Source organism: Nelumbo lutea, chromosome 2, assembly GCF_056320005.1.
Source record: "Nelumbo lutea isolate HS-2025 chromosome 2, American lotus-T2T, whole genome shotgun sequence".
NCBI classification, from domain to species: Eukaryota; Viridiplantae; Streptophyta; class Magnoliopsida; order Proteales; family Nelumbonaceae; genus Nelumbo; species Nelumbo lutea.
This window is the reverse complement of record NC_142685.1, coordinates 69,474,905-69,619,083: the sequence shown is the minus strand read 5'-3', so window position 1 is coordinate 69,619,083 and position 144,179 is coordinate 69,474,905. Positions and strand designations below refer to the sequence as shown.

Below are 144,179 nucleotides of genomic sequence, written 5' to 3'. Positions count from 1 at the left end.
ATTATTTCACCGCCTTAGTACCAGTTTAAGTTGAAGGGTAGGAAGAATCTACCCTCACATAGCAGGTGTGGCACAGATTGATGGAAATTATAACCCATTTTATGGATCCCCCCTCCTAAAAATCTATTAGGCCAAAAACTCAATATGTTTGAGGCCATTAATCCACTGAGTTATTGGGGTCATCTGATAAGAATGGTTTTCCTAGAATATGTCCTTACTGGATTTTTAAATCAACTGTGGAAGTAAGGATGATGCTTATCTTCTCTGTTTCGCCCTGGTTGTTCCTCTTTGTAAAATTTATTTTGCATTAAAAACAATGATAGTTTTGAATTCTAAGATGCTCTAATTTATATTCTTTTACTTTCTCATTTAATCTCAGGATGGGCGCATTGATTACAATGAATTTGTGGCGATGATGCAAAAGGGAAATACAGCCTTAGGGAAGAAGGGATTGAAAAATAATTTCAGCATTGGACTTCGGGAGGCACTAAAGCTTGGTTGACATAGATGATGCTGAGGAGGTTTTTCTTTCTTCTTCTTCCTCCTTTTCCTCCTATTGTTCCGTAGAGTTGAGATTGAATACTCTTGACAACTCATCTCAGCCTTAATTCCAACAATTTGAGGTTGGCTACACAACATGTCCCACCTTTGTTCTCTATCAGGAGCCATGTTTTCTGTCAGAGTTGAGATTAAATACGAGTTGTAAAGATCAGCTAGTATTTGAAATATGTAATCCATGTTTGAATTGCTCAGAATTCCATGGCAATGATTTTTACATGTTAAACAAATTGGAGAGGTGGTTTTGTTTTCTTATAAATATGTAGAAAGAAAATCTTATGTTGCTTCACTACTTTCAAATCTTTGGAAATGCCTACCAGTAAAAGTTTGGTTCTTCTAAGAAATCCGCTGAACAGCTTTTGTCACCTTATAGGTAGGTCCTGTTAGTGAGGCATAATGCAAGACAACCTATGCTCATTTACCATTTGTAGTCATGACCATTAGGAATGGAAATCACTGAGGAAAGTAGTGCGTACACAATTAATCTTATATTGCATAGACATTTTTACATAGACATTTAGATATTGATGAACTTTCCAGTATTATTTGGATATAGAAGTTATGATTACCAATGAGAGGAAAAAAATCATATATGTTGAATAGATAACCAGTTATAGTAGAAGGATTTTCTTCTGAGGATTTTTGCTGTAGCTGCACTGATAGAGTATCCCAAATTGTCTAGCTAGACTGTTGGATAGCCAATTCTTTTGATATCTGCCAGTAGAATGTGTCTAAGTTGGTATTGATTAGACTAGCTAGAAAATATTTGGGTAGTTTTTTGTATGTAAGATATTGTTTTTCAAAACCAAAACTACCGCCACATGAAATACTGGAGGACACCCTCTTATTTCAGGACGTTTTGGATATTAGTTCTTGGTCTTTTCTCAGCTGTGTAATTTCGACTTCCTGCAGTTTACAAGTTGGTTGACACACATAAAGGGAACAGCTTGGAGAAACTTATTTTCATGGCTGAGAAGATGGCAGAGGAAGAGAACAAAGAACCCAAAATCTGAGAAAATCTAAGATGAAACGGATGCAGCGTTTTATCCTTCAGAAAAACTGTCAGCAACTCGCTGCAGGATCTGCAATTGATCAGACGAGTGAAAGCAGAGTCTGTTATCATGATGGCATGATGCCACTGCCATTTCATCATTAGCCATTGTACCATTATCATTAGTAAATAAGTTGCATGAACAAGCTTGGAACCTCCTCTGGGTCAATGAGAAATGCTTATATCCCTGGAGGAAGTTTATATTAGACATGTAAATTTATTGGCTTCTAGCCTTGAAGCCGCTTGCTAATTGACTTGTGCATTAGCAGACAAACTTGATGATGCTACCTTTTTTTTTTCAACTCAATTTGATTCTGTTCTTTACTTACTGATGGTTTTACTTTCTAAGAGCAACGTGCCAAAGAAAAGGTCAAAAGGACATTTCTTGGTTGACAGAGACACTGTGTTTCTTCGGTTGTTCTTTAATCTCTATTCCCTAAGAAGATGTGCTCCTCAGATAAAGATGGGAGGACAAGAAGGCATCATTTTCCACATAACAGTGGAGTCGGGACCCACCTCTGTATGGGTCCCACCTTGGGTCCTGACCTATTCATTCTTTTGGACTGTCTTTATTATAAGAATGACAAGTTGTCCAGCCAAAAGAGAAGACTGATGGTTAGATGGTTGAAGTCATCCAGTTGGCACAAGACTAAATTCTTGGAAGGAAAGGACCATGAAAGCTCCTCAAGATTATTATCTAAATACATTTATGAACCATGATTGGGCTGGATTGGAGATCCCATCAATTGCTGGTTAACCTTAATGGGCTAGTTCTAAGTCTAAAGGACCGTTTGATAACAGCTGAAGTGGCTGAACTGAAAAGGTTATTGCTTTGTCTTAATAAATATTTTTAAGAGGTTGTGATCTACTTAAAAATTAATCAGTTATCAAAAGAAGACGTAGAAGAAATTAGACCAATCCGAATCTAACCCAATGTGATAGGATTGAGACAGGTGAGGGTTTGGGGGTTCACAGCTTGAATTGGGTTAGGGTTGATCAGATTTTTTTTTTTTTTTTTTTTTTGATGGATAGGATGGAGTCATGCCTGCAACCCAAGACAGTGATGATGCCTTGAATTATGAAACGTCCCAACGTTTTGTGCCAAATACATCTGAAGTAACAATAAACATCAGAGAGACCATGATAGAATGGCGCAGGGACCATTTAGAGCCTAGAGGCAGTAAACCATGTGCATTAAACTGAATTTGGAGTTGTACCCTTCCTGGTTATGGGTGGCTAATGGCTCTACAAAAAGAAATTGATGGGACATCTCTGTCTCTCATCTAGGCTTGGAGTTATCTACAATCCTGAGTAAATTCCTTCAAATCCAGGTGCAAGAATAGGAGGAATTCGGCCCAGTGATTTGACACAAGAGTTTATGTAATTATCGGTTCATGATCCGTGGAATCAAGTTGGGCAATGATTCTTGCCTAGAAATTTCTTTTACTAATCTGGATTTGTACTCTTCCTGGTTATTTATGGAGGACTAAGAGCTCTAAAAGAGCAGTTGATGAGACCTTTCTATCTCTCATCTCGGCTGCGTTATCTATACAATCCTGAGTAAATTCCTTCAAAAGCAGGTGCAAGGATGGAGAATTCGGCTCAGTGATTTGACATTACAGAGTTAATTATCAGTTCACGATTGAGGAATCGAGTTGGACACGGTTCTTGCATAGAAATTTCTTTTTCCAAATGTGGATTTGTGGCAATAAATGAGCGTCCAAGTGCAGCCACAAATTATATGGTTTTCAAAAAATTATATGATAAAATAGCTTTTCTTTAACTAATGTTTCCTTATCCTTTCATCTAAGTTAATCAATAATAATTAACAAAAGAGAGACCATATATGTCCTTTTTTTAATATTTCTACATTTCGGGTAAAGCCCAAATTTTTTTCCTGGTGTTGAGGCCCAAGTTGTTAAAATATCAGAAAGTAAATGCAATCAATGCATGGGGCTTAACCAAAATTTGGTTAGATTCTAATTGGAAAATTTAGATTTTGACATCAATTTATTTCCAGTACAAGGTCTGTGTTTAGGGTTGGTCTTGTTCTAGCCCTAACCTGATCCAATCCATCTAATTTTTACAGCTACTTTATTAAAGAGGGTTTAAAGATATTTAAGAGGAAATAAGATGTGAGAGGTGATGTTACAAATATTGATTATTGGAGAGAGAGAGAGAGGGGGGGGGGTGGAAAAATTTAAGAATCATTCTATTAGAGAGAGTAATGATATATTTTGAGAAAATCTATGTTGTCAGAAAGATATGATACCCAAAGAGCTTTGACCAATCAAAAATTTTGATAAATGTCATTTGATTAGTTTCCACTTTTTTGATACCAGTTGATTGGTTGTAAGTTTTTCTCCTATCATGCCTTTTTGGTATCATAGGCAAATTCTATATTTTAATATAAATAATTAAGACACAAGAGGGTTTTATTGACTTTATATTTTTAGTCCTCTAAATTAAAAATAAATAACCACATGTGTGAGAAATGAAAAGAGGTATGCCTGAGAGTTGAGGTAGAGGACTCTTGGTCTTTGCCCCCTTTCCTCTATGAAATATAGATATAGACTAGCGGTGACATGTTTGATGCGCGGGCTACTGTTAAAAATGTACTTTTTAAGCAAAAAAAATGAAATAACAATGATTCATCAAAATTTTGTATATTTCTAATTCTTTGCAGAAATTAGTAAAAAAATGATATTCTTTTCCTTTTTAGTTATTGGGCTTCAAATTCATTTATAGCTTATATATTATGAGAAATGCATAAATCAAATGGTTAGCATGAGAACCAAATGATGGTGGCTAAGTTGATAGGTTCTTAGCTAGTTGTAGTGGAGACCTCAGATAAAATCCCACTACCACTAGGGTTGGGGGATGGGCCCCCCTCCTCCGTCCCATTTTGTATCCTCATAAAGCCAAAAATATGTGCTTGGCATGAGATCAAAAACCAAGTTAAAAAAAAAAAAAAAAAACATTTTCTTATTGCATTTTATTATTGAACCAGAACAACCCATGAAACAAATCTACATTACATTAATAAAAAGGAGAGAAAAACATGATAACTCATGGAAAGGAGCAATGGTTTCTTTAGACTTTTACAGAATAAAAATATTGGTTCACCCCATGTACTAGGCCGGCAAATTTGGGTTTTAACATTTCCACTTAGGCAGTGTTTGGTTTGAAGGAAAAGGTAGGGAAAGGAAGGGAAAGGTAGGGAAACCTTTAAAACATTGACTATTAAGGTAGGTGGGTGGAGAGAGAGAAAGATTTAGGAATGATTTATTCAAGACTAAATATGAATTTTATGAGAGACAATGAAGACACATAAGGATATTAATTTTGACTTGCTATATTTTTAATAATTTAATTTAAAAATAAAATATACACATTTGAGAAATGAGAGGATGAGGTGTATGCGAATTCTATGGTGAGAGGACCTCTCACCTCCCCATTCCTCTCTCTATTATATATACATATACATACACTATTTCGAGTGCACTTTGTATGTAAAACCGAAAAAAAGAAGTGGAAGGAATGTAGTGATTAAAATTCCAATTTGGGTATACATTTAATTTCTTGACCACTCTATTATTAGAGAGAATCTTAATATTCCTCATGGTGCTGATGAAGATCTTGGGTGTGTGATTGCATTGACCATGATAGGAAAGTTTGGGGGGAGGAAAAAGTTTGTAGTCTTGCCCCATAGCCTTAGTCATCTCCTGCTTTAAAGGTCAAGTGTGCCTGCCGTGGACCATTAGTAACATTGTTAGAGAATGTTTATTGTTCAGACTTCAGAGATCAGTTCAGTCAAGGGGTGGAATATAGGCATGTTTACAGAGAGACAAATCAAGTAACGGACTAGATTGCTAGGAAAGCTCTTTCAACTGATAATGGATGTATTTATTTTATTCTATGTAATCCCCCGGGGGCCTTGGTTTAATTTCCTTGTGTGATTCGTGGGGTTGTGCCACCCCGTTTTGTGTAGCACCTCCTTGGTTTATCCAAAAAAAAGAAGTGGCTGAATTTATAGCTTATTGCTTTGTCTTTAGTGGGTGTAGGGTTGATTATTAAGTGGGTGTTTGGTTGGAGGAGTTGAAATGTTAAAAACATATCTTAACAAACAGTTATTTTGAGGGGTTTGAGGAATCACTCTGTTTTTTTTTTTTTTCTAAAAAACGTGGTTGGTAGAGATAATGTTGAAGGCGATCATCATGAAATTATCCCAACATTATTGGCATGACATGTCACTGCCATATCAAAATAAATTCAAAAATGACCCCTGATGGGGGCCCAAGGGCCAACACATTCTGGCCCAGGAGTGATCATGCGTGACCCCATTGTGCCTTTCTACTTCGTGGAGCTTTCAGACCTAGAACTCTTGGAAGGTAAAGCTTTTAGAGCTGGATTACAGATGACCAATGATCTCAATGTTTCTCATATTTGGTTAGAAGGAGATGGTAGAAGATAACCAATTGCAATGCAAAACTTCGTATATTGTATTTTTAAGCCTTATATTTGCGTCGTACATATTTGTATTTGTATTCTTTCCAAATTGAGCTTTTATATATATATATATATTCTGGTATATAATTGTTTAATGTATATCACATATGTCAATTTTATATTAATTTTCATAATATCATGACTTCAATTAATAAATATTATCAAACTAATGGATGCTAGATGTATATATGATCCATGTGAACATCAAATTGTTTTCTCAATCCTCTACATTTTGCCTAGCTCAATTTGGAAAGAATATAAACACAAATATATATGGTACAAATACATACAAAATAATACAAAATACAAGGTTTTGCAATCTACACATTTATATTTTGTATTCCTTCCAAACTGAGCCTTTAGAGTATAATCAACCCACGAGAAGCGCAAGAAATCTCAACTATAATTTTTCTTCTTCACCCCAATTCTTATTGCATAACAGAGGTTTTTTTATGGAAATTTTAAAAAATTATTAATCAATAGCTTCACTAATAGAATAAATTTTGGTTTATTTATTTTGTATATGATTTATTGTTGATTTTATATCAAAATAAGCTTAGATAAAGGCAGATTTTTTTCTCCATGAGGCTACACAATGGGGGTAGCCCAACCCCCAAACCCATATGCCCCGAACCTTGGTACAAGCGCTAGGCGAGATTAGGTCCCTTACCAACTAGCCAGTTGGCACCTTTGTTGATAAAGGCAGATTTGTGGTGAATATTTTCAACCCATCATTGATTCAACTCGTGAGACCATTTGACCCACAACCCAGTCACAATTCCAGTCCACGTTAACCTAAAACTTGAAAATTGTTGAAAACCGTTGACTTGGTCAAAGGGTTACAAATTATAATTTATATGAAAATTTTTAGAGGCCATAACTTTGTGCATGGTAGTCTGTAGCTGTATTGGGGTTTTTTTTTTTTTTTTTGTTTTTTTTTGAGCAACTTTTCATGATCTATGCTTTGCAAGGAGATAAAGGAGCCTTGGTCTACTATTTTTTGCCAGGAAAAATACACTCTTTTGTCTCCAAATAATACAAAAAATAATATAAATTTATCTAAAAATAATATAAAAGTAATAATAAGCCAATAAAAATTAGCATTAAGATTCAACGAAAAATAATACAAATTTATCTAGAAAATAAGAAATTGGCCACTCTTACTAAAACACAACTTAGATTGTAATTGGATAAACTATAGATAACCCCAAAAAATAATACTTGAATTGAACTTAGATGTACACCATTTAATTGAAAATTTCATATAACTCCATCTTTAATTTTGCTTATAAATAAAACATGTACATCACACGGGTCCTGACTAATATGCCCTTAAACTGATTTATATCTAATTCAACTCAAATAGATATTAGTGAAGTGCAAAATCATTTTAGATTAATAATATTTTTTTTTCTTTAAATAAATCCTTTCTCAATCATATTTTTTAATTAATTAAAGAAAAAGAATTTAGGGATTTGAGTCCTCGATGGTAAACCCATCTCCATTGAAGATCGAGGATGGAGGTTCATTTTTTTCACCAATAGGGATTGGATATGGGGATGGGGAATTACATACTTAAGAAATCAGAAACGAGTATGGAGAGTGTGGTCCCCGCCACAAACCCATCCGTAAGTTGCTTTGTGATTTACAAAGTGAAAATAAAATGTTCTAGGAAACTAACAAGGGGCTTAACAATTAGCACCCATCCGTTAGTTCCCATTCACATATAATAACCTCCAGTTGTGTACTTGTGTACTTGTGTATAGGAAATGTGGCAGTTTGTTAAAAAGTTAGTAGCTAGCCAAGTAACAAATCATTATTATTATTATTATTATTATTATTATTATTAGTATTATTATTATTATTATTATTTTGTGGGATGGGGTGGGGTGGGGTGGGGGGCAGCCACCCAACAACCCCATCTTTTTATAACATTTGCTATAAATAGGGGTGTTCATGAAAAATCGAACCAAGCCGAGAAAATTAAATCACAAAATGCGGTTAATCAAACCGATTGGTTTGGGATTTTTGAAAAACCAAAGAATCGGTTCGATTTTCTGTTAATCTACAAAAAAACCGATGGTCAACTGAACTGACCGGTATATATATTTTTATGTATATTTTTTTAATATATATCATATTTTCTATGTATTATATATAAATATATTCATTATATATATATATATATATATATATATATATATATATACTTATATTATATTTATAATGATCTATTTATAAATATACTATACATTTTTCAAATTTTTATAATATATTATATATCATTTATTATTTATAATATAATATTATATAAATATAAAAAACCAAAAAACCGAAGAACCAAATCGGTCAAAAATTGAAACCGATGGACCAATTAATCGGTGGTACCGATTCGATTTCGGTTTGAAGAATTGGAAAAACTAATACCACCGGTCCAATTTACAAAAAAGTGCCATAATTCGATTAACCGAACCGTGGACACCCCTAGCTATAAACAAAATAGCATTTTAACAAAAGTTTGGAGGAGCCAAACCACTCCAATTTGATACCCACAAATTGTTCCCATGTCTCTATCATGCCCTTTATTTTGGGAACATCTCTCCATATATGATAAGGATATATTCTTAATGTACAACTGTAATGTTCGATGGGTAGGGATGTGGGAACAACTCGTGGGCAGCAGATCCAAGCCTAGGCCAAGGACCCTCCAACTCATAGCATGGCTCCACCCTTGAAAAGGATGCTTTGTGGGACAACATGCTTTCATTTTAGATGGCTGATGTTGGCTACATACCCAAATATATATATAAAATACTGTAGTCTAGAAATTTTTTCCTTCTTTTCAATTATTTATTTTTTATTTCATGACATTTTTTATAAATCAATGAAATGCCCTCCTTCCCCATAAAAGTATCTAAAATCCCTTTCTCCCTCTCTCTCCCACAGTTCCCAATAACCTAAATAAAAGGGAAATTATCCAAAACTCATCACCACTTTTTATGAATTCTCTTAAATTCATCATAACTTTTCAAAACTTCCAAAGCTCACCACCCGTCAATGAACGTTAATGTTTATCGGCAGAAATTGTCTATATCGACACAAATGCAATTTTTATGACCAAAATACCCCTAAATGGCGAATCAGCCTCACTGAACATAATTATATGGGTAATCTACTGTTCATCGTCCCGAATAGCGGAGGTTATCAACGATCTTCCCCTCTCCCATCTCCTCTCCCCATCACCATTCCTCATTTTTTCTCTCAGTTTCTCTCTCCCTCTCTATTCCTCACCTCCATCGAGCTGAAATGTCAATCAAAAGCACTATTCTTCGTCTTCAACTTCGAACTCGAACAAGTTGCAGCATTAAACCTTCTCTCCTATTCTCACTCATCAACATAAATCCAACCATTTTCTTCCCTCACTCTCTCTCTTCACTCCTTTACCGCTTCAGGCTTCTCCAATCATCCATCAACTTCCCTGGAGCAGAATCTATTGTAGCAGTCGTTGTTCGACTTTCGTCCTTAACCAACCTACGAAACTCGTACCAGCTTTTGTTGTTTGAGCTTCCACTAATCTTCTAGTCGCAATCCACGGAAACCATCGCTATTTGAGATCGAAAATCGACTGAAATTCTCCTGGGTATTTGATTGCCAGTTTTATGTTTTTGGACTAAAGAAATATGAATTAAGTAATTACTTGTTGAAAAATCGTCCTCTGATGTTCTTGCGATACACTTCCATCTTGCCTCTGAAAAATTCCCATCTTGTTGGTACGGGTGGATTTGGTATGGTGTACAAGGGAGTGCTCAGAGCCAACACAAGAGTTGCTGTGAAGCGAGGTGTACCGGGGTCTAGCAGGGCCTTCAGAATTCCAAACAGAGAGAACAGTTCTGTCGAAGATTCGTCACCGGCATCTCGTTTCGCTGATTGAGTTTTGCGAAGAACAGTCGGAGATGATACTGGTATATGAATATATGGAGGCCTCCATTACCTTCACACAGGTTCAACTCAGGGAATCATCCATCGCGATGTTAAATCAACCAACATTTTGCTTGATGAAAACTATATCGCCAAGGTCGCTGACTTCGGCCTTTCAAGGTATGGCCCCTGCCTGACTTCCATCGACGAGGAAGAAAACAAGGGGAGATAACAAAGGGTAAAATAGTAAATTAACGATGTCCATTAATCACGTTACCGTTTTTGACGTTTTCATAAGTTACAGCGAGTTTAAGCGAATTAAGAAGAAGTGATGGTAGATTTTGGACAATTACCCTAAATAATATCATTTCCTAAAATTTTTCTTAAAATACCTCTACCACTATTCTCTACTTTCTCAAAATTATCTATAATTTTTATTTGTCTCCTAAATTATTTAAATTATCTTATATATATATATAAAGAAAGTTTGAATTAAAAAATTAAAAATTATTTAAATATTCTAATGAAATTATATAATAGCTTTAAAATATTTATTAAAAACATAAATAATAATTAGGAATGGAAACGGGGCAGGTTTAGGGCAGGGCACCCCCTCCCCATCCCCATCTCGAAGTCACGATACCTTGCCCCGTACCTACCCCGTCCCTGGTGGTGGGGCAAGTTCGAGGCAAGAAATCCATTCCCCATCGGAGACGGAGAATCCCCGAATTTTCACTGCTCCAAGGTAATTACTTAAAAATTATCTATTTTATAGACAATTTATACATAAGATATAGGAATTTGAGGGTATTTTAGAATTGGATTATAATACTTTAGGGGTAATTCAAAAATAAAATTATGGGATCCTAGGATTTTAAAAATTTAGGGAAAACTTAGAGATATTTTAAATATCAATGTTAAACCTAGAGATATTTTACTAATTTACCTTCAGGTTCGAGGAATTATATACAAAACACGTTCCCACCCCGTACCTGGTTCGGGGAAAAATTATTTTCCCTATCCGCGCCTCGTCCTTGTTTAGGGTTAGGGAAAACCCGCCCCCTTCGGGGTGGAGCCCTGGTTTTATGAGGGAAATTGTCATCCCTAATAATAATAATAGAAATAATATATTTAATAATATTCATATTATTAATAATTTTACATTTTACAAAATTCATCATGAAATTATGTACTAACAATATAAATTATAATTTTCTAGATTATTCAATTTAAATGTAACTCAAATAATAAAAAATTAACATTAAAAAATAAAACATTATTTAAATATTTCAACAACTAAATATCTTAAATGATAAATATTGAAAATAGTTAAATAATTATATAACAAAGTATTTAATATTATATAATAACTTTAAAATAAATAAAATTTTGAAATATTATATATATTATTTATATATTTAAATAACTTAATATTTTAAATAATGAAATATTTAACATAACTAGGTTTTAAACGGTTAAAATAATGAAATTATGTAATAATTTTAAAAAATTCATAAAAGTATAAAATTAATTATAACATAATACTTAAATTAATAATAATTTACTATTTTACAAAATTAATAACACAATTATGGTTCGGATCATGGCTGAGCTTGTCCTGAGAAACATATGGCCGCCTAATCATCACACAGTCAACTCAGCCACATCGGCATAGCTCGGCCAGCTCCACGGCATACATGGCCCTCATGACTTAGGTCGGGCTATGCTATTACTTTGGCCCACCATCTTATCCTCTCAACCATGTCAACTACATGTCACATGAATGAGCATAACTATGGATAAGGAGGAGTAAGGAAGACAACTCTACCGAGGGATAGGACTCTATCCCAAATACCTCGGCAGCCAACCTCATCTCGACAACCCCGAAAGCCTAATCCAACCATGACAGGAACCTTTGGGTATAAAGAGATACTTCATGCTCAAGGCAAGGGGCCCCAACTTTTGACACCCATACTACTATTCTGCTCAGACTAGCATCCCTATAGCTCGGCCTGGCCATCCATCACCTCCTACTGACTTGAGCATCGGAGTACCTACTCGGGGATAACTCCTCAAGCCTCTGACTTCTCCCTTCTTGATCCCAGATCTTGAAGTGTAGACTTGTCCTTGTAGCTCGGCACCGCCTTGTTGGCAAGGACTATCTGATTGCTCTCCTCAATTCGTGCACCACCTCATATTGAACAACATCAGGTTGGCATCATCTGTGGGAAACGCACAAAAATCCTTTCCCAAAAATCTTTCCTTCCTCACTACGCAATCAAGAAAGCGATCAAGATGCCCAAGAACTAGCTAAACGATCGACAGGTTGATCCCCATCTTGGGAATCTCGGCATTGCAGCCCTCTACATCAAGAAATTCCACAGCCTCTAGCCGCAGTTGAACCTGTACAGTTCCGAGCAATGCAAGGGAAGGTCGATAAGATCTTTGAGATGATGCAGACACTAGGATCCGCACAGCACCGCCCAATCAGGCCATCCCCCCTCACGCACCAACACGTACGAAGGACAATCCTCATCCCGAGGACCCCAAAACGCATTGGCCGGAAAGGAGGGGAGCATGGTTCAAAAGTAAGAAGCAAGACACAGTAAGGAGGTCTGCCTCCAGAGCCCGCTCCCACGAGCCCGATAACCTTACACTGTCGCGCTGCACAGCCGCACTACACAGTCGTGCTACACCTCCACACTACATAGTCATGCTACACCGCCACGCTATGTCGTAGCTCGGCGCACCTCACCGACTCAGCTAATCTTTGAATGACTTGAGCCCATAACGCATACTCGGTAGCGCATCGCCAACCAAGTAGTTCAATTCGGTTGTTGACGATCGAGCCTAAGGTGGAGAAGAACGCCCCCACCCATCAAGGCCTGAGGGCGGTCATTAAACTCCACTCACCCACTAACTAACATTTGGTCAGAGCTAGTCGAGCAATGGCCAGCCCTCAAAGGGCCCCAAAGGCTCTCGAGAACAGAAATTGAGCATCCCGAAGATGAGAGCTTAGAATATACTCCGGCTCCACTAGCTGGAGACTGAAGATCTCGGCCAAGGCAAGGCCGAGGAACCCTAAAAAAATTGATGTATGTATGCACACAAGTTTAGAACAAAAAGTTTCATTACAAGAACAAGAAAAACAAAGGAACCCGCAACTCTTCAATCCTTAGCAAGGGGATCAGCAGCCTCGTCACCACCCTTACCATCTTCACCATCCTCGTCCCCACCAGCTTCCTCGTCAACAAGATTGTCCAAAGCAGGTGAACTGTCTAAGTCATATGCCTCCCAAGTCCACGCAATCTCGCTCAACTCTAGGCAGTGACGCAGAGCCCTCCTGCAAAAGACGTTGAATCCAACTTCAAAGGAAGTTGAGGCATACTGGTCCATCTCTTGTCGGAGCTCCACTGAGGCCTTGTACTAATCTACCGCCTCCTCGACGGCCTCCTTCCTTAGCCATTCGTTCTTCGCCTTCAGCTTGGCGATCTCCTACCTTAGGCCACGCGCTACGTTCGCCTGCTTAGCCAACCGGGCCTTCAACTCAGCCACCTCCTTCTCCAATGCAACTGGCCGCTCCCCTGCCTCCCGAAGCTTAGCCAACTGAGCCTTCTGTTGCAAGTACTTGGAGTGCTCTATCTCATACATTCCCCACAAATGACGAAGATGGTCAACCAGAGCAATTGCCGAGCATGCATTCTGTAAACATCAGAAGTATCCTTAGCATGAAGAAATCTACTTCAAAGCAATAAGAGTGAGTACGAGCTTACTTGAGCCGCTGCTCGAATGAGTGAGCATCCCAAGGCACCGCTCCCAGTATTCCTGGCCTCCTCAGTGATATATGTCGTCATCATCCCATGAAGCAGTTGCTTAGGAACCCCAAGGGTCTCTAGCCCGTCCTGGCTACAGACTGACCAACGCGGCACGTGGAAGTCCAAGCTACTGCTCCCCACCTCAATCTGCGAGGGAAAGGTAGCTCGATGAACCTCTTCGGGATCCACAACAACGATGTCATCATCATCATTTCCCTACCACCGAACTCTTTTCTGGCGACGGGATGCCCTCTTAGAAGACCTCGAAGGAGGAACTACCTTGGGGCGGACATGCGGTTGCGCACTAGCCCGATTCTGCCTCTACCAATTCTCCCTCATCCGACGTAAAATCTTCCCCTTGCTCGCCATTTCTACACTTGCACCGCAGAAACATGACAATGAGTACAAGATCAGAGAAGCAAAGAATACATAAGTAAACAAAGCAACAGAAAGGACAAACCGGCCACCCTATGCATCAACCCGGCGAGCATCAACATCTCCGAGCATGTGTATGTAGTTACGTCTATCTCATGAATCATGCTCAAAGTTGACCTCTCCTCCTAGATGAGTGCAAACTGTAGAAGTTGTGGCACTCTCATCCTCGGCTCTTGTAGCACGGCCGGAAAGGGGAGGCCCCCCGGACAATGCACGAAGAAGAAAGTCTCCTTCCAATGCTTCACAAAGGAAGGGGCTCCGACCAACACCTTGACGTTCTTCTTAGTTGAGTAGTAATAACCCTGCTGGTCAACTCGATCTCATGAACTGCATAGTAAGACATGAGGCCGAACAAAAACCTAAAGGAGTTCGACATCAGCTGCACCAGCAATACTCGGTACCACCCAAGCACCCCGGTGATCCCTTCATTCAGAGGAAACCTTAGCCCGACTTCCAAATTGTTCTCGTACACACATATCAAGACGCAGGGTGTGGTCCCAAACCGACGACCAACCCGCAAGGGAAGCTTTACTTCTACCCTCAAAGGACCAACCTCGACCTCCTCAAACCTCGGTAGCCTCAAAATCCCCAACCCTCGACTCATAGTCAGAGTCGCTAGAAGCCGAAGAACTAGAACCAGAAGAAGAGTGGGGGGATGAGGAGGACATCTTACCGAGGAATAAGAACAAAATTTGAGCAATGCCAACTCCTCATCGAACAATCCAAGCAACTCCCTTCGTAAATGACGAAGGAGAAATGTTCGTCTACCCCTTCTTATAACCCACTAGAATGCAAATTGGCGTCGGATCAACGGTAGGCATATACCGAAGCGACGACACTGATAAGCAACGTTCAAAGCATTAATTGCCCCGGTTCGTCCTTCAGCACCGATTCAACCAACGCCACGGATGCCCAAGGTTCACTTAAGACCACAAGTCCAATTAACTCCTCGGGTCTCCTTAGGACACCCAGCAGCAAACGCCAACCAAAGGAGGCCGTGCCGCACCTCAACCGGGCACCCCACTCTTTGACTTCGGAACTGGAGGAGTGGTGTTCGAATTCTGAAATTTCAAGTATAAGTTCCTCAACTGAAGAGCAGAGACCCTGACTCTATAGCTCAGCACCTCTGAGGCCCCCGACTTCGAAGCTTGGTACACCATGGCCGAGCTTCACGGTGGCCTCAACACCGAAGCTTAGCCTCCCACCAGCATAAGGAAGCCCTTCCTCAGCACCCAGCCGAGCTAAGCCTCTTACTTCAGAGCTCAACACACCATGGCCAAGCTTCACAATGGCCTCAACACCTAGCCGAGCTAAGTGACCACACAACATTTCAGTCGAGGAACGAAGAACCCTTCCTTGGCTCCACTAGGAAGACAGACCTCGAAACTCAGCTCGACACCTCAGCGCCCTGCCGAGTTACACGACCGCACAACACCTCGGTCGAGCACTCCCCCTCCTCGGCTGTAGAACTGGGGGAGTGGTGTTCAGATTTTGAAGTTAGAATTCTTGGACTTCTATACCCAACAATTGAAGGACTCCCTGACCACAACCCACATTGTGTGAACCTCACATTCTGGAAAATACCGAGGAACATCAAGTGGATCAGACGCTCAACCAGACTTCAACTAGACTTCAACTTAGAGTTCCTCAACTGTGGAACAAAGCATCTTGTCGTGCTATACCTCAGTCAAACACTTCATGCCTCGACTTCAGAACTAGATGAGTGGTGTTTGGGTCATGGCTGAGGTTGTCTTGAGAGACATGTGGCCACCCAGTCATCGCCGAATCAGCCCAGCCACGTCGGCATAGCTTGGCCAGCTCCACGTTATACATGGCCTCCACGACCTAGGCGAGGCTACACTATTACTGTGGTCCCTCATCTTATCCTCTCAGCCACGTCAGCTACACATCATGCAGATGAGCATAACTACGAATAAGGAGGAGTAAGGAAGATAACTCTATCGAGGAATAGGACTCTATCCCAAATACCTCGACAACCAACCTCATCCCGATAACCCCGGAAGCCTAATTTGACCAAGACACGGACCTTTGGCTATAAAGAGATACTTCATGCTTAAGGTAAGGGATCCCAACTTTTGACACCCATACTACTATTATGCTCTAACCAGCATCCCTATAGCTCGGCTCGACCGTCCATCACCTCCTATTGACTTGAGCATCAGAGTACCTACCTGGGGATAACTCATTCGGCCTCTAACTTCTCCCTTCTTGATCCTAGGTCTTGAAGTGTGACCTCATCCTTGTAGCTCGACACCACTCTGTTGGCAAGGACTATCTAGCTGCTCTCCTTAGTTCATGCACCACCTTGGATTGAACAACATCAATTATGTAACTAATTTCACTTATATCAATTAATAATTCTAAAAAAATAACTTTCAAAAAAATTAATATTTATTAATAATAATTTTAAAATATCAATACATATTTATTTTATATTTATATATACTAAATAATACATTTTTGTGATAAATACATTTTCAATAATTATGTGTGTAAATCTATTTTTGTTTTGTTATTTAATAGAATTTTTTTAATAATTATTGGAGATTAAACTATTGTTATTTAACTTTTTAAATTTAATTTATTGTACTTATTATATATTTTTTATAATTTATTAGTTGATATTTATTAGAGATCAAATTATCATTTGAGATTACACTATTTATTGAATAATTTAATAAAATTTTTAGTATTTATTGTATTTTTATTAAGTATTTATTGTATTTTTGTTATCAATATATTTTCAATAATTGTGTGTTTTCACTATAAATTTTCAATAATTATTGGAGATTAAACTATTGTTATTTATTAGAATTTAGACTATTAATTTAGCTAAAATTTGGAATGTTCACAAGTTGGTTCAGTTTGGTTGTAGGCATTTTGGCCAACCAAATTGACCTAGTCAGGTTGGGGAGTTGGTCACCCAAAGCTGACTAAGCATTAGTAAAAACTAACCAACTTGGGTAGTATTGGTTTGGGTCAATTTTTGGTTTGGCCAATGGGTTTAAAAGATTTAAAGTAAAGAAATTAAGATTAAATTTAAAAATATAGTGTCATTATTAAAAATAAATTTGAAAAATATATTTATGATATAAAATATTTTTTAGACTATATATATATATATATATATATATATATATATAAGTGAGTCATTCCATTTTGGTCGATTAACAAATGGCTAAAGCAAAACTGATCTAACTTGGTCAACTTGGGGAATTGTTGAACCAAAGTCGATTAGAAATACTAGAAAGCCGATTGGTCAAGTTGGTTGGTTTCATCAGTTTGATGAACAACCCTAAATGAAATTAATTATTTTTTTGTATTGTAAAAAATTATCAAAAGTAGTATATAAAATATAAATAATTATTAACTATTTAAAAAATATAAAATATAAAACAATTGTATACACTTATGTGTTTCTATTATTTAGCTTTCGTTTAGCAAATCCCATGCATCACATGGGCCCCCACTAGTAATAATAATATAAACTACATACCATTCAATATTTCTTATAAAGCAGTTATAATATCCTTGTTTTGGAACTTATAAAACAACAACAATAACAACAACAACAAAATCAATAGTAATAATAAAACCCCTGGGTGTTTTTCAATTGAAATTGTTTTTTCTTCTTTTGAATTCCAAAAACAAACTAAAACCCACTTCATTTAAAAATAGTTTATTTGGTAACAATTTAAAAACAAATTGGAATTGTTTTTTCAAAAATAAAACCAACTATTTTACTTCTCAAAACAAACGCATATTGGAGAACGTGTTTTCTTTTTCATTTTTTGCTGATATAACAATTTCTAAAACAAATTAAAACAGAAACACTCAAGATGTAGAGCACCCTCTTCAAGGTAAAAATTTGCTTGGAATTAACTGATATGACCCTCCAAAGACACCTTATTGCCTAGCGTCCATTAAAATATTCATTTTGTATGTTTATATATTAGTTTCTTTTTATCATTTTCTTATTTGTCATGGTTTAATCAATATTTAATACACACATTGCTACAACTAGATTCGAGCTGAGCTGAATTGAGTCGAGCTTAGCTAAATACTTGCCTATTCGAGCTCAGCTCACAAAAATAGTATTAGGCTCGAGCTCGAGCTCGGCTCGGTTCAAAAGTTCACAAGTTCAAGTTTGGCTCGACTCAAGTTCAACTACAAGACAAGCTTTTTCTAAAAAATAAAAGTTATACATATAAAAATATATTTTTTATTTTACATATAAAAACTTTAGAATTATAAAAATTATTTACTACTATGCACAAAAAATAAAAATATTGTATATAAAAAAATATTATTATATAATATATATTTATATGTGTATGCATGTATGTATATAATAAAAATTATTTATTTATTATACTAAGCTCGATTAGGCTTGTGAGTCTCACGAGACGAGTTTCACTGGGCTCGAGCTTATATATCGGGCTCAATCTTGACTTGAAGCGTAGTTTAAACCGAGCCAATCCAAATTTGAATAGCTTGTGAGAAACTCGGCTCACGACCACCCCTACATGTTGCTAAATGTTGTCTTGAACACTTAAAGACTTCGGAACCTAAACCAAATAAATAACTTAAAATTTTGTTTAATCAATACATCTTCGTCATCTTCTTCTATAACAAAAATTGGGAGTTTGGCCCCTATATTTTTTGTATTTTCTTTTTCTTCTTTCTATTTTCTTAAATACATTGTTTTTCTATATCTTAACATGCCTTTTAAAATTATATTCATATTACAGTTCTCATAAATAAAATAAAAAATAGTTTAAAAAAATAAATAAAATAAAAAATAAGAAAAAAAATTCCCACGTTCGTATTTGAAGGCAAGAAAAGTTGGGGAGAAACCAGCAACAAATGGACAAAAAGAACAAAAGCGGCGACCACCCCAACTGAATTTGGCGCGCGGTAACTCCAAAATCCCACGAAAATATTCCTGGAATCCAACGCATGTGCTTTGGCCCCCACTTCCACGTGGGCCCAGTTTTATCCCCATGATGTGGACCCACCCCATTTCTGTAGACGATTGAATTGTTATCGCAAAACGCCAGACATGTCATTCACACCGTTGGATCTGTCACCCCCGGATATCCCGGCTAAATATCCCACTACACACCTACAAAAAATTCTGGGCTTCTGGCCCACGAGGCCCACTACTCATCCGATGTTTTCGACCGCGACCACTATATTTTGATTTTGCTCAACACGCTCACGTGCGTATTATAGCATCCGCCACCACTAAACCAGTAAGCGCCAGAAATGTCATCTACACCGTCGATCTGCCATGCCCGGAAATCTCTGGCTAGATATCCAACTGCACGACCTACTGTTCCGATGATCACGACCAGTTCATTATGCTCAACACTCACACCCGCGTATTATAGCATCCACCACCACTATTAGCGAGTCTTCGGACGCCAGCCTTGAAGGCAACGTGCCACCAGCAAAAGCTGTGAAACGGAAGATCCTGATCCTAAGCCAACGGTCTGGATTTGTCATCGCGGTTGAGTTGGAGCCAGCCGTGCGATCTCCTCCTCCCAACACAATTATCGCGAGCACGTTTCGAAGACAGCTAATGGCACTCAGTGGACACGTCATGGTGGACGGCCATCCGACCAATCACGTCGGCCGGTCGTGCCACGTCATCGAGAAGGACGGAACACCGTCGGCCCCACTCACGTTCTTCGAACAGATTTTTTAGCTGTTACCACATTTTGACAGGAAAACCCTTAAGGTTTTCACAAATAATGATGTAATGTCGTCTTTAATGTTGTGTCAATTTGTAAAAAAGTAAGGGTAATAAGGGAAGTTGAGAAAGTTAGGGGCAGTTTCGCAATTTATTATTTTATCCAGCTCGGTTTGAAAATCTCGTTCCGTCGCGCTTCTCGAACCAGGGGCGACTTGAATAGTTGAATTGAAGCGAGAGAGAGCAAGAGAGAGAGAGAGAGAGAGAGAGAGAGAGAGAGCAGAGTTGGGTTGGGGCTTCTTCTAGGCTAAGGCCTTCATTGTCGTGGACTTTCGATCTCGATCTGGGAAGAGTAGTTTGAAGCTTCTGAAAATTCGAATTTTGGCGGTTCTTTAGTTCGGAAATCCATGGAAATCCTAGCATTTCTCAATCGTTTCGCCAGTCACTTGAAATATTTCGTTCTCCAATTCTAGACCTAACCTTCAAATTCTTTGGTAAGAGTTTTAGTCTCTATTGATCGTGTTTGATCTGTATACAACTTGCTTTTTTTATGGTTCCAGTGTTGGAATCGTAAAGTGATGTTCATTTACTTGGTTTTAGTGTGCTTTTGAGCTTAAATTGGTATATATAAGACAAGATCCAATTGGATCTCTGAGATTTCGATCTGTTTGAGTCTTTTCTTTTTCTACTTGAGTTTCTTCTGATCTGTTTCTACTACTACCGTTTCGTGGATTGCGCAAATGTTTCTTTTTTTCCCCCTTAATTTGAAAAACATCCGGGGTGATGCAGAGGGTTTATGAGATTTAGATTCGAGTTTTATATCAGTCCAACTGTGCTTCTTTGCTTCTTTTGTATTTTATAGCTTTGTTATGTTGGCATTTTTGAGATTATTAAAGAGATTTTCTCTGAATTGCAAACACGTAGAACTCTCCCTTTGGCCCTGTACGGTTTAGTTACCAAATGGATTCTGAGAGCGGGGTTGTTTTGGATGATGGAAGTGGCGTTGTCGAGAAAACTCTTCCAGCTGAAAGTTTAGTTCAGAATGTAAACAAAGAAAACGAGAACGCTGAAAATGGTGTAGATGTGTTGCAAGTAAATGACGTTTCTGAAGATGCATCAATAGAAGGTCTTAATTCTGCTGTAGCGGAGGTGGAAGTAACCAATACTGTTTCAGGAACTAAAGGGTCCAATTCTGCAAAGGTACGGCGTATCATGTATTCATTCCTTTAAATTGTTTCTGTTTTGGATAGTTTATTGAGCTTGAACAAGAAAATATTCTTCTCTGATTAGAAACCTGGAGCTCGTCGTGATAATGGCTTGAAGAACAACAAAACAACCAAGGATCAAGCCAGTCGGAAAGGCCCGACAACATTTTCTCTAACCCAGGGGCAAAGCTTGTCTAAAAGTCTTTCTTTCCCGTCGAAGGGGATACTTACCAATGGTTTGAAGAAGAGCTTCGATGGCAAGTCCGTGAAAACGGACACGAAACATTCCCGGGCAAGTGCCATAGAAACTGAGGCCCCAGTTTCCAATGTGCCAACCACTTCAACTTCCCGTGTCAATAGTCTCAACAGGCGACCCTCCGTTGGACTGAGCACCATGGATGCTAAGCCAAATAGTGGGGGGCTTTCTACCAGGCAGAGCACCATAACATCTAGGCCTAGCATCCGACCTTCTATTGTAAGGGTTTCTTCCCAAAATCTCTTCTTCGTGCCTTTTCCCATATTTGCATTGTCTTATTTTGTGTTTTATTTCAAATCAGGTTAGTAAGTCTGTTTCTATAGATGCAACTGGAAGTGGCACAGAGTTCAAAGAGCCCCAGTAAGTTATTGTCCTTGCAATCTACAGAGTTGCTGATGTATCCTTTTGTAATTTGATTTGCTTCAATGAGATGTAGGTTTTGCCTGCTTATTTTATTTTATAAAAAAATGAATTCATTTGTTAGATATGGACCTTTGTCAAGAGAGTTCTGTCTAAAATTTATTTCATCATCACTATATATGTATGCCAGTATGCTTGTCAACAGAAAACCTAGAGAAATCAGGAGACAGCCATCTATTCTGTAACCTTGTGCATATTTTCTTGGGTGGAAATAGTAAGAATGATTTAAGTACCCATAATTTAAAAATGGATATGGCACTGAACAGAATGGAATGGTGAAACATGATTTATGTTTGGGAGGAGGCTTAAATGATGATGATAATTATCTCTGGATTTATCATTCTGTTTCATTTATAGGGATTTCTTGTGCATATTTGGATGCAATCTTATATATTGGTATCTCCACATGCCCTCTCTGTCTAACACCCACCATGATTTAACTTCATATTAAGGAATAAGGAGTTTCATATCTGCTGAATCACTTCATAAATACTCACATATCACAGGATCAGTATTTAAAGCTGATAAAACAAACATTGTCTGTTAAAGCATGATCCTCTGCCTCATATTTACTCTTTCTGGGTCTTCAAATTCTCTTATTCAACAGCATCTTTCTTTTCTTGGTTCTATCTCTTCAATCATAGATTATTGACATTCCATCATTATTGTTATTATTGTTGAACCAGAAGCACTACTCATGAACTACGAAAAAGCACGGGTTCTGGATTTGCTTCCAGGCTGATTGAGCGTGCAGAAAAACGAAAAGAGGTGAGATAAATTTAATCTACTTAGTACCTTTTTAGCTGCTTTTTCTCTTTGTTGGTAACTCTGAAATCCATTTAACTCATGCATTACATCTTACGAAAGGAAATGACCCAATCAGTGGGTGATCACTTTAACCAAAATCTTAATTTTTTAATGCAATAACTACAAGAGCTAAGATAATAACAATCCATGTAAAGGTATTGCATAGCTCAATAGCATCATACTTACATGTACCATTAACCAATTGGATTGATTTAGATGGAAGAAATAAATTGATTCTGGTTCCACTCCTCAGTTCTTTTCAAAACTAGAAGAGAAGATTCATGCAAAGGAATTGGAAAGAACTAATTTGCAGGAAAAAACAAAGGTATTGAAAAATATCTTATCTTATTTTTGAATTCAAACATTCTTTCTTTTCTTATTTTTCCTTTCATTTTTTTTTTTATATTAACTTGCTTTAGATGCATCTATTTGAGACACTCCATTTCTACTTTGGCTTGCAGGAGAGCCAGGAAGCAGAAATCAGAGAATTAAGGAAGAGTTTGACGTTTAAAGCTACACCAATGCCGAGTTTCTATAAAGAACCTCCTCCAAAGGTTGAACTGAAGAAGGTAACATGCTCTATCCATTTCAGGTGAATGGATTAATGACAATATGCTTCATATACTGTACTTTGGCTTGCTCTATCCATGCTCTATCCCCGTCTATGGATGGTGGATGTGGGGAAGCTAGGGCTCTTTGTTTCTCTGAACCAAGACAGGTACAAGATATCTCATGCAATATGATGTTATCATGCTTTAAAGGTTTTTAGCCTAAGGGTCTTCTTTTAGTGCATATGGTGTATTTTGAAATTGATACAAAACATTTGTCATATTGTACCATATAAACATTTATGTTGACAAACCAAATGATGAGATTCTGAGTTGGGAGAATAGATGTTAGTGAAATAGGAGTCATTAAACATATAATCTATAGGTATGTGTGCGCCGTATAGTATTGTTATTTGCATCTTACTGTGTGAACCTGCTATAGTAGCACTGCATATCCGTACTGGACAGCTGTATGATTGACATTTGTTGACAAGTTGGGCTGTTCGTTATATTTTTATTTTATGTTTTCTGTGTTGTTTTGTCTTAGTTCGACTTGGGTCTGTTTTCTTTTTGTTTTGTTTTTTTATTATTGTTCTTATATCTGCTGCCCTTACTAATTAAGTGTGCTTATGTAATTTCTTCTTCTTTATTTATAAATATAAAAACCAGTGGGATAGCACACTGCTACCCCACAATTCTGTCTTCTTCCAAGTTCCAAACCTTTTCTCCCTCCCTTCTTGTTCTCTTTTCTTCCTTGTCCAATCAATTTATGACCTATTACAGCCTTGGTAAACCATTTTTTATTACTTGTCATTCCTCTTTTTATATGCTATGATCATCAAATACATCACCGAACGAAACCATCTTTCAGCACTCTAAGTTTACTATGCTTCATTCGTTTTCATCAACTCACTACTTCCCCTCAATTATAGTTATTTTTCAAATTTTGAATACAAAATGCCCAATGGAGAAGGCTTTTTTCTGTGCTGCAGACTGCAATGCAGGGACTATCACTGACATGTGAGAGGGTGACATCGCCAACATGTGGATCTCTTTCAGCACTACTTAAGTTGCCATACAAATTTTCTAGTTAAATTCTTTACACAAAACTCTAAAACAACCAGGAATATTCCACATGGCAACAGGGGTTGGGCTCCAGATATTTGCCTTTTCACCTCCTACTCATGGAAGTATACCTTATACGACTAATATCACAGGGAAACATCAATGGAAAGTGGGGTATATGAAGGGCTAGGGTTGAAAACATGGCCAATGCAGAATGTCTCCAAACCAATAGGTATGATTCAGATTGTCCATATTGTCCCTCCACATGGCAGAAATAGGGCAAATTGCCTAGAGTTCAGATGCAAGTCATTATTAGTTGAGATGAAGCTTTTAGTCTTCAACGTTCTTCTACTGAAACTCATGCTTTTATGCTATGTAACTGTTAGGTAATAATTTTCAAGTCTTAAGAAAGTTTAAAAGAGCCAGTTCACCGCAACCGGAAATATATAGCTGTTTTTCAATCACCAGGACTAGATCTGATCTTTTGCTGATGTGTCTTTTCAGCGTTTCCCATTTTCCCATTTTCTATATAGTTGCCCATTTTCTAATTTCTATATAGTTTCTTCCCACCTATCATCATGATGCTATTAGAATCTTATTCTAGTGTGGCAACGTTTCCCACAGGCCACAGTTCAGCCCCAAGTCTTTGATAGAATAAGGAAATTGAGAAATGAATTCCTGGCTCTCAACATTCAGTCCAAGTCTGATGTTCAGTTCAAAAAGTTTTGGTCCTTATGGAAAAGTAATATCTTGGTTTTTGTTTTTCCCTTTTTGTGATTTATCAATTTAAACATACATTAATTGTCTAATGCAATGTTCTATGCATAAAATAAGGAAAATAAGTTCTATTGCCAAGATCTATTTTTTAGTTTTAAATATTTACTCGAGGATTTGTAGTTATAAATGTTTTTATGACACAAGCTGACATCACTACTTATCAGATACTGTGGTATGAGTGTCTGGAGACTCTTGAGCTGTATTTATGCAAAACTCCCTAAAACATCTCTGCAGTTGGGTTTTCTTGGAAACCACTGCAGCTTTTATTATCACGGCTTCATCTCTAGAATCAGAAAAGCTTACTTTCTTTGGATCATCTCCAGATTAGCAAATTGTATTTGTTCTTTCATTTTTTCCTCTCACTAATTCCAAGTCCAAAAACTCGGAACCAGCTCATCAGTCTTAAGCTTCTTTATGGTTTCTAACTATTTTCCCATTCAACTGGAAAAAATGACATGTTTCTTCTTCCTCTTTGTCTCCATGTGGATTGTTTTTTGAGTATACTCATGTATGAATACAATGTCTTTGTTTTATTTGTAATGTTTGTGTCTGTTGTTAATTCTTACAGATACCTACAACACGTGCCATATCACCAAAGTTTGGAAGGCACAAGAACTCCATTGCTGCTGTAGACAACTCTTCAAAAGGATCTTGTCAAAGCACATATCCAAGCCTGGACTCCAAGAAATCGACCAATGTAGCAGCAACCAGTACTGGAGATTCTAGTGCCTCAAAGAAACCTGTTAGAAAGTTGATTTCCAAGCTTTCATCTCCAAATTCGGTGACCAAAGAAACTGAAGTAAAGCCTCTTAAATCAAAACCGAAGGCCCCAGAGACAGAACATGATGGCCAGAAAGCTTGCATACAAGAAGCCAAAGAAAGCCAAGACAAACCTAGTAACTCCCCTAAAATTGAGGCTGCAGTCGAGGGGTGTGTAAAGAATTCAATGGAGGATGACAAGTCGATCCAGAATTTACCTGATCCTGAGATTGCTCCTGATGAAGTAGCAATAGGTTAAATACACGATTCTTCACCCTCTTGCCTCTACATTGTGCAAATTAAAAGTTGAAGCTGTTGTGAATAGTAAGGGTGTGTGTCTTCATTCAGTTGCTGCTTCCTGGAAGATACGAGGTAAATATAGTTGTGTCTATATATTTTACTCTCTTCAGAAGGCACTGTGCTGATAGTAATGAGTTTATGGTTTTATAATTTATAGGATATTCCATTGAATTAACAATATTTTCCCCATATTTCTTTTGATTCTTGTAATTAGAAAAGAAAATAGAACTCCGGAGTCTGTTTTGTCAACTTGCGTATACAATCAGATTTTCTGGTGCGTAGTATATTCCCTCAGAAGTCAAAACTCGATGGTATATAATTGTAGTCTTTTTTTTTTAATTTGTTGAGAGAGAGAGAGAGAGAGAGTATTCATTTGTCTGAACATGAATTTTAAACTGATTATCAATAAAAAAGAATTTAAAACTGATCCATTTATAATTAGATAAGGATCAACCTCTATCCAGTCTATTAATAAAGTCGATTTGAAGTTGTCTTTATTAAAGAGCTGTACAAGTTATTTTCCAAGTTATTTTATTCATATATATATATATATACATATAGAATGTTGAAATCATTTTTCATTTTATTAGTAATATATTTGTTTCAATCATTTTTTGTTTAATTTATTAACGGTTTTCAATATCTAACCCGAGCCTGATATGAATCTGATTCACAACAAGATTGGATTTGAATCTGAATATTAATAGATTAAATTTAGGGAAATTTTATGATTAGTACCCTGTACTTTGAGCCTAGTAGGGTGCTCATGGTTTGGTTAACTGAACTGTGGGGCACTTTTTGTAACCACACCAGTAGTATCAGTTTTTTGGAAACTGGTAACTAAAATCAAACTGAAATTTATTGGTTAACCGTCCGTTCAGTCATTGGTTTTTCAGTTTTTTATTTTTTAAAATATAAATTATAAATATATAATAAAAAATTATAAATATATATAAAATAGTATATTTTAAATAATAAATAATATATCATATATTATAAATATATATTTTTATATATAATGCATATTTATTAATTTATAATATATAATATAATATACACAAATATGTAAAATATATAAAAATATATGTATACTAGTTGGTTTGGTTAAGTGCCGGTTTTCTATAATGATTAATCGAAACCGAAATTGGTACTTTCGGTTTTTTAAAAACATCAAACTGAAAACGAACCGACCATTTTGATTAACTGATTTTTTGGTTTGGTTTTAGTCAGTTATTTCAGTTCATTCAGTTTTTTGTTTTTTTTTTTTCTTTTTTTGCTCACCCCTACGGCCTAGTGCCACTTTGGTCCCCAAACTTTTAAAATGTGACAATTCATTATTGAACTTTTAAGACATGTCAATTTAGTATTTACTGTTAACTGGTCGTTAATTGATTATTAAGTGACATTTGAAAAGACACAAATGCTCGAGTGTCATCTAATTTTCTTTATCAATCACCCAAATGTTGATAAAAATTGAGCAGTCCCAAATTCATGCCTCTTCTATTCAAGAAAGTTGGGGTCACCAGATGGTTTAATAAGAGAATTTGGGATTGTTCATTTTTTATCAACGTTTGGATGGTTCATAAAGAGAATTAGATGACACTTGAAAGGCATGTGTCTTTTCAAATGCCACTTAACGGTTGATTAATGGTTGAATAACAATAGGTACTAAATTAGCATGCTTTTAAAAGTTTAGATATTGAATTATCGCATTTTAAAGCCTGATGCCCAAAGTTAAATATCAATGCATACTGATATGATCATCCTTTTTGTATTATATATTTATTAGAAGGTTGGGATAGACTATTGGTAAATGCTTTAGAATACTTTGGTATTGTATCGATTTTTCAATTAAGAGTGTATGGTATTGAGTTTTTAATCCTTGCTTTTACCATTTGTTAATATCCTTCGTAGGGTTCAAATTTTAAAACCTGGCACTGTTTTCAACCATGAATATCGCTTGTTTGAAACACGATTTTTGTATCAACACTTTGAACCATGATAAAAACGATTTCAGCCAAAAGGAAAAACAGGAAGGAAAGGTGCATTATGTTTAAGAGAATCATTTTTAGCATGCCGGTAAGATCACACTGAAACTCCCAAGTAATGAGAACAAGAAATGGTTGAAGATTTATAAGCAAGTTTAATAAAACCTATACTTATGTGGTAGAAGGAAGATTTTTGGTGTTTTTTTTTTCAATAAAATAAGGGAGCTATACAAGGAGGTTCTACAAATTAATATTTAAGGAGTTTAGAACACTAGAAAGAGATTCATGAGCTAACCAATCAGCCACTTGATTTGCTTTGCAGAATACGTGACATTACTGTTAGAATAACGTTTAAAATGTTATTTTTCTTTTGTTTTAATGGTTTTGCAAAGAAACGTTTCTTTTGTTTTAATGGTCTTGCAACGGACCATTCAGTACTAATACGTTTACAGAGCATTCAAAGCCATGAACATGTCACCTTGATGGGAAAGGTAACCGTTCATTGAAATTGCTATAAAAATGAGGTCCCCAACCCTACGCAATCTATCCCAATCCATAGAGAAACTCTCCCATTGAGCATATAGTTGAAACGGGGTTGAAGTGATCTCCTAGATAGTTGGATTAGTCATGGTTTCTTCAAGATCGCCAATTTCAGGCAAGGATTTTTTCTGTTTTCTCAAGAGCAAAAGGTTGATATTATTTTAACAATTGGTATCAGAGTCAAGTTGCTCTACCTATGCATTAGAAACTATAAGATTACAGACAAACAAACAAAATTTTAGGTTCTTGTTTTCTAGTGATTTGGCCGGATTCCGACGAGGTAACCGGAAGGGAACGGTCAACTTTTGCTCCTCGTCCATTCACGACCAATTTCCAGTCGAATGTTGGCCTGAAATGGCAAGTATATAGCGGCCCAGATGCTGCTGTTATTCGGGTTGTTTAAACCTAAAACGGGCGAAGAAGATGACAAGTTCGAGGGTGGACTCGAACCCGAAAAGCCTCGCCCATTTTGTGCTGCCATGTCTCGGAGAGTTCATCGGTCTTACCCGACGAGTTCTCCGAGGAAACTCGCTGTGCCAATTCGGCAAGTTCTTGTTAATTTTGACTATCCGGTTTGACCAAATCGGTTTACCTATAAAGACTGGCCGGTTCATGTCTTTATACATATTGGATTTTAATGAAACTTGTTACCCCTCAAGTTTTTGATCTCCTGAATCCATAAATGTGGGTCCCACACTCTAATATGATTAAAACCCTACGGTTCACCCCTAGTTTGGTATAACCTGAAATTTTATGAATTTTGGAATTCATTTTGGCACTAGTTCAATGGATTTAGTATGTATTGACCCTAAATTATCGTTTAATTTGTCATTATTATTATTCTATTTTTATTAGTATTAATCCCTACAAATCCAAATTATGATTATTGCATGATATATGATCTTTTTCTTCACTATACCTTTGAATTATCATGTTCCAAATCAATTCGAAACCATTCAAATTGGATAAATCTTGTAACCACCAAAGTGGCCAGACTTTGAAAATTTATATGGTGTTCAAGTGGTTGGTAATTACCCATTGACAAGTTGCATTATGTTGTATCAAAATGGTGATCACACCCAAAGGTGGGTCACTATTTTGTGCAAACCATGGGACAAGATGTTTGATATGAATGACTTAAATAACAAAGATTTAAACCCAAAGGTGTAAATTCTTGGAAATTTATGATGTTCATATTGATCAATCTTGTGGAGATTGTTGTCACCATAAAGGAGATAAAAAAAAGGGGGGAGAGAGAGAAGCATCTATATGTTGTATTTTTTTGCCCAAAGGTGAAAATACAATGAAACATCGGCTCTTCTCATTGAACCAGATCCATTAAACTTTCAGGGTCACTCTTGGTTTTGTCTAATTGATATTATGCATCTTATAGCATGATTTTAACTTAACATGCATAAGGAATCAAGACGCAATGTAATAAGCATGTTTTCCTTTTCTTTTCAGCCTTGAATACTGTTACAATTCTTAGCTATTTGTTTGGTACTGAAACCATGAATGGTTCAAGCTTCTCTGACTGGAAAGAACAAAGAGAAATAGTCATGGCCATTCTCATGATCGATTTTGTCCTATAGAGGATGAAGCTCCAAAGCCACTAATCAGAGCACAAAAGAGGAAAAAAAACAAACATGAAGATTGGGTGAGAGCCAATCATATTTGCTTGATGGTAATGAAATGGACAACGTCAAAGAATATTAGAGGTGATATTCCGGATGAGACAGTTTCTAAGAAATACATGATTATGGTTTAGGAGCAGTTTGTTGGCTCCACCAAAGCGATTGGTAGTTCCTTAATGATACAATTAGTAAATTCAAAATATGAGGGTGCGGGAAGTGTAAGAGAACACATACTTCAAATGGTTGATCTTGCTACCCAAATGAAAATAATAGAGATGATGTGGATGATGGATTTCTCGTCCAATTTATTTTGAATTCTTTCCTATATCAATTTGATCAATTGAAAGTCATATACAACGCTCAAAAGGACAAGTGGAGTCTTAGTGAGCTGATCTCCATGTGTGTACAGAGGAGAGGTTGAAGAAAAGTAAAGTTGATAGTGTGAATCTTATTATACAAACACCCCAAGGGCCAAAAAATAAGTTTTTCAAAAGCCAAATGAATGTTGGAAAGTTCAAGAAATTTAGGTCAAATAACCCTCAAGGGAAAAAAAGGAGGAAATAGTAGAGTCCGATGTTTTTATTGTAAGAAGATGGGGCACATAAAGAAATGTTGTTTAAAGTTCAAAAAGAACATGGAGAAGAAAGGTACCTTGCTAACTAATGTAGTTTCTGAATCTAATCTTGCTGATGTATTTTCTAATACTTAGTGGATTGATACTGGGGCAACTCTACATATTTCAAATACTATGTAGAGTTTTCTCAACAGAAAGAGGTTAAGTGATGGAGATGGAGATCTAGTGATGGGGAATGGTATCAAAGCTCGAGTTGAAGCAGTTGGAGTCTATAGATTGATTTTAGACACCAGTTTTGTTTTAGACTTAGAAGATGTTATTTATGTACCTAGTATGGGGAGAAACCTTTTGTTAATTACAAAATTGGATGCTCTTGGTTTTAAGTTTAATTTTGGAAATAGTGCTTTTAGTTTAATTTCTCAATCGCGTGTTGTTGGTACTACGACATTATGTGATGGATTATATAAATTGAATCTTGATATTACATATGCTTCATCTCTTTTATCAATGAATGTATATAATGTTGTTGGTACAAAATATTATGTTGTTAATGAAAATTCATCAATATTATGGCATAAACGGTTGGGCCGCATTTCTAGAGAAATAATTGAAAGGTTGATAAAGGAAGGAATACTAAAGAAATTGTATTTTACAGACTTTAGCACGTGTAGAGTGCATTAAAGGTAAAATCACAAAAGCTATAAAGAAGGGAGCCATGAGAAGTTTAGATATTTTGGAATTAATTTATACTGACATTTGTGGGCCTTTTCCTATACCTGCTTGGAATGGTGAAAAATATTTTATTACTTTTATTGATATTTTTCTCGTTATGGTTATATTTATTTGCTACATGAAAAGGCACAAGCTTTGGAATTCTTCAAGATTTACAAAGTTGAAATTGAGAATCAGTTGAATAAAAGGATTAAGGCAGTAAGATCTGATCGCGGAGGAGAATATTATGGGAAATTCAATGAATCTGGACAACATCTAGGATCTTTTGCCAAGTTTTTAGAAGGATGCGGTATTATTGCACACTATACTTTGCCTGGGACTCCCGAACTGAATGGAGTAGCAAAAAGAAGAAATCGCACCCTAAAGGACATGGTAAGAAGTATGATATGCAATTCTACATTGCCAGGATCCCTTTGGGGAGAAGCTTTAAAAACTGTCACATATATCTTGTACCATGTACCTAGTAAGGCAATGTGCAAGACACCATTTGAATTATGGACTGGTAGAAAACCTAGTCTAAACCATTTGCATGTTTGGGGGTGTATAACAGAGGCCAGGATATATAAACCCCAAGAGAAGAAGTTAGATCCTAGAACAGTGAGTTGTCATTTTGTAGGATACCCTAAAAGATCTAAAGGTTATATATTTTATTGTCCATCATGTCCAACCCGAATTATAGAAACTGAAAATGCAAAATTTATTGAAGATGGGTTTGTTGGTGATGATGTGTCTTAGTGTCATCAATTGCCAACAATCATCTAAATGGCTTAGTGCCATGATTGATGAGATGGAATCAATGAAGAAAAATAAAGTTTGGGATCTCACAGAATTGCTTGATGGAGCCAAAATAGTTGGTTGCAAATGAGTGTATAAAACTAAGCGAGATTCAAGTGGCAATATAGAAAGATATAAAGCATGTTTGGAAGCAAAGGGTTTCACTTAAAAGAAAGGTATTGACTACAAAGAAACATTTTCTCCTGTCTCTAAGAATGATTCCTTCAGAATTGTCATGGCTCCTGTGGCTCATTTTGATTTAGAATTACATCAAATGGACGTCAAAACAACATTTCTAAATGGTGTATTACATGAAGATGTATACATGATTCAACCTGAAGGGTTTGAAGTGGAAAGCAAGAAAAATCTTGTGTGCAAATTAAAGAAATTTATTTATGGCTTAAAGCAAGCATCAAGGCAATGGTACATAAGGTTTGATGAAGTCATCACCTCTTTTGGTTTCAAAGAAAATGTGATAGATGAATGCATCTATCTCAAGATTAGTGGGAGCAAGTTTATTATATTGGTCCTTTATGTTGATGACATATTGTTTGCAAGTAGTGATATGAAACTACTTTTAGAAACTAAGCAATTTTTAACAAATAATTTTGACATGAAAGACTTAAGAGAAGCCTCCTTCGTCATCGGTATATAGATACATCGTGATAGAACTAGGGGCATGTTGGGACTATCTCAAAGAGCCTATATTGATAAGGTTCTCAAGAGGTGTAGCATGGACCATTGTTCGTCGAGGGATGTTCCAATCACTAAAGGTGAGAAAATTAATAGGGATCAATGTCCAAAGACTGAGTTAGAGGTTGAAGAAATGAAGAAAGTAATGCACAATTCTTCTATGACTCAATTATTGGAAGCCTCATATACTCTCAAGTTTGCACCCGACCAAATATTGCCTTTGCAGTTAGTGTACATAGCAGATATCAAAGCAATCCTAGAAAGGTTCACTATAGAGCAGCAAATAAAGTTTTGAAGTATCTTCAAAGAACCAAAGATTTCATGCTCACATACAATAGATCTGATACCCTTGAGGTAATTGGGTATGCAGATTCAAATTTTTCCATTTGTCCAGATGATAGAAAGTCAACATTTGGTTATATTTTTATGCTAGGTAGAGGTGTTATCTCTTGGAAGAGCGCTAAACAATCACTTACAGCTTCGTCGACTATGCAGGCAGAATTTATGGCTTGTTACGAGGAAACTAAGCAAGCCATCTAATTACGAAACTTTATCTTAGGGCTTCGGATCATGGGTACTATTTCCAAGCCACTGAAAATTTATTATGACAACTTTGCAGTTGTCTTCTTCTCCAGAAACAACAGTTCGGGTGCATCCAAGCACATGGACATAAAAGTTTCTTATTGTGAGAGAGAAGGTTAAGAAACAAGAGATTATTGTAGAGCATATTAGCACTACAACTATGACAATTGATCCATTAACCAAGGCTCTTAATGTAAAATTGTTTATAGAACATGTAACCCATATGGGTGTTGTAGAATCATTTGATTCACATAGTTAGAGGGAGTATCTTTTGTTAGCATAAAGACAATACTGTTGTTCCTATATAATATAATTTTTGTTTCATTTGTTCTACGTCAAATTATCTGCTCTTCTACAATAAAGATTCTAATGGGTTGTAAATAGCATAAATCTAAGGGACCATACAGGTAGAAGAGATGTGATTGATCACCACATCATACGGATCATTCCACATTTTGGTTATGGACTATGGAGGATGTGGATGTCAGTACAATGACCATGAAACGACATTACATTGTTAGTGAGATGTAATGGTCTTTGTGATCTTGTATTGATAGTCTCATTTGTCTCAGTTCAATTTAATATTAAGAATGCCATAAGGAATGTGAATGAAGTGTGATTAATTAAGTATGACAAAGATATATATATAGATATGGTGACACATTCATAAATAATACACTAATTCATAAATCTTTGCAAGACCAAGTGGGAGATTGTTAGGATAACGTTCAAAATGTTATTCTTCTTTTGTTTTAATGGTCTTACAACGGACCATTTAGTACCAATACGTTCGCATAGCATTCAAAGTCATGAATGTGTCACCTTGATGGGAAGGTAACCATTCATTGAGATATCTATAAAAAGGAGGGTCCCCAACCCCGTGCAATCTATCCCAATCTACAGCCCATCGAGCAGATAGTTGAAATGGGGTTGAAATGATCTCCCATATAGTTGGATCAGTCATGGCTTCTTCAAGATCACCGGTTTCAGGTAAGGATTTTTTCTATTTTCTCAAGAGCAAAAGATTGATATTATTTTAACAATTACACCATTTCCCTTGTCAAAGTGGTTATTCAGCTCTAGGTAGATCTTGATAATTTTCACCAATCTCGACGGTGAGTTGATGTCCTTTTGAAGGCAAGAGACAATGAGCATTGAGTCACCCTCTATGATGATAGGATGCTCTTTGAAGTTTAGAGCTAAATTATGAGCTTCCCAAACCGCCCAGGCTTCTGCCATATTAGTGGTAGGGTTACCCAAATGATAGGCTTTAACATCAACAACCTTACCACAATAATTTCTCGCAATAGCAGCTATAAAACAAATATTCCCATTGACACATGAGGCACCAAAATTAAGTTTAATAGTATCATTTTAGAACTTTTTCATACAATGGCTTCCAAGCCTTAATTTTCCCATGGTTTTTGAACCGCCGTTGACTTGGACAGTTGGACAGTTTGACCTGGGAACCATCTAGGCAATTGGTTCCATTTTACCCAAACCCAGTCTCTGGCCAAAACCATTGAAAAAATCAACAACCCATTGACCTGGGTGGTTGAATCGTCGACCCATTCAACAGTTTTGACCTTTTTATTTTTTATTTTTTTTTAATTTGTTAGTCAGAGCGAACTGTCCTTTCGAACCAAACAGTCGGACCGTCAACCCAAAAATCGGTGACCAGAACGGTTCCATTTCCAAGTCGTTTTTTAAAACATTGAATTTTCCCATCCATATTACTGTTTTTTTTGGCCTTCCAGATTTTCTAAATAGGCATTCTTTGCCCAGTCAAGGAATAGAGGGGGAGGCATATCAATATCATTAAAAACTTTATGATTCCTACTTTTCCATAGAAACAATAGAATATAAGAAATTTCCTCCATTTCTTTATCGCCATCCAAATTTGCTTTGCAAAGGGTAGCAGTTTTTGAAAATGTTGGTAGTATTCTCTAGCTCCCCATATCGGTTGCAAGCAACATCTATATCAATGCCTTGACCTCTTAGAAATTCTTTAGTGGGGAGCCTAAATAGATAAAGACCTTTAACTTTGGGGTGCTATCAAGGTTTAAAACTCTAGAAACCCATTTAAATCCTTTCACCAGCCGGAGTGAGTTGATTATAACATAGTAAATGGATTCAGCAGAAAACTTACCACTCGCATTAATTCTCCAAATCAACTTATCTTTCTTTTCCCTATAAAGGATAAAAATGGATTTGATCTTCTACCAAATATGATATGGGACCACACTACAATTTTTTCTCATTCCAAATCTTCCTCTCTTGGTCAATAAAACACTAGCATTTTGAATTGAAGTTTTAGTTCTATCATGGTTCACCATATTCACCATAACAGAGTCTCCCACCCAATTGTCATGTCAAAAATTAATCGACTTTCCATCCCCCACATCCAGCACCCCTCTTAATCTAGCAAATAAAATACCACCCCAAACCCAAGAAATTCTCTTTCTAATTCTAGCATTCCAGAGATTCTTATTAGCCATATATTTATGTTCCATAGCTTTGACCCACAAACTCTGATCATCATTGAAAAATTTCCATCCCGATTTGATACATTTGCATCATTAACCCAATGGAGATTTTTTTAAACCACAAATTGATGAATTAGGATGATCAGGCCTTGTTTAGAAGCTTTACCACCAATGTGGCTACTTAGGTCATTTGACACACTCTCATTCCTTTTTGCTAATGCTTCCACACATAACACATAAATGTATGGGGATAGATGATCCCCTTGTCTGATCCCCCTAGAAGGAGAGAAAGCTCTGGATGGTGAGACATTAATCAATATCTAATAAGAAACAGTCTTGACACACTCCATGACCCATCCAATCCATTTTTCATGAAAACTAAAATTATGTAAAACTTTTTCAATGAATTCCCACTTCAATCTATCATACGCTTTCTCCATGTCAATTTTATAGGCCATCATGCCAGATCCCCCCTTCTTTTTTTCATTGAATGAAACATTTTATGAGCAATTAGAATATTATTGGTAATTTGCCTATAGAGATAATACCATCTAAAAAAGATTTGATTCTATTGACCAAGATTTTATAAATGATTTTGTAAATGGCATTACAAAGGCTAAATGCTCTATGATTATTCATAGATTCAGGGTTTTTGTGTTTTGGAATAAGGGAGATAAAATTTTTATTAAGAATCTACACATTTTCCCTAAATGAAAGAAAGCTTTCACAACACTACAAATACTCTCCTTTGTTGTATCCCATAATTTTCTAAAGAAGAGAGCATTTAGGCCATTTGGGCCTGGAGCCTTCAAATCCTTCATTGAAAGAAGGGTCTCAGATTTCCTCGTTTGTTGCTTCGTTAATAATGGTTCGGTTTTGGTCATCAGAGATACACTTGTTTAAATCACTAATAGAATCATCAATCATCAATTCCATTAGTACCAATGGAGTGGAACCGTTGCTCAAACTTGTTACAGAAAAAGTTTGAGATTTCATTATTGTCATCAATCTAATCCCCTTCATCATTTCTCACTCCCATGGTTTTATTTTTTGATTTTCTAATAGTGGTTTCCATGTGAAAAAATAATATTATTTTTGTCCCCCAAATTGATCCAATCAATTCTAGTTTGAGATTTTATTTTGATTTTCGAATAGTGGTTTCTTCTAGAACTAAAATATTTTCAAATTGCTTTTGGAAAGCAACTTCCAAATCTGTAAGGGTAATGTCTCCCCTCCTCCAACATTCATTTTTGTACCTTCTCAAGTTTAGTTAAAATATCATGCTTCTTTTAAATATATTACCAAAATTTTTTATGTTCCACTCTCTCATATTTTGGACCAAGGAATTTCTTTTCTTAATAAAGTGTATCACTTTTGATCCATTAGTATTCACACTCCAAACTTGATTCACAACCTCCATAAATTTAGGGTCTAAACACCACATGGCATCAAACCTGAAGGGTTTTTATGGCTCCCATCGTGGTTTGTTAGGTGGAGCATAAATCAAAGTACAAAACCACATTTTTTAACATAAGCTTGGACCAATCTTTCATACAAAATAACACTAGAAAAACCTACTAAATTAACAGTTATAAAATCATCAAAAGACAAGGATTTTGCAATTTTCTTTGAACATTCAGGGATGACTCTAGTTTCCATGAGGAAGCAAATACCCGGTTTATGGATTCTAAGAAGCTCCTTAACATGACAATGGAGTTGGGGTCTTCCTAACCCTCTAACATTCTAGCTAAGTATTTTCATTTACCATTGTTGCACTGTCAAGAACCATATTGTCCTCTACTGAGATTGTGCTTTTTCCACATTCACCATCAAAGGTAGCCTTGGGTTTCTCTTCAACTTCCAAAATGTTGGATTCTAGGTCTTGGAGGTTTTTTCCACTAGCTTGTGCTTTTGGAATTTTCTTTTTGCTGAAATGAAAATTCACTTTACTTTGGTTTTTACGTCTATTAACCATTGTCCAACTCTCCTCAAAGATATTATTTTTATTTTTTGTACAATCAAGGGATTTATGGCCTCTCCACCCACAATTGGTCCACAAATCAAATAAATTCTCATAAAAAAACCTTGATGTAGTGTTCTTCTCCCCAAGAGGATAAGGGAATTTCAAGAATAAAGAGTCTATTGATATTTGCTCTAACGCACACCTAAGGAAACATTGTTCGGGACAATTTGACGGTATTATCATCTAGTTTCATTTTTTTTTTCTTAACTAAAACACCCCAATTATTGAATTTGGTCCCTTTTATTGCAAGGACAAAAGGTGCAATTTTTTTTTTGAAAAGCAATTAATAATAGCGCCAAATTTCTTAACACTACTTTAAGCCACTAAGCCATCTTGTTTACCTTTTGTGGCAAAAGGTGCAACGTAAACTACTATTTATATTAAATTCATTCCATTCCCTCTTATTAAGTCCTGTATTTAAGGTATTAATTTTCATTCTCTATTTTTTTTTTTGAAACAGAAACAAACAGAACTTTACCATATTAATAATGATTTTAATAGTCTAATAGTCTAGAACTATCAAGATAAAACTTGGTAAGTTAGCTTCTCTCATCGCATAAGTTGCTATATAATAAGATACATTGTTCCTTATTAGCGGAAGAGAACAATCAAGACTTATGTAAATATCAGCACTCCATCAAGATCACTTGAAGTGAGGTGAGGGGGAGCTCAAGGTCTTGAAAAGCCAAAATGATATTCTTTGCATATGATTCTACAAAAATGTTCAAGGCCCCTATAGAAATAGCTAGCACCGCACAACTAAGGCTTCTACATTTCTTCAGTTAAGGCACCTTAACTTTCCAACCTCTAGAAAAGACAAGATTTCCCCTGGAATTTTGGATGATTATCCCCACACTACCTTTATGGCCTGCCTCAACATATACTTCACCTAAAATCAATTTGGATGGATTGGATGGACCAACAATACATATTGGATTGAATCAATTCGGTCCAAAATATTTATTAGATTAGATTGGACCTGGTCCGTTCATAACAAATTTATATTAGATTGGGTTAGATTAAGCCAATATCTAGTCCATTGATATAAGATAAGAATATATGTGTCAATGGACCAAGTCTGAGTTGAAACCAATCTAAATCAAAATGAATTTGAACAGATTAGATGGTCCAAACATTGAATTGGACTGGTCCAAAACATTCATTGGATTGCATTGGACCTGGTCCATTTATAATGGATTCATGTTGGACTGGATTGGATTGGACCAAATCTAGTACAATTAACACTGGAAATAGCTTTATTTCTGGCCAACCATAGATTCCATCAAGCCATAACCATGTAACTAACCCTTTTCTCACTGCCCCCCCCCCCATAGAGTTTAGCTATCGCATCATCCAATCCCTTAAGCTATGTTTGGTTTGAAAGAAAATGTAGGGAAAGGAAAGGAAACCTTTACAAACCTTGTATTGGTTTCCCTATCTTTCCCTTCCTTTCCCTGCCTTTTCCTTCAAACCAAACATAGCCTTAAGGGAACAAGAACTCCCTTTGATCTCAGAGCCACATCTAATCCAAACTAGATTGCCTTGGCTAGTTGGCAATGCAAAAAACATAGTCCTTTATTTCTTGCTCTCTTGGGCAAGTGGGATAAGAATCCTCTGCATTAATTCCCCTCCTTCTTAGGTTAACCCTAGCTTTAAAGGCTCCCTACACCACTCTCCACATAAAATCTCTAATCTTGGGATAATAACCCAATTTCCAAATCCCCTTTCATAAACCTTGGTCCTAAAATTGGAGATGGCTTCCATTCCCCTATCTTTTGCAACTTCTCTACATGAGATAGATAATAAGACAGTGTATAAAATATATTTTATAGTTATAAATTTATGTATTAAAATTAATAAATATTATAATATAATCATATTTAGATTTTAATCAGATCAAATTGGATTAAATCCGAATATAATCTAATTACATAAATACATCACTCGAATCCAAGATAATTGGATCGCATGTCAAATCGGACCTCGCATTTTTGAGTATCATTGGCAGTCCTATTCAAAACTAGAAAAAATAGATAAAGTGAGTTCCTTCAAAGTTTTAACTTCCCAGCGTTTCACGATAGGTACAACTATCTACAACTTTAGAAGAGTCAGAAAATACCACTAGAGATTTGATTCCACATTTTCTTGCCATCATCAAACCATCATGCAGGGCCCACCATTCCACCTGGATACTTCCAAAAGCTTGAACTCTTTTGCTGGCTGCAACCACATTACATTTATCTTTCATAATCATTAATCCTGTTGTTGCATAGCCTATGATTAGTGAGAAGGATCCATCAACATATAATAGATAACCGTTAGCATTCTGAGGATGCGCAAATTGTAGGCTAGTGTTGGACCTGGTTTCGTCGTTTGTTTTTAACATGCATGAGTTAGCTCTATCAAGGAGATGTCTAGGATGCAAGACTTGCTATTGTGCATCTTTGCATTTTTTGAAACGTAGGCCAATTTCTTAGTGAGCCATTGAGCTATGAAAATTATTAGATGCAGGTCCTGGAGGTCCTCAGGGTATATACCAATCTGAGCTATTAGAAAAATAGATGTTTACATGATTAGGTTTCATTGTGGCACATTACACAACATCTGCATGTAAAGGATGGTGCCCATCTGGTAAACAAACTTGCTATTTAGTTCATGTGTTGGAACTAACTACTTTATTTGTCATAATAGTTTCCACATCTGCATGTAAAGGATGATACCCATCTGGCAAGCAAAACCTTGTAATAGTTCTTAATAGTTGAAACTATGAAATTATAGTTTTGGTTGGTCCAAGTCTATTTGGTATGTCCATGTGTTTGGACAAATTCAATCACTTGTTATATAGGTTTTCATGTAAACAAACTTGTTATTTAGCTCAAGTGTTGGAACTAACTACTTCATTTGTCATAATAGTTTCCACATCTGCATGTAAAGGATGGTACCCATCTGGCAAGCAAAACCTTGTAATAGTTCTTAATAGTTGAAACTATGAAATTATAGTTTTGGTTGGTCCAAGTCTATTTGGTATGTCCATGTGTTGGGACAAATTCAATCACCTGTTATATAGGTTTCATGTAAACAAACTTGCTATTTAGTTCAAGTGTTGGAACTAACTATTTCATTTGTCATAATAGTTTCCACATCTGCATGTAAAGGATGGTACCCATCTGGCAAGCAAAACCTTGTAATAATTCTTAATAGTTGAAACTATGAAATTATAGTTTTAGTTGGTCCAAGTCTATTTGGTATGTCCATGTGTTTGGACAAATTCAATCACCTGTTATATAGGTTTTCATGTAAACAAACTTGCTATTTAGTTCAAGTGTTGGAACTAACTACTTCATTTGTCATAATAGTTTCCACATCTGCATGTAAAGGATGGTACCCATCTCGCAAGCAAAACCTTGTAGTAGTTCTTAATAATTGAAACTATGAAATTATAGTTTTGGTTGGTCCAAGTCTATTTGGTATGTCCATGTGTTGAGACAAATTCAATCACCTGTTATATAGGTTTCATGTAAACAAACTTGCTATTTAGTTCAAGTGTTGGAACTAACTACTTCATTTGTCATAATGGTTTCCACATCTGCATGTAAAGGATGGTACCCATCTGGCAAGCAAAACCTTGTAATAGTTCTTAATAGTTGAAACTATGAAATTATAGTTTTAGTTGGTCCAAGTCTATTTGGTATGTCCATGTGTTTGGACAAATTCAATCACCTGTTATATAGGTTTTCATGTAAACAAACTTGCTATTTAGTTCAAGTGTTGGAACTAACTACTTCATTTGTCATAATAGTTTCCACATCTGCATGTAAAGGATGGTACCCATCTCGCAAACAAAACCTTGTAGTAGTTCTTAATAATTGAAACTATGAAATTATAGTTTTGGTTGGTCCAAGTCTATTTGGTATGTCCATGTGTTGGGACAAATTCAGTCACCTGTTATATAGGTTTTCATGTAAACAAACTTGCTATTTAGCTCAAGTATTGGAACTAACTACTTCATTTGTCATAATAGTTTCCACATCTGCATGTAAAGGATGGTACCCATCTGGCAAGCAAAACCTTGTAATAGTTCTTAATAGTTGAAACTATGAAATTATAGTTTTGGTTGGTCCAAGTCGATTTGGTATGTCCATGTGTTGGGACAAATTCAATCACCTGTTATATAGGTTTTCATGTAAACAAACTTGCTATTTAGTTCAAGTGTTGGAACTAACTACTTCATTTGTCATAATAGTTTCCACATCTGCATGTAAAGGATGGTACCCATCTGGCAAGCAAAACCTTGTAATAATTCTTAATAGTTGAAACTATGAAATTATAGTTTTGGTTGGTCCAAATCTATTTGGTATGTCCATGTGTTGGGACAAATTCAGTCACCTATTATATAGGTTTTCATGTAAACAAACTTGCTATTTAGTTCAAGTGTTGGAACTAACTACTTTATTTGTCATAATAGTTTCCACATCTGCATGTAAAGGATGATACCCATCTGGCAAGCAAAACCTTGTAATAGTTCTTAATAGTTGAAACTATGAAATTATAGTTTTGGTTGGTCCAAGTCTATTTGGTATGTCCATGTGTTGGGACAAATTCAATCACCAGTTATATAGGTTTCATGTAAACAAACTTGCTATTTAGTTCAAGTGTTGGAACTAACTATTTCATTTGTCATAATAGTTTCCACATCTGCATGTAAAGGATGGTACCCATCTGGCAAGGAACCTTGTAGTAGTTCTTAATAGTTGAAACTATGAAATTATAGTTTTGGTTGGTCCAAGTCTATTTGGTATGTCCATGTGTTGGGACAAATTCAGTCACCTATTATATAGGTTTTCATGTCTACCCATAAAAGATGGTGCCCATCCATTCGCTACAATCCCCACAAGAGTTCTTAATCATGAAGGCGTTTATACTATATTTCGCATCCACCAATAAAAGATTATTCCCATGTAATCAAAGTACCACCTAAAGGCGTTTAACAATAGAAATTGCAAAGTCACAGTTTTGGCCCGCCTAACTCTGTTTTGTAGTTCTAAGTTCTAGGACCAATTACTCCATTAGTTACGCTGGTTTTCACTTCCACAGGTAAGAGATGGTGCCTATTCGAGAGCTAAAACCCTTATAGTTGAAACTATGACATCACAATGTTGGTTGTCCATTCCTATTTTGCGAATCCAGGTGCTAGGACTAACTGTGCCATTCATTAAACTAATTTCAACATCTACAAATAGAAGACAATGCCATCTGCTCACAAAAATCCCCATAACGCTCCTTAACAATTGAAACTGTGAAATCACAATTTTGACTTGCTTGACCCTATCTCGCATGTGGAAGTGGTGGACCCATTATTTCACCTATTATACAGGCTTGTACATCCATCAAACCTGGGTGCCCAATTCTTCTATTTGTTATATGGGTTTCCACATCTACCTGTAAAAGATAGTGTTCATCCCACTATCGGAACCCCCACATTGGTTCTTAATGGTCAAAAGTTGGAAGTCAAAGTTTTAGTCCAGTAAGCCTTTTCTTGCATGTCCAACTCTTGGGAACAAAATTTTCAACCCACTATATAGCTTTCTGCATCCACCTGTAAAAGATTATGCCCATCCAACCGCTAAAACCTCCATAATAGTTCTTAACCATGAAGACTACGAAATCATAGTATTTAACCGACCCACCCATGTTTTTGAATTTTGGGTGTCATGACCAACTGTTCTATATGTTGTATGGCTTTCCACATTCGCCTGTGTCGACCCCATAACAATGCTTAAAAGGTTGAAATCATAGTTTTGGCCAAACTGACCCATTTTTGTAGTTCTATGAACCAATGCCAACTTCCCTATCTGTTATAATGGTTTCCACATCCGTAGGTAAATAATGATGCCCATCTAGGTGCTAGAATCCTAGTAACTATCCTTAATGGTTGAACTATGATTTCATAGTTCGATTGTTAAGGATCATTATAGAGATTTTGGGGACAAGATCGTCAACATCTTTTACCTGCTGATATAGAAACCATCATAATATATTGAAGTTGGTCCCAACACCCGGAATTGTAAAATAGGGCCAATGCGGGCAAAACCATCATTTCAAAATTTCAATTATTAAGCACTGTTTTGAGAGTTCTAGCAATTAGATGTGCACCATCTTTTATGGAAAAATGTAGAAACCCACATTACAGATGGTGTAGTTTGTCCTAGCACCTAGAACTGCCAAATAGGTTTGAGTCAACCAAAATTGTGATTTTACAATTTCGACCATTAAAGACTATTATTGGAGTTCTGATGATTAGATGGGGAATTTCCTCTACAATGGATGTGGAAGCCTATTTAACAGAAGGGGTAGTTTGTCTGAGCACCAAGAACTACCAGCCACAACTAGGCCATCAAAGATGTGATTTTGCAATTTTGATTGTTAAGGATTGTCGTGGGGGCTCTTGTGATGGGATGGGCACCATTTTTTACAGTGGATGTAGAAACCTATACAACAAATGACAAAATTGGTCCTAGCACTAGGACATGCCTAATAGGGTTGAGTTGACCACAACTATAATTTCACAATTTTGACTATGAGAGACTGTAGTGAGGGTTTTGAGAATTATATGTGGACCTTTTTTAGTAGATGAATGTGTAAACCTGTATTACAAATGACATAATTTGTCTAGGCACCTATAATCCCCTAACTTGGCAGGGCACCTAGAATTGCCTAATGTGGTTCGACTATTAAGGAATGCTATGGAGGTTTCATTGGTTGGATGGGCACCATTTTTCATGGGTTGATTTAGAAACCCTATATGGTAGTTCCAAATAGGGTTGAGCGGACCAAAATTCTGATTTCACATTTTCAACTATTGTGGATTGTTATTAAGGTTATGAAGGGGCATCATCTCTTACATATGGATGTGGAAACCAATATAATAAAGGGTGCACTTGTTTTCAACACCTAGAATCATCAAGCAGGGGTGAAATAGCCAAAGTTGGGATTCCAAAATTTCAACTGTTAAGTACCATTATGGGAGTTTGGGTGCTTGGACGGGCACCACCTTTTTATCAATGGATGTGGAAACCAAAACAATGGATAGCGTAGTTAGTCTCGACACCTAAAACTACAAAACAAGAGTAGGTCATCCAAAATTGTGATTTTGTAATTTTAACTATTAAGCATCGTTACGGAGGTTTTGATAATTGGATGGGAATCATCTTTTACAGGCGAACATGGGACCTTGTATGACAAATTGCAAAGTTGTCCTAGACACTTGGAACTACCATATAGGATTGGTTCAACCAAAATTGTGATTTCGAAGTTTTGACCCTCGAAGTATCGCTATAGAGTTTTGACTATTAGATAATGGCGGTCTTCTGCATATGGATGTGGAAACTCATTTAATAGATGATATAATTTGTTTGGGAACTTAAAACCATCAGACATGGTCAAGCTAATTAAAAATGTGATTTTGTGATATTGACTATTAAGGACTGTTATGGGGTTTCTGATGGTTAGATAGTCATCATCTTCTATAAGTATATGTGTAAACTCATATAACAAATGGTAGAATTGGTTCCAACACCTAGACATGGGATTGAATTAGCCAAATTTTTTATTTTACAATTTCAACTATTTTAGAGGTTATAGTAGGAAGATGGGTATTGCCTTTTAACCACAGATGTGAAAACCAATGTAAAAGACGATGTAGTTGGTTCCAACACATGGAACCGTAAAACAAGACCAAGTTAGGCAAAACTGTTATTTCACAGTTGCAACCATTAAGGACTGCTATAGACATTTTGGGGGCAAGGATGGACAAAAATCTTTTACCTACAAATGTGGAATCTAACACAACAAATAGTGTAGTTAGTTGTTAGTTGTTACACTTAAAAATGCAAAACAAGGTTGGGACAGCCAAAACCATGATTTCATAGTTAAAGAATGTTATAGGAGTTCCAATGATTGGATGTCTATCATCTTTGGCGGGTGAGTGTAGAAACCCGTATGACCAATGGTATAACACCTACAACCAATGTTCAGAGGTTCACGAGTTAGAGGTTCTATATATATACTACGAGTCAAATAAATACTATATATAAGCCTTTTAACTTATATTTTCTTTAAAATACATGTATAATAATGTAATATATATAATAAATAGTTATTAAGTAACATAAGTAAAGAGTTGGATTAGTGGTAAGTAGTCTATGAAAATAAGAGGTCTTGAGTTCAAATATTGTTAATAACATTTTAAAATTTCACTTATGTATAGACTCGGGTGGTTTCATGAAATTGGGACCGATTCATCAATTTTCTGGTTCAACTGGTCAGTTAGCCGGTTTTCAGTGAGTTTTGAGTAAGTCCGGTTATTGGGGTATGGCCAAACCAGTCAAGGCCTTGGGTCATAGTTCAACCGGTTCAATCGCCCATTCTGTCCGACTTTCTAAACAATGCCTACAATTGCCCAATGGGGTTAAACTACCAAAATTGTGATTTTGCAATATAGAGATTATTATGGGGGTTCCAATGGTTAGATGGAGACCTTCTATGGATGGATGTGGAAACCTCTTTAACATATGGCATAGTTTGTCTAGGCACTTAGAACTGCCAAACATTGCCAACCTAGTAAAAAAATGTGATTTTGCAATTTAAACTATTAAGGATTGTTATGAGGGTTTTCGTGTCAAATGGGCACCATATTTTACAAAAATATATGTGAAAACTTGTAAAATGGATGGCAAAATTGATTCCACTACTTGGATATATTAAATAGGTTGAGTCAATCAAAAATATGATTTCACAGTTTCAACCGTTAAGGACTGTTATGGACGTTGGTTAGGTACCTTACCATATTTTACAAGTGGATGTGGTAACTAGTTTAACAGATAACAAAATTGGTTTTGAGACCTAGACACACTGGAAAGGATTAAGCCAACAAAAACTGTAATTTTGTAGTTTTAGTAGTTAAAGGACCATTGTGGTAGTTCTAGTGGTTAGATGAGTATCATTTTGTATGGTTGGATGTAGAAACCCATTCCATAGATGATGAAATTGGTTTTAACACCTGCCAACACCTAGTAAAATGATTTCCACACTACTTGTAAAAATGTTTCCCATCCAATAGACGAAAACATCATAATAGTCCCTAGTGGTTAACACTTTGAATTCATAGTGTTGGCTACCCTGAACTTATCTGGCGTGTGTAGGTATTAAGACTAATTTTTCCATCAATGAAATGAGTTTTCACATTCACCTTAAAATACAAACCCCATATGGTTGTCGGAACCACCATAATGGTCCTTATGTGAATGTTGAGATCAATCCTGCCATCTATAAAACAGAATTTCACATTAATTTGTCCCCAAAATATGATGCCTATCTGGCTGCCAAAATCACTATAACTGTCCTTAATAGTTGATTCAGCCTTTATTGGCTTGTCAAGGTGTTGATACCAATTCAGTCATCTATGAAACAATTTTTCACATCTGGGTATAAATATAGTGAGCATTTGGACACCAAAACCATCTTCACGATCCTTAGCCATCAAACTGCAAAACTGCACTTTTTGTTGGCTTAACCCTACCAAGTATGTGTAGGTGTCAACACCAATTCTGTCATTTGTTGAATGGATTTCCACACCGACCCCTAAAAGACGATGCCTATGCCCTATCAAAATCACCATAATGGTCCTTAACAATTGAAACTACAAAATCACAGTTCTAGTTGGCCCTACCCTATCAAAATTAATTTTGTCATCCATTAAACCGTTTACCACATCCATCATAATGGTCCTTAACATTCAAAATTGTGAAATAGTAATTAGGGCTACCTTGACCTTTCCTAATGTTTCCATGTGGTTAGGCCAATTCAGCAATCTGTTAAATCGGTTAGCACATCCATGGTGTAGACCCAACCTCCATAACCATCATATTGGTCTTTAATGATCAAAATCACGAGCAAATTTTATTGGTCAACCCAGAAATTTTAAAAGTACCAAAATTAACTTCTTCTTATAGTGAATTTTGGAGCAATAAAATTCACTTCTTTTTTTTTATTGGTACTTTTATAGCCCCAACCTCCATACACATCATAATAATAGTATTTTATTATTAAAAAGTAACAAATTTATTAAAAAATACCCAAGCTAGAAATTTTTAAAATATATTGAAAATTAGATGTATTTTTTTATTAACTATGGTATTTATTTAGTTATTTAATTTATTTTTATTGAAAACAAATGCAAAATAATTTTGTAGTGACTAATATGCAAAAATAAATGCTGAAAATAGTGAAAATTATTAAAAATACTCATATGCAAAAATTACTAAATAATAATGAAAAACACCAAAAATTAATTAAAAATCCAAATTTTCTGAAAAATCCACAACTTAATTAAAATACTAAAAATTATTAAAAATTAAACTAATTGTATTTTATTGCAAAAAAAATACTGAATAATAATTAAAAATATATTTTTTAATTATTAATAGTAATATATTCAACAATAATCGTTTTAAACTATAATTAATAGTAATTATAATTTAAGCTATAAATAGTAGAAAATTACATTTAATTAGTTTTAGCCAAGAAATTAGCAATATTTCTGAAAATATGATAATTTCCAGAAATTACCATATTTTAAATAAATATAGTAATTTAATAATTAATAATAAAAAGTAACAAATCGTTTATAACTTAATATAACCCGATTAGATCTATAAATTTGTAGGCTCAAGCAACTATTTTCTTTTGAGTTAGGTCTAGTTGAGATATGCATCATGCTCACACATTATAAGGGATAATCAGATTCAAAGTCCAATTGGGTATCAAACTTTTGGAGTCCATTGACAACTTTAGTGGATAGGGCCCAAGCTAAACAACCTCTAATAGGCTCAACTTGGAAGCTATATGCATATATGGTAAATATTATTATATAATATTTAAATAACAAATTTTATATTAATATATATGAATGTTATATATATTTTTATAATAAACTAGAATTAAATAAAAAATTTAATTTGTAAAAAAATCATAGTTTTATAATTAATACAAGCCTCTTTATCAACAAAAAAAATGTGAAAGCCCAAGCTTGAGCCCAACCTGACCATCGGGCCTAGATCTTGAGCCTGAGCCCAGCCCTTATATAAAGCTCGAAGCTTGAGCCTAAGCCCGATTTGTACACAAAATGTCATATTGTCAGTATACTTTTATAAACCAATATTATATTAATTTAGTAATAATTTAATAAATTAATAAACTAATTTATATTTCCTAAAAGTAAATTGATATTTATTAATAATTTAAGAAGCACATATATATTATATTTATTATATATAACAAAAGTACTTTTTATATATGTAATAGTATCAGGCTGGGTTTATTTGAGAAAGTTCGAGCTCAAGCCCATGGGCCTGAAATTTTGTCTAAGTTTGAAAAATAACAGGTTAGGCCGAGTCGGGCTGTTGGATTACCCGACCCATGAATAGGTTTAATTTGTATACAAAAATCATATGAAATAAAAATTTAAACATCCTTATCAACTTTTTTAAAAAATGGACATCTCACAGCTTGGCTAGAGGTGTATAAAGTGGCAGCCCACGGGCGGGCACCCATGGACTAGCTCAGCCCACAGCCTGGCATGGGCCCGTGCGGGCTTAGGTCGTGGGCTGTATCGAACCAACCCCCCAAATTATCCCACGAGAGGGAGGCATGGCCCGAGACGCCCTATGGATTAGCACAACACAGTGTGGGCGGCATGTGGATCATGTCATGCCGGTTCAGCATGACCCAATTTACACATCTACCTGAACCCACCCAATATTGGGGATGGAACGGGAAAATTCGAAGATTCCCCATTCTTGATGAGTGGGGTGCCTTGCCCTTGAACTTGCTCGACATTGAAGAGTGGTTGCCTTGCCCTGACACTAGGGATTGGGTAAAGTGTCTTGACTATAGAGTAGAGACAGGGATGGGGTGCCCCACCACGAACCCACCCCTTTGTCATTCCTATATAATTGTTAATTATTAATAAAATTAATAAAAATATTAGTTTTTATAATTATTTTTATTTATTTAAAGTTAATCAAAGTTTCATTTAAAAATAATAATAATTCAAATTATTAATAAAACTAAATTTATTAAAATTTTTATTCATATTAAATTAATAATAATTATTTTTTTTTGTGAATCAACATTAAATGAAAATTACAATTATTAAAGTTTTATATATTAACAATAACTTTATATACTTTTAATTGATTAACAATAAATTTTAATTATTAATTTAATATTAATTAATAAAAAATAAAATTATTAAATATTTCGGATTTTCCGTACATCTTACGGGTCACCGCTAGTTCATTCTTATGGAACTGGTATTATGAAGACGGGATGCGTTCGCCTTGCTAATTATCGTGTATGGATATCAATAAAACCACAAGTGTTCACTATAAAAAGAGAAGTGAATTTTACTGGAACTCGAACATGTTGATTGAAGAAACATCTGTGGGAAGACATCTGTGGGACCTGATCAACTTTTTTTTTTTGAAAATTAAAAATTGATTGATTGTTCAAAAATATTGAATGAAATGCTTACATATATAAAGTTTAGCGAATTGCGGGATTTCAATGGGATTTTAGTTTTAGTGCTGAGTTTTATTGGCTAGGTCTTAACCGTATAGGGTTTATGGGGTTTTGTTTGTGAAGGGGTTCAGTGTCATTTGGCCAAAGTCGAAGCGTCATTTGGCCAAAAATCATTAGGGAACCACTCCAGTCACGAAAGCAGAAATCGTTTGTATTTCTTCTCCAATCTTTCGATCCAACACATTGGATTCGGGCGGAGCACACTTCGAAGGTTACCTCCTCACATCAATCTCCCGGTCCCTATTTTCCAGTCGTCCCTACTCAAGGATTAACGAACCGAGGTCGAAATCTACCGAAGTCTCTGTTACATCGTTCTTATCAACGCCAAAATCCCAGCCGAGTAAGTATTGTGATTACTTTTTTTTTTTTTTTTTTTATCCTATTTCTGGATTTGTTTTCCCATTTTGCATTCGATTAATGGGGGGGGGGGGGGTGAAAGTTCTCGAAGCTGGTAATCAGTTCATTGTCGAATGAACTCCAACTCGGTTGGCTTGATGACGATTGTTGCTTCCTGGAATAATATTGCCGATGACGCTGCTAATGTACTGTTCATTTCATTTATTTTTTATTTTCATTTGAAGTTCAAAGTCAGCTCGATTAGGAAGGTTCGAAGGTTTCGAATCCCTTGCATATTGTTACTTTCCTATCAGCTACCTTGTTGATCTGTTGAATGCTGCATTAGACGAGAACAAGGCTGGTATTATTTTCTGATTTGTTCTGTTTCATTACTTGTAGATCTGCTGGGATTAGTTCTTCTTGTCTTCTTTTTAATGTCCCCTGTTTTGCATGCGCTTGAATTAAGTAGTCGCCAGGATTGATTTCTTAAGATTGAAAGGAGAAGCACTAAATTATCAGATTGTTTAGAGATAATGGACTGTGACCATCCGTGGAAGACTCCGGGTCACCGGAACTCGTTACCTGGATAAGGTTAATGTAGTAAAAAAATAAAAAGAAACAGGAAAACTATATAAGGGGGTTATGATGTAACAGAGGATAATTCATCTGTCGTTAGTTCAGGTTGGATTGAAGTGTAAGGAAAGTCCGTTACAGAGAACAAAATAAATTAGGAACGAAAAAAAACAATATGAATAAACAAAGTAAATAGATAATAATAATAGCAAAGATAGTATAAAATAAAAAGGAAAAGAACAAAAAAAAAAAGAAATGAACAATTAATGAATAAATAAACCATTAGGATTTCATGAGAAAAATAAAAAAATAATAATATGATTGATAAAAATGAAGGGAAGAGAAAGTAAAAAGATGATAAAAATAAAAAGGTTAATAAAAAAATAGCAATAAAAGGAATTAAACTTCAATTTATTAAAGAAAATTAAAAAAAATCAGAGACAAAAAAATTATAAATAAAATAATACTAAATAAAAAATAATTAAAATAATAAAATATAACGAATATTTTCTTTTATAATGTTTTGTTCTTTGTTTGATATTAATTAGTCTTATTTTATTTTATGGTTTGAATATTTGCTTTTTGTGGTTATGATTGTTTGGATCCCATGTGGGCCCCACCTTCATACCCGGGAGGGGGTGCCTAACCCCTTCCCTCTCCCATCTGAGTTTTACCCGGACTGGTGTAGCCAGTGTCTGGTGTCTGGGCTTTGGAGTCACTATTTAAACAAAAACAGTTTGAATATCATTCTTGGAGGTCCCATCACCTCCCTTCATATAACTGATGGGCGGCAACTCCATTTATGCCCAAGTGAGCCATTTTTCCGATGCTCACATCCTGCAAACTGCCTTAAGGCTTATGCTTTGCCTTTCCAAGACCTAGCTGCTTCGCCTCTGCTTTTAGCCTTTTGAAACCTTGGTTCATTCATGGAAGCATGAGGGAGCTGACAATAGGATATTGAAAAGATTCTTTGAAGCTCTTTTGTTTTGTCCAGGTACTACATTGCCGTGCTTCTTTTAGTGCATTTGATCATTGATCCTTCTTCAGAGGTTTAAACCTCTCTTATATTTTTCCCCTTCCTTTTTTTTTGGGTGGAGGGTGTGGTGGGGTAGGGAGTGTTCTCAGAACTGTCTTTCGTGAATAAGATTCTGTAAAAATTGGATTTGCAGTACTAGAAAAACCCTATTTACAGTTTTCTTTCCCATACAATAACAAAGATAGAACATTAACAAAGATGACATCATGGGAATGCCGGAGAAGAAGTCTGAAGATGGAAGCTAAAATATTTGTGTTTGAGGAGACAAAGAGCAAGGGTTCAAATACTTTAAAGATTAGACAGTTTAAGAGGGCTATTGTGATATTGGATGGAGAAGCGATTGGATGGCTTAAAAATTGGATTGATGGTGCCATTACTGCAAGCCTGTCAATTGGAAGAGTTCAAAAGATGAAGCTAGATTCAAAAAGGTTTTGCACACATGAAGGAGTTCAGCTGCAACCAAAGAAAGAGGAGAACCAATCCCAAATTAAAGAAATATAAAGAGAGTAGATAAATAGATGAGCCACTGTCTCACCACTCCTTAAGCAAAGGCTACAGCCATGCAGGGAAAGATACCGATTTGGCCTTTTTCTAAGCCACATTGAACTCCTTGATTCTTTTAATCCCCAAACCACCTTGCTCCCTCAGCTTGCAAATCTGATCCCAGTTGACAAGGTGAATCTTCTTCTCCTCCTTCCAGCCTTTCCAAAGGAATTCCCTCTGGAACTTCTCAATTTCGTTTGCCACTTTTACAGGAGTTGGAAACAAGGAGAGAAAATAAGTTCAGAAATTTGGCAAGGTACTTTTAATTAAGGTGTTTGCTTAATAGCTTCTTTTTGGTTCTTATTTTTAATTGACTTAAAGGTGCACTAAGAAATCTAAATGTAGTTCTCAACTTCAATTTACTAGGTATTAGATGAAAACTCCTATTTTTTGGACTTTTTCACAGCTTACAAGCAGTGATTTAAAAGGTGCGCCAGGTGCATAGGCGAGGCATATTTTTGGGGTATGCGCCTCACCTAGGTTCCAGGCACACCCTGTTCAAAAGGCACACGCCTGATGCGCCTTGCACCTCAACCCAGGTGTGCACCTTTTTAAAATTTTGCGCTTTTTGCTTTTTTTTTTTTTTAGTCTAACGGCTGGGCAAACCCCTTATTTGCTAATGTTGTTCATTCATTCATTGCAATAAAATATCTTCTTAAAACACAATGAAAGTTATAAAATCATTATTTTTTATGTGAGAAATAAGAATTTCAAACCCTAACATAGACTTGTTCGGGCTTGCCTCGAGGGGCATGGTACAAAGGCGACTCATAGAATCAAGAATACAATATGTTTTACATCACATTAGCTACTTGAAGCAATGCAATTAAGGAAAAAAAGAGATTATGGGTTTTACATGCTTGAGAATGCTTTATATACTTGCTTTTATTTTTAAATTTTCATTTCAATACGCTTTACATGTTATGTTTATGTATTTTAATTTTAGATAATAGTTTTTTTTAAAACATTTAATTTAAAATTTAAGTTTATATTTTTTGAACTTTTTGCAAATTTTAAAAAATTTTGGCATTTTTTTGTAATTTTCTGACTTTTTTTTTTTTTGTAATTTTGCGCCTTGCGCCTCAAGCGCAAATTGGCCCTTGTGCTTTTTTTGCACCTTGCGCTTTTAAAACACTGCTTACAAGCATATGGTAATTATATGATGCTAATAGCATTGTGATCTCACAATGTATCAACAATTTGTATGTAAAAGTATTACAATCTTATGTTGCACTGCTGCTGTTCAGTGGAAGTCTTTTGGCCATGGAAACAATGGTAGATGATGGATCAGTCATTAGAGAAAAACTCAGATTGTGGGAGATCTGTATGTCCTGTTGAGCCTTGGAATCCGCTTGAAGGCTTCAGGAAATTCTGGCATGAGCAAGTAGGAAATATAAAGGTTTTCCTATGGTTTTTATTATTAAACATTATTTTTCAGTCTAGTGATAGAAGTTTCAGATTGAGTCTTGCAGAACAAATTCTAGTTGGTACTCTCTCATCCATTTTGATTTAGGTTCACTTTATAGAGGGATGATGTTTTGCTTATCATGTGTTCCCTGTGTACTTTCTTTTTTTTGTACATCTACCTGATTTGCGGATTCGTAATTTTTTACTGTCTTAAATAGTGTTATTGACATGAAGATTATGGTCCATCATGCCATTGTCTTCTGGATGGCAGTAGCTAATGATTTTGCTAGAAGTGGTGGGGGTGGGGATCCAGGAGCAGATTATTCTGGAGCCTGCTCTTCCAGTCTAATATGTTTACCATACATTCTACATGTTGTTTTGGATCCCTTCTGTTTCTGGATGCCCTAATCTGTAATTTAGAATGAACATCCCTTTGTTTTGTTATTATTATTTTTGGAAAAGTTCCTTTGCTTGTGGTAGCGTTTTCCATATTTTCTATTGATTTCTATATTTTCTATTCCAAAACATTTGTGCTGCAAAACTCTAAAAAGTGCCCTTTCTTAAGCTTTCTGTTCATCCACAATGCATTTAAATTTCTAAAAACATAAAGTTGAAATTATTTTTTATGAATCATAAATGTGAAATTGTTGATCTTAACTTAATATTAACTTGTAATTTCTAAGCAGTAAAAAGATTTATGTTTACCAAAAAAGCAATAAAAGGATTATAAATAGGTTCATTTTCCCTTTTATCTTTCTGTGAACTAGGGAGAATATTATATGACCTAATGGGTACAAATTACACATGATGCTTTCTTATGTAACAGTTAGGTCTAAAGTCTTCTTTTGAAAATGTTGTAGATGAAGATGATATTGATTATTTTGTTCTTTTTGACTGATTTTTTTTTTTTTTTTTTGAAACCTTTGTTTTTTCCCTCAACTTTTGTAGTCATGGTGGGGTGGCAGAGGCATTTACAATCCATATTTCGTCATATTGGCAGAAGAGTGAATCAAAATCATGGTTCATCTGTCAGCTTCTCTACCGCTTATCATGGTTCCTCTTATTTGCAAGGTATGAATCTCACCTTTAGAGGCTTTTACCAGATAGCCTTCTTCTAGTCAGTAGGTAAAGGATTCTTCCAATACTGGAGTGATTGTTTTGATTTTTTAAAACCCCCTGTGGTCCAAAGCAGCCAGGTGCAGCAAAGGACTTCCCCATACAGCATGTGTCAATTTAATTTTTTAGTTATCTTCTTGTGTCTTTGAAAAATTTGAGGTTGAATTTTGGAAATTATGATTGAACAGCTTACCAAGCATAAGTTGTATTGATACACACCCTCCTAACGTTTTCTCATCTATCCAAGGGTCCCTGAAGTTCTTTTTGTTTTGGGAAAATTACTATGAGCACCTGCCCTGAAAGTTTGGAAATAAACTGCATATGCTATATTTTTAAGTTTTATGAGTAACCAGACCTCCTCTCTTTTAACTTTTCCTTAAGAAAAGGTAACTATATAATTATATTTAAACAATTGTGAAAGTGCATGAGGCTATGAGAGAATGTACACTAATGCACTAGCTATGGACAGACAATTCTCCCTATGAATATGGCAAAGCAGACTATGAATGGTTGGATCTGTCACTGTACAAAAAAGCCCTCCCTATGCTTTAGGTAGAAGACAATCTGCTAGATCATACAATTAGAAATTTCAGATACAACAACCAAAAATAGAACATCGAGGTCTAGCCTCAATCTTGAAATTGATTTGAAATCGCTGCAATTACAAATCAAAATTAGGTAAAATGCACCACTTAAATGTAAAGAACATCTGAGGTCCATCACTTTCATCTCAAAGCTCCAAACTTCATAAAGGACTTGTAATTGGAGAGAGGTAAGGACAATTAGGGTTTCCGAGCTCAGTGCTGGTGATGGGATAAAGGATAAAGAGTTGGTTAAAGTAGGTGGAGAAGATGCGTTGCAATGGGAGATAGTATTGCTTTGTTGGCTGACTGGGTGAAATAGATTTCTGCTTGTTTGGTGAGTTGGAAAATCTTTCAGGAGGAATTTAGGGACAGGTCAACTTATTATTTTTGGCAGTGCTCATAGTAATTACTATGAAATCTTTCAGGAGGAATTTAGGGATGGGTCAACTTAGTTTATATGCTCTTATCAGCTGGGTTATGCCTAGGTCGGTCAAGGAGCTTCTGTGCTGCTGGAAGATAAAAGGCCCAAGTAAGAGGAAAATTAGTGTGGAGGACCATTCCTGCAGCAGTTTTGTGGTCCATTTGGACTGAAAGGAACAATAGAATCTTCTGTAATAGAGTTAAAAGTCTTGTAGATCTAGTACAGAGAGCAGTGGGCAAGTTGATCTCTTGGGTGTCTGTTACTGAGGAGTTCAGGCACCTGAACTTGCCTATTTTATTTCAGTCTCAGTCCTGTTGGAGCTTGTAATTTGTGTTGTTCTCAGGCTGCTTTCCTTGGCTTGATCTCTGTTTGTATGTTCTCTTGTTCTGAATAAAATTACCTTACCTTTTCCAAAAAAAAATCAATAAAACATCAAAGTTACTGATTGCACCTACACAACACTGAAGTCAAACCTAAACAATATTCTTTTGTACATAAAAAGGGAAAACTGAATGCCCTGTGGGCTAGAGCTGCCACTAGACAGAATTGATTCTAGGATTTGAAGGGCCTTTTGGGAACCCCTAAGAACACAGGTGAATCTTTAGGAATGACCAAGTGTCCATGCCTACAGGTGAAAGTTGCAGGACCCTTCTCTGCAGTAGTGTTTCCAGATTGAGTGAACAGTTTGCAATGCACTCTTTCTAAATGGATTGAAGTGCCCATGTCACTTACCCTTTGGACACTGACATTCCATAGATTCGTGAATGACATAATTGTCCTTGCAGTATTGACATAATTGAACATCTAAAATACATTAGGACTTCTATGTTTTCCTATAGTCAGTGCAAGTGGCAAAAGTAAGCATCTGTTTTCATTTGTACCTGTCTCCATGTGAACATGAATGTTAGATTTACAAAATATCCAACTTTCTAGCCTTTTCTTTTTCCTTTCTTTCTTTTATTTCAGCCAGTCCCCAAGGACTGTTTTGTGCAAGTACATAGAAGACATATAAATTCATTTCATAAAAAAATCCAAATGGGCAATCTATGTCTATACTAGAAAGAGGAAAGATGGTAGGTGAGGGGTCCTCTAACCACAGAGCTCACACGCTCTTTCTACTCCTCTCATTTTTCACAATGTGGTTATCTATTTTTAATTAAATTATAAAAATGTAAGAAGTTACAATAGAAACCCTCTTAAGTCTTAATTTTATTAAGTTCAATTTTGATTGTAGCAGTGAGGGTAATCTGGGCCCTTCTGGCTTTGGGGGAGTTTTTAGAAATGAGGGAAAAGTTGTCGTTATCTACTCAGGCCCAATTGGGTAGGTGATTCATTGAGGGCTGAAATTCTGGCTTTATTGGAAAGAATTCAAAAGGCAAAAGAGTTGAATTTCCGAAAGTTGTCAATTGAGGGAAACTCAAAGCTAGTGATAAGTTGGCTTCAAAAGGAAGAGGAGGCTGGATGGTGGTGCTACATATATGAGAAAAGGAAAATCATGAGACTATTACAAGGAGTGGAGGTGACATTCTATTGGGTGAGAAGAGATGACAATGCTTTTGCTGATGCACTAGCTAACAAGGGGTGGGGAAGAACAATTTATTTTGGGCTATGCTGTAAACTCAATCTTATTTCGGGAGGGCTAAGAGAATTTATCTCTCCCCTTCTTCAACTTTGTACTTAATTGTCCATATTTAATAAAATTGCTCTGTTATTGATAAAAAAAAGTTTCCCCTCCACTAAATCCTTTCTTTCCTCTTAAATCTCGATTGACCCCTTTTAACTCAATAAAGCAGGGGTACAAATCAGACGGGTTTGGATCTGGCCTACACCCAAATTTGCCAACCCGAACCCAAATGCTATAATGCAAATACATAGAAGACATCAATTCATTATAACTACAGAATAAGTAAAACAGAGAGGAATAGGAATGGAGCCCTTTTTTAGGCAAAAAAAGAAGGAGTTCTTGCGTTGAAGCAGGATATGTCCTGGCGGTTGGGATTTGAAAATGCTTTAATAGTTCAATTATAATATATAATCTAAGGAAATGAAAAAATTATCCATTTTGCTTCTGAATCTTTAATTGTTCCAAATGTTGGTTCATGCTCTTTTCACTGTTTGTTCACTTTTCATTGATGCCATGAACTTCCCCAAAGGAGAAAAATGCTCCTTCCTTGGTACTAGAATGCATGCACTGGCTGTTGCATCTTGAATTACATGGATTTTTTATTGCAGGTGAACTTCCTTTTTTCCGGAGAACATTGGATCTACCTTCCACAAGTATTCCAAGACCTTTTCATCAGTATTTGAAACAGTTGGTAATGCTAATTTCTTCCCCCTGTATGTGAAGTTACTGGCCAGTTGGAAGCAAGTTATTTTTCTCCATTCCAGTAGTTCTCTCCCTTGTGGCCATCAGTTGTCTAAAACCATTTAAAAATTTGATCCCATATGCAAATACATGTAGCATCACTCTTTTCCTGAAAGAAAATATGATTTGTCTGAGATTCTTCCCTTCTAGAAAAACTTAGCCAACTAATCCAATATGGACCAACTGATTGACAGCAACTGTCAATCAGTGGCTACCATTTAGGTGAGCATAGCACAAAACAGAATGCCAAATGGACAATTCTAATTTTCTATCCAAGTAAATTTAATGGTTCAGTTTCTATATTTAGATTGAGGGTGGGCCTTGGTGCTACAGTTGGGTTGCTCCATTGCGACCTGGGTGACCAGGGTTCAAATATTGGAAACAGCCTCTTTGTATATGCTGGGGTAAGGCTGCATACATCTTCCCTCCCCAGACCCGTATTGATTGGAGCCTCGTGCACTGGGCTGCCCTTTTTCTATATTTAGATTGGAAGGATGAGATTCATTCATCAAAAAAAAAGGATGAGATCCTATGATCAATGTAATGCTGTGGTTGTGTCAGGTGCCCTATATAATAATCTATTGGGTGATAGACCTTTTTTATTGGTAAAATTAATTTATTAGATTATGAAAGAGTTTAATATGTACAAGTATGTCAAGCAACCATGTTGAGGCTGGCAGAAGCCACCTCACCCTTATCTCTTGAATGATAGGCCTGGATCCACCAAGTATGTCTATTCTTAATTTCTTTATCACCATTATGGTGTTTATTTGTTAAGGCATTGCACTCTGAGAATTAATTGATTCTCATCCATTGTTGTTGTTGTTGTCATTGCAGGGAATTTCTAGTTCAAGGAATTTGCTAGCAGATTCATCTGATGAAACTCCAGTCCCTTCTCCTTTGACACCTCTTTTGGCTCCAAGCAGTGGAAAAGATGAAAATCAAGCTGTGAAACCTAAACCCTCAAAAGTCCAAGCAATTCTGAAATGCATAAAGCAGGTACAGAAGCTGCTTGTTAATTTGTTAAAATTTAAGTATGTAGTTAACAAGCCATAGAGTTAACTTCAATTTTGTAAAAATGTCTTTTCTTCTGGTAGGAACATAGTGTTATCTCATATTGCTTTTATTGTTATTTTACTAACGGAGACTTGTTAGGATGAACACATACATTCATCTCGTTTCTGGTTATATATTTACTGCTATTTCGATCATCTAATGTACATCTTCTTTTTCCATTAATGAAAAAGGAAACTACCTGCTTTCTGTCCCCTCTTGGTTGCATTATACTGTTTTTTAATTGATAAGGAACCTTATCTTTAACGGGCAGAGAACAAAATAAAACAGACCTGTTCTTCCAAATAACTAAGCAGGTGACATGGATGAATGTGTGAAGTATTACATGGTGGAGTATGGGAGAAGGAAGAAGGAGAGAGGCTGATTTGTAAGTTAGATTTGGAGAAGGCTTTTGACATGGTGGATTGGGATTTTCTTCTAGAAGTTCTTAATTAGGGGCTTTGGAGCAAAATGGTGTAGATGGGTGAAGGACTGCATTTTCTCTTGTCATTCTTCTATTCTAGTAAATGGAGTAGCTAGGGATTTCTATCTTGCTAAGAGGGACTTTAGACAGGGAGATACATTTCCCCCCTTCCTTTCTACCTTAGTAGCTGATGTTTTGAGTGAAATGATATTAAGGGCAGATGCCAATAATTTGTTTAGAGATTGGAGAGTTAGGAGGGATGAAGTGGTGGTTACACATTTGCAGTTTACAAATGATATCATTTAGTTTTGTGAAGGGGAAACAGAAGAGCTAATGAATTTAAAGAGGTTGTTGAACCAATTTGAGAGGATAGATAATCTTGGTAGTTTGTTGGGGTGTGAATTAGGGGATTGGTTGTTACAATATTTGGGACCTTTTGGAGGAAACTCAAACATAGATAGCTTCCAGTATCTAGTGATGGAAAGATTTACTAAAGGCTTGCCACTTGGAAGAGAAATTACATTTCTTTTGGGGGTAGAATAACTCTAATTAAGTCAACTTTGGCTAATTTTCCAATTTATTTTATTTACCTTCCAAGTACCTTTGAAAATGGCAAATCAGTTAAAGAAGATTATGAGAGGAGGCACCAAGAATGATCATTTGGTGAATGGGAGGTGGTATCTAGAAATAGGGATGATGGAGGCCTAGGAATTGGGAACATCAGGTTAAGGAATATAGCCTTACTGGGGAAGTGGTAGTGGAGATTACCATTGGAATAGGATAGGTTATGGCATAGAGTGATTGCAAGCTTCATGAATTGGAAATGGTTAGGATGTGGGTCTTGATCCTAGGGCTTTTCATTGTTCTCCTTGGAAAGCTATTCATGGTATTTTGCCTTCTCTCCTTCTGTATTTTAAATATGTTGCATGTGCAGGGCATAGTTGTCAAAGCGACACCTAGGCAGGCACCTAGGCGACAAGGTGCCCTTGGAGGCTCACCTCACCTAATTGCCAAGCAATTACTTTTATATTCTTGATTTTTTGAGATTATAATTATAAAATAGACATTATAAAACTAAGACATTCATTTTGTGTGTTTATATACTAATTTCCTTTTGTTATTTTCTTATTTGTTAGGATTTAATTTCTTTTCTTTTTTCTTTTACTTATCATGAATATGTTGGTTTTCTATAATTTTTCTTTTGATCGGTAGGTTGGTTTTCTATAAGTAAACATGAAGTTTATACCTTTTCTTATGAAAACTATGGATAATTATTAAGGAAATATGGTTATGGTACTTAGGAGCTATCCTAGGATATATGCTTTTTACTTGGAAAAATCTGCCCCCCCCCCTTGCCTATCCTTGCCTTGGTGCCTTGAAAACTATAGTGCAGGGAACAAAGTCTTGTTTTGGGAAGATGTCTAGTTTGGGGAGAACTCCTTTAAAGATAGGTTCTCATCTATTTATTCCCTTTTTGAAAACAAAAGAAAAGTGATTTGTTTGGTTTATAATGTTGATGAACTTATTGCTCTTCTAATGTTGATTTTCTTTAATCAATCTTGCATGGATAGTAGAATTTGGACACCATCCCCTTCTAGATATTTCAATTCTTCCTCCTTTAGGCTTTTACAATGTTCTCCTTCAAATCTTCTAACCAGGCAGGGAACTTTCCAGCAAAGGAGGTATGGTGTAGTCTTATACCTCCAAAACTACGAGCTTTTTGCTTTTGTTGGGCGTTGGTGCTCCAAAAATCAATACTCTGGATATGCTTCAAAGAAAAAGGCCAAACCATTGCCTTTCACCCCATGTTTGTAGCTTTTTCTTGGGTTTGGTGAGACAATCACACACCTATTAATCTCCTATCCTTTTGTGTCTTTTATTTGGTCTTAGTTCTCTTCTCTTGTTGGTTGCAAGTGAACCCTTCCCCTAGATGTGGTGAGCCTCTTTGACCCAAATTTCTTCAAGCAATTGAAGAAGTGAGGAAGAGTCATGTAGATAGCTATAAGAGTAGCTATTTTGGTGTCAGTTTGGGAAGAAAGGAATAGTAGGATCTTTAAAGGAATGGAAAGATCCAAGGAGGAAGTCTAAGGAGTAACCATTGGGGTTACTGGTTTAAGCACTTCTTAGTTGATGACATTCTCAAGGGTTGGGGTACAATGGAGCACTTTAAATCGATCTATAAAAGGCCAGTGTCGAAGAGTGGAAACTAGAAGGTTTGGAGTGGGCTTTATTAGAGAATGCTTTATAGAGTGATTTAGAAAGAAACTTTGAAGAAGAGGAGCTTAAGGAAGTTGTTTTCTCTATGGATCGCTCTAAAGCTCCGAGACCAAATGGTTACACTATGGCTTTTTACCAAGATTGCTGGGAGTGATTAAAAACAGATCTCATGAGAGTTTTTGAGGAGTTCTACCACAAAGGGTTTGTCAGCAGGGGAGTAAATGCTACTTTCTTTGCCTTGATTCCGAAAAAATTGGATGCATGCCACCCCAAGGGTTTTAGGCCAATTAGTTTGGTTACAAGTCAATACAAGATTTTAGCTAAGGTCCTATCCCTTTGCTTAAAGAAGGCTCTCCCGTCGATTATCTCTCATGTCCAGGAGCCTTCATTCAAGAAAGGCAAATTGCCGATCAGATTCTTATTGCAAACAAATGTGTGGAGGATCTTAGAAAGTCCAGGAAAAAAGGGATTGTGTGCAAAGTAGATCTGAGAAAGCCTATGATTGCATGAACTGGGAGATTTTGTTAGATGTGATGGAGAAATGTGGTTTTGGAAGAAGATCATGCAAGTGGATAAAAGGTTGCCTACAATCCTATCATTTCTCAATTGTGGTAAATGGAATAGTCAAGGATTTTTTTGGGGCCCGAAGGGGTATCAAGCAAGGAGATCCCCTATCACCTTTTTTATTCACCTTCATTGTTGAGGTCTTTAGCATATTTATTTCAAAAGCTGATGAGATGGGCATAATTAGGGGATGGAGAATATGAAGAGAGTAGGGGTAGCCACGAGCCGAGCCTTTCACGAGCTATTCGAGCTCTGCTAGGCTCGGTTTAAACCGAGCTTTGAGCCAAATTCGAGCCCGATATATAGGCTCGTTTGCTAATTGTGTCGAGCTTGAGCCCAGTGTAGCTCGGCTCGTGAGGCTCGCAAGCCTAGTATTAAATAAATAGTTTTTATCATGTATACATACATACATACATATATATAAATATATAATAAATAATTTTATTATATATATAATAATATTTTTATTTTTTATGTATAATAGTAAATAATTTTTATAATTCTTAATTTTTTGTTTGAAAAATAAAAAATAATAATTTTATACATATAATTTTTATTTTTCAAAAAAAATTGGCTTAAATAATTTTATTATATATATAATAATATTTTTATTTTTTATGTATAATAGTGAATAATTTTTATAATTCTTAATTTTTTGTTTGAAAAATAAAAAAAAAATTTATACATATAATTTTTATTTTTCAAAAAAACTTGGCTTAAATAATTTTATTATATATATAATAATATTTTTATTTTTTATGTATAATAGTAAATAATTTTTATAATTCTTAATTTTTTGTTTGAAAAATAAAAAAATAATAATTTTATACATATAATTTTTATTTTTCAAAAAAAAACTTGGCTTATAGTCGAGCTTGAGCCAGGCCGAGCTCGAACTTGCGAGCTATAAACCGAGCTCAAGCTTGATACTATTCCTGCGAATCGAGCTCAAATACCCAAGTACTCGGCTCAAATCCACCCTTGGAAGAGAGGAAGTGGTGGTCACCCACTTACAGTTTGCAAGTGATATTATCATTTTCTGTGAAGCTGAGGGAGATCAAAGTGCCAGAGACCTAAGGCTTTTAGTGAGGCTTTTTGAGAAGGTGACAATCTTAAAGGGAAATTTGAGCAAAAGTGTGGTAGCAGGGGTCAACATGGGTCAAGAGGAGATAGATATGTGGACTAGAGAATTGAGGGGTGGCTCGTAACTAGCCTTTGAAATATTTAAGACTCCCTCTTGGTGCTAACCCTAGATCTTTGAATTTTTGGGATCCGGTAGTGGAAAGATTTGAAAAGAAACTCTCTACTTGGAAGAGAAACTACATTTCATTATGGGGTAGGATAACTCTCATTAAATCTACTTTAGCAAACCTCTCGGTTCATTTTCTCTCAGTGTTTGAAATGCCTTTTCCCATTGTCAAAACTCAAAAGATTAGAGAAGATCATGAGGGATTATATGTGGGAACCGGGGGAGGAGAAGAGGGATCATCTCATTAGATGGGATATTGTGTGTAGAGGGAAGAAGAATGGTGGCTTGGGTTTGAGTAGGATTAAGGATAAAAATAGGGCATTATTAGGCAAATGGTTGTGGAGAATCCCGTGGGAGACAAATAGACTTTTTGGGCAAAAGTGGTGGCTAGCATTCATTTGGGTGGGATTCTGGGGTCTCTAGCAGGGCTTCTAGAGCTGCATCGTGGAAAGCAATCCACAAGATCCTTCTTCTTGTCAATAACATCAGGTATGACCTCAACTTGGGAAATAAAGTAAGATTCTGGGAAGATCTCCGGGTGGGTGAAGATCCCTTGAAGACTACATTTCCTTCTCTATTTGCCTTATCTCAAGGTTAAACCTATTGTTGACTTCCTATTCCCTTCTCCTTCACTTTCAGAGTGTGTGGAATTTGGGTTTCTGGAGAAATGTCAGAGATTCAGAATTGATTCATGTGTCCAATCTCCTTTTACTGGAAGGGTTGTTCCTCAACGGCACTAGAGTAGACACTCGGGTGTGGACTGGTAATCCCTCGGGGGTTTTAGTGTCTTGTCCTTTTTTGAAGCCTTGGCCGCCCCTCTCCCTTTCAGCCTTTTTCCTAGTTAAGGAAGCCTGGTTCCCGTCTTGTTCCCCCAAAAGTGAGTGCTTTTTGCTGGGAAGTTTGCCATGGTGCAATCAACACTTGTGATTTGCTGCAAAGGAAAAGACCTGGCTGGTGCCTCTCTCCAAACAGATGTGTCTTGTGCAATTTAGATGGTGAATCTTCCCTTCATCTTTTTATTTCTTGCCCTTTGGCAGGTTATATTTGGGGTAGAATTTTTGCTCTTTTTGGATGCAGGTGGATTACTCCAAGGAGTTTGGTAAGGCTGTTTGATCCTTCTACCTTTAGGTGGCCAAGAAAAAGGGGAAGATTGATGTGGAGATGCACTAGGGCTGCTGTGTTATGGTCAATTTGGGAAGAAAGAAATCTCAGAATTTTTAAAGATAAAGAGAGAAGTGCTGAGATTGTGCTTGAATGTGTGCTGGTAAAAGTGGTGCACTGGGTAAAAACAGTGAATTCGTTCTCTGAAGTTACTGTTGATGATCTACTCAGAAACTGGAGGTTGATTGCAGGGTCCTCCTCATCCAAGAAGAAACCGGTGAAGCAGTGGGATCCTCCAACACCTGAATTCCTCAAGTTGAATGTTGACGGGAGCAGTATTGGTAATCCAGGCCCTTCTGGAATAGGAGGGGTGCTAAGAAATAATAAGGGAGAAATCTTGGGACTGTTCTCAGGACCAATTGGGGGGGAGACTCCATAAGAGCTGAGCTGGAGGCAGTTCTGTATGGTTTACAAAAGGCAAGGGAGTTAGGAATTCAGAAATTAATGATTGAAGGGGACTCTAAAGTGATCTTAAGCTGGTTGAGATGTGAGGAAAAGAGCCCTTGGTGGTTCAGAAATGAAATTAAAAAATTCAGAAGCCTGTCAAAAGATTTGCAAACTCTAATCCGGTAGGTTCGAAGATCGGCAAATAGTTTAGCAGATCAATTAGAAAAACAAAGGGTTAGAAGAGATCAGATTTTCTGGGCTTGGTTGTAATCCTATTAGGGTTTTTTCTGGGCTTGTCTCTTTGGTGCCCTCTATTGTTCAAAAGGCAGCCAAGGCTGATCTCCTTTGTAAATTTTCTCTATAAAGCTTTCTTTGATTTTACTGATCAAAAAAAAAAAAAAAAACAACCTCCTTAAGTCTGTTGCACAGGAATTCTGGTCTCCATCAACACAACAAAGAGTTAAGTTGAATTTTGATGGAAGTTCTATAGGCAATCTAGGCTCATTTGGTATAGGGGGAGTTTTTAGAGATGGAGAGGGTAGAGTAATTGCTATGTATTTGGGACCAATAGGAGTGATTCTTTAGAGTGAAGGTGGTGGTGCAAGTACATAGATTTAGGCATCATGGGGATTGCGATGGAAGTTATGAAAACACATCACCATAGTGTGTCCACATCGCAGCATAGGCCAAAACTCATCACAATGCAATCCCGCCTTGGCGCAATAACTGCCGAGACCCTGCAAGGGTTGGTTTCTACTACCGCAGCTTGTGTCACTAGGGTGCTAACCTCGCCATCCCTCCTCATCACTATCAGAGGAGATAACCTCTACTCATTGCCCCTTAGCTACATGACTAGCATATCTTTGCAAATGCTCAGGCCTCTTAGCTACATGAGGAAGTATTAACAGCTTCTCGGGCCTCCCTAGTGCCAATCTCTGCACAAACAACACTCTTAGTCGCAGCTGTAGTTACCATTGTTGGGGCCTCATTGCATATATGCATGCCGGTAGTGTCTGTTGCAAATGCTTTCAGCTTTCTTCCTCGGTGCCTTCTTTGTTGGGGGATTGCTTTGTGCATTAGGGGCCTTTCTCTTTGGAGCTCTCTTGTTCTGCGTTGGAGGGTCACTACTGCCTTCCTAGACTTGGCCCCTGAAACCTTATTCTTTCCTCCCTTAGCTTGTTTCTCGACATTTTCTTCTTTAGGAGGACACACTGAATGTCACAACCTTGACCTTTGCGAGACAGGCACTATTCCTCTGAGTGCACTGTCAGTCTACGCTCAAACCTTGCCAAAGGGACCAATAAAAGTGGGTAATTCTTTGAGAGCAGAGGTGATGGCTTTGCTTCAATGTGTAAGATTTTCTAATCAGTTCAGTCTATACCAAATTGAGATAGAAGGGGACTGTAAGTTGCTAATCGGGTGGATGCAATCAGATAGCTTGGGGGTCTGGACACTTGGACAGATGGTGAGAGAAATCTATTGTATAGAAAGGGAGATTGGAGTATGCTTTAAGTGGACTAGAAGATCAGCTAATGGGCTAAGCTGATACCTTAGAAAAAAAGGGACTGTTAGGGATAATTTGTTTTGGGCAGTGCTGTAATAACAAAATGTTTTTGGGATCAACACCCTTCCCTAAGGTGGTTGATAGTTGTGCTTTGAATTCCTTTATTTAATTAAAATTACTGTTTCCAATCAAAAAAAAGAAAAAAAAAAATTAAGCAGGTATGCGGTAATGTTCCAATTAAAAGTTTCTAGTGTTCCATGAACAGAACTATTACCATTTTTTGCTGATGGCAGCACATGATAGGGTACAATGGGATTACGGGATGTTTCTTTCCTTCTTGTAAAGAAGATAAAATTAATAAAGCTAATTATTCACAGTTATCGTCCTTTTACTTACACTGCATACAATATCCTCTCAAATCATGTATATTGGATATCCATACTAGGATCTCATTCTACGCTTCAAAAGTATGGTTACTAGTGGCTGACTTGGCCTTGCAATATTCACAGTAATCGTCCTTTTACTTACACTGCATACAATATCCTCACAAATCATATATATTGGATATCCATACTAGGATCTCAATCTACGCTTCAAAAGTATGGTTACTAGTGGCTTACTTGGCCTTGCAATATGCAACATTGCTTGCTTCTCTATATTGATAACCAAGTTTGCCAAAAACGGACATAATGTATTACAATACTACAAGAGCATCCACATGCCATGGAGGGCTAGTCATTTAGGTATTGTTTGGATAGACATGATTTTAAAAGTATGGAAGTACAAAAATCCTGACATGCTGTTTGGTTCTAGTGTTTTTATACTGTATACCAAAAACACCGAAAGCACAAAGTTGGCTTTTGATACTTTGTGCTATTGGCCCAAATACACTTTTGGTCGTGTGAAGCAATGGTCGTGTGACTATAATTTGACCGTCATGTGTCACTATTGTACATGTGACAGCCACAAGGTAGTCATGTGTGTTTCAGGCTATACAAGTGTCACTGTTATGTGCCTGCCACGTGTCACTATTATACATATGACTACCACATGGCAACTGTGTTCCAGGACATACAAGTCATGTGTCACTAACATGTTTCACTGTTATGTGATTGCCACATGTTATATTTATACGTTTGACTGCTACATGGCAGCCGTGTGTTCCATTGATCATGATACAAGTGTCACTGTTATGTGACCGTCACATGTCACTGACATGTGTCATTGCTATTGACCCAAATACACTTTTGGTCTTGTGTGAAGCGATGGCCATGTGTGACTATAATTTGACTGTCACGTGTCACTATTGTACATGTGACAGCCACAAGGTAGTCATGTGTATTTCAGGCCATACAAGCTTCACTGTTATTTGACTGCCATGCGTCACTATTATACATATGACTGCCACATGGCAACTATATTTGTTCCAGGCCATACAAGTCAAGTGTCACCATTATGTGACTGCCATGTGTGACCATTATACATGTTTCACTGTTATGTAATTGCCACATGTTACTATTATACGTTTGACTGCCACATGGCAGCCATGTATGTTCCATGGGCAGTGTCACCATTATGTGACCGTCACATGTCACTGACATGTGTCATTGTTATGTGGTTACCACATGTCACATAACAAAACAAGTTTGACATGTGTCATTGTTATTGACTGCCATGTATCACTAGTTTACATGTGTTTACCATTATACTTTTTTCCAAACAGGTACTGGTGCTTTTATTTTGAAAAGTGTACTTTTGAACATTTTTTTATCCAAAAACATTTTAAAGTAAAAGTATGTACTCTATACTTTGGCACTTCTAAAAGTAGAAAGTATAATATGTATTTTATTCTTTGGTACTATTAAAAGTACAAAGTACGAAGTCTATCCAAACAGCGCCTTGGTTCCAAAAAAAAATGGCAGAACATGTAAAAGTGGTGCCTTAGGCCCAATGCTTCCCCCTTTAAGAGATGGGGTGGTGTGGTATTCCACAAGAGAGGTTTCAAAATCGTGACATGCAATGTGAATCATGCAATAGGCTTTGCTCTCTGATTTGGTAGCAGGGTGAGGGGATCACCCAACATTTTAAAGATAAAACTGGGGTTGCTAGGTCCTGGTTGAGATATATAACAAAATCATATTCATCTATAGCACAATGGTCAGCTCTAAGTTGTTTGTGCTTTATCAGTTTATCCATGCAATTCCTCATACATTGTATGGCTTTTTACCAAGTTGAATGAATGCATTTCTTGTTACAGATTAAAAAGGAAAAAGAAAGAAGGAACTTGGTTGTTAACGCCCTTATCTCATGCTAACCAAAGACCTTCATGATCTCCACAATTCTTCAATAGTGATCTCCACATTTCTAAAAGTAGAAAGTGTAATATGTATTTTATTCTTTGGTACTTTTAAAAGTACAAAGTACAAAGTCTATCCAAACAGCGCCTTGGTTTCAAAAAAAAAAGGGCAGAACATGTAAAAGTTGTTCCTTAGGCCCAATGCTTCCCCCTTTGAGAGATGGGGTGGTGTGGTATTCCACAAGAGAGGTTTCAAAAAATCATGACATGCGATGTGAATCATGCAATAGGCTTTGCTCTCTGATTTATTTTAAAGATAAAACTGGGGTTGCTAGGTCCTGGGAGAGATATATAACAAAATCATATTCATCTACAGCACAATGTTCAGCTCTAAGTTGTTTGTGCTTTATCAGCTTATCCATGCAATTTCTCATACATTGTATGGCTTTTTTACCAAGTTGAATGAATGCATTTCTTGTTACAGATTAAAAAAGAAAAAGAAAGAAGGAACTTGGTTGTTAATGCCCTCATCTCATGCTAACCAAAGACCTTCATGATCTCCACAATTCTTCAATAGTGATGGTTAACGATTGTACTTCCAATCACTTTAGCCAAATAGGGGTGCTTTTCTTCCTTGTAGCAGAAGTATATAGCCCATCAGTATTAAGTTTAAAGTTTAAAGCAGTTAGCAGCCAATTTGAGGAAGTTCCCATTCCAACAACAACCTCCCATTTGAGTTAAATTCTTGAAATTTGCAAGTTTATTTGCTGTGACATATACTTTTGCTTGATGCCATTCTTTGCAAACAGTTTTGTTAGCACGGGTTACTTGTTACAAAACCTCCAATTGCTTCTTTCCAACCAGACCTAACACAGATTCTGTACAGCAAAAGCTTGCCACAACCTCAATTGATTGAAAGAACAAAAGAATAGGATGTCTTTAACTCTGCATATCACTGATAGAATCAGAATTTCCTTTTGAACATATTCCTATCCTTTTTATATATTAAACAAACTGAGAAAGAGATGATTATGACCGCCATTTCTTATGACACAACATTAGAGTCAACCTTAAATTTTCATATTCATGAGCAACATTTTTAGTAGTTACTTTTTTCTGGGCCAAAACCCATATAAAGGTTCTTTATTTGGTCTAACCAACTTAACTGCTTCCGATTTTCACTTTGATTACCTATACTTTTTCACAGAAAAGCATATCTTGTTCCTACAGCAACCTGTGTGCTGAACCAGGGTGTGGCTTAAGAGTTCGAGAAAATCTGCCAAGGTCCCATACAGCTTGCTGATGATGGATAACACTGTTACCTATTTATTTCCTCTGCAGCAAGGGGAGAAAGAACACACTTCTGTTCTCCAAAGATTGCTTTCCCACCCACCTGTCAGACAATTCCTTAATTTGGGCTCCATCCAATCTACATTTATATGCCAAAACACAATCTAGGTTTTTGTTTGCATTTCCGTGGCCATTAAGTTCCTAAGCTTAAGTTATCAAATCATTTTCTTGGTTTATAATGTAATACCACAAATTGGTGTGGTCCTTTGAGATTGATTTTCATCTGTTTATACTTTTTTCATCCAGCTCAGCATAGAGTGGCTGAAAATGCTTGGTGATTTCTTATAGATAGCATCTGGTATTCATGGTTCCAATTATTCAACTATAGATTTCTTTTTGACACGTTTGCCAAAATTTAATCACTTAAATCTATAGAATATATATCAGATTTTTATAACATCTGAGGGTCAATTATTTTGGTAGAAACCTTTTATTATTTTATCCAAGTGTCTGTGTGTGTGTATATATATATATATATATATATATTTCATGCCTCTTTGATAAATTATTATAGTGCATTTTCAGAGTCCCAAGAAGGTGAATTTGGTGGCTGCTTTAGTTCGTGGAATGCGAGTTGAAGATGCACTATTGCAATTGCAAGTGACAGTGAAGCGTGCTGCAAAGACTGTCTATCAGGTGGGATTGACATAATCTGGCTTGTACCTAGGCAAAGTCCATTTAGTATAATTTTTAGGTTCATGATCTTTCCATGCATCATTTCAATTTCACATTCCATGTTTGTGGCTTTGTGCATGTTTCCATCTGATATTTTGTGGCATAAACAATTGTTTATCATATAATAAGACATGTATACCGTGCAGGTTATACACTCAGCTCGTGCAAATGCAACACATAACCATGGATTGGATCCAGATCGTCTTCTTGTTGGTAACTAACTAATCCAATTGTGCTCCCATTGCATTTCAGTGAAACATATTTATTTAGAGTAATATTTATTTTCATCTTTCTGTGCAGCGGAAGCATTTGTTGGGAAAGGATTCTACAAAAAGAGACTTTCTTATCATGCCAAAGGGAAATGTGGGATAAAGGTGCGACCAGAATGTAGGCTGACAGTTGTAGTGAGGGAGATGACCCCAGAAGAGGAGGCTGAGATTGCCAGACTGAGAGTCAGTAATTTCCGAAAGCTTACCAAGCGTGAAAGGCGGCTTGTCCCACATAAACTGATTGAAACAACTCCAGTATGGAACCGTAAAAGCAAACCAAGCAGTCAAGGACCAAATGTTATGGCTTGAATGGGTAGGCAGGTACTGCTGTCCCCTTGTTTTTGCATCTAGTAGACACTAGAGCTTTGCCTTTCAGGAGAAATACAGGACCATGTTAGAAAGGCTTATGACAATCCTAGTGTTGCTGCGGTTTCCAGGGTAACTATTGTTTTGTAGTCTTGTAGTTGTAGCTTTTTTTTTTCTTTGTTCTCTTTGCACTTGTTTTTTGTTGAGATCAAGGAACCAAAACCAGTTCTTTCTTCTCTTTTATTCTAGTTATATTTGTTGAAATAAATAATTAGAGCTGGCACAAAAAGTCCTCTTTGGTGCACTCCTTATAAACAAGCTACATCTAATTTGAAGACAAAAGATGTCCCTATATAACAATCTGACTTACTATATGATGCCGATAATTTCTCTTTTCATCCCTATACTCGGGCTTATTTTAAAATCCAGGTTACATGGTCCTAGGCACCGGCTTAGCATTTCCCTGTCAAAAAACAAGCTTGGTAAATTCACCACCTTTATCATCATTATCACAAAGTTACAGGCAATGTCTTTAATGTTTTGGAAAAAGGCAACCTGAAATAAGTTTATTTTGGCTTACCTTTTAACGATTAATAGTTTGTTTCACTCCAATGTAACGGATGGATCATGCCTAAAAGATCCCCTACAGGCCTACACGGCTACACCAAAAAAAAAAATCATTGTCAACCATTTGATCTTTAACATGCTTCTACGAACATTTTAAACGGGAAATATTGTAGTTTGTATCATTTGATTATTGCTAATTTTTAGTATCCATTTATCTGTTGGGTTCATCCATGGATGCAAGGTTCTATACACAGATTAAAAAGGCAATTTCAAAAGACATCGAGACATGCTTTGGGTATGCATGGATAAGTTAGAAAAATTAGGATATGCAATCCAAGTAAAAACTCAAAAAAGAAATCCCACAAAATACATCAATAACACTAGATGTAGGTTTATTAGTTTAAGGTATGAAGTATTGGGACAGTGACACACCTAGCATGTAGCATGGGTGGCATGTATGGGACTGGATCTAACAGGCACATCAATGTATGCATGTCAAATGAGCATTTGATAAATATTTTGACAACTTTTCAAGAGTGGGGTGAGGGTATGTTAAGGGACAGGTGTTAAAAAAAAAAATTTAAATGTTCATTGAACGTGCTTACAATTTCATGCCTACCTCATCCGAATCCGGCATATAATCTTAAGGACGTTATGAGCTGAAGGGTGTTATAAGGACGGGCTATTCCTAGTCATTGAGGATCTACTAACGATGTGTGTTGATGATGAGTACCTTCAAACAATGACAATGAGTGTTGAAGGAAGAATGGCTAAAGATGGGTGAAGTCATTGGGTGAACAGGACAGATGAGAGTAGGGGTGAAGATCGTAAGGAACAATGGATGAAGATAGGGGAAAACATTGAGTGAACATGACAGGCGAGCGTAGGGGCGAAGATCGTAAGGAACAATGGCTGAAGATGGAGGAAATCATTGGGTGAACATGACAGATGAGAATAGGGGCAAGAGACAACCCATAAGGCACCGGAAGGGAGGGGAGGCACACAAAGGAGAGAATAGAGATGTTGGCAAAGAAAGGAGGGACACATTCACACAGGGGTTAAGGGGGAGAAAAGGTTAGGCACAGGGCTGAAAGTTGAAACCAACTTATGTAAGTGGTTGAAGGAATGGACCATAGATGGTCGATCAAGCCTCAACGCAGCAAAAATTGGCTTCTTTCTGGAAGTTGATGAATTGGGTCTGAACTCTGGAGGCATGACTGGTTGGGCGAGTTAGCACAGAAAAGTCCTTAGAAGCAATCCAAAGTTGGGCCAGTAGAAGATGGAACTTAAAGCTGGAGTAAGGATACACAAGTTTCTCCTTTGTCCTTCGGGGCATACAGTTTATTCTAGGTCCATTTTAGGTGCTTGTCGGTTTTTTCATTCCACCAAAACTGCCTTTACAACTTTCCTAATCCATTGATTGTTTTCTGGGAAACTTTTGAAACACTCATGCAATATATGGGGGTGGACTAGAGAACAAATTGTATCAGTGATTGATTGTTTTCCAGCATAGGATAGGGAGCTGGCTTTCCATTTGCTCAATCAACTTTTGAACCTATCCACCAAGAATTCAAAGGATTGGGTTTTTTAGCCTATTCCAAAGGAGCTATTGGGGAGCTATGTAATGGATCCTCATTAAGATCAGATGGTGTGGTTCCCCACCCACTAATAGTAAAGAAGTAGATTGGGACGAGTTGGTGGTTTAATTGGAGATCTTACCCGAGTCAAAAGCTAAGACTGAAAGAGCTCGATGCAACAATGATTGTGGAACAAGAATGAATCCAGAGGTCCTTGTCAGTCAAGATAGCTTGGGGGAGGTGCTCCAAAACATAGAAGGGAAGAACTTTTGTGTTGGACGCAGTCCAAGTCTCACAAGAAATAGTCATGATAACAGAGGCAAAGCAACCATAGCGGTGGCTGAGAAGGGGCAAGAGAGGAGATACATAACGAAGCTGATGCAGTGCCCATTCAAGTGGCTCGATAGCTGCTAAATCTTAAAAGAAGATGCAGAAAGTTCAAAGTATTGACATGATACGCTCGATACACCTGTTTACAGGTGTTCTCATGAACTGCTTTTTTTATTAAATTAATATATAAAACTGAAATTTGAAGAAGAAAAAACTAAAGAAAAAAATAAAAGACATATAAATTAAAATATATAAGTATATATTACCTTTATCGCTACACAAAGATGTATCGATACTTTGAACCATGGATCATGCAGTTCAACAAGAAGGGAGAATCTTTTCAATTTTCAAATGAAGTACATTTGATTGAAATGGTTGCAACTAGGTTTCTTGTCTAGAGAAGATGGAAGAGTTGTGGAGGGAGAAAGACAAATGAAAGATGATGGAAGATCAAGAAGCCCAAAAGGTCTTAGGTGGGGGTAGCTTGGTAGAGACCTTGAAGAGGGTGGATCGAAACTAAATACATGAAAGGTACAAGAAGAGTAACTAAGTTCGAATTTCCTCTTCACAGAATTGGCCCTCACACTCACCTCACAACCTTTGCAACAGCACATTATGTTTTTATTTATGGATAGATGTTCCCAATGCATGGTTGCAAGGGCTGTGAGCCGTGAGGTGGGTGCCAAGACCAATTTGTAAGAATGAAATCCGATTTCAATCGAGTCAGATATTAACACCAAATTAGACCCAGAACAACCCAGAATTGGTCGGCTAGGATAATGCTACTGAAAGTGATCTCCAATGAGAACCTAGTAGTAGAAGTTGCCTTCATAGAATCGGTGGAAGTGGTGGTGTTGCCTTTGGCCTTGATCCTGGTGGGAGTGGCCACTGGTCAGGAAGTGCAGAAGAAATGGCATAAAGACACCATGAATGGGGAAATGGTGAATTAAAAGGCTAAAGGCGGAGGAAAGTTGGTAGGGTATACTCATGTATTTACAACAGATTAAATTTATTATAATTTCTTTATACATTTTCAAAAACATGGATTGGGGGGCAGATTTAACAAACATGAGTGGGGTCAAAATATAAGTAAAATATAAAGAGGGATTGTGAGGATTTTGAAGGCATATAACTAGTATTTATAATCTTATATTCTTTTCGATACTTCAAAATATTATTACATTTATAATTTTTTCTACTGAAATAAACCTATAGAAAAGTTTTAAATACAATGACTACCATTTTGTAAATAATTCTAATAGAAAAATGTTAGGCTATCTAATTATATTATAATATGATATAATATAATTACATTTTATGTGTATATATTATTTTAGGTTCAATTTGTATTAAATATTTTTTTTATAAATAAGACAGAAATTGAAATTTGAGACCACAAAATGAGTTTTGTGTGTGTGTGTGCAATGGGGTTGCAAGGATTGTGATAAGTTACCCAAAATAAAAGAAGATCACCCCATTCAGACAATTGAGCACAAAGTTAAGTCCTCCATAAGTTTTTAATATATTGTACCCATGACCCAATGACTAGATCAGAAGATCAACCCGTTCAACTGCATAGGTTGAACGGGTTTTGACCAAATCAACGTTTTTTTTTAAATAGTAGGTTTTAAGAAACCTTGAATTAGGAATGGAGCCAAGTGATGGTTCAATGGTTTAACCATTTGAGTCAACGAATTGCAAACATTGAATAAAGCACCATAAAAAGTATAATCCATTTATATTCCATTTGGAATGATAAAAATTAATTGACCACAATAAAAATAATTTATTGAATTACTTAAATAAGATAAAATAATTATTAATTATTGTTATTAATAAAAATATTTATATTGATATAATAAAAACAAATAGATTTATAAAATGTAATAAGATTCATTAAAAACAAATATCCATTTAAAATTAATATAAAACTAATACAAAATTATCTAATAATTATTAGTTTTACAATTAATTTTTACTAATGAACTTAAATTCTATTAAAAAAAAACTTAATATAATTAATTAAATTTAATAAATATTAATAAAAAGAAAAATTAATAAAATTTTATTAACCTTAAATATGATTTAATTAATTTAAAATCAATTTAATTTCTATTTAAGAATAGGGAAATTATCAAAAAAGTTCATTGGGTTTTCTACCAATCCTATGAACCTCCCCTATATATGCTTTGACCTTAACAAAAACCTCCCACATTGTTTTGAAAAGATGTATAGAAATTTCCCTTCGTTATCATTCAAAATAGAAAATGTGGATGCAATGCATTAATTTTCTTTAAATACCAAATTTACCCTTAACCAACTTTATTTAGAAATAATTATAAACCAAAAAATATTTTGGTAGAAATTTTTTTAACTAAAAATAATTACAAACCATAAAATTTTAAAAAAATATTAAGATACAAAAATTAATACAGATTTATGTAGGGGTGGAAATGAATCAAGCTTTTCATGAGTTATTCGAGCTTGACTTGTGAAAAGCTCGATTCAGCTCAGTTTAAACCAAACTTCAAGCCAAGCTCGATTCAGCCCAATATATAGTCTCGCTTGCTAATCAAGCCACGCTTGAGCCAATTGAAGCTCGATCACCATACATGCATAATAATTTTTATAATTCTTATTTTTTATATTTAAAATAAAAATACTTTTTATATGTATCATAATAAATAATCTTATAATTCTTAATTTTTATATGTATAATTTTTATTTTTTATAGGAAGCTTGGCTTGTAATCGAGTTTGAGCTGAGCCGAGCTCAAACTTGCAAGCTTTTGAGCCAAGCCAAATTCAAGCTCAACTCAAGCTCGAGCCTTAACACTATTTTGACAAACTGAACTCAAATAACCAGGTATTCAGCTCAGCTAGACTCAAATCCACCCCTATCTAGAGCATAGGAAATTAGCCTCTCACTAAAGCGCAACTTGAATTGTGATCGAATAAACTAGACAACCCAAAAAAAATGCTTGAATTGAAGTTAGATTAGCACCGTTTAATTGGAAATGCCATAAAGCTCATTTCTCAATTTTTCTTAATAAAATATGTGCATCACACGAGTTCCGACTAATAACCCTAATAGCTAAAGGCAAGGCCCACCACTTGAAAAACCAGCACTATGCAGTTTTTCCTCTACAACCTTGGAGCTTCTGGACGAACGCTGCCGCTATGCAGTTTTTCATCAGAGTGCACCATTTCGGCATTGCCTAACCTGGCTTAGAGCTTTCTGACATGCTTCTCCAAGGCAACTGAAAATCTTAAGTTTTGATAGATTAAACTACTATAATTATGTAATTAAAACTGGGGTGCAAAATGGGTTACATTTGTATTGTCTAGTCCTCACAAATAATCAATAATCAAAGAGTGCAGGAAATATGCTAGTTGCAGATATGAGCAATAAGACCAGCTGAGCAACCATTGACCACATGGATAGCATTGAGCAAAGGGATCCATGCCTCATTCTAACTGATAAACTGCCATAAAGGGCATCAGGACACTCCCAATCCACAGCTTCCCATCCTTCTCCTCCACTTCACTAACAGCTCTAACCACCTTCCCTTGGCTGTCCTCTAATATCTGTAGAATTTTCCCCTCAAGACTGTATTTGACAACAATTGCATGTTGCCGGCCTCCAATCTGCAGTAGATACTGAAACTTGGCTAGAACAGGGAGCTTGAGCAAAAATTTCCTCAGCCTGGGGTAGAGGCTGCTTATATAAGCATACATAGAGCGACGACAGTGAATTGCCACCCAAAATTCACCTCTCTCATTGGTTCTCACATTGTCAGGGAATCCAGGTAAGATAGCAAATATGTCTGAGGTCCCTGCTTTCTCACCTTTCAACCAATATCTCCTTAATCTGAGTCAGCAGAAAAAGTTTTACATGTAAATGGTGAACTTCCAGCCCTATAGCCCTATTTACAAGTGCCTAAATTTGCCTGGTAGATCATTAATAGCAAAAGCAACACCAATAAGATAGAGGGAAAGTAATATAAGACTCTTACTGGATAGGTCCTGCCATACAAGCTAGCCTACATGTGGGGAGATGGAAGGATCATTTGATGTCCCTTAAGCAAGGTTAAAAGTATCAAATACACCCAATATGCACGAACTTGTGTATGGGTGTTTAAAAGGCACATCCCTATTTCTTTTTTTAGTTTCTTTTTCAAAATTTCCAATGGTTGATCTTAGGCCTGGCTACCCCGTGAAAATCATCAAACCACAAAATACCCTATATTTAGTGTATCAGGGTGCTACCGATAGATGCAATATGCCCAATATGCCCTGATATGCTGTGACTTTTTGAACCTTGCTCCATACCATCAATAGAAAAACCAATGCATTAAGATGCTCCTAAGCAATCTGCTTCAATCTTATTCTCTTGGGATAAAGAGAGAAACTTGAAAATCACCCTAGTTACTACAAGTTTTTTTTTTTAATGAAGAGGACACTAACCTGCCACAGGATCCATCAGAAAAGACAAAGAAAGACTTATCCTTGCTCATGGACACCCCATTTGGGAATTGGAGATTCCGCATGAGGACAGTGGTTTCTTTTGTGAGTGGATTATACTTCAAAAGCCTTCCATCATCCTCTCCAGAGAAAACTAGCTGTATAAAGTTCCTGAAGAGAAACAATTTCAGAACATTCCCATATAAATGATCAAACAGAAAAGGCTCAGATAAGTATATATTTGGAAGCCTTTGTCTAAAACCAACTTCATGGTAAGATCTGGACTGTTATTGTAAGGGCAGACAAAGCTTAACCAATAACAACTAGCTAACGAGTGACATCATGCAGCAATACAGGAAATCTCTACATGGTAGAGAGTAAATATGGTTTACTGGAGTCACTCACTTCCCCAGTACACACCAGTTATCATGTCAGTATTTCTTGGACCTTTTCCCAAGTGATGTTAGCTACATAGCTGTTGAAATCTTTAACTTCTTATGATTTAAAAAATGCCCAGATTAAAAAGGGGCTTTAGTTCAGCAATACAAAAGGGGCTAATGGCTGAAATTTGCTCCATGAAAAGAAGGCAAAGACCTTTTGGGGCCCCAACCATGGTGCCATGTTATGACTATTTTACAAACCATATTCTCTAAATGATTATGATCTTCACAACTCATTTCTCCCCCTAACCAATCAAGAGAATTGGATAGATCAAACTATCATGACATTCAAACCAATAACAACTTCCGGCCGAGGTTGGATCCAAGGATCTACAACCCTTTACTCTCTGTGCACAACATCATGCAATCTTAAGCCTTCGCACCATGGTTTATATACTCCTCTTTCTATGCATAAGTTATCACAATTTATATCATGAGTCACCATAAATTTCATTACTCTTATAAGCATTTAAAGTTTCAAAATAGATGCAAAGAATATAAATAGGCAATTCAAACATGAATTTTGACTTTCAATCATTATAAGACTAACCCAATGGAATAAAAGCAATATTAAGAAATTTCAAGATGAACATTAATATGCATATTGACATATATTGACAAAGAATAACAGGTGTGGTGCCACTAGTTGGTATTTTGGGAAAAAAATGTATATAAGCTGGGGACTAAAGTCAGGTTTACCTCACAAAAGAGGTTTTTAAATGCCTAGCCTAGGGCACAAAACATGAAAGATTTAGGATTAAAAAGAAATGATTATGAGGACTGGAGTTTCAGGTTTAAGTTCTGAAATATTGCAGAATGATATAGGTTAACAATACTTGCATCAGAAATTCTTGTTGCAATAAAAATTGTACATATGTTGATGTTTAGGGTTAGGTGTAGGTCAATAATGAAGTGATTTTGGACAAAATTAAGGTTGTTCAGACAATGGTTAAGGTTATAGGGCTAGAACATAGGCCCCAAAACATAAAACTTTTTAGGATCTAAAAGGAATTGTCAAATAGACTAGGGTTTTCATATATATGCACATAAATGCATACTGCATACATACATGAAAGAGAGAACTTTACTGATCAAGACAAAGCCATTGTAGCCTTACGGATGGCTTAAACCATAAGTTTGGAGCCATCATCATTCAAAGGCTTGCCAAAACTACCCAAAGAATGCATGTTAAATAGTTTGAAGCTTCCAGAATATGAAATCACCAACCACCAAAGCAACTGCTCTCTACTCCTCAAAGCACCAATTATCATACCAAAAAAAAAAAAAAAGCTGCTCTTCAAACTCAAAATATCTTCTAAATCCTGATCCATTATGAAATTCTCAAATTATACACCTAACAGTAACTTAAAACAAAAAGAAACTAAAAGAAAAAACAATGATCACCATAATGAACAAGAAAAACTGGGGAATCCATTGGGTGAAATTCATGATTGGGCCTAGTAGGAAGGTAAAGAAGCCAAGAAGAGCTAACAAGAGGAGCAAACAAATTCTGGTTCGATCTGAGGGGGAAGCTGGTGTTTGGGATTGAGTTGGCATTTTGGGGTTGGGGATTCAAAAATGTAATTGAGAGGGTCTCAAAGGTTGTTCTGTGTTCCAAGGGACTAATTTTTCATCTGACTTAGGATGCTAGGGGAGAATGGTTATGGGTTTGGTGATGTTCCTTTCTGTAGTTGTGGGATTATTTCCTTGTTACTGCTGAGATAATAGGGGAGTGCAGGTTTGATGTTTTGGTTTTTCCATTGTAATCTCTGGGATTTAGGGTGTTCTTGTTGTGTTTCCTCCCTCAGGTTACTGCTGGTTACCTTTCTTTTTTTTTGCTTTTCAATAAACTTTATTCTCTTATAAAAAAAAAAAAGCATGAGGTAAAGCAGTGTAGCCTCACTATTGGTATATGAAAAAGCATCCCAAGTGAATTTAGGAGGTGAGCATCAGACTGGATTGGGCTTAGCCAAGGCCTAACCCAACCTACTTTGGATTCAGGCCAAACTTAGCCTAATGTGCTGGGTGTAGGAGTGCAACTCGGGCAGGTTGGGTAGGGTTGAGGATCAGTCCAAGTGCAACCCTAAGCCTTAGACCTCAAGCTTGTTAGACAGTGTATGCCCTTAGCTCCAATCAGACTGATATACATAAGCATTTATCAGTAAAAGAATGAAGTACGTAATTGTTTTATGTTCAAATCAGTGTGCTTCTATGAATTACTCCTTAAACTGGACACTTATGAGACTCGTGTAAGTTTAGAATGTTCTCAGCCATTTGATAAACTTGGGGAGTTTATCTTGACAAAGTTGACACTGGTGTGTTGTCGAATTGGTGGAGCAGCTTGTCTCAGCTGCTAGGGTTGGACCCCAAGCACAGCTAGTGGGTGTTTGGAAGAAACACTGAACCCAAACCAATTTCTAATTATGCCCTGGACCTTGGAGATAGATGGGCAAAACTGGAAAGTTGCACTTAACCCTAGACTTGATTATGATACTGCACTAGGTTTTGGACTGAACTATCTTTGATATGCCAACTAGTGAGATCCATCAAGGCTCAAATATTTGAGTTTGTTGGGGAAATTTAGGAAATTACCTGAGTGGGAGATCATAGTGATAGGACCAGCCCCTTTGTCAAACAAAGTGAATATCAAGGTTTAACACTCTCTTTGATGGAAACCTTTTCTGTCAGTAGTGGATTTCAACTGTGTTTGAAACCTGATATGTAAAATATATTTATATGTAGTATTACTATTTTACGAAAAAGGTTTACAAAAGGTTTTAATCCTAAGATCCATCCTAGTAGAGAATGTGACACTGCATCTTGTAGTCAGGAAAGAGGTCCCTTCCTATGGGTTGTTTTGATGATTATGGGCCGAGAGGTTAAGTGCAAAAGACCATTACAGGGCTGACTACCTGATGGGATTTATCTTACATAAGTCCATTATTCTTGTGTCTTTATAGGATAGCTAAATCCATGGATCATTTATGTGTAAATGTTCGGCCCAAGCTAATTGGGTCAAGGGTTCACTGCCCTTGAGCAGTGAATTTGACCTAACCTCTTCCAGAGGTGGGGTTGAACCCTTATTGACTTATGTGAGACATTTGTGGGTCCAACACTATACAATATTCAGGCCCAAAGTGGCCATGAAACACCTTGGGGCGTGAACCACTAAAGATAAAGTCTTGATCCAAATCTGATTGATCTGGATCAGCTCCTAATAGGATTAGGAGAGTGCACTATATAGGGGACTAATTTGGTAACTGGTTTTGTTGAAACAATGTTGCTAAATCGACTTCGCACACACAATTGCACCATCTTCAGTTGGAGGCTGATTTTGAGTTTGATATTGGGTGTGAACTACCACTTTGGGAGATACACATTGTGGTCTTCGTATCAAGTATAACCAGTTTTAATTTGGGTTTCAAATTTGGTCAGGTTCAGTGCAAGATCGATCCCAAAATGTCAGCCTTCAAAATCATCGGGAAATCGATACCCAGATCAGGTTATAAAATGTTTAAAAATTCACCCAGCCACTAGACATGGTTCGGCTATGTCTATTTTGATTTCTAACGCTTCCAATAGTGGTATCAGAGCACTAGGTTTAGTTCTTGGATAGAACCAAATCAAATTTGAAACAAATGTCAAATCGGCATGAACAAGTCTAGCTGATTTGACCTAGTCAACATATGAACTTAGAATTCAGTTCTCAGTTGGGGCCAATGATATGAAATATTATTATTTTATTTTCTGATGATTATTTAGAATAATTCTATGATGAATTCATCAGCTGAAAGCAAGGTTTTAAATTTCGTAACGTATTGGCCGATACGTATCGTTCCGGAAGAGTTCCAATACACACAACATGTCTAATTAAATGGTTTCGTATTTTTTCGTCCGTATTGAACCGATACAGGTTCGATACGGACTAAAGTCTGAGACGCCACTAAATGCTAATATAATTTAATTAAATGCTCATTTAACTTACCTTTAATTACAACATTTAATATGCCATTAAATGTTATTTAAGTCAAATAACTTGTTAAAAATCACAAGACAAAGGTAAGAAGCTTTAAACCCAAGTCATTTGCTTGCAACACTAATTAATTAACCATCATGCCAACCTCAATTACTTATTAGAACAACATGTTTTTTTATACTTAAAGGAATCTTTCTTGCCTTGGTGGATTTCTCCCAACAAATGCTATAAATTTGATTATTAATATTTATATAATAATAAGACAGATACATGTAAAATTTATTTATTAAAAATTAAGGAATATATTAACTTGTATACATAATAAATATCATCTAAATCTATATATAATAAATATTAACTAGTAAATGACTTCAAAAAAATATTAACTAATAAATATTAGTATGTATACACATACATTTTAGTTCTATTATTTTTCAATGGTTACTAATTATATCCCAATACTTCATATAAATCATTAAAGAATGATTTTTTATGTTTAAATAAATTAGTTATAAATTTATAATCACATAAAACTCTTTTTTATTATTGTTCATACTTTTTAAAGATTTTTTGGATTTTCTAGTGTATCCATGCATATCTTGATTTTTCATTTATATCTATACGTTTCCAAAGCGTATCTTGATACGTCTCCTAAAAATACCTTTCTGATACGCCTTCCATTTCTGATACTTTGAACCTTGGCTGAAAGTTTGATAGAGGTCCAAAATTTCAATACGATATGCCCGATACGATACGGATACAATACACACCTACAAGGGTCGTATTGGGATCTGACCTGGTTCAGGGGATAGACCAGCCATAAATCAACCCCTCTGAACCAGTTTCAAAGAAAAAAAAAAGGGAATGTGAGCTTCAATACAGGCCGATACGCCCCTACCGATGTATCGGATTTATCGATATTTTAAACCTTTAGTTTGATGGAAATAGAATTCCATGTGGTGGCAAGTTTAATGCACACCATGCGATTTTATATTCATATTCAATCTATAATTAATAATTTTGCTTATTTTTAGACAAAATGTATTGGAGTTTTTCTTGATGTAAGCCCTAGAAATTAGGGTTTTCTAAGTTCGTTTACACTGGAGGACAAGTTGGAGATCGTAGAGGATGATGGAGTACAAGTTTGATAATGGAGATACCAGATCAATGGATTCTTGTAGATTGTCCGGATTAGAATCTGACCATCAAACTATCAGCCCTAGTTATTTTGTTCAATTATCTTCTTCTTGACTATTTTTGTTGTTTTGATTATAAATCATACCAAAGAATTTTCAGATCATAGTATTTTTGAATTGATGCATGTTTTGGACACCAAACCCTAGGCCGATTTTATCTAGATATGGTCCACCCTACATGGGCCGAACCTAGGGTTCTTTGGGGACCATTAACAGCAACTTAGATCACTGATTACGTGATCAATTTCGAACCTAAGCCAAGGGGTTTGATGGGCCATTACATGGACCAATTTGTCCCACACTTTGTGAAGCCTAGTTGGGTTTATATTAAAGCAAAATGAGCCCATTTCAGCATAGACTACTATATGGGTTGAACTACCTTTTGTAGTTGGGCTCATGTACTAAGTCAAATTTTATTGGATAAATGGGTTGATAATGTGTTAATATAAATGGATCTGGGTTTTACAAGTTTTAAGTTGATTCTTGATCAATTATGTATCATGTGCTATGTGAATGTGATTCATACATGGTCTTCAAGTGCTTGGATCATGTGAAGAGTTTATGTGGCTCTCTAAGCCCATCATAGCTAAATGCATATCATTGTCATGATGTCCATGGCTCATTGAATGATCTCCCGCTTAATGGGCCCTCCTCTTGTTTCCTCTCCAAAGGGGGAGCTCCGCGAGAACCCTAACCCACTTAGGGCCCACTTAAATCTGATTTTATGAAAGTTAGTGAGAGTCACTATGGTAAGACCTAAAACCAACCCATGGACTAATATAATTATTCCCTCATAAACGGTATAAGTGCTAATTGATAGGGAATATAATAAGATGACATCTCTAAGGCCTTTCGTCATTAACATGAAAACGGATCGAATTGGTGGATAGAGATGCACCAAAAAATTGGGCTCTCTATTTCATTGAGATAGTTGAATTGCTTCATTGGATAATAGGGGCATCATAACTATTGGGAAGGGCCTATCCTAAAATGGAAGACTCTCAGAATACCTTGGGGCTCCCGATATAATGGGTCAATACTTACTGATTATAAATGTTTAACGTAAAATGACTATGAACCTTGTCAATAGAGGCCAAAAGGGAAGCTCATGAGATATGGGTGGATTCATGATCCTTCACAGAAAGTGATGGGGTTATGTAGTTGAAACAGTTAGCCTCATGCGCCTATATGATTCCCCACATTTTCAATGATATAATTAATGTATCAATCCCTAATATAGAGAAAAATCTCAAAAATGAACAAATGGAAATGAAACATAGATAAAAGACCATTCTACGGTATATAACATGAAATAATAATAATTAAGTTGTGGACTAGATATATGTGCAATTTGTCATAAATGGCATAAAGGCCATATGCTAAGTTGCTAAATGATAACAAACTCAAAGGATCCAACTACGCAAACTGGATTCACAACCTTAACCTAATGCCCACGTCCAAGAAATTGGACAAAATTGCCAACAAAAAGGCACCAGAACGTCATGGTGAAAGAGCTTCTAAGGCTAGAAAGAAGGAATATTAGGAATGGGAGGAGAACTCTTTTGCTCATTGTTACATCATCATTTCATTGAATAATTCTATCTGGAGACAATTTGATAAGATAACCTCTTGTAAAGAAATCCTGGATAGTCTTAAAACCATGCATGAAAAGCATAACCGTTCTACCCGCCAAAAGATCCTCAAATTATTGATGACCTTTAGGATAACCGAGAACCAAACAGTTAATGACTATGTCATGAGATGATGGTGTTCATAAATGAATTGATGGCTCTTGGCTCCAAATTAGATGATAAAACAAAAACCAATGTCATCTTTTACTCCCTGCCCATATCCTTCAATCAGTTTGTCCTCAACTACAACATGAACAAACTAGAAGCTAGCTTGCAAGAGCTCAACAATATGTTGCAACAAGTCAAGGAACTGATTAGAAAGGTTAAGCCAGTAGCCATGCTTATTGAAGGAGGTAGATCTAACAAGAAGAAATGAAAGAGCAAGAAGAAGCCTCAAAAGAAAACTGGCAAACCGAAGAAGCGTAAGGACAAATCATCAAATGAGTGTCACTTCTGCAAACAGACTGGGCACTAGAAAATGAATTGTACTTAGTATTTGGAATCTCTTAGGAAGAAGAAAGAAGGTATTATCGAAATTCAAGTTATAGAGACCAATATATTGGTTACTTCAGCCTCCTGGTGTATTGATTCTAGGGCTACATCTGCAATTGTTGCAACTACTACTATAGGATCAGTAGACTTAGTTTTTAAAGAAGGATAATTAACCTAAAAGATTGTTTTTATGTTCCGCAACTTAGGAGAATTTTTATTTCAGTTTCTAAGTTATGTATGGATGGTTGTTCCATTTTATTTAGTAATAAGATTACAATTATATTTAATAACAAATTTCTTGCCTCGGGAAAACTTTTTTTTTATGCCGCCTCTGGAGAACTTAGAATGATCTTTATGTACTTCATCCTTCTCTAGAAACAAATGTGACCAAAACAACTTCGAAATACATCCCCATGAAAAAAACACAAGAAAATTTTAATCCCACGCGCCTATGGCATTATCAATTTGGCCACATAAACATAGAAGTCATCTAGGTCAGACTGGATAGGACCCTTGTTTGCTACTTCTCTAACTAACTGCATAGGATCCCACGTGTGGTAGTGTATTCGGCCTCAGTCATAAAGTTTATTGGGGACCCTTGTTTACTACTTTTCTAACTAACTACATAGGATCCCAACATAAAGATATATCCAGATGTATACTTTCTATCATCTAGGTCAAACTGGAAGTCGACATTTGTAGTGAACTACCATCGAGACAAGACAATAGTCTTTAGATCTTCGTAAGTATTTTAGTATACTCTTTATAGCCATCCAATGCTCTTGTCTTGGGTTGGATTGATATCTACTCACAACATTAACGGCCTGAGCAATGTTAAGTCAAGTGCACAACATAACATACATGATGCTCCTTACGGCAAAGGCATATGGAACTTTTCTTATATCCTTTATCTCCTTAGGGATCTTAAGTGACATTCCTTTGGAGAGAGTGACTCCCATATCTAAAAGGAATGAATCCGTTCTTGGAATTCTACATGTTGAATCTTTTGACAACATTGTCAATGTAAGTAGATTGAGACAACCTAATTAACCGTTTCGGTATATCTTTATAGAGTCAAAGTCCTAAGATATAAGAAGCTTTTCCAAGATCTTTCATAGAAAATTGCTGTGAAAGTCATACTTTCATCGTTATTAACATTCTTAAGGCATTCCTAATGAACAGAATTCTATTTACATATGGAACTAAGAATGCAACCTTGTCTCCCACTATCTTTCTGTAAACATAAGGTTCATTCAGATTTTGTTCAAAATCAAATTGTTTGACTGTTGAGTCAAAACAGATATTTCGGCTTCTAGAAGCTTGCTTTATTCTATATATGGATCTATTGAGCTTATATACCATGTGTTCCTAACCTTGGCAACAAAGCCTTCTGATTATTGCATATAGATATCTTTAATAAAATCTCCATTTAGGAATGTAGTTTTGACATCCACATGCCAAATCTCATATCGTAATGTGCAACTATAACCAATAGTATCCTAATGGATATAGCATGGCCATCGATAAAAAGGCTTCCATAACCGATTCCTTTTTTCTGAGTGTAACCTTTACCACAAATCGAACTTTATAGGTCTCAACCTTTTCATCAGGGCCCTTCTTCCTCTTGTAAATCCACTTGCAACCAAGAGGGGGCAGGTCTACCAGAGTCCAAACTATGTTAGTATTCAGTGAGTCCATCTCAGCTTTCATGGCATCTACCCACTTCAAGGAGTCTATGTCTAACATAGCTTCCGTATAAGTCAAGGGATCTTCCTCATTGCCCATGGCTTTCATTAAGTAACTTTCTTGGTCATACCCGAAACGTACAAGAGGCTTAGATACCCAAGTATATCTTTTAGGATGAATATTAATATTTTGAACCTACAGGTTATCTCCCCCTACCCCTAAGCCCTCATCAAGAATAACTTCCTGATACTGATTGATTAGGATGTAGTCCTCTTCTAAAAAGTGGGCATTTCGACTAACAAAGACATTTTGTTTTCTTAGGTCATAAAAGAGATACTCAATGGACGCCTTAGGGTAGCTTACAAATAGGTAATGGCTGGTTTTGGATTTCAGTTTGTCTACACTTGTCTTTTTGACGTGTACTGGTTTTGGATTCCTAGTTCCGCATATAAATTGCAATCTTTAATGTGTGTCCCCAAAAAAGATATGGGTAACTCTGAGTGGACAAGGAGTAATTGGACCATACCTCATAAAGTCTAATTTTTCTCTCTAATACATCGTTTAATTGTGGTATAGCAAGAGGAGACAATTGTGATATAATCCCGTTGTCCTTTATATAGTCCCTAAATTCGTCAAAGAGGTATTCACCTAATCAATTTGATCGAAGGGTTTTGATTTGTCTCCACAACTATTTCTCGACTTCATGTTTAAATTCTTTGAACTTTTCAAACAATTCAGACTTATGTCTCATTAAGTAAATGTATCCATACCGAGAATCGCCATCGATAAAAGTTATAAAATATGAATGTTAGTTAATGTGCCATAACATTCAAGGGACCACATACATCTGTATGCATAATGTCAAATGTTCCTGTACATATTTCAGGCTTACCTACAAATGACCTTTTAGTCATCTTGTCCTTAAGGCAATGTTCACAAGTTGGTAAATCTTCAAATGTGAGAAAATCTAGAGGACCATCCTTCACCAATCTAGTGATTCGCCATAGCCACCTGGGATTAACATCTTCTCGTGTTCTTTTCATGGGGTTAGTAATGTCATAAGCATGTGAGATTAACATTTTCTTGTATTCTTTTCATGGGATTGTGTTCCGAAATTGTTTCAATCACATTTGTTTTTAGAAAATAGAGTACATTGAGATGATTCTCAAGTTCTCCATAAGCAAGGAACTTGTATTCAACTTAATTATAATCTTATTACTAAATAAAATGGAATAACTATCCTTACATAACTTAAAAACTGAAATCAAATTTCTCATAAGTTGCGTAAAATGTAGACAATCTTTTAGGGTAACAATCTTTTCTCTAAAAACTAAGTCTACCGATCCTATAGTAGTTGCAACAATTGTAGATGTAACCATGTGTAGCACAATCTCATCATCACTCATCCTTCTGCTTTCCTTGGACCCCTGCAGAGTGTTACATGTATGATTAGAAGCCCCATAATCAATATACTATGAGGCAGAAATGACCAATATGTTGGTCTCTATGACCTAAGTTTTGAAATTACCTTCTTTCTTCTTAAGGGATTCTAGATACTAATGACAATTCCTCTTTTAGTGCCCAGTCTGCTAGCAGAAGTGACACTCATCTGATGATTTTTCCTTCTGCTTCTTTGGTTTACCAGTCTTATTCTGAGGCCTCTTCTTGTCATTACATTTCTTCCTGCCAGATTTACCTCCTTCAACAAGCATGACTACTAGCTTATCCTTTCTAATCAATTCCTCGATCCTTTGCATCATATTGTCAAGCTCTAGCAAGTTAGCTTTTAACTTGTTCATGTTGTAATTGAGGACAAACTAATTAAAAGACATGGCAAGGAGTTCAAGATGGCATTAAATTTTGTATCACCTAATTTGAATCCAAGAGCCTCTGGTTCATTTACGAACCCTATCATCTTCATGACATGGTCATGAACCAACCGATTCTCAGACATCCTAGTGGCCATCAATAGTTTGAGGACTTTTTGTCATGTAGAACAATTTTGCTCCTTATACATGGCCTTTAAACCATCCAAAATTTCTTTACAAGTTGTTATTTTATCGAATTGCCTCTAGATAGAGTTATCTATTGAGATGGTAACGTAACAACAACAAGAGAGTTTATCTCTTCCCTTTCCTGATATTACTTCCTTCTACCCTCAAAGGCTCTTTCACCAGGATGCTCTAGTGCTTTTTAGTTGGCAATCTTGTCCAATTTCACATATGTGAGCACTAGGTTAAGGTTGCGAATCAAGTTTGCATAATTGGGTCAATTGAGTTTGTTATTACCTAGCAGCTTAGCGAATGGTCCATGTGTCATTTCTAACAAATTGCATGAGTAATTAGTCCACAACCTAATTATTGTTTCATGTTATATACCATAGAATGAACTTTTATCTACATTTCATTTCTATGTGTTTATCTCTAAGATCACCCTCTATCACCAGGATGGAAACATTATTTATGTTTAAAAATGTGGGAAATCACATAAGTGCATGAGGCCAACTGTTTCAGCTGCATAAGCCCCACCATTTTCTGTAAAGGATCATGAATCCACCCATGTCTCATAAGCTTCCCCTTTGGCCTCTTAGACAAGGTCCATAGCCATTTTAGGTTAAACATTTCTAATTGCTAAGTGTCAACCATCATATTAGGAGCCCCAAGGTACTGTAAGAGAGTCTTTCATTTTAAGATAGTCCCTTCCTACTAGTCTATGATGCCCCTATCATCCAATTAAGCAATTCAACCAACTGTCTCAGTAAAACAAATAGCCCAATTTTATGGTGCATCTATGTCCACCAATTCAACCTGTTTTCATGCTAATGATAGAAGGCCTTTAGAGATATCGCCTTATGATATTCCCTATCATCTAGCACTTATACCATTGATGAGGGAACAATTATATCAATCCCTAGGTTGGTTTTAGGTCTTACTATAGTGGCTCCCACTTACTTTCATAAAGTCATATTTAAGTGGGCCCTAAATGGGCTAGGGTTCCTGCAAGTTCCCTCTTTAAAGAGGAAACAAGAAAAGGGCTCATTACGTGGGAGATCGTTCAATGATCCATGTACATCATGGCAATCATGTCACTCAGCCATGATGGGCATAGAGAGCCACATAAACTCTTCACATGGGTCAAGCACTTATAGCCCATGTACGAACCACATTCATATAGCATATCACACATAATTGATCAAGAATCAACTTAAATCTTGTAAAACCCAAATCTTTATATTAACACATTATCAACCCATTATTGGACCCATTTATCCAATAAAATTTGACTTGATATATGAGCCCAACTACAAAAGGTAGTTCGACCCATATAGCAGTTCATGCTGAAATGGACTTATTTTGCTTTAAAATAAGCCCAACTAGCCTAGGTCTGACCCATATAGCAGTTCATTATTGGACCCATTTATCCAATAAAATTTGACTTGATATATAATCCCAACTACAAAAGGTAGTTCGACCCCTATAGTAGTTCATGCTGAAATGGGCTTATTTTGCTTTAAAATAAACCCAACTAGCCTAGGTCCAAAATTGATCACTTAATCATTGGTCTAAGGGGCTATTAATGGTCCCCAAAGAACCCTAGGTTTGGCTCATGTAAGGTGGACCAAAGCTAGATCAAATCGGCCTAGGGTTTGGTGTCCAAAACATGCATCAATTCAAAAACATCGGATCTGAAAATTCTCTAGTATGATTCATAATCAAAACAACAAAAAAAAAAATCAGCAAGAAGATAATTGAAGGAAATAACTAGGGCTGATAGTGTGATGGTCCGATTTTGATCTGGACAATCTGCAAGAATCCATCGATCTGCTATCTCCACATCAAACTTGTACTCCATCATCCTCTGTGGTCTCCAGCTTGTCCTCTAGTGTAAACAAACTCAGAAAACCCTAACCTCTAGTGCTTACACGAGGAAAAAAACCTAATAAATTAAAAAAAAAATTACAAACCAAGAATATCAAAAAAGCATGGTGTGCATTAAACTTGCCACCAATAAAGAATTCGATCTCCATCACACTTTCGGCCCATAAATTCAAGAATTCACCACTAAATTATTCCAAGTAATATCAAAACATCTAAAGACTAAATTTTGAATATTGGCCCCAAACTAAGAAACGAATTCTTAGTTCATATGTTCACTAGGTCAAATCGGCTAGACTAGTTCATGTCAATTTGACATTTGTTTCAAATCTTATTTGGTTCAGTCCAAGAACTGAACCTAGTACTCTGATACCACTATTGAAAGGGATAGAAATCATATTAGACATGGTTGAACCAGGTTTAGTGGCTGACCAAACTTTTTAAAAACTTTCTAACCCGACCCGGAAACCAATTTCTTGGTGATTTTGAAATCTAAAATTTCGGGATCGATCTTACACTAAACCGAACTAGATATGAAACCCAAGTTAAAATTGATTATACTTGATAGATAGACCAAAATGTTCAACTCCTAGAGTTGTAGTTCACGCCCAATATCAGTCCCAAAATTGGCCTCCAACTGAAGATGGCAGTGTGTGTGTGTGTGTGTGAACCGATTCAGCAACACCGTTTTAGCAAAACCAATTCCCAACTTGCTTGGGCTGATGTAGCTATGTGAACCTGGTATCCTCCGATGTTTTTCTTCTAAAAACAAAGTAGAGAACTGATGGAAATCAGTTCCTAATACAGCTGGATCAAGTTAGGACTGATAGGAAGTAAGGGAGAAGAGAAGCGAGCAAGAGAATGGAGAGAACTAAGTGAATTGTCCCTCCCCTCTTAGTCCCTTATATAGAGCATTATCCTAATCCTATTAGGAGCTTATCAAAATCAAAATTGAACCATGACTTTATCTTTAATTGATAAGCATAGTAGTCGTACAAGACTACAAATATCTCTTAGGTTTTGAACAGAAAATAAAGAAAGGAAGAGAGAAGAGGAGAAGAAAAAAAAAAGAGAGATGAAGAGGGAGAACTCGTGGAAAGGTTTTAAAAAGGAGAGAGCGGTTGGTGTGCTTCAAACAGCCGCCCCACTCCTTAATTTATATACATAGTTTCCTAATTGTAAAAGAACTTTAATGCTTACATGGCAATATAAGATAAGATTAAAAAAAAAACTAATCCTAGATAAGATAGAATAAAACTAATCCTACTAGGAAAATTGATCCTAATCAATTAAATCTAAGTACATCTCAGGGTGTCACATGAATACACTTAATGTGGAGTCCACAATTTCCTACACTCCCCCTTAAGTTGGGTAGTAGATATTTGTCATTCCCAACTTGCATAGATCTTCTTCTAACTTCTTTCTCGAAACAGCCTTGGTGAGAAGGTCTGCAAACTGCATGTCGGAGGCGATGTAGAGAAGGCATACTTCTTGAGATGTAGCCCTTTCTCTGATAAAATGTCGGTCCACTTCAATATGCTTAGTTCTGTCATGTTGTATTGGATTATGGGTTATATTAATGGCAGCCTAATTATCACAGTACAACATTAGGGGTTTCTAATCAACAATACTCAATTCCTCAAGTAATGATCTCAACCAAAGAATCTCAGCCACACCATTTGCCATGGACCTATATTCAGCTTCAGCACTTGAACGAGAAACAACACTTTGTTTTTTACTCTTCCAGGAGACCAGATTACCTCCTACAAAGGCACAATATCCAAAGGTAGATCTTCAGTCATCAACACACCCAGCCCAATCAGCATCTATGTAGACTTCTATCTCTATGTGGTCATTTTTCTTAAACAAAATGCATCTGCCTGGGGACCTCTTCAAATATGCTAATATCCTTTCAACCGCAAGGAGGTGAGTAGTTCTATGAGAGTGCATATACTGACTAATTACACTGACTGCACAATTGATGTCAGGTCATGTGAGGCAAAGATAGAGAAGCTTTCCAACTAACTGTTGGAACATAGCTTTATCTTCAATAGGCTCTCCACCCTCTGCACTAATCCTGTGGTTCTGTTCAATAGGTGTGTATGCAGGCTTAACTCCCAACTCTCCCGTTTCTTCTAGCAGATCAAGAACATACTTTCATTGAGAGACAAAAATCCCATGCTTTGATCTAGCTACCTCAATGCCCAAGAAGTATCATAGTTCCCCCAGATCTTTTACCTCAAACTCTTGATGGAGTTGCTTAAGAGACTCAATTTCACTAGTATCACTCCCTGTTACTACAATATCGTCCACATACACGGCAAGCAAGGTTACGAAGGAATCCACTCTCTTAATAAACAAGGTGTGGTCTGACTGAGACTGCACATATCCGAACCTATCAAGGGCTCGTCTGAATTTGTCAAACCATGCTCTAGGGAACTGTTTTAGTCCATATAGAGTTATGCTCAACCGACAAACCTTTCTTGTCTCCGTACCATAAAATCCTGGAGGCAACTGCATGTAAACTTCTTCCTGCAAGTCTCCATTGAGAATGGCGTTTTTAACATCCATCTGATACAATGGCCAAGAGTAACTAGCTACAAGAGATAATAGTACTCTGATAGTGGTCATCTTTGCTATTGGTGCAAAAGTTTCTAAGTAGTCAATACCATATGTCTGAGTAAATCCTTTTGCAACTAATTAGACCTTATACCTTTCAACAGAACCAGCATTGTGTTTGACTGTGAATACCCATCTAATCCAACCAGTTTCTTTCCTTTATGCTGATCAACTATCTCCCATGTATTGTTTCAAGGTGGTCAATCCCATGCCACAGAGATTTTAGGGTTGAAAAATAAACAGAGACCTGTTTCTCTCCTTGTCTGAGATTTTTAACCTCACATTTCAGCTCATAAGCCCTAGCAACATTAAGGGGCTGAGAGTAGGTTTCTTTCACAACATCCCATATTTCTTTAGTTGTTTTTGCCCATAAGTAATTTTGGTTGATGTGTGGCTGCATGGAGTTGCACAGCCATGTCATCACCAAATAATTTTCTTGAATCCACTTAGCATAAGTGGGATCCTCCTTAGTTGGTTCCCTCACATCTCCCAACAAATAGTTCAACTTTCCTCTTCCCCCAATGGTCATCATGGCTGATTGGGCCCACTCTAAGTAGTTTGAACTATCAAACTTTACAGTTGTAATCGGGAAGGTGTTTTCAGTCATGCCACCTGAACTAGTCCCCAAAACACCCTCTCCTTGGCTCTTAAACTCCATTCTTAGAAGTTAATTAAAGGGCACTTCCTAATTACTGTACTAGTCGGCCTACTGGGTCTGTAACTAGTAGTGGGACAAGATGAAGAATTCTGATTCAGTAAAAGAAACCTCTCTAATTATTGTGACAGTCGGCCTACTGGGTCTTGAGACTAATAACAATAAAAAAAAAAAATGATTCAGCTGTAACAGTCCTGCTAAAACAGCTCTATTAAGTCTTCCAGAGAGTAAAGAATTACTTTAAATCGAGAGAGACAAATCTGATTACCACCCTGAAATAATAACAGTCCTGAATCTCGAGGGTTTTCTCTTAAACCCCAAAAGAAATATAGAAATGAGAAATTTTTCTAACTATACCTCTTAGATCAAGTTATTCTTGCTGCCGATCTTAAGAAAGATTGAAATCTCACCAGGGAATTTTGTGATCAAAGAACTTCTGAAATTCTGATCGTCTCTTCCAGTCTTGAAAGGCTGATCTCGAACCAAAATTCCTCTGAAATTCTGATAGCCGCCTCCAGTCTTGATCAAGAACTAATCTTGATCCTCTTATCCTTCTCTGATTCTTCCTGGTTATCAAGGATCGATCCAATCTTTGGACTGCTGCTGTAGATAACCTACAAGAATCACCCGAAGAACTGATCTTTCTATTCTTCCAGCCCTAGGCAATTCTCATGTGGCCAGCTGGATCAAACTCACTGAGAAGCCCTAGATCTTGCTCTGATACCAAGTAGTCGTACAAGACTACAAATATCACTTAGGTTTTGAACATAAAATAAAGAAAGGAAGAGAGAAGAGGAGAAGAAAAAAAAGAGAGATGAAGAGGGAGAACTTGTGGAGAGGTTTTAAAAAGGAGAGAGTGGTTGGTGTGCTTCAAACGGCCGCCCCACTCCTTAATTTATATACATAGTTTCCTAATTGTAAAAGAACTTTAATGCTCACATGGCAATATAAGATAAGATTAAAATAAAACTAATCCTACTAGGATAGGAAAGTTGATCCTAATCAATTAAATCTAAGTACATCTCAGAGTGTCACACGAATACACTTAATGTGAAGTTCACAGTTTCCTACAATAAGCATTATATTATCAAGAGAATGGGTGTTCCATACCCATATCTATACTCATTTTCGACCCAAATCACATGATAACTTAATGTTAGACAGTTTTGTATGCCCTTAGCTTCAATCAGAATGATGTACATTATGAGTTTATTGTAAATGAATAAAAGTACATATTTGATTCATGTTTCCTTGGTATGTTTCTGTGCAATACCCTTAAACTGGACACTTAATGAGACTCGTGTTAGTTTAGAATGTTCACAGCCAGTGGGTCGGTCTGGAGAGACCTATCCTGATAAGGTTGACACTAATGTGCCACCAAGTCGGTTGGGGTGGCCTGTCTCAACTGCCAGGGTGAGACCCTAGGCACATGCAGTGTAGGATCAATTGAATCTTTGAACTAGACCAGATTTCCAGTATTGCCCTAGACCTTGGAGATTAATGGGCAAAATTGGAAAGTTACACCCAACCCCTAGGCTCGATTATGATACTGCACTAGGTGTCGGATTGGGCTATCTTTGATGTACCAATCAGTGAGATCCTTAGCGGGGGTCAAAACCTGGGTATGTTGGGACAATCTGAGAATTCATCTGAGTGGGTGATCATAGTGACAGGATCAGCCCCTTTGTCGGACAAAGGTAATGATCGGGGATGCACTCTCTCTGATGGAAACCAAGACTGTCGGCAGCCGATTTCAATCGTTGAGATTTGTCTTGCAAAATATATTTTATATGAGATATAAAAGTATATATACATTATGGTTTCTAAAATGTTTGCAAAAGGTTTTAATTCCCGGGATCCATATGAGTAGAGAGTGCAACACCGTTCCTTGCAGCCGAAGGAGAGGTCCTCTCTTGTCGGGCAGTGTTTGATCATTATGGACTGAGAGGTTGAGTGTAAGACCATTAAGGACAATACCTGATAGGCTAATCTTGCATCTACCCACAGTCCCTGGGTGTTACAAGGTGGCTTGGCCCAGGGACCACTTAGGGTAAGTGTTGAGCCCATAGAGCCCATTTGATGGGTTTCAGGGGGTGCTCTGTCCATAACAGTGTATTCGGCCAGGCTTTGTAACAAAGGCTGGGCTGAACCCATGTGGCTGATGTGTAGATCAATGCTTGGGTCCCACGCCATACAAGGAAGCTCAACTGGGCAACAGTTAGGAAGGCTAAGTGAGCACATGACCTTAATGGGCCTAAAGCCCATTTCGAACTGGGCAGTTTTAATTAGTTAAATATGGGGCGAATTCTGAGATGGATTAGCAGATAGGATAGAGTCTTGACCCTATCCACTCAGAGAGTCCAGATCTGAATGTGATTCAGATCTAGAAACCTCTTAATGAGATTATGAGAAGGTTGATCTAATCTATAGATAAGATAAGGGTTTATCCTTATCACCTAAAGGGATGTCTGATCCAAATATGATTTGGATCAGCAACTCCTAATTGGATTAGGAGCTGATCCTTTAGGGTTACAAAAGAAGGAAGGGGCGGCAGCCTTTAGAAGAAACATATTCACATCCTCTTTAGAGCTGAAATCATAGAAGAAAGAATTAAGCAACCCTACAGAATTCTTTCTTGCCGCCTCCTTCTCCCCGCCGCCTACCTTGCTAGTTCGATCTCCAATTCAGTGGAAGAAGTCAATATTTGATCTTGATATCAGTTCTTTGTGAAAGGACTGATAGGAAGTTGTGCTCACGTGCCATCCTGCCATTTCTTGCGAAGGACTAGGTTCTTGGAGAAGAACTCTGTTGATTCTGCTCCATCCTGCACTGCACCATCTTCAGTGGGAGCAGTCTTTGGATCCTTCCTTGGGCGTGAACACCTCCATTGGGAGATATTACTTCTCCGTATCAGGTATAATTCTCTCCTACTGCTTTTGTTCAGATCTGGTTCAGTTTATGGTTCAAGATTGATCATTGAAAATATGATTTTCTAAATAGGGAATGCGATTCCCAGTTGAAAGGGAGAGAAATTTTTTTGAAATTCGCCCACCTTATTCCGCAAAATTTGGGCATCCATACGATGGATCTCTCATCCCTTCACTTAAGTCACTTAACTAATCATATTAGCAATGGGCCTAAGGCCCATTTTCTTTAGTGGTTCATGTTCCAAGGTGTTGCATGGCGACTTTGGGCCTGAATTTTGTATGGTGTGAGACCCACAAAGATCTCACATAATTCCATAAGGGTCCGGCCCCACCTATGGAAGAGGTTAGGATGAATTCACTTTCAAGGGCAGTGAACCCCTGACCCTATCGGTTTGGGCTCAACATTTACACATAAATGATTCTTGGATTCAACCACTCTATGAAAGCCTAAGAATAATGGACTTACGTAAGATCAAGCCCATCAGGTAGTCAGCCCTATAATGGTCTTGTACACCTAAGCTCTTAGCCCATAATCATCAAAACATTGCCCACAGAAAGGGACATCTTCCCTGACTTCATAATGTAGTGTCACACTCAGCTCGAATGGATTCCGAGATTAAAACCTTTTTCATAAAATAATAATATTACATATAAATACATTTTGCAAACAGATTTCAAATACAATTGAAATCCACTGCCAGCAGTTTAAGTTTCCATCAGAGAGAGTGTAAACTCTAATATCACTTTGTCTAACAAAGGGGTCAATCCTATTGTTATGATCTCCCACTCAGGTAATTTCCCAAACTGCCCCAACATACCCAAATATTTAACCCTTGATGTATCTCACTAGTTGGCATGTCAAAGACAACTCAATCCAAAACTTAGTAATCATAACCTCTTCCAGAGGTCAGGCCAAATCCTTATGGAATTATTGAGACCTTTGTGGGTCCCATGCCATACAATATACAGGCCCAAATGGCTATGCAACACCTTGGGTCATGAACTATTAAAGAAAATGAGCCTAAGGCCCATTGCTAATATGATTAATTAAGAGATTACATGTGATTTGGGTCAAAAATGGGTATAGATCTAGGTATGGAGCACCCATTCTCTTAAGAAGATAATGTTTATCAAATAAAGATAAAGTCCTAATCCAAAACGGATTCGAATCAGCTCCTAATAGGATTAGGAGACTGCTCTATGTTAGGGACTAAGAGGGGAGGGATGATACACCCAACTCTCTCCATTCTCTTGCTCTCTTCTTTCTCCCTTGCCTCCTAGAAACCCTAATTTGGCCCAGTTGTGTTAGGGGCTGATTTACATCAGTTATCTACTGCGTTTTTGGAAGAAAAACATCAGATGACATTAGGTTCACATAGTACATCAATCCAAGCAAGTTTGGAACCAGTTTTGTTGAAACTGTGTTATTGAATATGCTTCGTACACACAACTATGCCATCTTCAGTTGGAGGCTGATTTTGAGTCTGATATTGAGTGTGAACTACCACTCTAAGAGCTGCACATTGTGCTCTCCGTATCAAGTATAATCAGTTTTAATTTGGGTTTCAAATCTGGTGTGGTTCAGTGCAAGATCGATCCTAAAATTTCAGATTTCAAAATCATCAAGAAATCGATTCTCGGGTCGGATTAGAAATTTTTTAAAAATTTGACCGGCCACTAGACTTGGTTTGACAATGTCTAATCTGATTTCCAACTCTTCGAGCAAAGCTCAGCCCAGCTCAAGGTTACACAATTTACCAACTCAGGCCCAACCTATTTTTCAAGACTTATGTAATATATGTACTTCTATACATACATATGTAATATACACATCTACATAGGTGTGTTTATCATTTTGTTGGGTGGACTCAGTAGCTCAAGTTGGGATCAAGCTACCCAAGGCCTCAACCCAAGCTAACTAGTGCAAAAGCTCGGGTTAGGTCAGGTTGCGCCCACCCAATTTGCATCTCGTAACTTGGGGTAAGCCAACCCAAGCAAGTGGGACAGACTTTATGCCATCTAAATTCAGGAAACCTACATATAAACACATAATATATATGACGAGTATCATCTAAATTACTTACATTATCATATAAGTATAGGCATTAATCAAACACATACTATATCCATAACAAATGCTTATGTATACATACTTATGCATAACTAAATGCTATGTATTAGGGGTGACCTTTGTGCAACAGTTGGGTTGCTCCATTGCGACCTGGGTTGCTAGGGTTCAAATCCTAGGAACAGCCTCTATGTATGTGCAGCAGGGGTAAGACTGTGTATATCTGTCCTTCCCCAGACCCCGCATGGAGGGAGTCTCGTGCAATGGGCTGCCCTTTTTTATGTACTAGTTAGAGTGCACGTGCATTGCACGTGGAAATTCTAGATGATGATAATGATAATAATAATAATAATAATAATAATAATAATATATCCAAAATTTTCTATAAATTTTATATATTTTTTGCTTTATTATTATTAATCAGATGCAGATTGCAAAATCCAAACCTGATTATATGAGAACCTCATCCAAATATGTGATAATCAAAAAGAGTTGTGAAGTTTCAAGCAATGTTTTAAAAAATGACCCGGAACCGGAACTGTTCTAGCCACTGGTTTTCGGGTCAACAGTTCAATCGTTAGATTTGAATGAACAACCCGTTTTGACAACAAAATTTTAAAAAAATTAAAAATAACAATTAAAATAAAAAAAAAAACTACCAAAAAACATTAAACGAGTCGATGGTTCGACCACTTGGGTCAACGGGTCTATTATGATTCGGCCTGCCCTTGAGTTCCGTTAGTCTAATAACAGCCAAGAAGAGAGAAGAAGAAAGAAGAAAGAAAGAGAGAGAGAAAAGAGGAGAAAAGGAGAGAAGAAAAGTCTGGTTCGAATGAGAGAAAAATTACCTCTCCCATTCGGCCAGACATGTTTTATATTACTAACATAATAGAAAAGACACGTGCCCTTACTTAAGTGAGGGACACTAGTTCTAATATAATATTACAGATCAGCAACCTCAAAATAAGTATAAAGACAAAAATACCCCTACACTAACACTTCCCCTCAAGCTGGAGAGTATATATCATATAATCCCAGCTTGTTACATATGTAGTCCACTCTTCCCCGACTCAACCCTTTAGTAAATAAGTCAGCCCACTGGTTCCCTGTGTTAACATATGCAGTGTCTATCACTCCATTCAGCACCTTCTCTCTCACAAAGTGACAGTCAACCTCTATGTTCTTGGTTCTTTCATGAAACACCGAATTAGAAGAAAAATGAACTACAGTTTGATTGTCACAGTAGAGCTTCATTGGAGTGTTAACATTGTATCCTATCTCCTGTAGAAGATTCCTTAGCCACACTAATTCACAAGTAGTATGTGTCATAGCTCTATATTCTGCCTCTGCACTGCTTCTCGCTATGACTGTCTGCTTCTTACTTTTCCATATCACCAGATTACCCCCAAGAAAAGTGCAATAGCCTGTGGTAGACCTCCTATTAGACATAGAACCGACCCAATTAGCATTAGTATATCCTTCTATTTCAAGTTTTCCACCACTTTGGTATATCAAACCATGACCAGAAGCCCCTTTTAAATACCTCACAATTCTTAGAACCGCATCCCAATGAGGAACCAGAGGTTTCTGCATGAACTAACTTACCACACTAACCACAAATGAAATATCTGGCCGAATAATGGTTAGGTAATTCAGTTTACCTACAAGTCGCCGGTATCTGCCAGGGTCTTCAAACACTTCACACACATCACTACTCAGCTTAGTATTTGTTTCCATAGGTGTTTCAGTTGGTTTAACACCTAACAAACATGTTTCCTTTAGCAAATCAAGCACATATTTCCTATGACACAAATTAATACCATGCTTAAACCTTACCACTTCTATCCCCAAGAAATATTTCAATTTACCAAGGTCCTTTGTTTGAAAATGTTCCTGTAGAAAAGTCTTCAACCTATCAATGCCCATTTTATCATTCCCGGTAATAACAATATCATCCACATACACCACACCAATAGGATTTTTCCTGCCTGAGAGTCATGACTAAAGACGGAATGATCAACTTGGCACTGTTTCATACCAAACTTCTTTACCACCTCACTGAACCTACCAAACCATGCTCAAGAAGACTGTTTAAGCCCATAAATAGCCTTCTTTAGTCTGCATACCTTACCATCCTCCCCTTGAGCAACAAACCCCGGTGGTTGCTCCATATAGACCTCCTCGAGCAAATCACCATGCAAGAAAACATTCTTGATATCAAACTGATAGAGGGGCTAAGCATACATAGCAACAAGAGAGATCACAATACAAACTGAACCTATCTTAGCAACTGGGGAGAAGGTCTCTGTGTAGTCAATACCATAGGTTGAGGAGTACCATTTTACAACCAATCTAGCTTTCAGGCGCTCTACACTACCATCAGGTAAATACTTAACAGTATAAACCCACTTACAATCGACAGCCTGCTTCCCAGGAGGAAGAGTGGTGAGGTCCCAAGTATGATTATGAGTTAGAGATAAGAGTACTTCTTCCATTGCACGGCACCACCCTGGAGAGGCAAGGGCTTTCTGGACATCCTTAGGGACAACAATTGAGGATAACAAAGAGATAAAGTGGCAATGGGAAGCGGAAAGGTGAGTGAGTGAAACATAATTAGAAATAAGATGAAGGGTACAAGTGCGTTTACCTTTTTCGCAAGGCAATGGGAAGATCAAGATCAGATACTAGGTTTGAGGCTGGTGTGGAGACAACTGCCAGATCTGTTGACGTTGATGGAGCTGGAGGAGTAGCAGCCGGTACATGTGGGCGATGTGTATACACTTAACGAATAAGTGGCCGTTCAACAGGTGGTGGGACTGGAGGCAAGGACTTGGTCACAGCTGGAACAAGGGGAACAGAATCCGCAACTGAAAGTGGAAGAGGAGGAGGTGATGAGGAGGAAGAAGCATCACCAGACCCCAAGAAAAACGGAGTAGACTCAAAGAAGATAACATCAGCACACATAAAGGAACGTCAAGAACTAGGATGATAACACTTATACCCTTTCTGGGTCCGGGAATAGCCAAGGAAGATGCACTTAATGGATCGTGCATCTAACTTGTCCGTCCCGGGGCCCAGATTATAGACAAAGCAGACACACCCAAAAACCCGAGGAGAAAGAGGAAAATGATGAAAAGGTGGGAAGCAAGGTAGTGAATGGGGAATGACCATCAAGGATAGACGTGGGCATCCGATTAATCAAGAAGCAAGAAGTAAGCACCACATCTCCAAAAGGGTTTGGGAGCATTCATGTGATGCATGAGGAATCGAATTGTTTCCAAAAGATGACGATTCTTTCTCAGCCACCCCATTTTGTTGTGGGGTGTAGGTACATGAGGTCTGATGAAATGATGAAGAGAAATATTCACAGCCATTACTGGAACAAAAAATTTTAATGTGAACACCAAATTGGTTGTGAATCTCAGCATAAAATTTTTGGAAGATGGTAAACAATTCACTCATTTCTTTCATTAAATAGAGTCACATCATCCTTGAATAATCATCAACAAAAATGACAAAATATCTATATTCATTGTATGACATCACTTTATAAGGACCCCAAACATCTGAATGAACCAAAGAAAAAGGACTCGACACACAGTTATCAACCCTAGGACTAAAGGGAACACGATGATGTTTCCCCAACTGACACGACTCACAAACTAAAACAGAAAGTTGACTCAACGAAGGAACCAAAGACTTCAAAACTTTCAGCGAATGATGACCAAATTGACAGTGCCACTGGAGAGGAGAGAGATGACTGGAGAGCTGTTGATGTTCTTCCACCACCGTCAAAATAATACAATCCACTAGCTTCATGCCCTCCACCAATCTTCATCCCCATCTTAATATCTTGAAAAACACACGAAGAAGGGTAAAAAGTAATAGAGCAATTGAGCGACTTGGTCAACTTACTAACAAACATAAAGTTAAACGGAAATTTAGGGACATACAAAACTAAGTATAAAGATAAGGGGGTCATGTTAACATTGCCAACACCACAAATGGAGGATGCGGAACCATTAGCAAGGGTAACAGATTGTGATGTTGAGCAGTGAGAGAAGGAAGAAAACACAACTGGGGTTCTAGTCATGTGATCGGAGGCTCCAGAGTCAATAATCCAGGGATTGGGTGTAGATGCCAAACAAGCCATAGCTGAGATGTGAATTTGACAAACCTCTCATACTCATCACGGGGAACACTCACCATCTCCTTCCTGGGAACATCTGTGGATGTAGGATGCATCTGATCAACTGAATGATTCTCCTGTCTGAAACTGGTGTCACTAGTCATGGCATGATTAGCCCAAATTCAGGGTGGACCATGCAACTCATAGCAATAATTAATGGTATGTCCATCCATACCATAATGAGTACATCTCGGACCCGAGCCACGCCCTCTGCCACGGGCTCCCCCTGAATCTTTACCTCCACCATGGTTATATGTAGGTCCACCACCACCACTCCGGCCATATACTGGACCACTACTATCACTATGGCCAGACTAAGCTCCCCGAGCTCCACCCCTAACACCACGGCCCCTTGATACTGCAAAGGTTGATCTATCAGAAACATTAGAGTTCTCAGTAGATCCAATGGAAGTCCCCTGAAGTCGAGCAAACACCTCTTCTAAGGAAGGGAGAGCTGATCCTCCTAGTATCTGAGCCCGCACTGGTTCATACTCAGATTTCAGCCCCACCAAAAATCGAGTCACATCAAGTTGCTCTCTCTGTTGTTGCTGAATTTTGACATCAGAAGTGAGGGGGTGATAAACATTCAACTCATTACGAATGTTTCTCATACTAGCATAGTACTCCTCAAGACTCTAATTGCCCTGTTGCAGATTAAAGTATTCTTGATACAGCCGATATACTCTGGTTGTATTGTCTTGACCAAAATACAACTTCTTAGCATGGTCCCACACATCTTTGGCAGTGTCGAGAAACATGAAACTTGCACTAATCTTGGGTTCCATACCATTCCATAACCACGTGATAATCTGGGCATCCTCTTGTTCCCAATCATCATACTCATGAGAATCAGTGGAGGGTTTCTTCTCCCTTATGTGTTTCACCTTCTTCTTTGCCTTCAGAATAACTTCTACAAATTTAGCCCAAGGTACATAATTCTCTCCATTCAGCTTAATGGAGGTCATTTGAACATTCAAGTAGTCAGTAGGTATCATCACATTAGATTTGCTAGCACTACTATCTCCCGTTGCTGAATTCTGTTATTACTGAATTCGGCACACTGCACACTACTTGATCACACTGATCACACTGGTTTAAACACTTTTTATTGCTGAAGATTGCACTCCTTACACCACAAACCCTACCCCACGACTACCTGAAATCTCACCACACTATATGAGGACCACTCCCCCTTCAAATCACACAAAAAAAACAGCATAAACCCAAGCACACTACAGTCTGAAATCCCACCATACGATCTGAAACATACTTCCTATTTGGTTCATAACAAAAATATGCATAGAAATCTCTTACCTCATCACCCGAAAAACAAACCAAACACAAAAAAAAAAAAATCAGACCACACAAGACACCCACTGCACCACACGAATCAGCCCTCTTCTCTTCATCGATTAGGGGAGGGCTTCTTAGAAACCACAGCAACCGACCATGAACATCACAACCGGAGGCATAGAGACCTCCAAGGGAAGAGGGCGACCACCCCTTTTCAACCCTTTCCCTTATCTCCAATCGATGGTAGAGGAATCAAGAGAAAACTCTAGACTAAGTGCGCAGAAAACAGAAATCTGGGCAGATCTGAGTTGCTTAGTTGTGCTCTGATACCATATTATGATTCGACTTGCCCTTGAGTTCTGTTAGTCTGATAACAGCCAAGAAGAGAGAAGAAGAGAGAAGAAAGAGAGAGAGAGAAAGAGAGAGAGAAAAGAGGAGAAAAGGAGAGAAGAAAAGTCCGGTTCGAATGAGAAAAAAAATTACCTCCCATTTGGCCAAACATGTTTTATATTACTAACATAATGGAAAAGACACATGTGCCCTTACTTAAGTGAGGGACACTAGTTCTAATACAATATTACAGATCAGCAACCTCAACATAAGTATAAAGACATAAATACCCCTACACTAACAGGGTCATTGACCAATTCAACAGTTTTTTGGCCAGGGACCGGGTTTGGGGTAAAACGGAACCGATTGCCTAGACAATTCCCGGGCCGAACAATCTAACCATTCGGGTTAACATTGGTTTCAAGTATCATTGGTAAGCCTACTTGCTTGGCTAAACTCTTCTTTTTTGTAGTGTTTTCTCTTTTGGGAGTATCTTTTTTCTATTGTTCATTTATCAAAAAAAATGTAAGACTTAAATTGATGATTGATCAATTTGATTCGGATGGTTGAATTACTTAGCCACCACTTTGATAAAAAATGGTTTGTTTTTTAGTCGATTTTAAAATATATGGGTTTATATTATTAAAAATATTGATATAGAGTTAATTAGTAGTATTTTTTAGTGAAAATAACTTCTAAGTATAGCATTTAATGCCTTAAGTATAAGACTTAATGAGAAGGGATAATGAGGTGGAAAGTAATAATTGAAGTTACATTTTCAACCATTACAATTAGAGATGAATTAAATACACAAATATAGGCATTTTAGTATCCACTAAAGCTATAATAAAAGGATTTTTATACCCTTTCTTAAACAAAGAAGCAGAGGGTAATTTTAGTCCAAAAAAAGTTTCACATTTCATTCACACTTTATATATAATAAAGATTAGGGGTGACCATTTTTAGCCTGGCCAGCCCGCAATAATATTTTTTTTTTATAAATGAATAATGATTTTATTACTTATGGAAGAAAGTATACATTCACCCTAAGAGGAGGCATAAGATGTTACCCCCCCCCCTAGAGATGAGAACATAAACACACTCTTAACAAGATACAATCATAAGGTAGCCCAAAATAATTCAGCCCTTGAGACCCCTTGTTTAGTCAAAGAATCAGCCATAGCCCACAATAATATATTACAGTACAGTGGAATTTCTACTATTGTTTCTCTTAAATACTTCGATCCTATTAAAGTTTCAAGAGGCTCTTTTAGCCACTCCTAGGGACTCAAAAATAGAAAACATCATAAAACCAATCACCTCAAATTTGGGAATTAAATATTACTAGAAGGTGCAAAGAAAACTAAAAGACAAAAATATATATATATACAAATTTGGACATTAATTCATCAAAAAAGGAGACAAGAAAAAAGCAAGGGAATGACTGACTTGTTTTTCTATATGCCAACTTCTCATCTGCCTGGGATATTGAACTTTAGAGTCACAAGCATCCCTAAGCCAAACAAACCTACTTTTAGAATTCAGTCAGCTATTTCATGAACCAGGTTTGATGGGGTCAGGATCTCCTATGCTTTTTCCTCAACTTTCTCCTACACTCCCATCCAGTCTATGAAAGTTGTCCCCTTACACGTGCTAAATACCTATTAATGTGTAAATACCTACACTGAATGGAAGTGCAGGAGAAAAGTGTAAGAAAAAAACGTAGGATGTCTGAAGTTGGTTTGATGAAACTCTGAAAAAGGTATAGTTTACTAGTCCAAAGAGTGATAACCAGTCCTAAGACAAAAATACTGGAGGAAACAACAACATAGCAGTCGCTTGTTGACATTTCAGATTTAGCATCCATTGATTCTATCTCACTGCCCAAAAGAATGTGGCAACTCAAATGCTTGATCATTCAGTCAAAATTCTTAGGATGTCCTCTTAGCAGCAATCAAAGATTGAAACCAATCCTCTTCCAAGTGCACCTAGGTATTGCACAGCCATGAAGCATTTAGGCTTCAGTATTCCTTGTAAAGTAGAACCCAGTGATGATTTTGGGGTACATTCCAGAAAACGTGAGGAAGCAACTAGAGTAACAACCATAATAAAAAAATTATCCACATCAAATGCATTCATGACATGTATAATAGCCACTGATAAGTGATAAGTATATTTGTGTTAGAAAGACCTTGCCTTCTCTGGTATTTGATGCTGCTATCTGTAAAATAGACATTTCCTTCATCATCAATGTCCAAATCATTAGTGAACCTCAACGGAACCCCTTCCACCTCAGTAACAAGTGATTTTGCCAGCCCACCTTCTGGCCCCACCTTCATCAACCCAAAATATGCATCAGCAATGTAAAGTTCTCCTGTCTTCTTGTCAAATCTAAGCCCCAGTGGACGGCCGCAGATGTGCTCGTTCTTCAAGTAACCCATTGGTGATGGCTTTGGGCTGCATAATTCTGACCTGAACCCAGATACATATGGCAAAAGATATTAAGTGAAAATACAAGTGGGGGATAAAAGCATTTAAGAAGCTAAAAAAACAAGAAAAATGCTCCAGATTGTTGTTTCTGTGTACAAGTTAAGAAAACCCAAATTAACATAAATCTTCATTTATGTGTTTCCATGTGTTATCAGATTTTTGGATAAGACGCAATTGACAAAACTTGATTTGGCTATACAATTCCATACCCTTGGGCAGTATTATCTATTTGAAGCAACCATTAAGAGCTTCTTGGAGGTTGACCAACCAGGAAGGTTATGCCCTTCCCTTTGTTGTCCTCCATCATTGCCATGGCTGCTTTTGAACAATTAAGCCCCTCCCTGTTAAGCTACTCTCTAGCTTATATTACTTTGTTAAGAACAGGTAGAGAAGAGATGGAGAGACTAGGGACTATAAGGATTTAGATGCGTGACTCATATAAAGGGGTTGTCCAAATTCCTTCACAAACTATTTCTCATATATTTTAAAGTTTAAATAGAAATAAAATCGGGTAAGAGTGGATATTTTTTATCTCAAAAGCTATCAAAGTATTAAAAAACAGTGTTAAACATTAGAGAATTTCTGGAAAAAAAAAGATAGATCCAATTAACTTCAGTCCCATATTTCTTTTGGGAATTATATTCAATTCATTGATTGTTGGTTACTACTTGCTAATTTATAAGTTAATTACAAAGTAGCATATATTGACCAACCCCATCATCCTCGTCAACTGGCCGAACCTGGTTGAATGAATAGTGTTATCTTTCCTGGTATGGCATCTCTTCCCGTCTCATCCTAATTACCATTTGCAATTCCTTCATGTTAAAAGATTACAAGTTGCAGAATAACCCTCTTCTAACAAAATTAAAACCTCGAGGTCTAAACCATTCAAAGAAAACCAAAAAAAAAAAAACTTAAGCTTAAAAGCATATGATATGCACAAAGTACATGCTAAAATCAAGTTTAATTCTAAACACAGAAATCGTCTTGTCCTATTTGACCCCAGAAATATTAGAACACTAGGGGGTGTTCTTAATAATGTCTTTCCGGTTGATGGGTGCAAGCTTTTCCGGTATCATAGCCGAACCCTCTGAAAGAAAACCATATGTTCAAGAACGTGAAAAACAAGAACATTCATGTTGGAGAACAGTATTGTACGGTTTACAAACTCAGAAGATCGAAACATGGGGGAAAAAGCAAAGAAAACGACCCAACTCACCTATTTGGGGAAGTATAAGCGAAATCAGTCCAGGACTCGCCGTTCCAGAAAAGAATCCGGCCGTCGGCAACCCCAGTATAAGGTCCCCGACCGAGGGAATCGAACGCGACGCTTTCAGGGCCTTGCACCTGGTTCAGAAACTTAATCTCTGCTTTCTGTAACAGATTCTGACTGTCCCTCTCAACTGGAATATCCGACCAGGGTGGCAAGTCGATTTTGTGAGCTACAAAATCTGGGAAATCGTAAATAGCGCTGTGCTTAAAGGGGTCGATTCCACAGTAGAGAGCCAACAGGAGGAATATCCCGGCGAAAACTCCGGTCAGGGACATTGCCGGAAATTAGCAAATTTCCCAGTACTTGGGAAGGTTGGTTAGTTGGGAAGGTTGGCTAGTTGGTTCACTTGGTTGTACGTGTACCAGACTTTGCAACCAACCCCACGAGCTTAGACGAATAGGTCGATTGCCTAATTTTCTTGAAATGGACTTGGTTGAGTATGTAATTTTGAGACATTAAACGTTGATTTATCAGATATCATTGGTACATAACTACTTTTTTGCGACTTTACACGAAAAGGTTGTTGACTGGTTGCAGGGTTCTGTGCGGTAGGTAGCATTATAGCAACTCCACGAACGGCAATAATTCTTTTCCCACTGTGGGTCCAAACCAATAAAGTTTTCGGGTGCCAATTTACTATCCAAACTTTAAAATGCAACAATATACTACCTAAATTTTTTATATGCAACAATTTAATATCTATTATTAATGTACCGTTAGTTATGTATATTACATAATCTCATGTGCCATTTAAAACTTTTGAAAATATTAAAATTATCCTTAAAAATAAAACATATTATTCATTTTCAAGAGAATGAAACAGAGCCCAAACTTTCAAACCCAAGAGTCCAAAATAAATGAATCTGTAAACAATGATGCATTCTTCTCATCCAGCAACCCCAATGTGACTTTCACTGTCATCCCTGGGTTCAAGATCAACAAGAATGCTATACAATGTTAGGGGTATCTCTCTTCAGCTTGATCTCATGTAAACATTGGGGCGAATCTACCACTGAACTGATGTGATCGTCTGATGCCACCGTTGTTTCCTTTTCCTCAATCGACCGGTACCTGACAAAGTTGCATCAGCAGTGCCAAAATCTGGGTCAACCCGTTAAGAGGGTGTAGAGGGACTCTGATCTAGAATTTGGAGCGTAGAGGGAAAATTGTGAGCTCAGTCACTTAAGGACTCCAATCAAGAATTTGGAGCGTAGAGGGAAAAGGATGGGATGAGAAATATTGGGATGATAAGGGAAAATTTTAATTTCTCAGTTAGTTATAATGTGTTTGTTTGATGAGAAAGTTTTTGTGAGAAAATCCACTTTCTAGTGTTTGTTTTGCAAGAAAATTTATAGGAGAAAATGGCTGAATAACGACGCCCAACATTCTTTGCATCCATAAACTGAGTAACAGCGTCCAACGAGGAACCAGATGGGTAAGATGAGAGAGGGAATGGGAAAGAAGCATTAGTGTATTCAGGAACAACGGAAATAAAAATAATATATATATTTAAATGGAGTTCAAAGAATATCAATTAAGCAGTGATGCACTCATAGAAATTTCATAAAAATAAACTATACTAATAAAAATTATAGAACTTAAATTAGTCTTTATATGAAATTATACAACAAATAAATTAAAATTGTTCTTATTATTTATACACTTTATTTATTTAATAAAAAAAAATCCATGTTCCTCAATCATCAAACAGGTGGAACAACTCATGCTACACCTTTGTAGCGAAAAAAAAAAAAAAAAAAAAAACTCATGCTACACCTCAATATCTGACAATACTTATGTGGAGAATCAAGCAATCATCCATTTGAAATATTTAATATTCATACTGGTGGTACATGCTCCTAATTCAAATTAGCCTGTTTAGGCACTTTTGGGGTATAGTATGAATAACCACATTCTCTTCTCAACAGATTTAAAGAGTTCAAAAATTTTAAAAAGAAAAATGATTCTCTCCTCTCCCTATTAACTATTAGTTGTTTCCTTATAAAGAAATATGCTTCTCCCTCTCTTAATTTTTTTGATTGGTTCATTAAACACAAAAAGACTACAAATATAAGGTTCCAGCCAGATTGGTGGTGAATAATGCCACCAATAACACACATCGTCAAAAGATTTAGCTCTCTAAGCCAGAGTATGCACAGCTCTAGAGGAGGACCTTTGGTGAACATGAGATTCAGCCATCTAAGCCATGCTAATCCCACCATCTTTTTCACAATGGAGCTATTTTCACAAGAATGCTTCAGGGTCTCAGCCCTACGAAATTATAGTTACCTGTTCTAGCTCTACTATTAACAAGTAAAAAGTCCCAGTGAAACATACTACAATCAAATGCAACCAAAATCACAAACAGATGACATGTGAGAGTATTTTCTCAACACAAATAAACGAGAGAAGTTGCAATTGATATCCCACTGTGCATTAAGAAAAGCTTATTCAAGAACTATGAGCACCTGAACTGGACCAAAAGCCTAAAAAGAAGAAAGGACAACTTACCCATATCGAAACAATTGCATCCAAAACCCAACCAAGCTGCCCTATCATTGAAAGATAAGTTAATCCAATAGCCAAAGCAAAATTACCCAAAACCCTCACATATTGTTGTTATCTCTTCTGCCCCCACCACCATTAAATCCAAAGCCCTGGTTAACTTTAACTAAAACATCCCTCTTCTTCCTCCCCTTCTTCTCTTTCAGGAAAATCTCATCTTTCCCTATGCTCTCCCCAAACAAAGACCATCTCTCCACAGAAGCCCTCCATCTGAATGCATTCTCCTGGAAATAATCGACTTTTCTTCTTGATTGAGAACAACAGTTGGTGGGTTGAAGGAATCTTAGCCCAAAGGAGCTTCTCTTCTTGCTAAGATCACCGGATAGGCCGTAGAACACTGGAACGTTAATTCTTGAAATCTGAAGGGTGGCGAACTTGTGACTGTTTTATATAGACAAAACTGTGATTGGGGGTGTCTATAGGGGATTCATGGCAGGTGGGTATGTGGTTGGCAATGGGAAGACAAGTCTTCGAGAAGGTGACTGTAGCGATCGTTGAGACTCAGGGGCTTCTTCTCCGCCATCGGAGCGAGAGGCTCCACTTCGCAACAGCAACAGAAAGAGATGAAAAGTGTTGGCTGTACGTCTGGTCTCCGGGACGTGGGTGTGGTGTGTTAGGGTCTCAGCGGAGGGTGTGGAGTGGGGGTTCAATACAGAGGCAGCGCTTCCAGCGGTGGTGGAGGTGCTGATAACAGGAAGAAGATGGTTAGTGGGAGAGAGAGAGAGAGGAGATGATCGAAAATTACTCTGATAAGGCCCAAGTAATTTTCTTAGCATTTTCTTTTCTCACCGGGGTCGCATTATTTTGGTGCAACCCTGCTCACTTAATTTTGGGATCCCGCGTCCCTCTTGTTTCTCATCCCAAAACACTGTTTACTAGTAAAAAAATACAAGAAAGGGAGAATAATTCAGGAATATTCCTTTTTCTCATCCCTTTCTCAGCAATCAAACATACCCTTAGGTTGTGAGGACCCAACATGGTTTTCTAGGTTCCTCTCATTGTTTTGTGGCGAAAAAACAAAACATTGTGCGGCCTTTGTGGGAATATACACCATTTTGTTATTCCCCCTTTTGGAGAGAGATTTTGTTAATAGCCAAGCAACAACAGAGCTTGCAAGAAGACACTTTCATAGTTAACTAATCTTGGCCTAATATAATTTTTTTTTCTAATTTTTGTTTGTATATATGTATGTAATCGTCAAAGTGATGATGGAAATTTTTAATTGAACATCTTTCGATTTGGGATTTGTTGATGATTTAAACTATTCCAATCAAAGAGTGGGGTGTCTGGTTTCTAGGTCCAAGCTTGTGCAGCACATTCATGGAGGTTGGGGTTCTAGGTCTGTTCTCGATGATCATATGTGCTGATCAGGACTCTGCGGTGTGTATATGGGAGGGCTTCGTGTTGTCTGCAGGTGCTTGGACTCTCTCTCTATAGTTGTTGTAGACTTTAGACTGCAGATGGTTGATAAAGAAAATTAGATGACACTTGAAGGGCATTTGTGTCTTTCTCCATGATACTTAGCGACTGATTAACAATAGGTAATAGATTACCGTGTTTCAAAAATTCGGGCACTATATTGTCGCATTTTAAATTTCGGGTACTAAATTGGCACTTGGCCTAAAATACAGGATACCTATCAGGAATTTAACAAGAACCTAAAGAGATATCTTAGTTACGACATTAATGTTGATAAATCCTTATCCTTGTTAAGTGCACATTCACAAGGTGGAGTGGAAGATAATTGAGACTAATACCCTGTACTTAGGGCCTAATCTCACTTTAAACCCAAATTTTCAAAATTAAATGCCCCAAAAGTCCAAGTTTAGTTCAAAATCGTTAGTTGTCGTGTGGCATGTGAAACGATGCAAATATTCTTTTGGTGTCACCTAATTTTCTTTATCAACTATCCAAACGCCCAAATTTATTAGAAGTTGATAAAGAAAACCAATTTATCAAAAAGCGATCCGACAAAACCCACAATCTACCAATTGTAGACCTGCTCTATATTGCAGCAACTGTTGAATTGTATTGGAAAAAAAAAAAAAAAAACAATACAATTATCCTTAGTCCCTAATTGCCACCCTTGCTCCAACGGGAATTATCATGTTTGATCTCTAAGGAACTCCTCCATTGTTTGATCCATTAAAAGCTTGTCTTGTATATCTCCAAATTGTAAAGCAACCAATTCATACAATGTCCATGCAACACGGCAAATCCAATATTACCATTTCCACCACGTGGGCATCCTCTGCAAACAACCAGAAAAGGCATTAGTATCTCTACCTTTTCAAAAGAAAGTTGACACTAGAAAGGTTCCATATTCCATAGAATGCAAATGAAACTATGGCAGTAACATTGTGGTTTGGAGTTACACCCACTACCATCATACCACAGAACATGAAGAGATACCAAAAGAATTTGGAAACAGTCCATTCAAATCCAATCATAGCATAGAGCCATAGACTATGGCCCCATGTACCACTACTTGTACAAAGATATGTGGAATCTCAATCAACACCTACAAGAAAAGGAAATAAATATTCTAGTAAGGATTCAAAGGTGACTTGATTATTTTCCTCTTAGAATAAAATTTCAGTACATACTTTGTTGATTTTCTTAATGAAGGGTATATCAAGTACCTATTCGAAGGCATAAGGTAAGGTGGAATACGTTCCAACCACTATCTCTCTATAAAAGACTATTCGTTCTATTGCAAAGGCCAGCTGAACATAGGAAGCATTTTGTATCCCAAGGAAAATAATAGAGAGAGAATAGGAAAGAAGAAGAAGAAAAAGAGAGGGGAAGAGAGAGAATAATAGAAAGAATAGAAAAGATGGATTGGTGGTGGCTTTGGGGTTGTTCAACATTGTTTGGTTCAGTCTTGATTATTGAAGAAGCAGATGACGAAAAGTATCTTATTTTGAAGGGTAATTTTGATATTTTCAAAAGTTTTAAGTCGCACATGTCACCATGTGATAGAGGTAACTGACAAGCTATTAACAACAGGGACTAAAATGGCATTTTTCAAAAGTTTAGGTACTAGAATGGCATGTTTTGAAATTTACATACCAAAGTGAGACTAGTCCCAAAGTACAAGGTACTAATCTACAATTTACCCTAACAAGAAATGGTGACAGAGTACAAATCTTATCACAACATATTGCTAGCCATGTTCAAAGTACAACAAATGTTCCCGATGTGCAAAGGTAGTTACAAACTCAACGATGACTTTACAATGAATTCAGCCTGTAGGACCTTACCATGGAGCTTGTGTATGGGCAAAATATAGAGCAAATTTTGGAATATGTGAGAATAGTTTCTGGATAGGAGATCTAGAGATGATCAAAGTTCCTTATAGAATTCAATAATTCACATTTTCTTGGGCAATTTCTTTAAGAAGTAATTCCGACTAAATCCAAACTTTTCAAAAGAGGAGAGTTACTCTAATTGCCCAATGTGTGAGAATTATGAGGAGAACACCTTCTGTTTGGGTCATGGCTGAGCTGGTCCTGAGAGACATGTGGCCGCCCAGTCATCGCCCAGCCACATCGGCATAAGTCGATCGAGCTACGCTATTATTGTGGCCCCCCATCTTATCCTTTCAGCCATGTCAGCTATACAACGCACGGATGAACACAACTAAGGATAAAGAGGAGTAAGGAAAACGAATCCGCTGGGGAATGAGACTCTATCTCAAATACCTCGACGGCTAACCTCATCCTGACAAACTCGAAAGCCCAATCCAACCAGGACACGGATCTTCGGCTATTAAAAGGTACTCCATGCTCAAGGTAAGGGATCCAACTTCTCTAACACCCGTACCGCTACTTAGCTCGGCCCAACATCCTTATAGCTCGGCCCGACTATCTACCACCTCCTACTAACTTAAGTGTCGGAGTACTTACCCAGGGATATAACTCCTCGGGCCTCTGACTTCTCCTTTCATGATCATAGGTCTTGAAGCGCAGCCTTATCCTTGTAGCTCGGCCCTACCCTGCCAGTAAGGACTATCTAGTTGCTCTCCTTAGTTCGTGCACCAACTTGGATTGAGCAACATCACCTTCCATCTTCTATTTAAATACACCTTTGCTAAAGCAATTTGGTTGCAGGTTTACGTGGGATTAAACCAGATAGAATGCTTGGAAATTCAACCATGAGTGTTACGTAATCATGATGGAGCAAGGCCAATGAAGATAAAGAAACAAAGGAATATCTATTGGCTAAATTAGTAACAAGTCTATGTTATTTGTGGGAAGAAATGAACAATATGGTCTTTGAACGAAACAACCCTAATTATAGCAAGTGCTACACCACATTAATAAGAGTTTAGCAGTAACCATGTTTTAGACCTAAATTGGAATCCCGCACAACATTGTTTTGAAAATAGTACATTTGTAAATTTATTGCATCACCTTTTTAATATTTTCATAAGTGGTGGTTCACATAGAAGTTTGCATGATGTTTCTTATGGTTTTGTTATCCTTGATCAAAACAAAAAGGTTCATTGCAATAGTAGAGGAATCATACACTAAATGGTAACTAGTCCAAGCAAAACGGAAGTGGTTTTGAAAGCCTCAAAGATGGCTTAATCCCTTAAAATCCAAAGAGTGAGATTATTGATGTAGCTACCATTATAAGTTAAACGAAGTATGTGGTTATACCAGCTAGATGGATAAAACATTCCTTGCTCAAGTTAAACATGTGGCAACATCTTTTGAGCTTTGTAAGGGTCGTTTTGTTCATAGTTGGAATCGGATTTAGACTGCCCATTTGGTTTAGATGGGAATTTGGATCGGAATTTGAATAGGATGGAATGGTATTCTCATTCTCAAGGGAGAGGAATGGGAATTGAATTTTGATTCTCCTAAGCAATAGGCCCATTTGTGTGGCCAAATCCTGAGGCTCCATGTGTCCCTAAATTGAATGCTCAAAAACTTGTTGATGACCCAAACCGGCCCAACAACTAATATGGCCAACCAGTGTCACTCGAAATCCTCTAACACACCAAAATCCAGATAAAGACAATCACTAAGAAGCTCAAGTCGAGCCTGGCTGCCATCTCCCAATAGGACTAGAAATCCTCAACAAGCATGAAAAACTCCTTTATAAATAGGTAAGACACCCCAAAGAAAAGATATGCACACTATAGCACTCCTTCAGCCCTCACCTCGTCCTTTTGCTTTCCTTACTGACCTAGACTCCTATATTTGGTCCAGTGATCCATTGCTCACATACTAACTTAAGCATTGGAGAGTTATCCCCCGAGGCACACCTTGGGACTCTATCTTTCTTTTAGTTGCCTTTGAAAGTAGCTTGGTTCACACAAAATCTCCTTGGCTCATCTGAATCCCAAACTCCTCCCTCTTATTTGTTTCTCAGGTTTTGACCGCAACATATTGACGTCATTCATGGAAACCAACAAAAAAGCCTAACAACTATTCTTTTGAAGACTTGCACCCACACCAGCAAGATTTATAAGCCATGTCTCACTCTTAGCAAGTCTCCATGGTCACAAAGAACCAACCACAACCAAACTCTCCATATGTAGAAAAGGAGAGAACAAGCCCATCACGTAGGATCAGTTCCAAAGCCTCCAATGTCGAGTTAAAGATCTCCTCACCCTACCAATTCACGAATGTGCAGCATCTCAATAAAAAGATCAGGACCTAGAACCCTTAACCAACCAACCTAACCATCTCAACAACCAAGTAGAATGTCCACCCCTAAATAGGGGTGGGTTAAAGCTGAATCGAGCAAAATACTTGGCTATTTGAGATCAGTTCATTGAAATTGTGTTAGGCTCAAACTCGAGCTTGAGCTTAGCTTAGCTTGATTCAAAGTTTGCAAGTTCGACTATAAGCCAAGTTTTTTTTTCTAAAAAATAAAATTTATAAATATATATTTTTTTTATTATTTTACATACAAAAAATTTTTATTATTATACATATAAAAATGTTTTTATTTTACATACAAAAAATAAGAAATAAAAAAATTATTTACGATTATACATAAAATAAAAATACAATCTATAATATAAATTATTATTACATACATACATATATATATATATATAACTAGTAATTTATATGTATGTATGTATGTATGTATGTATGTATGTATGTATGTATGTATGTAATAAAAAATATTTATTTATTATACTAGGCTCAATTAGGCTCATGAGCCTCATGAGTTGAGCTTCACTAGGCTCAAGCTCGGCTCGATTAGCAAATGAGACTATATATCAGGCTTGAGCTCAACTCAAAGCTTGGTTTAAACCGAGCTTGAGTAGCTCATGAGAAGCTTGGCTTGTGGCCACCCTTACCCCAAAACAATTAGGATCATTGGTCTTTGGGTGACCGAGTACATCATCTAGACATCTATGACAAGTAGCAACCTCCAAAGCAACACTATCAATCATAAGACAACACTTAGGGGGGACCCTCCAATTAGAACCCCTTCGATAGTCTCTAGGACCAGGACCAACTTGGTTATGGATGGGCAAAATCAATCCCCAAAATCGGGTCGGAAATGAAACCTAGATTAAAAGATTGAAGACATCTTAGCACAATTTTTAGCAATTGAGGAAACAAGAAAGTCACAGTTCAACCTGAGACAACAATTATCAAAGGACCTTCCTTTAACTTCACACATTCAAGACAAGACACGCAAGCCTTTGACAACACAAGAGACCTCATAAACCACCTACAGAACTTCAAGGCCCTCATGATCCTCTACAACTACAACAAGTCAATCACCTACAAAGCCCTCCAAGCCATGTTCACAGATACAACTTGGTAATGGTTCTCTAAAATACCACTCGAGTTAATTAGATCATGGAACCAATTCGCCAACATGTTCATGAACCACTTCATCAATAGCGAGAAGTATCGGATGACCTTGGTATCACTGATAAAAGGATATTAGAAAAGTTATGAGTCGCTATGGGAATATGTACAGAGGTTTAATGCTAAGGCCCTGGGGTAAGGGACCTTGCTCCCTCCATTGCAGAGATTGCACTCACTAATGGTGTTTGGAACAGAAAATTCAGCTTCTCCCTAATGAAAAAGCTGCTAAAACATATTGTTGACCTCCTCTTCCAAACCAACGAGTACATTAATGTCAAGGAGTATGATAAATTGGATCAAAGGAAGAGAGAGAGAGAGAGAGAGGACCATAAAGACAGAGAAATGAACAATCGTAGGAAGAGATCATTTTAAGTTGATGACCTTAGCCACACACCCAAGTCCTTGAACTATAACTGCTAGACCCCCTTGAATGCTTTGCGAACACAAAACCAACTTGAAGTCCTCGACAATCCCTTCCTCAAATGACCTAACCAGTTGATGGATAGAGTGATAGTCGTCATCTCAAGGAGTTTGGCATTAGGATAAGAAAGTGCCTTAGCACGAATAGCGTATTCTTAAACAATATAAGTTGCCTAGTAGTCATCAAATAAATCACAATGAGGATGTCATAACTTTTTTCAAACAATTGAAAGTAGTCTACGTCCCCTACAATGATGCCTTGATTGTTTCACTCACTGTGGAAAACTTCACTATTCATTGAATCATAAATGACACAGGTAGCTTAGTGGATGTTATCTTCAACAAAGCATTCAAGAATATGGAGATCAATTGAGAGTTCTTTCAACCCACCAACACACCTCCGATCACTTCATCGGAGACATAGTCCGACAAAAAGAAAAGAGCACACTCCCCATCACCTTTGAGGATCCATCATCGATTGATCTACACTCAACACATTAAGGAATTTGGTCATGACCTACCACCTGGAAGTGAAGCTCTTGACCAACAATGGCACAAGAGTTGTATGAGGAGACCAAGCAATGTCGTGAGACAATGCTACATAGTTGCAAATAAAGGCAAGATGATCTTTTCTTGGTCCTTATCCTTTGACAATTTATACCTCTATAAAAGATTATGGCCCATCACAAAGAATCAATGGAATGCCTTGTACAAAGTACATGTCAAGGATTGTCTCCAAAATGACTATTGACCAACTCAGTATGGATCTAACATACCACCTCATTCGTCAAAATGAGGAATTTTGCATCATAGAGGTGGTAGGTCAATGACAAGGAAGTAGATAAGTTCCTTAGTGCCAAGTTCATCTAAAAAATAGGCTACCCTGAGTAGCTTGCTAACATGGTAATGGTTAAAAAGGAAAATGGGAAATGATGCATCTGAATCAATTTCGCTGACCTAAACAAGGTGTGCCCAAAGGATAATTTCCCTTACCTAAGATTGATGAACTCGTAGACGTCACCTTGGACCATGAGTTACTTGGCTTCATGGACACATTCATGGGGAATAACTAGATCAATATGCATTCTCTCAACCAGGAAAATGCTTTGTTCATCACTTCCTATGGTCTATATTGCTTTCAGTGATGCCCTTTGAATTGAAGAAAGCCCTCACAAAGTAAAGTCTTTGAAATGAGCTCCTCCTCTATCTCTCAAATGGAGATGAAGTTGTAAGTGCAGTCCTTATCAAGGAGGAAGATGGCCAGAAGCTAATCTACTACATCAACAAGGTTTTGTAAGATGCAAAGACGAGGTACCCAAACATTGAGAAAGTTGTCATGGCCCTAATTTCTTCGACCATAAAACTAAGAGTCTACTTCAAAGCACATAACATTACAGTACTAATCAACCAACCTCTTACATAGATTTATCAAAAATTAGAGATGTACGATTGACTGATTAGGTAGGTTATGAAATTCAGGAGTTTGATGTCTAGTACAAATCTCAACCAACCATCAAAGCTCAAGTGCTCGCTAATTTTGTAGAGAAATGCACATTCTCCACCACTAAGATCATAGCTTCACCCACCTGGACATTGCATGTTGATGGGTCATCCAACCAAAAGGGGAGTGGTACTGGACTTATCTCATTCAGTCCAAACAACACTACCCTAGAGTACACCCTCTATTTTTCAAAAGAAAACATCCAAGTCGACGCTTAATCTAAATTGGCCAACTCATCTTACTTTAACCTTGGAATAAAAGTGTGTGTTAAGGCATTGACTCAACCCATAATAAAATGATGAGGCTTAGAAGATGGTGATACTTATTCAGGCTAAGCCCAATTAGATGAACCCAATCATAGAGTACATAAAGGATAGGATAATCCTCGCAAACCAAGTCAATGCCCACAAAGTTGCTCGCTAAGCCACAAGGTAATACCAGCATCTAAGGATAACTCTACAAGTGATCATTTACCCTACCCTACCTCAAGTGCCACAAGTTTAAGGAAAATAACTACATCCACTGGGAGATATGTGAAGATATCTATAAAGAGCACTTGGGGGCAAGGCTTTAGCACACAATGCCTCCTATCAAGGATACTATTGGGCAACCATGAAGTAAGATGCAAATCGGCTTGTCAAACGATGTAACACTCCAACATCGCCCACCAACCAACCATTAACTTAATTTCAATTAGTAGCTTATGGCCCTCCACTCAAAAGGGTATGGGCATTTTGGGCCCCTTCATAACCACTATAGAATTGGGGAAGTTCCTTATAGTGGTTGTCAGCTACTTCACCAAATGGGTTAAATCCAAGGCCATGGCACATATCATAAAAAAAAACATTATAAATTTTCTTTTTAAATAAACTATTTGTCAGTTTGGGATACCTTGGATTCACATCATCGACAAAACAAGGAGTTTAATGAGGGCCCCTTTAGAAAGTTTTATGAGTAGCTCAACATTGAGCAAATATTAACTTTGGTTCACTACACAAAATGCAATTAACAAACTAAGGTGACAAACACAACATTTCCCCACAAGTTGAAGATGAGGTTTGACTAAGCAAAGAACCTATGGGTAAGGAATTGCATAACATATTATAAACATGCCAAACTACACCTAGGTTGGCGATAGGTAAGATACCTTTCAACTTGGCCTTTGGAACCAACACCATGATACTTGTGGAAATCGACTTACCAGCCTTACAAACCAAGAAATTCAATGAGATTACCAATAGCAAGCAACTCAAAGCAAGCATATACTTGCTATAAGAAACTAAATAAAATCTTGACAAAGAACAACTACCTATCAGTAGAGGACGTGTAAGTAGTATAACAACCAAGTCTATAGAAGGCAATTCAAGGAAGGCAACCTTATGTTCAAGAAAGTTGTACAACCTAAGAATAAGCTTGCACCAAATTGGGAAAGGCCCTACCACACACCAAGGTCTAACCTGGCACATATCACCTGAAAACCCTAGAAGGGAAAGTTGTGCCATGCTCCTAGAACCCTTCCAATCTAAGAATGTATTACTAGTAGTTTGTACCTCAAATCTGATTTTCATTTTAAATTAGTTGATCTCCCTTTCCGTGCAAGAACTTAGCACCCCCAAAATCCCAAAGGATCTAACTTATGCATGAAAGGAAATGACGGTTGAGTGCCAAAGTTGTCAATGTGAATTCTATCAATCATCTGGTTGCACCAATGAGTCAAAAGTTGGTCACTAGTATAAACCCAACTCATCCAAGAAGGATAAGGTGGCATAATTGAAGAATCTAATGGATGAACCCCTCATACTAAGACTTCATATAGGCTAATTCAGTATAACTCTAAGGTTGTTGTCCCAAGTCATATTGACCAACTGATCAAACTGACGTCCTAAGACTCGGTCACTACCAGGAACGTGACTTTCTTGCAAAATGTTATGTGATTTATCCAATGAACTAAATGGATAAACCTCACATAATGGCCTTATTCATGCCACATTTCATGTCAATCTACCCTAACTAGTGAAATTTGGCAAAAAGATTAAAAAAAACGCACAACAACTCATAACTAAAACACCATTTCATTACTATTGACAAAAAAGGGCTTCAACAACTTAAGGCATAATCTAATGTTCAAAAAAGAAAAGGCCAAAGAAGGTGCACAGGCTCGAAGCATATATACTTGAGAAAAAAAACAAAATGAAGTGTCAAGCATTGATACTGGGGTCAAGCATTGATACTGGGGTAAGGCCAGATCGAAGTCCAATGGCTCGAACCCCTTGTCTTCCAACTGCTTAGTCTAATTCTCTTCTAATGTCTTAATCCCTTCTACTTCAACGATGGACTCCTCCAAGGCATCCTCAGGATCAAGAAAGTCAGGGTTTTAGTTGTGAACTATTGAGTGACATTTCCCTTGCACAAGCTAAACCCCAACCAATAAGGTAGTGATCATGTATGCACTTAAGTCCTTTTGGTGCATAGTAAACTCTTAGTTTTTAGAGAAAAGTCAAGCTTGTTCTTCTTCCCTCATAGTCCATTCATCATCAGCCTCTTCCTTGATGATCCAAGCCTCGTCCTTATCCAACCTAAACTTCCACCTCACCTCTTGCAACTAAGATTCAGCCTTACCAACTTGGCTTCATAGTCGGCCTTTTCTTTCATTGTTACCGTGTACTAGTGAGACACATTGGTGTGCCAATCACTCTAGGCATTCATCACATAGATCCCTTATAAAGAACAAGTTAGTACACAATAAGCTCAAATAAAGACAAAGATAGATACAAGAGTTATCAAGCTCAATGATATTGTTGAATGCATGACTCTAGAGAGAACCTTGGTTCGATGAACAAAAGCTTTAACCTAGTTAAACTAAGAGGTAAACCTTATGAAAAAGTATTTTCACAACCCAAGCATCCTGAATGTTGTTGCCCATAATCATGGGCCAATCTGAGACATAAACTTGACAATCCTACACCAATGGGTTCCCTCCTACCAAGGCAGTATAGTTAAGCTCGTAGGACAAGTTCTCAAAGTGCCATCACTCCCTTTAAAGTCTTCTTCTTCCTTGACCTTATCTTGGCCAACAGACTTGCAACATTATCCATATCTATGTCAACAAAAGAAACTAAAGTCAATACGAACACACAAGAAAGCTAAAGAAATAACTTAGTTTGGACTAGTCGCCTTGACACAAGTATTTACCTAAGTTTACTTGACTATTTTTAGTCTTAGATAGATACTCCTTTACCTGAACCTTGACACTAACTAGCTTGTCGAAGTCTTATCTCTCTCGATCAATACAAGCTCCATTAAGCCAATTTCAAGGGCTAGCTACTTCATTGGAAAACACCAAGCATCCCAACGTAGATGTAGAAGAACTTCTCCTTCTAACTATGAATGGGTGAGGGAGTCCCTAGAAACCTAATGCCCTTATTCCGATCCTATAAGTAGGGCCACCCCTTTGATTGGTGATGGTTCTTTAGAACAAAGAGGTCTAAGAACATTCATGCAGTTAACCTAACTGATGGATCTAAGCTACATAAATAACAATAATCAATAACCTCATTGACTTCAGTACCAACTATGATATATTTACCCGATGAAGCTTTTGAATCTATCCTACCATTTTGTCAATGGAAAGCCTCAACTCGGCCACCCAACTATCTTCATATATGCACAACCATTCCACAAAAGCCTAGCAAGCCCATTCTTCCCCGATGGGTGTTTTGATTTCACATTCCTCTAAGATCTAATCTAGATGTCAGATACTTACCATGTCTGCCTACCTAAACACACTCTTGATGAGTTAGACACCCTCCTTGAGCAACTCCTAAGCGGAGACCGATCCACTGACTCAACCTCCAAGACACCAAGCCCCAAGGTCTAGACCTTAGCAACACCTTCACTTCGGTTTTCTCCATATAAACTTGGGAATCCCAACCACCAATGGACTTTGAGCCTTGGCCTCCTCAACCTTAACTTCAAGGATGGATTCATCCCCAACATAGGGATTACAAGCCTCAATCTCCCTAAGCTCGACCTTTGATAGCCTCATCTACTGGAACTATAGTGGGCATTTGCCAACTCCAATGCCAAGCTAGAGCTCTTGGACTATGAAACAAAATAACTAGAACTAGAAGAAGGCAACATAAACAAGCATACCAAAGAAGACTTATCAAACCAACTACCCAAAAAGACAAAGGAAGACATTGAGCAGCAATCCAAACTCGATAATGACCTAGCTATGCTCTTCTCTCTCCATGAACTCTAGAAGCAAATGATAGAGTCTTAATCACTTGGGACTCCCCTTATATAGGACCTTTAACATCTTAGATTAGTCGCCCATCAATAATCTAGATCTCACCCTAATCTAACATTTATCATGCATGCCATGATTAATGGGTCACTTTAATAAATGCCAGATGATGAAGCGATTCAATAATGAGAGCATCTATGTTAACCACATAAGTAGAAGTAATGTGACCCTGTGGAGAATGCACACAAATCATAGTTTATGAACAAAAATTCCATTGTATCTCTTTAAAACAACTATAGCATGGCTCGAACTTGGTCCCCACACTAACAAATAACTAGACTACTTTATTTGACCCAACAACCTCTCATTATATGATTAGCAAGACACCTTGATCTCAAAATTGGGGGGAGGGGTAAGTAATAAGGCCCATTTGCACAACCCAATCCTGAGCTTCCATGCATCCATGAATAGAATACACAAGAAACCCACTAATCAAATGAACTAGGCCCGGCAGTCATCTCCCAACAAGATTAGAACTTCTCAACAAGTTCAACACCTCCTCTGTACCCCCAGAAAGAGGTAAACATACTATAGAATTCTTTCAGCCCTCAATTCATCCTTTTACTTTCCTCACTAACATAGCCTCCACTACTTAGTCTGATGATCCTTTGTGCACTTATTAACTTAAGCATTACAGGGTTCTTCTTGGGGGCACATCTCGTGACTCTACGTCTTTTGCATGTGCCTTTTGAAATAGCTTGGCTCGTACAATCTCTTTTATTTTTTTTCCTTATATTTCAACCACAACACCAACCGTTGAATTCGGAATGGCCCATATTCTCATGAGCCAAACAGACCCTAAATTTATCCAACAAAAAGACAATGTATTACCTCATACTATTACATATAATACTTATATATTGAATGAAAAATGTTTTTAAATGTATAGCCCACCACCTTTATGAAATCTTTTTTATGCTCTTCCAATGGTGATGACTACTCTTGTAACTGTGTTTTGAAGTAGTAATGGATCTCCTCTAGCTTGTTCAAAAGAAAGTTGTTAGGATGTAAGAGTAATGCTACATCATCATCACCACCAAGCCTTATTTCAATTATGGGTTGGCTATAATAGTAATGCTTCTTGCATATTTTATAATTTTAAAAATAATTCATCCCAAATCTAAGAGGTGTTTTGACTTGTGGTTGGTTTTGGGCTTTAGATTTTAGATGAATAACCCACAATTTGATTTTTCATTTTGATGTTCTTTGGCATGGGTTTCATTTCATTCAAGGCACTAGCATGAGTACAAAAGGCAAACCATGATCCATGACTATGAGAGTTTAACAAAGTTTTAGTGTTGGCTGCCAACCTTACATAAACTTCCTTTATTCAAGATTGGAGCTTGCAATGTAAGTCATAGGTCCAAAGCTCAATTCAACCCATGATCACCCTTAGTTCCTACCTTCACCTCTACCACTTATGTGTTAATATTTGAATCCTTTTCAACTCCTTCACTTATTTTGTGAAACTTTTATATAGCTCTGCCATTGAAAGTAGTAGGAGGATGGTGATTCCTAATTGTTTTTAATTATGCCAGAATTGTTGAGGTGCCAGTAAATTTGTGGTAATTTGTAATATTAGGAATTTTGTTTCACAAAACTCTCCTATATTATGTGAAACTAAAGTTCATAATTTTAAAGTTACATGTCTTGCTAAAAAAGTCTTAAATATCCTAACTACTATTTGGTTTCTCCTAATGGCCTGGTTGGAGGTATAGCACATTTTTGGAAAGATGGCATGATAGTAGATGTGCTGAAATCTTCTTCAAGGTATATTGTAATCATTGTGAACTCCTTTCCCTGAATTGGAAATGGATTCTATGTTTTGTATATGGTAAACCCATAAAAATAATAAATGTGATTTCTTTAAAGATTTGATAAACAACTTTATTAATTTCAACTGCTTTGTGCCTCTGTTATTGATTTTAATTTTGATATGCCTATTTCTTTGAATAATAATGATAATTATATTAGTTAATATATACATAATAGAGCTGGTTTGCAATGATAACATTTATTTATGTCATTTAAATTTATAATGCTCAAGCCCCCTTCCCTCCAATGGATACCAAATAGTAATTGATAGCTATACTTATATAACCCTAGCAAATGCATTAGTTATCAAGTAGTATAAAGATATCGTTCCCACGAGGATTTAACAAAATAAGCATTAGAACTATAGTCTTCCTCAATTATTTGGACAACCGAATTTCATATTTAAGAATAGGAACTACTGAAAATTAAGAATAGAAGAAAAATAAATAAAAATAAGGGCAATCAATGACAAAACTTGTAACGATCTAATTGGAAGCACTAGGATTGTTGGTCCACCTAACAATTCCAATGGATATCAATTTATTAGATTAACCAATGTAATTTATTATTTTCATAAGTTGGAGTTTTTCCAAAATTATTTAATATTCCCTCTTAGGATATATCAAATCTACCTCCATCAAGTAACCCTTCGATCTCTCGACTAGAGTTCTCGTGATATAAATGCATTAAGTTCTATGAAAAACTTATATCATCAGATGAATCATGTATATATATATATATACATGGTATATCTCAATATACCATTCAATTTACACTATGAATTATTCAGTCGATTATGTGAATTCCTTTCTCTCAATTCATTCACATAAATCAAATCAATTAAGAGGTGGCCAAGCTCTTAATCGCATTATGCATAACAACTCATAGACAATATGAAAATAACAATCTTGGATAAATCAGAATAAAAATCAATTCATTGTTGTGGTTAGGCTTCCCACAACCCTAGCTATAAATAGATTAGTTCATGATAAAGGAAATTAAACAAACAAGGTATAAGAAAGAACTCATGATGTCGCCTTTGAAGTTGAGATCTTGTCTTCTCCTCGCTGCCACCTCCTTCTTGAAGCCTTCTTGCCTTGCTGATCTCCTTCTTGAAGCTTTCTTTTGTTGTTTCAGAGAGAGAGATTGAATGCTTCATGCCCTAATGCTAATCCACCCCCCTTTTATATAGCTTTAGGAGGAGGGGTTGTTTCAAACTCCTTCTTGGAGTTCTTCCTCAAAAATAGAAAATCCTAATCTAATCATATCCTTATCTCTGATCTAGTAATCTCAGTCTCCTTTGTCTTTCTAGAATTACATTAGGAAATTAAATATGATAGGACTCCTTATTCTTGTATTCGTACTGGGCTTCTTTAACAAATTGGGTCGCTACAAGGTTTCTCTGCGAACTGGGCTTCTCTATGAATTTGGTTAGACTTTGGGCCCGATTTTGACATTGATTCAATCTGAATCTATCAAAACTCAAAACATGAAAGTTGTATAGTTTTTCCTTATCTTTTCAATGCATCATGAATCTTCTCAATCGGAGTCCGGATGGGAGAGTTATACCCAAATCATCTCACGGTGCCGAAACTGGATAAAATTACTCGATTAGCCTTATTTTTCTCCTTACGCCTTCTTTCATGCCCTGAATCGAAATACAAGAATAATGAGTCCAATTAAGTACTAATTAAGTATAAAAGACTGAATATTTGGGGATAAAATTTTGATAATTTTTATTCTCATCAGTAATCAAAGATAAAAGTATTAGTAGTGTTTTGAATCACCACCCACATTCGACCATAAGAAATTATTAAATAAAACTTTAATTCTCTTCAACACCATTATTGGGTTGACAATGGTATTAAGTAATGGTAGGGTATTCAAATTTTGATGATAAACCTAAAACCAAACCGAATAAGCTAGTTCAATTTAGTTAATTTGGGTGTTAGTTTGGTTTGATTTTTTGTTTCTTTAAAAAATCAGTTTTCGATTTTGGTTCGATTTTCAACCGAACTGAATCAAACCAAAAACCGAACTAGTGGTTGTATCTAATTAAGTCTATTAAATATATAATATTCTATTTAAAACTTTATATTTATTAATTAATAATTATTATCTTTTCCAATGGCAAATTCGCAATTCCCATTGTGTTTTACAGCTTTAGGCCTATTCTAGATTTAATTAATAATAGTTAATTAATTGTCTAGAAACTCTATACAACTAAAGAATTAAAACCTAGACTAATTATTAATTATTCATTAATTGTTTGTGAAGAACGGGTGTATTTGTTTTAATAATTAGTTATTAAATTGTTCATTAAAGGAGTGTAGTTGTAGTTGTAGTTGTATTAATTGTTCATTAAGACCAAGACTAATTATTTAAACCTATACTAAAGACTAATAATTAAGTGTTCATTAATTATTAAAACCGAATCGAACCAAATTCGGTTAGGATCGATTTGGTTCTAAACTCAATTTGGTTCATTTCAGTTCAATTAGGAAATATGGTAAAACGAAATAGTTGGTCCGATCATTGGTTCTAACCGGACTGAACCAAACCGACCGATTGTACACCCCTAAGTAATGGTGTCATGCTAGACATTACAAAGAAGAACAAGCTTACCTCAAAACAATAACAATTACCCTTCCAATTTTCTATTTTGACAATAGTATTTTTAAACAAATATATTTCCTTTGTTGATGGGAATACCCAAATAAATGAAAGGGAACTCTCTTATTGCAAAACTCATACACCATTTAATAATTCTACTTTACTATTCTAAATCTTTTTGAAAATATTAATCAACTCTTAATTTCATTGTAACAATTTTAGTTAATTTATACAGAAAGTTACCAATGTTAATTATAGGACTAAAAACAACAAAAGAAGTGGGGCTTTCGAACTTAGGTATTAGAGAATTAATAGTAGTGGTGGTAATGAACCCCCAACAGTAATGATAAAGGTTTTGATTTGCTTCTTTCAATTTGGCAATAACTTCTTCAAAATTAGTGGCCGCCATGTCCACCTTTCTGTATAATACAAGATCATCAACATTTTTAATGTTTTGATTGTATATTGCCAAATACATTTATGTTCCACTCCCTCCACTTTCCATTTTCTGAGCTTCACCGTTACATAGCAACAATTAGATTGTTCATCATTTACCACTTTTAAAAATTTTGAATGCATTTCCTATATTTGTTGAAACGTGAAAGGCTTGGGACCCAAACAATGATCATCTTCAGTTCTGTTCTGATTAGTAGATGAGAATGGTACATACTATTTAATTTTTAACAAAACTAAAAGGATAAGAGTTCATTATAACATTTGTTAAAACTTGATCCAATTTGGCCCAAGTACATTCCGTGTTTCATATATTATTACACCAAGTAAGCATATTGCCTTCAAAGTCAAAATCGATCAACTTTACTATATTAACTAGATCATGAAAATCATTCATAAAATAGTTGTCAGCTTACTTGACTCCTAACTCTTTGTTTGGTTGTAGCATCACATTAAAATCACCTAAAAATATCATAGTTAAAGAAGTTGAAATGTATAGATGAATAATACCATTATAAATTTCAGCACTCTCATCAGTAAAAATAAAAAATAAAAAAATAAGCAACGAAAACCATAGTTATTTGATTCTCATCATTAATAACCAACACATCAACAATTTTATACCAAAACAACCAAATTTTGTTATTATATTACTAAATATAATGAGCGTTTGAACATAATTTTCTACTAATGTTAACTAACTGCCTTATTGGCTTCAATTATTGGATTGACGATGAAAAGCAATTCAACTTTATAAAATTTCAATAGTCTATTGTCAGCACCCGATTTTTGTTCGATCTACTGCCTGAACCTCCAATTCATTCCGAACACTCAATTAAATCCTTTTGACCTCTCTGAAACATCCAAAAATCCAGAAAACCCAAATTTCACCCAAAGAGCCCTTAGATCCATCGTTAAACCTACCTAATACCTATTCGATGGTCCTGATCGGCCCTCACTTACACCTCAACCCTTAGATCAGACACAACCATCAGACCCAGGACATCCCAAAACACTTATCCATGAAATTTGAACTCAAGATTCATTCGTTTACCCATCCACCAAATAAAGATTCCACTTCGACTATTCTCATACCCACAACCCATATCCACTTGATCCGAACACATATAAACCAATTAAACTTTTCCAATCACCCCAAAATACCAAAAAAAAAAAAAAAAAAAAAAAACCCTACCTATGAAATTCCAGCCCAAAACACCTTCATTTACCCTCAATCACACAAAGACTTCATTTCGAGGCTCCAGATTTATCGGATTCCAAATCTGTCAAATCCGGGCTTAGTTGGCCCAATATAGCCTTACCAATCATATCAAACTACCCAAAAAACCCTACCCTATGAAATTTCACCCGAAATTACCTTCTTTTACCCCCTTATCAAACATAGATTCAATTCTAAGGCTTTAGATTAGTCAAATGAAGCTCTTTCTAAATCTGCCCAATCCAGGCCCATTCGGGCCAATCTGACCCTGCCAATCAACCCATAATGTCCAAAAACCCCCACCCCATGAAATTTCAATCAAAACTACCCCCGTTTGCCTCTTCATCCAAAAAGATTCCATTCTGGCCAATCTCACGCATCAAAACCCTTCTCAACCATCAAACCCATCTCAACCCCCCAATTTTTTGACCAAGAATTCGGTTCAACCCTTGGACCCTATTTAACCCAGCATATTAAAATTACCAAAATGCCCTCATTTTCCTCGAAATTACAAACTTGCCCCTTCCCCATTTGACTCTCATTTGACATAACCCGGAGAAGGCTCAAAGGAGGCACTGTAGCCTATTCCCTTCCTCGCGACAGAGGCCTGCGGCAACCCCAACAGGCGATACCCGAGCAATGGCGGCTCCGATCTCCTTTTTCGACCTCCCACTCCTTCTCTCGCTGATCTTCTTCTATTCTCCTCTTCTTTCATTTTCCCTATCCCTCCTTTTTTCGTCACCGCCGTTGCAGCGGCGGTAGATCTGAAATCCGTTCAAACCTCATATACCTCTCAATCTCCCTCTCTATTTTTTCTCTTCCATCTTTTTCTCACTTCCATCAAACCATATCGCCCTGATCAGCTAACCCGAACATCGATTGTTCTTCTTCCCCATTTGAACGAAAACCGGCGGCGGCGGCACCCCTTCCCAACCATTTTCTCCACCGGCGGCGGCGGCACCCAGTCATCCCACCGCCGCTGCAACCCTTTGCAGCGGCAGCACTCCCTCATCCGAATCACACCTCCATCTGCATGCATCAATCACCCAGAGCCTTTCGAAATCATCATCACCGAGGGCGAGTAATCTGAAGTTAAAGCTCATCTAGAATTTCTTACTGCAACGACCATTCCGTACTCAAATCCGGCGAATTCGAACAGGGGTGAGCCTCTGGGGAACTCGAACCCGGTGAATTCGAACAAAGGTGAAGCTCGCTTTCTATCCGCACTCGAAAGGGGATTTGAGCCTCTGGTGACCAACGACCATTCCCTTCATATTCTGCCCTCTATTCGACACTCCCCGACGAGGACAGAGCGGCGGCAGCAGCATTCGTCCAAGAATTTCCTTCAAGCCAAAGTCATACCAGAATCGATTACAACAGTGGTCGTTCTCAAGGCCGAAGCCATCCCCGACGAAAACAGAACTGCCAGCAGTAGTGGCCATTGTCAAAGATACCAAACTGAGATCTCCCCCGTCGCATCGTTGTAACACAGGCTGACATCCAAATCCAAATATAGTAACATCTTTTAGTATTTTTTTATTATTTCTTTAATTTCTCTTTTTTATTGTTTTTAGATTTTCACTTGTTCTTATCCATTCTATCTCTCAGATGACTTATTTATTGTGCTTAATCATGTCTGATTATTGAATTAATTTTGAATTAGAATGACGATCTCAACGTTGTATTCTTGTTTTTACTTTTAATCGCTCCATTATCTCTTTCTTTCTTTCTGGATTATTCATCTGATTGTTTATGGACCTCAGTTTTGATCATTATTACTAATTTCATTCATCTTGATGTTTGCCTGAATTGGACCGAAAAGTTTGAAATTCCTCCTTTTCTCAACCATTCCACCGAGTCCGAAGGTGGGGGTTCTAATAGAAAAGGGGCGAGGGATTTGCTTAGGCCCTGCATACAAAACGGGATTGGTGGGAACACATTTGGAGTTAATGGAAATTTGATATTTTCTTTATTATTATTGTTTTTTATTCTCTCTTTGCAATTATGTTTATTTTGGAATCACCATGTAGGGCCCACCTAGGGGTGGCAATTTTTAACCCAACCCGCTGAACCCGCCCAATCTACCCGGTATTTAACCCATCCAACCTGCCCATTTATTTGGCGGGTTGTGCGATCAACCCATTACCCAATCCGCCCATTTAAATGGGTTGGGTTGTAGATAACCATTTGGTTAACCATTATAGATACAAGTATTAATTCCTTAGCTTTTTTTTTTATTTTCTTCATTTGAATTAAACAATTTATAATTAATGCATTAATTTTCTATTAATAATTGATTAATTTTAATTTTGTCTTGAATGAATACACTTCACCCAACATAAATCCAAATCAATTTGACCCGAGTTCGGACTAGTTCAACGCATTCTGACTCGATCCAGCATATGCTAATCCGGGTTTACCCGAATTCAAAATAAACCACGTGCGGGATGGTTCGGTGTCGCTTGCTCTATCTGATTTGGGTCATCCAGTCTAACCAATATTCACACACTCCGACTCCAACCTAGTGCACGTTGATCCGGGTCGACCCAAATACGAAACCGTTTTGGGCGGGATGATTCAACCTCCGCATGCTTTGCCCGATCTGGACAGTCCATCCGACCAGTATCCACATGGCCCAACCCGAATATGGATCGACCCGATTTAGCTACATTGACCCAGTTCGGGTCAACCGGTCCAGTCCTAAACCCATGCACAAACCTGATATGGTCCGATCCAAGTCAATCCACCATTGATTGAACCGGTTTGGTCCGATCGGATTGATCCAAATCTAAATGGTTCAACCACCCTTGAACCTAAGTGGTTTAAGCTGGTCTGACCTGTTTGAACCTAAGTGGTTCGGTCAAACTCATAATCCAAACATAGTCAAATGGCTATGTTTAAAAATAACATGCATGTAATGTGATTTAAACCTTCACAATTATGTAAATAATAACTACAATAACCACTAAGCTACAATCAACTTATTTGTTAATAGAAAGAGAGAGAGAGAGAGAGAGAGAGAGAGAGAGAGAGAGTTTGTTTTTTAAATCCATAAATATAAGATTAATGGATTTGGGTGGGTTGGATTGGGTTAAAGCTAGTTTGGGTTGAACCCAACCCATTTAATTTTATATAACTGGGTCATTAATGGGATAGCGGGTTAGATGGGTTGGGTTAAAACTCAACCCAATCCGCCCAATTGCCCCACCTATTGGCCCTTGGCGAGGGGTGCCTAACCCCTTCCCTCTCCCATCCAAGACCTATCAAAACTGGTGTAGCTAGTGCCTGGGCTTTGGAGTCGCTATTAAACTGAACACGTTTTTTATGTTGATTTCGGAGGTCCTATCACCTCTAATTCCATATCTGATGGGTGGCAACTCCATTTCCAACCCAAGTGGCAAGTGAACCATTTTTTTTTTTTTTCGATGCTCACACCTATTAAGCCTTATAATTAAACATAGGATTACAAATGGATCTAATCAAATTCAATAAGGGATCAATCCATTCTGATTCGATAAAATATTAGGGAGATCCAAATTCCATATATACCTACCAAATCTTATAAATTGCAATTTAAATTCGATCAATTTCCATCTTAATGGATATCTAATTGGAATCCAATTCAAATAACTAATTATCTATACTTGTCAATTTTGATTAGTTTTAGACAATATGAAAATATAAAATTATAAACCTATGAATGATATTTAATGTACAGTTAAGGGCATAAGTATTATACATAAGTATTTTAATATATATATAATTCAAATCAAGTTGTTAGGATTAAGGAGGGTATCCAAACTTGACCCTTAGTGGATCAAATTCGAATTCAAAGTGAATCAAATTTGATTTATTTGTGGTCTTAATTAAACAAAATATTACCTCATCTTCTTATATTCCAAAATAAACTTATCATTAAGAACTCAAATAGATCTTACATTGGATTGATTGCGATCTTGTAACATGTCAAGATTCTTCAATATTGACAAGTTAAAAAACCATCTCTAACTTTTTCTTATGGCCACATTTATGCCATGTTGTAAAATCTTCATCATTTACACCATCCAAATCTAGCTAGTCATTATTAATAGTTTCAATGTCCAATAAAGGATTTACACTAGTTAAAGCATACACATTTTATAAATCTAAACATGAAAAGGAGATTGACATTTCAATTATTGTGTAAAAAAAAGGATAAGTTATAGATAGGCACTTATACTTTGCGCTAAGATTATCAACAAGTCGGATCTAGGTCAAGATAGGCTAAAAATCGATCACAAACTGTTAAGAAATAGCAATGCCTTAAAACTGAACCAAATTCTATAGGGTTTGTAATTTAAGACCTATAAGTAAATTGGCTAATACTTAAAATAATCAAGTTTGGCCCGATGGACCCAATTATAATAAATTTGTTAAAAATGAATAATAGCCCAATTAAAAAAGATAATGATACTCATTCTAAGAAAGCAATAATGAAAACCTATTATAAGCTAATATTAACAATAGAAAATCTGATAAAAAGACAATAATAATCCTACTAAAAATGCCAATAATAAACCTATTATTAACCTGAAATCTATTATGACCTAAAACCTCATTCTTACACCAATAAAAATACAATAACTTTATTATTAAGCCAATAAAATATTGGTTTTGTAATAATAATATAACTAATAAAAAACCAATTATTAACTATTTAACCTAAAATTATAATTGATCTTGGATTCAAAGCATATTCATAATCTAGAATAGAAAACTATGATCAATAAAATCTATTTGAAATCAACATGTTCCAATGTTTAAATCATTTAACAATTTTTGGAAATCATTCAACAAATCCTAATCAAATTAAAAATCATTCAACTAAAAATTCATAGTCCAAATCAACTTCTCCAATTGTTCATAAATTCAAACTCAAATGAAATATCCCAAGCCAATATTTTCATCTATCAAATCCTATAAAAAATCAAGAATATATTCATATACTTAAATTCAATCAAATTAAAGGATTTGATCCATTGAGCTATTATCATTTTCTGACCATTTTTAATGATTAAACATGACTAGATCTTCTTTCCATTGGTGAAAAAAGCACATTTTGATACATACATACATTTTATAAAAAAAAAATAGTATTGGTGAAAAAAGCACATTTTGATACATACATACATTTTATAAAAAAAAAATAGTATGACAATTAAAAAATAAAATAATAAATAACATTCATTTATTTACTCATAACCAAATTTGGCAACTAATCTTATCCATATATTAGAGCTTCAACAATATCTACAATAACACAACTACATCATGAGTCAATTACTCTACCATCTATAAAGAATGCTAACGCTGATGCAACTATGAAAATTGGAATCATTAATATATCATTTGTCATCTTAGAAAGTATTGAAAGTTTTAAATTGTTTACTCTTCACCAACATAAAATATTGAAATTATAATTTCTAAGAAAAATTGAATAATCCAAATATGACTTTTAACATTGCCCAATATCATCAAAACATTTATTCATACACCAACTATTAAAAAAATGAATGTTTAATCATTTTTTCACTTTCATCTTCATCTCCATATGAATTATCATTTGAACCACTCTCTATAGTGGTTGAACGATTCCAACAACTTATAAGTGAATTTTGTGTGAATAATTTCATATTCAGATAAGAAATTAATCAATGCATGTTGAACATTATCAATGTAAAAAGATACATTATCACCATAAATTTAAGTATAACAAAACTTCAACAAAACTATTTTAAATTGTTGATCCAAAACCCAAAGCAATAGTTAATATCAAATAATTTTAATAATTATTGTCATTTTCTATTATTCCATAGATAGATTTGCTTTAAATTCATATCTAATTTGCTATAAAAGAAAAAAAAAATAGTGTTTCTAAGTGCTAAAGCAAATTCTAAAATAAGATATATAGACTTCCACCAATTCCTTTCACCAAGGAATACACTTTTATAATATTACAACTTTAATTGATTTATTACACTTTGAAATTTCTAATATTTTCAATAAGATGAACTCACATACTTTATTGAATCTCAAATTTTTTGGAGTTCATGTCCTATGACTTTTAGACCATCTTACATAATGAAATTTAAAATATGACTTGAAAATCACACATGAAAAAATATCACTACACAATATAAGTAATTCTAATCAATAAGATGATTGTTAATTTCTCTAAATGTTATATCATTTGTAAATTCATTGCTAACTATAATGCTATCAAAGTTCTTATCAATATTTCATTCCAATATTTTATTTATTAATACCAGACCATCTTGCATAATGAAATTTAAAATATGACTTAAAAATCACACATGAAAAAAAATCCTTACACAATATAAGTAATGCTAATCAATAAGATGATTGTTAATTTCTCTAAACGTTATATCATTTGTAAATTCATTTTTAACTGAATGCTATCAAAGTTCTTATCAATATTCCACTCCAATATTTTATTTATTAATACCAAACCATCTTGCATAATAAAATTTAAAATATGATTTGAAAATCACACATGAAAAAAATCCCTACACAATATAAGTAATTCTAATCAATAAGATGATTGTTAATTTCTCTAAACGTTATATCATTTGTAAATTCATTTTTAACTGTAATGCTATCAAAGTTCTTATCAATATTCCACTCCAATATTTTTATTTATTAATACCTTATTAAAAGTCTTTACATTTTGTGAAATTATAATTCGTACAAAATAAATAATCTTCTTATGTAGTGTCCATACAATAATCAATATTTTGGTACTCTATTGTTTATATATCAATAGTGAGACCAATGAAATGATATCTAAAATTTTACAATTTTTTTTCCTTTTAATACATCGCCATAATGTAACACTAATTATATTACAATAAACCAACTAAAAATTGTTGCAAAACTTTTTAAAATAATCATATTTAATCATTTTAAAAGTATATTTATGCTTTATGATTATTTTTGTAAAATTTCTATAATTTTTTTATTAATCAAATTAAAAGTCTTTCTTGCAAAGTTAACAAACAATAACTATTATTGTCTTAGATAAATGAAGTATTTCTTAAAAAATAATTAGTTATTTATAAGTTTTGACCCCACTATCACACATTTTTTTATGCATATGATATTTTCATCTTATGCAATACCTTCTAGATATATTATGAGAACATTATCCATTTTAAAAGAGTTCTAAAATAGGTAGATAAACTATAAGCTTAGAAAATTTGTTAATAAACTTCTTTCAATATCCCTATATTCACGAGGCAACATCTATTTAATATTAGTGGCCTTACTATTTCAACCAATAATCAATGAACAAGTCACTCATCTAATATATGTCAATAAACTTTAATAAATAATGTATTAGATATTCTCCATAACCATATTGTTTAATCTTTCAAAATTTCTCTTTTCCTAACTAAGAAAATTGATAACATTAAGATGGATTTCTTATGGGGGTGTAACTAGAAAAATTATCATTTATGCTGGAATTGCCTAATTAAACAAAAAAAATGAGGAAGCTTAGGACTTAGAGATACATCCATAATTGATAATATTTTTTCTTACAAAAATTGTTTGGAGACAAATGAATAATCAATACTCACCCTAGGCCTAAATGTTAATAGTTAAATATAGAAAAGATAATTTTTGAAACTAAAGGCTCCATCTAAGAGATTCATGGAGATTGGAAAAGTTTAGTCAAATGAATATAAATCATATTTATAAGTATGTCATTTAATTTATGAAAAAACCACTATGTAAACACCATTTAATTGTCACAAATTCGGCTATCTAGCCCAATCCCTTCTAATAGCATTACCCAAGTTGCCAAGTGTATTATGAATGTTTCATGAGATCTACTAGCAATTAAATCCATCTTTCCTAAGTATGTCATTCAACAAATTCTTGTTATCTCTTTAGCGAGCAGTCATCCAAATCTAGATAAATGGTATTGACTATTATAGGAGCATCCTAATTACAATCATGTATGAAAAAATTCCTTGTAGCAATAGAATATGATTATTCTTATGATTAATTGCCTTAGCTTAGCTTCTCACCTCAGAATACCTTTATCATTGCCATATTTTAAACAACCACATATATTAAGTGTGCAATATAGTAGTGTTTAAAGTGAAAAGTATAAATAAACGTTTAAAGTGAAAAGCACAAATAAACAACCACCCATAAACGTAAATAGAACCAAATACCCTGTAAATTAGTTTAGTGGGAGGCACTTGACTTGTTCACGAGCTAGGCTTTGGTCCTGACTTTACACTGTATCATGTTCAAGTTTCAGGCAGGGCCCATTTAAATTTTGGCACAAGCCAAGCTCGAATGTGACTCATGAATAGGTCAAAGAGGGCAAATCAAACTTAACATTTATGTTTGTGTTAAATGTTAATTATGGACAACTTTTGTAATATGAGTTTTTCATAATCCTTTGGGTAGATGGATGGACGAATACTCGATTCTGATTAGGAATACTACCAATGATGTTGTTGGACTATAAGCAATCAATTAAGGCATTAAACAAGTAGTGGATACAAGAACCTTATCATCGAATCAAATTCGTTACCTATTCTCATCTTTCTATGACCCAAGAAATGCCTAAATGGAGAGTGAATATTATTCTATTACAATACGTTGGCTCTCTTGGGTGAATGTTAAACATTTCAACTCAATAATTATTATCGAGAAGCCGATAAACATGCAAACAAACTAGTGAACTTAGCTTTCTCCACATATCAAAGACTTATCTATTTCTTGCATCCCCAAATGAAGTAATGCAAATTGTATGGGGGAATATTTATAGTGTTTGCTTTAGACGAAGGTATTGTAGTTTGTAATATTTTTTTTATTATTAATACCACAAAAAAAGGTACAATAGAAACTTTGGCCAATCTTTATGCCTCGAGCGTACTTGTTGAACATAAAAAAGAAGTTAGCATCATTGCCCCTTTCCTTAAAATTTAAACTAATGGTTGTATACTTTACATAAGAGTTATTGTAGGTCTCTTATCTTGAAATATTTTTTGATTTATTACATTGTTGCATAGTTGCTCTACTTTTTTGCAGTGTTTTAGGTTTTTGTTGTTGTGTATAATTAAATTTCATCATATAGTTGCTCTAATTTGATGGAAGATAATAAATAAATAATTTATAAAGTTTTTAAAATAGTCTTATATGTAAAAGAGTCCAATGTTTAATAGGTTCCTGAATTTTTGACCAATTACCATATACATTATGATTAGTTCCTTAGTTATCGTATTTTGAATTGTTAAGATGAATGATGATGTGGCCTAATAGGAGAAGTTAAGAGCTTTGATGACTTAACTTAATGGGAGTGATGAGAATGAGTAATGGATAGTATAAATACTTACCTACAAATGTGTATAACACATAAAGATGAAATCAAATTTGTTAGCTCCTCACAAAATTGGTCATCACACCCTCGTAACAACCCTTGTAGTCGTACACCAGGAATATCTCCCCATGAATCAAATTATACAAGTATAGAGATGTTCCCATTGTATAGCTTTAAAAGTTGTGAGGTGAGTGTAAAGAATGATTATGTGATGAGCAAATTTGAACTCCATATAAACGTGAATAGCATATGCTCTTAAACATTTTTCTGAAAAGCCGATAAGCATTATCATTGCAATTGATCATCATCCAATACAGATTTAAGAGAATTGGGTGGGGAATAACATGTAATAGTCATGGAGCTATTACATCCAAATGTTGAAATCATATGAGCAACTCAATTGCCACAACAAAGAACAAAGGAGATTAGAAAGAAAAGTAGATACAACTAGGGTTTGTATATGATTGTTTTGATATTGGATTTTTGCAAGAATCAACTCATTTATCTGTGAATGATCTCCATTAACCACTTTCATAGGATTGAAGGGTGATTTTTCCATAATCTTTTCAACACTTAGCTTCCCAACAATGCCAAAGTATGATTTTGAATTTCCTAAAGGAATTGACATCAACCTCAGATGTATTTCGGCTATTATGCCACCAATAAGACAACCAATCCTCTATAATACTCCAATTAGGATGATCAAGTGTACGAGCAACAAGGTACAACTCATGCCAAATGGCACGCATTGCATGGCAATGCAAAAGAACATGATTTCAATCTTCAATAGTTTTTGATCATATCTTAGAGGTATGATCAATCATGGGACTAACCTTTTTCAGTGCCACTTTGATAGGGAGGGCATGGTTCAAACATTTACAAATAAAAACACAAGGTTCTTGGTGGGAGCTCCTTTAGGTGCCAAAACCTTTTCCAAGTAAGGTTAAGTATAGCTAGCTAGATAGGTGGTTGGAAGAGGATTCATCCTTTTGGCTTTGTAATAAGTGGCAAATAAATGGGAGTGAACATCTAGTAGATTCTATCCTAATACTAATGAGGGTTGGAGGGAATTTTAATTTTAAGAATTTGGTGTGCAACCAATATCAAAAGTGTTGTAAATGATATCATAATCATAATATGCTTGATCAAATTTATGAGATGAGCAACCTTAGTATAGTTTAGGTTGGAGTGTTGACTAGTAGAGAGAGAGAGAGAGAGAGAGAGATAAATAAAGTGATCTCTATAAAATTTTGGTCTCATTCCCTTAAGAAGTTTCTCTTTGGTTTCTCTCAAGCATCTCCAAATGTAAGAATTATAAGCCTTTTTACCCACACTTGGAAAATATGAAGCAATACCTAAGTATTTGAGGGTTAGAAGTTGCACCTATAAACCTCCTTTATCTGTTAAAACCCTCTAGGCTAATTTCATTAATAAAATTTTGTTTCTTTCAGCTAAGTCATTGAACCCCAAACCACCTCGAGCTTTACATTTCACAAGGTTGTTCCATTCCTTTGGCTATGTTTGGTTTGAAGGAAAATGTAGGGAAACTTTTACAAACTAAGGCTACAACTTGGACCGGGTTGGCCCGAACCCAATCCTAACCCAAACCAAAAAGGTTGGGTTGGGTTGGGTCGGATTGATGTTCGGGTTAGGGTTAGGGTTGAAATTCATGAACTCGACTTTATTTTGAGTTGGGTTAGGGTTGACCCCTTAGCCAACTCAACCCAACCAAAACTCGACTCTATAGTACATGTCATATATAAATATATGTTATATATAACATAAAACACACGTTAATTTGTTTAGGTGCAGATAGTTGTATAACCCCCACCACATAGTATCATGTATTTCTTTTAAGATAATCATTTCACTTAATCCTAATCAGAAGGAATAAAACCTTAATAACATTATTTTATGTTTTTTGAAAATTTTATTCTTCATCTCATCTATGTTGTTTATCGCCCAAGAAAAATCTACCGTAAGTCATAACTCATAATAAAACTATAATCATTTCTAACACTTGTTTTTTTTTTTAATTTTGTACTAAAAGAACAAAAAAATAACGTCAACAAACAAATACTAGTGAAACATAGGATTAATATATATAGTGAAACTCGAATTAAGATTTAAAATCAATAAATTCTATGAAGTTTTAAAGGATGGGAAGATGGTTGGGTTGGACCCAACCCAAAACTCGGGTTGGGTTAGGGTTGAAGGAATTTAGTTAGGATTAGGGTTGGGTTGGGGTTTAAAACTTAGGGTTAGCCTCATCCTGACCTAACCCAACCCAATTTGCAACTTTATTATAGACCTTGTATATGTTCT

The 144,179-nt window shown here is 36.5% G+C and overlaps 4 protein-coding genes across 6 annotated transcripts in view; 3 read left to right on the top strand and 1 right to left on the bottom strand.

Annotated features, from left to right (window-relative positions):
* The window catches only part of LOC148871409 (calcium-dependent protein kinase 1-like), an 8,381-nt gene extending 6,444 nt beyond the window's left edge, over window positions 1-1,937 (top strand). The window contains exons 7-8 of one of the 3 annotated variants that reach the window (XR_016108154.1): window positions 380-623; window positions 1,471-1,937. Coding sequence is in view for 2 of the 3 variants with exons in the window: in XM_088973710.1 (XP_088829836.1) it covers window positions 380-502 (123 nt within the window). In the remaining variant the exon portion in view is untranslated. Of the gene's footprint in view, window positions 1-379; window positions 903-1,470 lie in introns of those variants that run through there. The other 2 variants (XM_088973710.1, XM_088973709.1) reach the window with 2 other exon arrangements.
* Window positions 1,938-20,186: 18,249 nt separating this feature from the next.
* Window positions 20,187-26,388, top strand: LOC148871408 (uncharacterized). The gene is made up of 8 exons (XM_088971684.1): window positions 20,187-20,496; window positions 20,927-21,202; window positions 21,293-21,682; window positions 21,765-21,823; window positions 22,570-22,651; window positions 22,944-23,015; window positions 23,152-23,259; window positions 25,649-26,388. Exons 2-8 carry the CDS (start codon window positions 20,963-20,965, stop codon window positions 26,096-26,098), a joined length of 1,401 nt encoding a protein of 466 aa, XP_088827810.1. The 5' UTR covers window positions 20,187-20,496; window positions 20,927-20,962; the 3' UTR covers window positions 26,099-26,388.
* Window positions 26,389-50,549: 24,161 nt separating this feature from the next.
* Window positions 50,550-72,929, top strand: LOC148871407 (uncharacterized). The gene is made up of 7 exons (XM_088968609.1): window positions 50,550-51,144; window positions 55,648-55,770; window positions 59,053-59,135; window positions 60,023-60,184; window positions 71,916-72,026; window positions 72,212-72,278; window positions 72,366-72,929. The coding sequence occupies exons 2-7, from the start codon at window positions 55,650-55,652 to the stop codon at window positions 72,641-72,643; spliced, it is 822 nt and encodes a 273-aa protein (XP_088824735.1). The 5' UTR covers window positions 50,550-51,144; window positions 55,648-55,649; the 3' UTR covers window positions 72,644-72,929.
* Window positions 72,930-78,119: 5,190 nt separating this feature from the next.
* LOC148871406 (protein STRICTOSIDINE SYNTHASE-LIKE 3-like) lies at window positions 78,120-111,923 on the bottom strand. The gene is made up of 4 exons (XM_088968608.1): window positions 110,664-111,923; window positions 109,151-109,426; window positions 79,581-79,748; window positions 78,120-78,984 (listed from the first exon to the last, which is right to left on the bottom strand). The coding sequence occupies exons 1-4, from the start codon at window positions 110,990-110,992 to the stop codon at window positions 78,582-78,584; spliced, it is 1,176 nt and encodes a 391-aa protein (XP_088824734.1). The 5' UTR covers window positions 110,993-111,923; the 3' UTR covers window positions 78,120-78,581.
* Between the last annotated feature and the right edge of the window lie 32,256 nt (window positions 111,924-144,179).

What these genes read in the sequence shown, in the direction of transcription:
- LOC148871408 (XM_088971684.1), top strand. Translation starts at nt 20,963, where the DNA reads ATGGATTCTGAGAGCGGGGTTGTTTTGGATGATGGAAGTGGCGTTGTC. An exon ending in GTGCAGAAAAACGAAAAGAG is followed by an intron (nt 22,652 to 22,943) that starts GTGAGATAAATT and finishes TCCACTCCTCAG; the next exon opens with TTCTTTTCAAAACTAGAAGA. An exon ending in CAAAGGTTGAACTGAAGAAG is followed by an intron (nt 23,260 to 25,648) that starts GTAACATGCTCT and finishes TAATTCTTACAG; the next exon opens with ATACCTACAACACGTGCCAT.
- LOC148871407 (XM_088968609.1), top strand. Translation starts at nt 55,650, where the DNA reads ATGGTGGGGTGGCAGAGGCATTTACAATCCATATTTCGTCATATTGGC. An exon ending in TGGTTCCTCTTATTTGCAAG is followed by an intron (nt 55,771 to 59,052) that starts GTATGAATCTCA and finishes TTTTTATTGCAG; the next exon opens with GTGAACTTCCTTTTTTCCGG. An exon ending in ATCAGTATTTGAAACAGTTG is followed by an intron (nt 59,136 to 60,022) that starts GTAATGCTAATT and finishes TTGTCATTGCAG; the next exon opens with GGAATTTCTAGTTCAAGGAA.
- LOC148871406 (XM_088968608.1), bottom strand. Translation starts at nt 110,992, where the DNA reads ATGTCCCTGACCGGAGTTTTCGCCGGGATATTCCTCCTGTTGGCTCTC. An exon ending in GCTTATACTTCCCCAAATAG is followed by an intron (nt 109,427 to 110,663) that starts GTGAGTTGGGTC and finishes ATCTGGGTTCAG; the next exon opens with GTCAGAATTATGCAGCCCAA. An exon ending in TCTGATGGATCCTGTGGCAG is followed by an intron (nt 78,985 to 79,580) that starts GTTAGTGTCCTC and finishes CTGCTGACTCAG; the next exon opens with ATTAAGGAGATATTGGTTGA.